The 123,608-nt window shown below is 44.2% G+C and overlaps 1 protein-coding gene, 1 long non-coding RNA gene and 1 pseudogene across 2 annotated transcripts; 1 reads left to right on the top strand and 2 right to left on the bottom strand.

Moving 5' to 3' along the window:
* Positions 1-2,481: 2,481 nt before the first annotated feature.
* Positions 2,482-109,761, top strand: CLIC4 (chloride intracellular channel 4). Its single transcript, XM_027841375.1, has 6 exons — positions 2,482-2,644; positions 56,876-56,985; positions 81,605-81,730; positions 96,218-96,324; positions 104,292-104,473; positions 106,059-109,761. Exons 1-6 carry the CDS (start codon positions 2,573-2,575, stop codon positions 106,221-106,223), a joined length of 762 nt encoding a protein of 253 aa, XP_027697176.1. The 5' UTR covers positions 2,482-2,572; the 3' UTR covers positions 106,224-109,761.
* On the bottom strand, positions 69,808-76,445 carry LOC114027368. Its single transcript, XR_003567247.1, has 2 exons — positions 76,361-76,445; positions 69,808-73,061 (listed from the first exon to the last, which is right to left on the bottom strand). It is a non-coding gene; the product is annotated as an uncharacterized LOC114027368 (long non-coding RNA).
* On the bottom strand, positions 83,066-83,207 carry LOC114027442 (annotated as a pseudogene).
* Positions 109,762-123,608: the final 13,847 nt, after the last annotated feature.

The following is a 123,608-nucleotide window of genomic DNA, read 5'->3' as shown; positions in this document are numbered from 1 at the left end:
AAAGGGGCCTTAGAACCTAGAATATTAGAGCTGGAAGTGGTCTGAGACCATAGACTATAGAAGTGAAAGGGGCCTTAGAACCTAGAATATTAAAGCTGGAAGGGGCCTTAGAACCTAGAATATCAGAGATGGAAGTGGTCTTAGAACATACACTATAGAAGTGAAAGGGGCCTTAGAACCTAGAACATTAGACCTGGAAGGAACCTTAGAACACAAAATGTCAGAGCACAGATTATTGCTCTTTCTTTCCCTTTCTTAGACTTATTTGTGAACAGGTTATATTCTTGTCCCATGACTCCCAACTCCCCCTTCCTCTTCCATGTGAAAAAAAAAGAGCAAAGGATCAGTCTTGTTCGCCTTCAGTAAGCATGATTAAACTACTGCGCACAAGGCTGGGGGTACAAAGATGAAAACCAAACCAGGACATTTTAGGAGGAATGCAGGGAGGGTAGGACCAGAATCTGAGGAGGGAGAGAGCATGAACAGCTAGGGAAATCCAGCAAGGCTTCCAAGAGGAGGTGACAGCTGAGTTGAGCCTTGACAAATCCAAGTATTACAAGAGGCAGAGATGGGGAGCTAGTGAATTTCAGGGCAGTGGGATGGCACCCTGTAACTGCTCTGGCTTTTTTTTTCCTTCCCCGGGATGCCTGTCCATCCTAAGCAGGTCCGAGGGTAGTGCTAGCTGGACGAAAGCAATACTCTCAAAGGTTAAAAAAAAAAAAAAAAAAAAGGAAGGGGGGAGAAGGGCAGGATGACTCCGCAGGCAAAAAGACACATACGGGAAGGGGGTGGGCTGGGGTTACTGGGCTTAAAGAATTCCTAGGGTCTCAGGTCCAGCGGGCGGTGGCGGAAGGAAAGGTGGGGGCGAGGGGGGCGAACAGCTTCTTCCTCGGCCAGGAGGGGCCTCCTCAGACATGAGGTCACTGGGCACAGCCCCAGCAGCAGCTGCCGAAGGAAGGGCGGGCTTTGCAGCTGAGGGCAGAGTTAGGCTCCGAGCCGTTTGGGGAATTTCCCTTCCACTCCCGGGGGAGAGGTGGGAGGGGGACTCCAAGAACTGTCCCTCCCACCCCGAAAGCATTGCCCACCCCTCCACTAGGGAGAAGCCACACCCCTAGGGAAGGGGAAGGGGAGCAGATGCTCCGGGCAGCTCCTGGGAGCCCCCTTGGCTCCCGAGAACAATAGCGCCAGAGTGCTGGCCCCACCCCTTCCTCCCTATAACTGGGATGGGGATGGGGATGGGGATGGGGATGGGGAGGAGAGGGACCAGCGCTGGCTCCCGCCGCAACTCCGAGAGACCACGCCCCTTCTCCTAAGGGAGGAGGGAGCTGGGAGGGACCGGGGAAAGGGAAGGGACGGGAAAGAAAGGAGAGGATGGCTAAGGAACAGAGAAAATCTCCCCCAGTCCCCAGCTAAAAGTGATCTCTCCTCCTTTTCTAGAGCATTTTGTCCTCACCTCTCCCAGCCTACCCTACTTATATTATACTTAGCAGTGTACAAATTGTACCCCTTTCCTGTCAGTCAACAAGCATTTACTAAGTGCCAGGCACTGTGCTAAGGAGCGAAACAAACATTTATTAAGAGTCTACTACGTGCCAGGCACTGAGCAAAGCGATGGGGATACAAAGAAAAGCAAAAAAACAAAAAAACAAAAAAAAAAAAGAGAGAGAGAGAGACAGAAAGAAACAAAACAAACCAATCCCTGCATTCAAAGGAGCTCTCAATCTGATGGGGGAAACAACAATGTATAAACAAGATAAATCGGGGGTAGTCTCAGAGGGAAGGCATTAAAATTGAGAAATGGGAAAAGCTTGTAGAACGCAGGGGTTAGAGAAGGAGGAGGTCTGAGAAGGAAGGGAGAGAGAAAGAGAGAGGGAGAAGAGGCAGGTCTTGGCTTTCTTTTAGCTTGTATTAGTGCCCCCACAGCACTCAGCACACTGCAAGGCACACAGTCAGCTCTTAATGCTTGTTGACTGAGAAAAAGAGAATGAAGGAAGTGGGTAGAGGGGGAAAGGAGAGAGGAAGGGGATAAGGGAAAAGTGGTGGTGGGAGTTGGGGAAAGAGGATGAGGAGAGGGAGGGAGACGAAGGGGACAGCCGGGAGATTGTGGAGGAGGAAGAACGAAGGGAATGGGGATGGGGAGGGTAAGGGAGGAGTGAGGAGGGGGGACGTGGAGGGGGCAAGTGGAGCGGAGAGGAGGAGAGGGAGGGGAGGAGGAAAGCAGGGGCGGTACCGAACAAGGAGAGGGATGTGGGCGGGGCGGAGGACGTGGGCGGGACCAGAAGGAGGATGGGCCGGGGCTCGGAGGAACCTCGGCGTGGGGATAGGCGGAGGGGCGGGCGGCACGAGGCGCACCGGCCCCGCCCCCGCCGGCCGTTAGAGTGGGCACCAGCGCCGGCCACCGCCTCCTCTCAGTCGCGCTGTGCGGGCAGAGCGTCAGGTAGGTGCCGGAGGGAGTCCGAGCGTCCAGGAGGGAGCGCGAGAGCGAGTGCGAGTGCGGGAGCTCGAGCGGGCGGAGGCGCGCGGCCGGACCAGTAGCTAGCAGCCCGCGGAGCCCGAGGACCCGAGCCGGGCCATGGCGCTGTCGATGCCGGTGAACGGGCTGAAGGAGGAGGACAAAGAGCCCGTCATCGAGCTCTTCGTCAAGGTGAGGGGCGCCCGGGACCCGACGGGAGGGACCCTCGGGGAGCACGGAGCGGGGTCCAGCGTGGCCCCTGCCGAGCCCGCCCGCTTGCCCGCCCAACCGGCCCATTCTCTCTGCCGGGCCGCCCGCCCAGAGCAGCTCCGGGAGACCCAGCCCGGCTCCGCTCCTGCCGCGGAGCGTGGGGGGGCCGCTGTGCCTGCCCTCGGGGCCTCGTCCCTCCCGCCCTCCCCCATTAAAGGCTCCTTCCAACGGGAGACCACTGGGGATCCCTGGACTCGTGGGCTGGAGGGAACCTTTGTTAGAACGTGGAGTGTGTGTGTGTGGGGGGGGGGTCTCAGAGAGTGTCAGAGCTGGGAGGGCCCTTAGAACATGGGATGTCCGGGCTGGGAGGGCTCTTAAAACGTGGGTGTCAGACCTGGGAAGGATCTTAGAACATGGGATATCAGAACTGGGAGGGGCCTTAGAACACAGAATGTCAGAGCTGGGAGGGATCTTAGAACATAGAATGTCACAGCTGAGAGGGCACTTAGAACACCGAACCTCAGAGGCAGAAGGAGGGCTCTGGCACATAGAAGCTAGGAGTTGGAGCTGGCAGGAAGCTGGCAGCTTAGACCGGAGCTGGGTGAGTAGACCTTAGCTCTTAGAGTGTTAGAAGTGGAAGGGCCATTAGAGCCCATTATCCCACCTTTCCCACTTCCCCCATTTTGCACATGTTAACCGTGTGGCTTCAGAGGTATCAGTGACTTTTCCCAAAGTCACAATTAATCAATGAAAAAGAGATTCAAACTTTGGCCTTTTAACACTAAGTTCTAAACTTTCCGCTATGACAGGGTTGTGAGGGAGGTTTGTGGGTGGGTAAGATTCTTTCCCCAAATTAGAGTGTTTAAGGTGAGATTCTATTAGGAGCACCTTGTGGAGATGTGAAAAGCTGCTGTGATAAAACTGGCCCCCAACCTCTCCAGGTCCAGCCCTCTCCCGAGTCAGGAAGACCCTGAATTCAAGTCCAGCCTCAGACACACACAAGCTGTGTAATCATGGGCAGCCATTGCACTCACTGCCTCAGTTTGCTCTACTGTAAAATGGGAATAATAACAGCACCTACCTCTCAGGGTTGTTGTCTTCAGTTCAAATGAGATCTCTGTAAAGCGCTTAGTGCAGTGCCTGGCACATTGTAGGTCCTTAATACATGCTTGTTTCCTTCTTTCTCTCCCTTCCCTCTGTTTTTCCAAGAACCCTTCTGTGCAGAGTTCTTTCATGGCTTGTTTTCTTCTGGTTAGGGGATTCCCTGTGGTCCTTAGCCCACTCTGATCTTCTTCCTAGCTTTGTCGAAAGTCACTAAAGCTAAAATGTGCATTTATTGGCAGCTCCTTTCGCCATGGAACCAAGGGGAGCTTAAGATAGATACAGAATCAGTAATATCTAGCCAAGACGCTTTTGAGGAAAGAAATGTTTTTTTGAGAATAAAACATTTTAGGAAATGGCTCTCCAGTGGAAAGATTTCTGGGTTTAAAGTCAGGAGACAGCTGAGTTCTAATCCTGCTTCTGGTACTTCCTAGCTACATTACTGAGCTAAGTCACTTGACTTCTCTGAACCTTCGTTTCCTCATCTGTCAGATAGGGCTATTGTGAACCTCAAATGAGATAAAGTCTATTCAGAGTTTTGTTGACCTTAAAAAAGCGCTATGTAAATATAAGTTATGATTCATAGCATTAGAAAAAAAATAGTAGCTTCTGTAGCTTTCTTATTGAGCTGTTTGGACTGGCTGGGATTAAAATATAACTTTTTGAAAAATTGCTACAAAAATTGATCCATTCCCTAGCCTCTGGAAAAGATAATAGAACTTTGCTAGTTAATTCTTTGACCATCTGGTTTTCTTCTTTCTCAGACATTGAGTATTTGCATGATTCAACATTTTGGCCATGGTAGCATGTGTTGCTATCACAGGACCAATTGTGTGTTGTCTTTTGTTTTAGCAGAGAAATTGTGATGACAAAAACATCCTTAGCCACTGTGGATGGGGGTTTTACACTATTCTTTTTCCCCTTGTTGCTTCACAATATTTTGCAGTTTCTAGACTACCAGAATAATTATTCATAACATCTCTCCTTTTTTTTTTTCCAGTTCTTGATATTTTCACTCTAAAATGGGAGGGGAAAGAATTTTTACAAGTGTCCGGGTCTGGGGTCAGCCTTTTTAAAATCTTTGAGGTTTTTTAGCTTGGTTTGTTAAAGAACAAAGATTCTCTTAGATGTTAACAGCAATTAATTCAACATTCACTCATTCAGCAAACTTTTATTAATGATGGCCAGTTGTATACCAAGTTATGCTTTGGGCCATCTTAGGAGGGAGATGTAACATTTAGATAACTGTTTCTGCCCTCGTAAGGCATAGACACGAGCACAGGTCACTGTAATATATATCACATGACAAATAAGTTCAGACTTAGTGCTGTGAGAAGATGGCTGGGGGACAGGTTATGCAGGCTGGCCATCATCATTCCAATGTCAATGTAATTCGAAATTTTGAATTTATATTTCTCCCTCTTAGGAATTTTCTGAGTGAAGAGCAGGGAGGGAAAAAAAAAGAAAAAAAGGAGTGAAAGGTTTGGGAGAGAGGGTGCTGTCTTGCAAGTGATATAAAAGTCCTCAAATGGAAGATTTTCTTTCAGATATGGTTTTACCTTTTGGGTCAGAGAAGGACCAGCCAGTTAAGTAGCTACAGGTCACTCCATGGTTTTGGAGGTATTTGGGGTGGCAGGTCTTCCCTTCAACAGGATCTGAAGTTAGACAGAAGGGAGTGTTTGGAGGGAGGGCAGGGACAGGTTCTGAACCTTTTCTCTTCTTGAGTGCCAGAAGCCTAGTTTTAAATTTACCAGTTGGAATGGAAGGGGAAGGACCAGTTGAGAGACTAACTGGAGCATACCTGGATTATCTTAATATGGGCCAATTGTTTTGTTAATCAACCTGCATTTACTCTTTGTCCGGTACTTCTCTATTCTCTTGTCTGTCCTCAAGGAGCTCACATTCGAATGCAAACAACTCTATTATGAACCAGATTTCTGCCTGGCTTGGAAAGGATAATCTCAGTGGGTAGGCACTGAAATGAAAGAGGACTGGGGAAGGAAGCCAGGAGGTGGAGATGAAGAGAGAGCTTCTATTCTATATGTGACAGCCTTCCCTAGCAGTTCAAAAACCAGGAGCAATGGGATGTTACTTTTTTTTTTTCTCAGATTCTCTTTTCAGAACCCATGTGGGAAATATTTGAGGTGGTGGTAGTGGACTATTTAATTAATATTTTTTAGGACACTGAGGGTAGAGGGAGATTGCTGTTCATGATGGTAGTGTTACAAACTTGTTCTGCTCTGAATTTATAGCAAAACATTATTATTTATGCTTAGAGCATCTAACCAGGATGAAATAGACTTAAAACAATGTTTTTGGGGAGATAGATTAAAGATCTTTGAATGACCTGTGTAAGACAGTGACGGACACTGGATTTGGAGAGAGAAAATTTGGGTTCCAATGCCAGTTCTCTGCTACTTATGAGCTTGGTCAAGATACTTTTCTGAGCGCTAGCTTCTTTATCTATAAAATAAGGAATAATAATATTTGTCCTGTCTACCTTGGAGCCTATTGAGGAGCCACTGACTTAGTTCTGTGAACTGCTATGTAAATGCCACCTATTTAGGATGGAGAGCTAGAAAAGACTTCAGGGCTGTTATTTTTATGGATAAGGAAACTGAAACACATGGAAAGGAAGTCCTAGGCATCATCCTAGGATTGGGAAGCTCAGAGCTGGAAGGGACCTCAGAGGTCACTCAACCTCATTCCCTCATTTATAGTAAGAGCAGACTTAGAGAAGTAAGGTGAATCGCCCAAGGTCATGAAGGAAATATACATAAAGGAGGGAGAAGGAGAATTTGAATCCAGGTCTCTGGATCCCCTTAATCTCTGTCTTTAAATCCTGTTCTTTTTGTTATTAATGAATGAATGAAAAAGGATTTTAAAATGCTTACTATGTATGTGTCAGGCATTTTGAAAATTTATTTTTTAAAATATTGCCCAATTACATGTAAAATTCTTTTAACATTCATTTTTTAAAATTTTGAGTTCCAAACTCTCTCCCTCCATCCTGATCCTCCCTCTTCCTTGAGAAGGCAGGCAGTTTGTTATCGATTATACATGTGAAGTCATGTGCAAAACATATTTCCATATTAGCCATGTTGCAAAAGAAAACAGACAAAAAAAAACCCTTAGAAAAAAAAGTAAAAAAAGTGTGCTTCAGTCTTCATTTAGAGTTCATCAGTTTGCTTTCTGGAGGTAGATAGCATTTTTCATCATGAGTTCTTTGAAATTGTGTTGGATCATTGCCTTCATCAGAGTAGCTAAGTCTTTCACAGTTGGTCATTGTATAGTATTGCTGTTAATGTATACAATGTTTTCCTGGTTCTGCTCATTTCACTTTGCATCAGTTCATATAAGTTTTCCCAGGCTTTTCTGAAATGATTCTGCTCCTTATTTCTTACAGCATAATAGTATTCTATTACAATTACATACTACAACTTGTTCAGTCAATCTCCAGTTGGTGGGCATCCTCTCAATTTCCAATTCTTTGACACCACAAAAAGAGTGGTTATAAATATTTTTGTACAAATAAGTCCTTTTCCATTTTCTTTGATTTCTTTTGGGATACAGACCTAGTAGCGATGTTGCTAGATCAAAGAATATGCACAGTTTTATGACCCTTTGGACATGATTCTAAATAGTTCTCCAGAACAGTTGGACTAGTTTACAACTCCACCAACAATGCATTAGTGTATCAATTTTTCCACAGCCCCTCCAGATTTGTCCTTATCTTTTTCTTTTAGCCAATCTGATAGTGTGAGGTAGTACCCCAGAATTGTTTTAATTTTTATTTCTCTAATCAGTAGTTATTTGGAGCATATTTTTCATGTGACTATTGAGAGCTTTGCTTTCTTCTTCTGAAACCTGTGTCTGCCATTTTTCTAAGTGTTAAATAGAAGCAAATAAGACAATTCTTACCCTCAAGGAGCTTACATTCTAACAGGGCAAGACTACACAGATTGTGGAGTGATGGTCATTATATTAGGAACTAAGACATAGGATTTAAACATTTCTCATTTTAAAAATGAGAAAACTAAAGCTCAGATATCCATTGAGGGGAAATCTACTCTCTCTTAAGGAAGCCTGTTCCTCTCTGGTTGAGATAGCTCCACTTCTTATATCAAGCCACTGTCTTGATTTCATCAGCTCTTACCTATTTCTCCTAGTTTTGCCTTCAGGTGGCCAAACAGACCAAGTCTAATCCCTGTTGCATGAGACAGCCCTTCAAATGCCTTAAAATGGTTCTTGTGTCCCTGGGACATCTTTTCTTTTCCAAGCTTTCTTCAGCCCCATATGGCTGTTTCCACACAGAACAGTAAGGCACTAGTACAGTCAGTCAGTGCAACCCTCATTTATTATGCGATCGCTGTGTCTAGAATATCATGCATGGCACTGAGGAAGACGGAAGGTCCCTGAGAAGTAGTAGGCCTTCCTCCGCAGGGGGAGTTAAGACTCTTATTACCCAGTTCACATGGACTACTTGTGCCCTACCTGTGGTAGAGCATTCCAAGCCCGTATTGGTCTGATCAGCCACAGCTGGACACGCTGTACCTTGGCTCTAGCTTAGTGAAGTCATTTTGGTCCTCTTGGAGAACGAAGGACAACCAACCAACCCAGTATTGCATGGACAATAAGTCTACTGGAGACATATAAGCCAATAGAGATGACCTTTAGGCCTGCCTGGCTGGTGCTTGTTCAGTGGAATGGAATTCTCTAAGCCTGCATGAACTCCAGGCCCTTCACCTTTCTGTTTGCCCTGCTTTGAACATTCTCCAGCTTATCAACGTCCTTCCCCAAGCATGGTGCCCACCAGTGATCACCACTGGGGTCTTGCCTGGAAGCCACACATCTCCCATTGCACCCCAAGATTGTGCTGGTTTTTTGGGCAGCCATCGCACCTTGTTGACTCCTGAAGCTTTCAGTTCACTGAGATCCCCGGCCCTTTAACTGTAGATTAACTGCTGTCTAACCACATCTCCCCATCTTTTACTTGTGAAATTGAGTTCTTGAACCCGAGTGTTGGATTTCGCATTTATCCCTATTGAATTTCATCTTAATCAGTTAAACCCGACTTTTTAGATACTGACTGTAATTCCATGTGTCCTCAGCTTTGTGTCATTTGCAGATTTGAAATGCATGCCGTCAGGGCCTATCCGGGTTATTGATAAAAAACATAACCAGCACAGGGCCAATCCCTGATCCTTGGGGCCTGCCACCAGCAACCTCCTTTTCAGTTGCAGCCTCAGGATTGCAAGCTTGGGGCTACTTTGAAGTCTTCCTCCCTCATGGTTTGTCACTTCTGCCTCAGTAACATCTCTTGCATCCAGCCCCTTCACATGGCTACTCCCCCAGTTCAGGTCTTCATTCCCTCTTCCCAGGACCGTTGCAATAATCTAATTGGTCTCCTTGCTCCCCAGTTCAACCTTCACACTACTGCCAAAATAACTTTCCTAGGTCATAGCTCTTCTGTATCACTTCCCTGCCTCAGAGTCTAAGGTGGCCCCATGGTGCCTAGGGCAAGACAGACTCCTCAGCCTAGTGTTTAAAGCCTACAGATCTGCTTCCCACCTACCTTTCCAAATGTAGCCTCTTTTCCCCTGCATACACTGCATTCCAGCTCAGCTAGCCTGATTGCTGTCCCCCATACTCCTCATTCCGTTTCAGTTGCCTTTGCTACCCATGCCCAGAATACATTCCCTCCTCGCTGCCTCCCAATCAGAGCCTTTCCCCTCAGTCAGGGGACCCTGCGTTCTCCTTCCCCAAATTATCTCGTATTTGCTTGTCTGAATCCACCTGATTTCCCTCCACCAGTAAAATGTAAATGCCTTAAGTTGAGTTCCTTTTTTGTCTTTATGCAGTTAGTGCGTGACACACCGCATTTCATGTAGAGTATGTGCCTAATAGATGTTTGTCGAATTAAACCGAACTGAGTGCCAAGGAGGAGGCAAGCCATTCAGAAGAAAGAGGAAAAGCCAAGAATGGCCAGGGGGCTGGCTCTTGACATCAGCAGGAAGCTGGTGCAGGATTGATAGCCTTGGAAGGAAGAAGGCTGAAGATGGGAACAATTCAAACTTGTGGTGCCGGCCAGGCGGCTATTTATAAACGGCTGCCGACAGACGTGGAAAAACCTCCCTCAGCTCTGGAGAGCTTGCCCAGCGCCATGTCCCCTTTCTCAGGGTGCAGCCTTCTTTCTGGATCTCTTTTCCTAGACTGTCCTGGTCACTGGCAACTAGGACAGAACAAATGTCCGGAGCAGACAGGATCCTACTTTACTTTACCCAGCTAAAGTTGGACCAGGCCATACCTTATCTCAATGATGAGGGGATAGAAATCTCCTGGGAGAAGTTAGTGAAATAACTGAACCAAAGACACCCAGGTCAATTTAAGAGAATGTTACCTTGAGTCTAGAGTTTGGTAAACTTGCTGAGCTCCTTGAGGGAGATTTAGGCTTCTAAGCTTTGTATTTCTTGCTCCTCAGTGGGAATGGCAAGGATCTTTTTTTTTTCTTTTTTCCTAGACTTTCTTTGAAAGCTTATCAGTGGTTGTTTTAATGGAGCGCAAGTACAGGATTGGTTTTTTAAAGGTGGGAGAACTCAGGAGGAGAAAAGGTCCTAAACGCTCATTCAGTTTAGTGAATTGTGAATTCACCATCTCTACACAAGAGCTGGACTGACCTTTGGAGGTCCTCCAGTCCGTTGCTCTCACTTTACAGATGAGGAAACTGAGGCCCAGAGCTATGACAGACTTGCCTAAAGTGGCAAGTGCATTCTGAGTCTTGGAAGCAAAATAACAAATGACAAAATTTCCCTCCTGCCCCCATTCAATTGAACATTTCCAGTAAAGAGGTAAATAAGAGGAAAACCTGGATATAGTGTCCTAAATGAGACTCATGAAGGGGGGCTTCTAGGAGGCAGGAGGGCAATGACTGACCTGCCCACTTCCTGTACTCTTGGAGCTGTGGAGTCACGCTGGCTTGGGTTTTCTTGAGGAGGGACTAGAAAGGCCATAAAAGGGAATTGCGTTCGGCAGGACAGGAAGTGATTAAGGCATGAACAAAAATTTCTTCCAAGTAGGGGGGAGTCAGGATGGGTTTGGCAGTTCTAGAATTGAACCACTAAGCAGCCTTGCAAAGGATGGAAATAGCTCATGGACAGTAGCAGCCAGCAGCCGGGTCCTGATTGCCTTGGTCTCTAGCTATGAACTACGTATGTGTGATTAAGTCAGTGATGCAGTGGATGGAGCACGGGGCCTGGAGTCAGGAAGACTCAACTTCCTGAGTTCAAATCCCACCTCAGACACTTAGTAGCTGTGTGACCCTGTCATTTCACCCTGTTTGCCTCAGTTTTCTCATTTGTAAATGAGCTGGAGAAAGAAATGACAAACCACTGCAGTATCTCTTCCATGAAAACCCCAAATGGAGTCGTGGAGATGTGTACTTAGCCTGACTCCCAATTCTAACTTTTTACCTTGTCTTCATTTTTTTTTTTAAATCTGAAAATTAGCTTTAACTAGCCTCAGATCCCAGTCTCAGACACTGGTAGTGGGAATAGCAGTTAGCCCTATTTGAGTCCTCTTTCTGCTATTCCTTCATTCCCCTTTTCTCTTCTGGTGTTGTTTTTTTTAAAAGCACAACTCATCTAATTGCAGCCTTGTGAGAGCACTGTTCAGTGGCATCAAAGGAGCCTTCTGGGAAGGGCCACTTGGGTGCTGGGGAGGCCTGGAGGAGCTCAGGCTTGGGCCCAGAATGCTGTCCAGGCAGACCAGCCACCCTCGGAGAAGACGGAGCTCTTACTGTCCCACCTTGACCACGTTCATGTTCTGAGCTGGGGAGCAGCTCCTGGGGCCTCTGCCCTTCTCAGCAGCCTTCTGTGTCTCCACTGGATTGCTGAGGCATCCATGCTGCCTTCAGAGGGGCTTTCAAAGGGCTCCAGTTACAGACACTTAGCTATGGAGGGAGCACATTTATCTAGCATTCGGGAGGCAAGACATTAGCTGCTCCCCTCCCACTTCTTCTTCACAAATTGTTGATTGTGTTGGACTGATTGCTAGTACTCTAGTCAAGTTAGATTTTGATCTATTCACAGGGAGAAATCAAATCCATTAGGGGACATAGAGGGCAGAAGTGGGGGGAATAGGTGGAAGGTGTAGAGGTGGATGATAAAGTCAATGTGAAAGGGCTCTGTCGCTTATGATTATTTGGAAGTACTTTCCACAGGAAACTTCGGGAGAGAATAATGATTCACATTTTAGGTTTACAGTGTGTTTTTCCCACAACACTCCTTCGTGTTATCATCCTGAGTTTGACGCTTGCTTTGCCCTTTAGTAGCTGTGACCGAAGGCAATGTCACTTTACCTCTCCCAGCCTCAGTTTCCTTATCTGAAAAATAATGGTACCTTCCTCCCCGAGTTGTGAAGATCAAAGGAGAGGCTGTTTGTAAAGGGCTTAGCAAACTTACAAGAACTGGTGTTCTCTTTTACTTTACCTCACTGCCTTCTCCCTCCTTGGAGGGCTTTATGCTAAGGCTAGATTCTTGGAGCATTCTTACTCAGGAGTGATTTGTACTTTGAGGTCCCTTCAGATGCCAAGATTTTATGGAGCTCTGACCATGAAGCAAAGTTGTATGGGCCACTTGTCACTGACGTGGTATAGTAAATGTGGGGAGGTGGGGAGAAGCTGAACAGTGAATGGAAAATCAAGTAATTGGATGGATGCTGAAGTAATTAAATATTTTTAAGTGGCATCTACTAGAGGAGCATAGAATTAGGGCTATAAGGCGAATGTAAAAGGTTATTTAGTCAAACCCTGGTGTTTCATAGATGAGAAACCTTAGGCCTAGAGAGCTTCAGTGATTTCCCAAGGTCATGGGGTCAGCAAGGAGGAAAACTGGAATTTGAATCTGAGTAATTTGCTTTGGGAGGATAGGTAAGGACAGGAAGATTAACATGGAATTTTGCTAGAATAGGAGATTACTCCTTGAGAGCAGGGACTATTTTTTTATCCTTGTATTTTCAGAGTCCAGCCCCAGTGCTTTGTCCATAGTAAGTGCTTAGTATATGTTTGGTTTGGATTGTATTGAAAAACAAAGTCATGATATTGGGATTTTTTTTTGACCCCCATGTTAACCAAAGGAGAAAGAGCTGGCCTAGGAGGCCAGAGACCTGGGTGTGAATCCTGACTGCTAGTTTGCTGCAGGAGGAGGGAGCATGGGGATCCTCTAATCTAACCCCCTTATCTAGCAAATTGAAGTGACTCCCCCAAGGTGACAGAGATAGAGAGCAGTAGAGCTGAGATTACACTCCAGGTCACTCACTCTGAAAAGTCAGTGTGCTTTCTTCTACTCCTGTACCTCCTAAGCTTTAGTTTCCTTGTGCATAAATGAGGGCCTTGAATGACATAGTTATCCCTGTGATCCCTTCTCTCTTTGATGACAGATGATTCTAAGCTATCGGTGCCAGAGATGCAGAAGGGATGCCCAGGATTACTACTTGTACTGTTATTACAATCCATGGTGGCAAATAAACCTTCTTGGTTTCTTTCCCCCCTAATTTAATTATGGGAACGCTTAATTAAAAAAAATTTTTGGACCCCACTCTGATTTCATTGGTGTAGGAGACTCTTCTGTGGCCATGACGTTCACACCTGAGAGGGTTAGGGTTGCCCAAGGACTCTCAACAGGTTAAGTGACGTCCCCAGGGTTCTTCAGCCAGGATGTATCAGAAGCCTGTTATCTCTATCCCCCTACCCAGCTGATGCCTCTTGGCAGTTGGACTAACTCACCTTTTAATTACAGAGTTACGTATTGGCTCATCATATCTGACTTTCCCTAGAAAAGTAATGGCATATTTTCCTCTTGCTTTCTAGCATGGGAACAGGTATGTAGTGTTAACTGAGAGTTTACTCAAAATATTTGAAGGCTTCTCCAGGTGAGAGTGAATGGAGAAGAGCAGCCAGCCTATGAAAAGAGGGAAGAACTCAGATGTGGCATGGTGGCCCATTCAGGACTTGAGCTCTTTCTCCACTCCTCCCCCACTATTTTGGGTTTTGTGCAGTAGACTTTGATGTTTTCTGGGTTGGTGTTCTTACAAGCCAGAAAGGCCATTGACTTGATTTGATCTTTTCAAGAAAGAGACAAATTTACTTATTTTGTGAAATCTGGCAGCACCTAACAGGGCTCCAAGCTGTGAGGGATGGACATTGAGACACTGTGGTTGAAATTCAGAGAGAGCTGGAGGTGTCAATACAGCCTCTTTGTTTCACAGTTTTCCAGGTTCTCCTCAAATTATCATTTTGGGTCTTTTCTTTGTGTTAATTGTCTAATTGCGCTGATCATTTTGTGTTTGCATGTTTTAGTTCTCGTTACTGTGCTGTGAGCTTTTTAAGGAACGGCGAGGACCGTCTCAGTGATTTCCATCTTTGTTTCCTCAGTCCATTTGTATACAGTGGATGATTAATAAGTGTTTGAATTTAATTTGAACATCTGTGTGATAGAACCAGCAAACACAAGGATCACCCTAAGACCTGGAACACAGTAAATGCTTAATAAATGCTTCTTGAATTATTTATAGACCTGGGAGTTCACCCACTGAACAGGAAATGTGGGGCTAGATGAGAGGAGAAGCCTCTTTTCTCAAGGAACTTTAACTGTGCGTTTTCCTTTTTTATCCAATCAATTGATTATTCCACCAAAAATTTTACAGTTTCTTGTTTAAAGATGAAGACTATGTATGAAATTGAGGTGTAGTTGCAGTCTGGATGGGTTGGGATTAGCATTCAGGCTACTGTAGGTGGGCTTTGGATGTGTGGCCACAGACCCACGCTGTGGGTTGGAGAGGACTTTCTAGGCCAACTCCGCCAGTCTGGAGGGGAGTTTGGCATTGTCCTGACAAATGCCCTCCAGGTTTTGTCTGAAGACCTCCTGGCTCTCTGTTCTTTCCCAACTGAATTAAAACACCTTGCTTTTCTGACGTTTAACTATCTGTGAAAATGGGAATTACAGCCTGAAAGATGATTGACGTCTTTTCTCATTGTCTTGGGAGAAAGGAGAGATAAAGGAGCTGAGGGTGGCTTTTTAGTTAAGGCACTTATTTACAGACACGCTCTTATTTCTTTGGGCAGCACAATTTTACTGCATGAAAAACAAAGCACATAATGTCCTTAAAAAAAAAAAAAGCCGGCCTAATGGCATAGTACAAGGATACCAACCATAAACGTCCAGCTTCACAAGATCACAGACTTGGAGCTGGAAGGGACTTAGTGCATCCAGTCCAACCCTTCATTTTACAGTTAAAAATGCTTTTACTTCAGTGGTGCCGAGCCAAGTTACAGGCTCTGATTTTTATTTAAACTCAATTTAGTCTAGTAGGCATCTGTTTCATAGGTTGCCATGTCAAAAAACAAAAACAAATTTCCTGGTAGCCAGCCTTTTGGCTCGTCTCACATTCTGCCTTCTGTAGGAGACTGTCCTTTCTGAGATCACCTTCCGTTTACTCTGTCTGTATTTCCAGTGGCCTAATTATTTCCATGGCATTTGCCCTTACAGCTTTAGGGCCTTGAAGGCAGGGACTGTTTTTGCCTCTTTTGTGTGGTCCCAGGGCTTAGCAGAGTTCCTGGCTGTTATTAGATGATTAATAAATGCTAGTTGATAATGAACTTCTCCATTGGAGTTCAGGTGATTGAGAGTGTCTGGGCACATTCTTGGGGCCTTTCCTTTTGGTAGAATTGACTAGAGCTCGGGCTTGAAAGTCGGTCTAGGGCCACCTCTGTACTCTTCTCCAGTCTGGTATTGAGGGTTGTGATCTGCTGAGTCTAAGCAGCTGCCCACCCTGGTGAAGTGAATCTGTGGGATGTGGGCCTATATGCTTCAGTGTGGGTGCTCCCCCCGTGGCAGAGTTGGCAGACCAGCCAAGTAGTCTCATCTTTACTACCATTGTCTGTTGTATTTTGGGGGAGGGGGGATGAGGGAAAGGAGATAGATCCAGCTTGTGACTCCCAATGAGGAGACACAGTCTCTGCAAATGATGATTGGTACTTTGCCATTTCTAGTTTTAGAGAGAGTTGTCTAGGTCCTGAGAAGGGTTAGGACTTGCCTGGAGTAACAGTGCCCTAGTTTGAAAGAGTCTGGACTTGAATCTGTTGGTGATTTCCTCCCAGCAGGTAGCCTTCAGCTAGGAATTGCCCCTGACAGGCCCTCCCCCCCCGATAAAATGAAGTGGACCAGGGTCATGAAGGATGAGAACAGCTGAGTGGCTTACAATCTCGGGGGAGGAGAGCCTGAGCCCCTGGAGTTCTGAAGGACGTGGACCCATATCTGATAGCCTCCCTCTGACTCTAAAAGGTGGTGCCAGGGAAGCCCAGAATCTTCTTTGCCATTTATTGGTCGTTGTTTTTTAGAGATGGCCGGGCACTGACAGGTTAAGCTGCTTACAGCCCTAGTATGTTTGTGAGCCAGGACTTCACCTCATTTCTTCCTGCCTCAGAGGTCTGCTGGAACTGACACCTCTCATACAGTATACATACAAAAAAATCCGCAGTAATTTCTTTTGGTGGAAAGGAATTGCAGTTAGTGATCAGGAAAGACTTCATGTCAAAACTGGCATCTGGGCTGAATCTGCAAAGTGGGGCCCCAAGGTGGGGAAGTGAGGAGGAAGGGAAGCCTAGGTATAGGGACCATTTCTAAGAGCTTGAAAATTTTTGTTTTGAGCCAAAATTCTCTTAACTTCTATCCTTAGGTTCTGGTTCTCCTCTCTGGAGCCAAGGAGAACGGATTATATTCCTCCTCTGGAGCAGGCCCGCTCTTCAAATGCTGGGCTACAGCTATCATCTCCATTCCCTGCACATCCCCCCACCCCCATTATTTTGTTCTTCAGGCTAACCCTGAATAACCCCATTTCCTTGAGTTGATACTTTTAGGGCCTGATCTCCAGACCTCCTTTCTTCTTGGTTGCCCTCATCTAGACATACCCCACCCTGTTGACATCCCATGTCCTGATGACTGGAACAAGACAGTTTTCCTTCATTCTGGATTCTGTTCTTAGTTTTCTCAGAGGGTAGCCGACCCTGACTTCTAGATTGAATCAATCAGACGCAGGAACTTTTAGTGAAATCTCAGTCTTGCCCCCTTTCTTTTGGCTGCCATGTTGTGCTGTTGATGCTTTGAGCTTGCCCAACCTGCCTTATTGACGTTTTCAGGGTTTTCCTTGAGCTCAACGTTGGGAAGGTTCATTCCCTCTGGCCAGACTTCACTTTTTTCTCTGTTTCCTTTCTTATTTGCTCTCAGGTGAACTAAGGAATATTTGGCCCTCATTTTCCATATTTCCAGGGATGCTAGGAAACGATGCCCACACTTACTTTTCCTGATTCTGTGCCCAGCATGGCCTATTCTTCACATCCGCATGCCCTGGGCCAGTGAAGGACGTGGTAATGGAATGAGAGGATGTGGCTAGAAAACATCGGCTGGATTGGAAATGACTTATCCAAGGCTCTAGAGCTCGCAAGTAACAGAATGAGAATTTCAGTGGAGGGCATCAGTTTAAATTGTGGGAAGACCCAAGTAAAAGTTTGGCTTTTGTGCCAAACAATTGATCAAATCTAACCTCTATTTTCCCCCCTCCCCACTCCTCCTCTCCCTAACCCCCACCCTCAAGCTAGTAACATATAGTTGTGAAGTTACAGGCTTAGTGTAGACTGGAAAGGAAGGGCAACTGTGGCCTAGTGACTCTGCTGTATTCTTAGCGTTGATCAGAGGTAACATCCTGGCCCCATGCTGCTGGATTTAAAACCTGCTAAGAGTAAGAGTCCTCACTACTACAGAGACGGAACTCACGTATTAACTTTGTTTCATTGTTTTTGAAAGCGTGGCCCAGTTCCCTCTTGCACTCAGGCTGCTGCTCTGGGCAGGGCTCCTTCCAGACGCTGTATGCCTTCTCCTGAAGCCAGTGCCTGACTCTGTTCTTGAAGATAAGCTTATCGGGGAAGGAGGGCATGACACGGCCTTTTCTTGGGGAGGGCTTTTAGTCTGAGGATGATCTTCTAAGAGTAATGTCTTTTTGCACCTCAGAAATGACATTGGGTCATGGGTAAAATGAATCTGTTTGACATGTCTTCCTAAGACATGTACTGTCTTCTTTGCCGGCACCATGGAAGACTTCTGATGTTTCTGGTGCCTGTTCTTCCAGCCTCCTTTTTCACCAGGAGTTATCTCATCATATTAATAATTATATAGTGCTTTCAGATTCACATAGAGGTCATCAATTTAAATTTCAGGAAGACCCCAAGTCAGAGTTTGGCTTTTGCACCAAAAACAACTGACCAGACCTACCCTCTGTCCCCTAGTCTAACCCTCCCCACCCTCCTCCCCTCAGAGAAATGGAGTGACTAGCCCAAGATAACAGAAGCGGTAGTGCCAAGACTTGCTCTGAAAGCCCTGGAGAAATGGCAGTTATCATCTTGCCCAGGATTTCCTGAGGGATTCTGATAATTGCTGTAAGGCTAGAGTCAGCAGCCTGGGAGAGCTGGAAGAGATCTTGGAGATCACTCGATATGGATTCTTAGGGAAGTCTCCTTACCCCTTCAACCCCTGGCGTGTGCTGCAGAGGGCAGTGAGGGCAGAGAACAGAAGATGAGGACGCTTCATTCAACTCCCCCAGCATTTCTTCAGCGCTTGGCTGCCAGGCACTGCGGTGGGTACCAGGGATGCAGTCACCAAATAGTGCCCACCCTAAGGCACTTCTTTAAACATCTAGTAGAGGCCTCAGAGAGTGCTGAGTTAGGGAGCGAATGTTGGGAAGGAGCTGATGCTGGTGAGGAGAGCTCAGGAGGGCCAGAAGGGATTTTCTAGCGCTCTGCTGGGGGCCAGAGGACCGCAGGAGGAGGAGGAGATAGCTGCCAATGGAATCAGGGCCCAGGTGCTGACCTCTTACTCTGAGTCTGGCTTCTCTGCCGAGGAGAGTGATCTTTGGACCAGAAAGGGCAAACCAAATCGCTGATGGGGAATTTTTATGCCCAAGATAAGGGTGGAGAGATAGTAGTGGGAGACTTAGTAGCCTTTGATGGGTTAAAGTCATGTGGCCCTGATGAGCTGCACTGAAAGAACTGCTGGGTGTGATTTCTGAGTCATTCACTCTTGTCGGTCTTTGAAAAACTGGAGAATGGCAAAGGTCCTTTTGTTGGGTGTCCGGTCCTAATTTTCAAAAAAGTGAAGAAAGTGGAATCTCTAATAGACTTCTGAGTTCTTCTGCATCCACCAAGCTTCAACAAAGTCCAGCTCTGATTTCTCATTTTGGTATGGAGGTTACCTTGGATTATTGAAGGCTATGCTAGCAGAATGGAGGTTCTGGGAGGTTTTGTCATAGGAAAGGGAAGGGAATAAGTATTTGTAGAATGCTCATTGTGTGCCAGGCACTGTGATAAGTACTTCAAAAAACATATCCTCTCATTTGGTCTTCACAGTAGCCTTGTGAAATAGGTGCTATTATTATCCTCCCTTAACAGTTGAGGAAACTGAGGCAAATGGAGGCTAAGTGACTTTCACAGGGTAGCACAGCTCATAAGTATCTCAGGCTGGATTTGAGCTCAGGTCTTCTCATTCCAGACCCAGAATTCTATCCACTGCACCATTTAGCTACTCCTTTGAGTAGGGGAGTGCTACCAGACTGTTTTCTAAGGACCAGCCTAGCTAGTACAGAGAGGCATCTTACCAGGAGGCCAGCCTCTTGGATGAATACTTTGGACGTGTCACTGAGGAAGTAAAGAGAAATCCAAAATAGCCTCCAGCTCTGTGTAGCCATCATTGGCTTCTGTAAAGAGGCAGGCTGGTAGAGAAGTAATCTCTTAATGTGAAATTTAGACTCTCCACAGACTTCAGCTTTGCATTTGCTACTCTAAATGTGAGATTCCTTTTTCATTGACCATTGTGTGGATATGGAACTGGAACATGACAGAGAAAAGATGTCCCTAAAATCTCCACAGGTTTAAATGTTGGCCTGAACCTGATAGAGATAAATGTAGATACCCTGTTGTGTTCACAAAACCAACTCTCCAAGTACAAGGTGGGGAAGACACCACTGGACAGCTGGTCATCTGAAAAAGATGTGTCCATCTGTGTGGCCTGCAGGCTCAGTGTGTAGTTAGTGGTGTGCTAGGGCCTCACCAGAGCGAATTCAGTCTTGAGCCCGAAAAGTGTGAGCCTGCTGGACTCTGTTCTGGACCTGAGGCCAGAGAGCCTAAACTATCTTGGCCAAGGTCAATAGCTTTTTACCCTTAGAAACCTTAGGGCCAGATCTTGAACCCAGGCCCTTTGACTCCAGATCTGGTGTGCTTTCTATTGTTTCTGCTGTATTCTGCTGCCTCAGACTTTTGCCAATTAATTATTAGTACTCTAAACCTCAGATGGAAGTTAAGAAGGGGAAATCTTTTCTCCAGCCTACCTGCTTTATTTAGAATAGATGGATTCCACATAAACTTGTACATTTTCACTGCATTTCTCACTAGTGTGAGATGGGGTTAGGGCAGAGAGTTTCTTTAATGGTGTCATTCCAGTGGGGGTTGGGAGAAAGGGAGAAATCATATGATTGTTTGAGAATTGCTGCTTGAATGTGCCCATTAACTTCATTTTGTGTTGGAAGCCAAAGCAAACAGCTGAGCAGGAATTGCATAGTGATTTGTACAGTTTAAATGATAGATGAATGTTTGTCTTAATGGGTCTTGATTCTAGCCCAAAGGGTGGAGGGGAGGGGAAAACCTCCTTTTCTGGTTATCCAGATTATCCTCCAACCTTTGAGGTGAAGGAATATGGGTGGACCGTAGGCAAGTGACCCAACTGCTCACTTGTGTCCTCCAAGCCAGGAGAACTTAAAGTTGGCACAATCTTCAGCAATAATGCAGGTGAAATGAGGGAGGTGATGGTCCTAGCCAGACCTCACTGGGAGCAAAGTTTACAGACTAGCAGCTTTAGCAGAGGATGGCTGGGATTGGGAGAACACTTAAAACAGCATTCTAGAGAAAATCTGTTGGAATCCCTGGGAATGTTCAGCCTAGAAAAAGGATGCTGTGAGGGGAGGCTGGATTGTTGTCTTCAGGCATTTGAAGAGCCGCTATGCAAGAGAAGGGGTAGCTTAAACTCATTCTGTTTGGCCTCTGAGGTTCAAACTAATAGATGGGGTCTGTGGTGAGGCAGATTTAAACTCAGTGTAGGGGCAGGTCCAGCAGCCCTTGGTAACAATTAGAGCTGACCCTCAGTAGAATGGTACTGCTTTGTCACTGAAGGTTTTCAAGAGGAGGTTGAGTGAAGGATTATCAGGTTTGGGGATATATGCACGTACATATGTGCATGTATGACATGTGTGTATATCAATATCTTTATATAATCTAGGTGAACTCCCAGGTTCCTTCCAGTTCTGAGACTTCTGACTTGTTTCCGATAGTAGGAGTTATAGGCCTTTCCCTTAACAGGGCATGGTGGCAGCTTCCTCCGAATGGTCAATAGAGGACTCTGATTGTAGAACATTGCTTTTTTGGGGGTAACATCCTGATAGATGCCAGTATTTTTTTTTTAAGAAAAGCACAGATAAAGCACTCCATGAGTTCTAAGAAAAGGATTGTTCTCAACTAAGGGAATCAGAGCATTCTTCATGGAGGATGTGGCATTGAGTTGAGTCCTGAAGAATGAGGACAGTTTAACAGAATTGGAAGGTGAACATTCCAGGCATAGCTAAATAATATAAGTAAAGGTTTGGTGGCAGGAAAGCACAGGATTAAGAGGGATTGAATTGTAAGTGGTTGAGTCCAGCCGGAGCATGAAGGATGTGATGTAGTGTGGGGGGCAGCCGTGAGTGAGACAGGCCAGAGAAGGCAGGTGGCACCAGATTGTGAAGGCCCAAGATGGCAGCTGAGGAGAAGCATATGATCTGTGATCCAATATGTACTTAATAAATTGTTATTAAGAAATAAGAATGCGAAACGGAAATCTGTTATGAAGCCTGCATTGGTGTAAGCGAGAGATTGGGGCCAGGCTGACTGGCTTTTGTGGTAGTTGAGTGGTCTAGATAGACAAGGATGGGATAAGTCGAGCTAGAAAGGAGGAGGGATGTGTAAAGGGGAACATTTTCAGACATTGTGATCACCATGGCCTGCTTGGAGGGGGAGGTGAGGAAGGCCACGGAACCAAAGGTACATCAGGTGTGAGCCGATGAATGTTGTTGCTATTGAGAAAATTAGGAAAAACTGAAAGAGGAGTGACTTTTGGAGTAGAGAAGCTCGTGGTGCATTTAGAGTTTGAACCCCTATCTGCTGGCTCTCCAGCTGGGTTGGGTGTAGATTTGGGAGATACAGTTAGGCGTTTTTGATGTGAAGGAATGTTTGTGATCCCCATGTAAGGTCTTTACATTGTCACGATTAGGGATCTGTAGATTGAAAATTATTATACAGACTTACTGATCATTTCTCTGACAGACTGGATCTGGTGCTATGGAATGATTCATGAGGCTATCACAGGGTTGTAGGAGAGTGTCCTGAAGGAGTCAAAGGTTATCTTGGTGTTGGGCCGGTACTTACTTTACCTGCGCTTTGTAAGTGGGGGGATCCAAGAGAAGGTTCCTGGCAGAGCATATTTTTGTTACTGTTTCACAGCTCTGTGGGTTCTTTTGGGCTTTGACTAGAAATGAGTAGGGATTTTTCTCTACTCTGAATTGGAGCAGATTTGAGGGCTCAGCACAGATGAATTCCTGGTTCAGTCTTGTACGTATTGCTGACATGTGGGTTGTAAACCCTGACCCATCCGGTGCTTATTAGGTTGCTTAGGAAAGCAAAGTTAGGTTGAAGTCTGCAGCCTCCCCTCCTAAGGTCAGCTGTGTGGATGGCTTCTTTAGACCTTGTAGCAAGGGATGAAAATATCAACCGTTAGTTTAATCGGCAGGGTAGCAATTGTCTCACGACAAAAGAACAGAAGAAAGAAACCTGGCATGTTCAGGCCTGTCCAGTAGCTTGCTTGTAGCACGTTGGAGGAATGACAACTCACCTCTCTGTCTGACTTGACAGCTCACAGAAGAGCGTGTCTGTCCCCCTTCTGAGGTAATTAGTACATTTTATAGGTGGAGAAACTGAGGTTTTGGAAGAGAAGTAACTCTCGGACTTGACCCAGGGTGTCATCATTCTAAGGCCGGTGTCCTTTGTCAGCTGCGTGCCTGGCCATTCTGGGGGCCCTGGCTTTGCAGCCAGAAGGTGAGGGCTTCAATCCAGGCTCTCTTATTTATTAGCCCCCTCTCTGACCTTCAGTTTCCTCATCAGTAAAACTATGCGAACACCTTGCCCGATTTACCTCTCAGGGTGGTTAGTGGGGCCAAACGAGATAATCTGTTGAAAGCATTTTGTGAACCTTAACATGCCACGTTAAAGACTGTCATGATGATAGGAATGGTGGCGATAGCCCTAATGATAAAAAGCCTTGAGTCTATTGAGCCTACTTATGACCCTGAACAGATCACATTATAATAACTTGGATCTGTCTAATGCCTTTTTCCCTAAGGCACCCCAGGCATTTAAAACACTTCCTTCATTCTTAATATCATAGTATGTTAGGGTGAGGTCAGATTCTCTTAGCCGGAATTTTGAAATTCCTCTCTCTGATCAGAACCTCCTATCTTTCGATTTCTTCCTCTGCCTCCTTTCTCTTAAAACTACTTTTTATCATCACCATGGACTCCAGGCCCTCCACCCCTGTGTGTTCTTTTGGGCCTTCATCCCTCCTCTTCTCTCACTTTCCTTCCTCACTCCCCTGTCTCTGCCCTCCCCAATCCTTAACAGCCACACCTTGCCAGACCCTGAAAGTGGCTTTATCCCCGTCATCCACCTTCTCCTGTTTTATTTACTGTGTAACTGAATCCTGGTCACTCAGTGGTGATGACTGTGTCCGTTACAGATTTTTTGTGTCAGTTTGTTGTTGATCCGGCCTTTCATTCTTCCTGACTGACTTTCCAACTGCTGTTGTTCCAGACTTCTTCTCCACTCCTACCCCCCAACCTCCTGTCTTTAGGAGGAAATGGGTTCTTCTTTAATGACTTTATTGTCTCATTCACACCCAGAAGCCCCCCTTGGTCATTGTCTATTTGCCCCCTCTTTTGCTCCAACCTCTTTGGAAGAGGTGAACCTTTTCCTTGTCAAGACTAACCTTTACTTGTGTTTTGAGCCCATCTCCTCCTGGCTTCTTGCAGCTTTCTAGATTTCTCTAGACACTTGTGTTTGCATTTAGCAGCTCGTTGATGCAGTGGATAGAGGGCTGGGCCTAGAGTCAGGAAGATCTGTGTTCAAATGTGGTCTCTGATGCTTATTAGCTGTGTGACCCTGGAAAAATCACTTAATCTCTGTCTTAGTTTGCCCAACTGTAAAATGGAGATAACATTCAAATAGTAAATGGGGATATTTCCCAGTATTGTTGGGAAGATCAAATGAGATACCATTTGTAAAGTGCTTAAAACAGTTCCTGGTACATGGTAAGCACTTAATAAATGCTTGTTTTCTTCCTTTATCAGAAAGGCTGGAAAGTCTTCTGTTTGACTAAAAGTCCTTTTTTCCCCCTATTAGATTTGTCTCTGGCTTGTGGGGTAAGTTATTCTTGGTTGTAAGACACAAGCCTGTTTCTTTTGTATTTTTTTTTGGAATATTATATTCAAGGATTCCCTCTCATTTATAGCAGAAGCTGACAGGTGTTGTGTGATCCTGACCGTAATTCTTTGGTACCCTCCCTAAAAATACTTAACAGTATTTTTTCTTTCACATGTGAGATTGGATTTTGGTTGTTCCTGCTGGTCTGTTTTTTCTCAGACTTCTTTGCTCATCATCCTCTTCCTATCCATCAGGTATGGGTGTCCTTGAAGGGTCTCTCCCTGGGCCCTTTACTTCTCTCTCTGCATTCTTTTGTATGTATGTATGTGTATATGTATTGTATGTATGTATGGTGATCTTAGTGTCTGTTGGTTCAGTAACCTATGTGTAGGTGCCTCCCAAATCTCTCTACCATCTTTTCTCTTTCCCTGTGACTCTTATTTCCATGCCACCATTGGCCTTGCTGGAAATCTCTGCCTGGATGTTTTGTCAGCATCTGAAGCTCAGGATGTCCAGGGTAGAACTCATCGTATTTCCCTTGGACCTATCCCTCTTCTACATTTCTGCTTCTGTCAAAGTCACTACCATACTTGTAGTCACTTTAGTTTACAGCCTGATTGTTATCCTTGATTATCCCCTCTCCCTTACAGTCAATTGCCAAGTCTTGCTGATTCTTCCTCTCTCAGATCTCTTGTATTTATCCCGTTCTCTCCATCAGTATAGTTACTGCCCTACTGGTTCCCTTCACTTATCACTCACTGCGAAAATAGCCTGCTAAGTGGTGTCCTTGCTTCCAATCTCTCCCATCGCTAATCTACCTTCTTCATATCCATCATCTTTATATTACTAAAAGTCTGATCATGCTTGGTTGCCATTCCCTCTCTTACAAGTCTTCAGTGGCTCCCTGACGTTTAAGACCCTACACAGTCTAGCTCCCGTAGACATTTCCAGTCTGATTTCCTCTGCAGCACACTCAAACTGTCTAAACCAGACGGTTTCTAGCACACAGGGGCGCCGTCTTGTTCTCTGGGTTGTCCTTGGAATGCCCTCCATCCTCCTCTCCACTCTTGGACTCTTTAGTTGAAGACTTGAAGGCCTTTTCTGACCCCTCTAGTGATTGTTAGTACTATTCTTCATCCTCATGTGACTTTCTGTTTTCATGTTTATGGAGCATGTATTGATTCCTGAGAGCATGTCAGCTCTTTATTTTTGTCTTTGTATTCCCAGCATGTTGCACAGTTCTGGCACATAGGCACTTGGTCAGTGCTTGTTGATTAATTGATTGTTTATCCAGTCAAAGGCCAGGCCAGGTTGTTTCCTCCCTATAGTGTGTGTGTGTGTGTGTGTGTGTGTGTGTGTGTGTGTATGTATGTTTTTTCTTTAAATATTTGTTTGCATCTTGAATTTTCACCTCATTCGTGCTCTCTTCATTTTATTTCCCTTACTGGATCATTGCAAATCATATTTTGAGGCCCTGATATTTTGTGGGTACAAGTGCTCCTTTTGCCAATGTAACCCTGCAAGTGTCGGTCAGTTTTCTTCAGAGTTCCTGTGGCTAGTCTGGGGATGAGCCTTTCTGAACTCAGCTGATGAGCCACTAATGCCAACACGTGTGTATTGTTCTGTTAGATCTATGGTCAGAGTTCTTCCAGCTTTGCTAGAACCATCAGAACTTATGTCTGACTGGCAGAGCCACAGTGAAGCATCAGAGAACTTTGGTGAAGGCTGAAAACAGGAACAAAGCACCAAGGCCTTGTGAAAACAAGTCAGGAGAGTGTTAAAGCATTCGGCTGGCTTAGGCGGATGGTTGGGTTCTTCTTTGGTGGCTAAGGAAGCCAACTGGAAAATTCCATTACTTTGCTTGTGTGTTCCCAAGACCTGGTTAATTAGGGTTTTGTAAAGGCCTTTTAAGTTCATATAAAGAGGCTGGCTAGTAGCCTCTGCCTTGAGTGTGGGATTTTCATTTGGTGGTCAGGGTACTGTCTTTCTGCCTTGGAGATGTGGGGCCTTGCCGTCTGAGGGAGCTGCCTGTTTATTATTGGCAATCTTCTCTGCAGGGTGTTCTTCTGAGTAACTCAAGCTTAATCCTTTTATTGTTGACAAAGAGCCAAGCAATTTCTTTTTTTGGACAGAGGAAATGCCTATCAGTTTGGGACTTTAAATATCCATATTAGGTATAAACTAAATATAGGAGTGTAATCCAGGGGTGAAGTCACATCTGTGAAGTTTCTTGAGCTTGGTTAGTGAGATCAGTGAGTACTTTTGGGTCAGCTTCAGATGTTTGTCTCCTCTCCTTTTCGACCATTGCAAATATCCCCAACCTGATGAACTCTAGAGTCTGATTCCTTCTGTCCCTTCTTTGGAGAGAATAAAAGAAAGAGAGGAACCAAAAGAGAAAATCACAAGAGTAGATTTTAGCAGCCTGATCTAGGGGCAAGAGCATTGGCCAGACAGGGAGCCCAGGTACCAATGCAGTCACTCTCTCCTTATGATTGGGCCCTTACTCAAAGCCTCTTCCTTTAAGTGTAGGGGTATTGGGATAGATGGTGCAGCTGATGGTGTGCCCTTTTTAGTTCCAATAGTTTCCAAGTCAGAGCTCCCCTCTGTTGTATCCACATCACCACGTGTTTGAGGTTTGGTTTTAGCTTTGTTGGATTTCTTGGCAGTTCAATTTCCTGTCAGTCTGGGCACTCCTGTTTTGAGTAAGCAAAATTTGTGTTGCTCAGTTGTACTCTTGAAATCTTGTTCAGATTTAGGCCCTCAGTTTTGCTAAGTGAAAGCAGGGTTCTCCTGATGTGGCTGGTTGATCCACTAGTTAGAATTAGAAATTCTGCTGGAGCAGAAAGGCAGTGAGCCTCCCATCTGGAGTCAAAGCATATATGCTACTCGATTGGCACAACTCATTCTGTTACAGAGCTCCTCAAAAGCTCCCCCCCTTTTATAAGATTGCTAGAAGTTGCAGGATATGCTGATGTTATCTGAGGAGTTGCCAAAGTGGTGGGAGGATCCCTGGCCACTGCCATGACTAGTGAGTGGGACCTTGGGCCCGTCATTTTATTTCTGGGTTTGTCTCCTTATCTACAAAGTGAGGGAGTTATCTTAGATGGTTCTCAAAGGGCCTTTCTAACTCTGCATGATTTTGTGACCCAGGATTAACAGTTCCTGCTGTCCCTGCTCTTAGGGTGTTGTGAAGAAAGCACTGGGTAATCCATCAATCTCTAGAGTGCTCCACAAATGTTAGCTGTGGATGGGATTCTGGGAAGCGTTAATAGCTTATTGTGACTGATTTGCAAGATGTATATAAACTTGATGAAGCCTTTAGCCGACCTGGGTGTCTTCCCAAGCCTTTGGAACAGTGCTTAACACAGAGGTGCCTAAAGATGTTTGTTGAGTGACTGACTGAATCTTATTTTAAAGACTTCACAGGGACCATTGAGAAATTCCACCGAAGAGGCAGCTAGGTGGCGCAGTGGATAGAGCACCTGCCCTGAAGTCAGGAGGACCTGAGTTCAAATGCGGCCTCATACCAAACACTTGACACTTACTAGCTATGTGACTCTGGGCAAATCACTTAACCCCGATTGCCTCACCAAAAAAAAAAAAAAAAAGAAAAAAAAAAGAAAAGAGAAATTCCACCGGACCTCTTAGGGCAGCCTTTATGTGATGTGAGGGAATTGTGGTAGTTTCTGATTGTCATATTCTTATTTTTAAAAGGTGGAGGACATAGTTCAGTGTTGGGAATTCTTCATGTTAACCTTGTGGCCTTTGAATGGTTTAGGGCACAAGGAAGGCCATGCAGTTTGGGTTTTTATTAGTTTTGTATCCACTGCTCTGACACCATTGGTATAGTGGGCCCAGAGGCTGAACATAGCCCTTCTTTCAACCATCACTGCTCTCCTTTTAGTTTCTCATCTGTTCTATGGAGTAACATTGAGGGTGTTTTTCTGTCATTGGATGATAAATGATTGTGTAATAATGTTGTCTTTAATTTATGTACAAAAGCAAAATTGCCAGGAGGCAGTTGATGTAGGGAAGAGACTGCTTTGGAGTCAGGAATCCTGTCCAGAGTCTTGGCCACACTACTTGGCAGCTATGTGACCTGGGTTCTTCTGGGCCTCAGTTTGCTCCCGAGAAAATTAGGTAGGTCAGATGATCTTCTGACTCTTAAGTTGTATGTTCTAAAGTTCCCTCCAGTTCTGCCCTCTCCAGAGCCAGAGTGCTAGTCTAGGGCCTCCACGATGGCCTTTTGCTCACTGCAACCCATCTTCCACTTGGCTGCCCAGGTGATTTTCTTACGAGGTATGTGCGTCTGACCATGTCGCCTTCCTGCCCAGTAGACTCCATTACTACCTGTTACCGCCAGAAGAACGTCCACTGTTGAGTGTGGAAAGCCGTCTGTCATCTGGCTCCGTCCGACTTTGTCAGCTTCACATTGTCTGGCTGGGCCCTCTGTCCTCTGGTGCTCCAGCAGCTCCCACCCCTGGCCTTGGCACTGGCCCTCCCCATTCCTGGAATGTTCTGCCTCTTCACCTTCCTCTCTTAGTTTTCTTGGCTTTCTTCAAGACTCAGTTCAAATCCCACCTTTTGCAAAAGGCCTTTCCAAGACCCTTCCCCCTTAGGTGACCCTCCATTTGTAGCCCCTGAATGTCTCCTTCATTAGAATATAAGCTGGTGGAGGGCACGGACTGTTTTTGCCTTTCTTTTATCACTGGGCCTAGCACAGAGTCTGAAGTAGAGACCTGAGCTTCCAGAATTTAGATCCAGAAAATAAAATTGTCATTAATAATAGCTCACATTCACACAGTCCTTTAAGATTTGCCACGTACTTTCCCTGTAAGTTTCTCTGCTAGGTTTCTCGGCGTCCTCATGGAGCTCATGGCCACTGTTTCCTGCAGACCTCAACGTTCACCGCTGGTGTCTTTTCCGAGGACTGGTTAATGCAAACGACCGATTAGAAATGGGCTTTTTGGAAGCTTCCCCCAGCAGAAGAGAATGTTTCCTGCTGTGGAGACTCTCTCAGAACAGCTTATTTGTCTTCAGAAAATCAACTAGCTGAGGCATGGCTAGTTAAAGAGTGCATTATCTCTGGGAGAAGATTTTTAAGGAACGAAGCCTGGACTGGATACAACCATGGCTCATGGAGGGTATGAGCGTAGCCAGAACAATACAGTGGAAAGGGGCCCCAGCCCTATGCACCCCAGGACACCAGGCAGATCAATCAGTGCTGTTAGGGGCTTTTTTGATGGCCTTTGGTCAGCATTGCTATTGCACCATGTGCTGGGCCAGTGTTGGAGGGCCATTCAGCTTTGGGCGTTCTATCAGATTTGTCTCTTTTCTGTCATCAGTATGTCATCCTCCAGCATCAGCCCCCTTTTCCTTCTTCTCCTCCTTTTAATTTATTTTTAATCTGTTGTGGGATAGAAAACCAAATCCCTAGCTTGTTAGAATTGTCTTACTAGATCAAGAATAAATACAATGGGAGGGCCCTAGGAATTTTTAGGGACTTTGGTGCCTGGCCTTGGTGACATCTGGTGTGGCCGCTCATAGGGTCTTGGCTGTTCGAGCTAGGTGAGATTGCTTTATAGATGCTGCCACCTCCCTGAAAAGTCAGGTATTATTATATTATGTTGTATGCTGAAGAATTCTTGTTCCTTTCTTTTTCTGCATACTAATTTAGGGGCAGCTAGAATTTGAGAACTTTCCCGTTGTGCGTCCTCCCCTTCAGAGCAATTTGTAGGGAAGTACCATTTTCCTTTGGCATTTATGATGAGTGGAGATCATTTCTGAGGCCCAGCAGCCCTGTTCAGGAGAGGTGGTAGTTACCTCTTTCATCTCCAGGGCTCATTCCAGGATCACATTAACTGGTTCCCAGACTGTCTGGGAGACATTTTGATTAGGGTGGAGCAGAGTTATCTAGGAAGGGGAAATTATGTGAAGAGGTGGCCGGGGTGGGGGGGGAGGGGAGGGGATGGAGGAAAGCCTGCTTTTTTCTTTGCCCATATAAAATTTGTATCCTCCTCAGAAAACACAGTGGAGATGATTTTGTTCCCTGCTAGTCAGGCTTTTGAGGTGATCTTGTGGGTTGCAGTTTTGCTGGTGTTTAGATTATAAATCCAGTTATTATAAAACTGGAATTTTTTCTTTTAAAATGTTTCTGGTCAAAGCCTTTCAGATTGTTAGGGTTGGGTTTTTTTTTTTAATTGTGGACTGGGCTCTTCTGTTGTTTTGACCTTTAACATGTTCCCTAAATGGTGCAACAGAGTTCTTTTAAGTTTTCAATGGTATTGGCCTCTTGTGTCATTAATTTTCCATCCCAGGCAGTGAGTGACATTCAATGCCATTCTCCAGTTGCCTTTTTTAAAAGCACCTACTGTGTGGAGTGTTGTGAATTTGGAGGTGGGCCCTGGAACAACAGGCCGAGGGAAGTAGAATGGTCCCTGCCTGTAAGGGGGGCCTCCCCTGGAGAGAAGGCTGGCAGGCTGGTGGGCTAAGGATGATGGTCAGAGGGGAGGACGGGGATTCTTGGATAAAATAGCACTTGGCAGCTAATGAGATAGGAAGACAGGGGAGAAGCCAGCATCATCAGCTGCAGGATGGGGCCAGTGACAGCTGTAGAAAGCCAGGAAGAACATTTCTAGGGGGAGAGATCAGCAGGGCCCCAGTCTTCCCCCAGCAATAACATCACAATAAAGAAAATGGAGACCGTATGTAATAAAGCACATAGCACAGGGGGCTCAGGCCTTTTGTTTTGTCTGGACTTGTCTGTGGGCAGCTCCTGTTTTGGAAACTTTCTATACTCATGTAAATCTTCAACTGAATTGTAACTTAGGTTGAGTCATCAAGCATTAATTATGTGCCGGGCCCTGTGCTAAGCACTGGGGATATAAAGAAAAGCACAAACAGTCCCTGCCCTCCAGGGCCTCACTTCTGATGAGGGAGACAGCACGGAAACCCCTATGTCCCAGTGAGTTATAGACAGGATAAATCAGAGGTAATCAGCAGAGGGAAGGCACTAGTGTTGAAGGGGATCATGATTAGCTTCTGGTGGAAGGGGAGACTATAGCCTTGGAGGGAGCCAGGGAAGCCAAACGGCAGAGATGAAGAGAGAGGATGTTCCAGCACAAGAGAAACCAGGGGCAGTGAGAGCTTAATTGGAGTCATAGGCAGGACCTGAAAACCTAGGTCTTCTTGACTCCACGGCTGGTCCTGTCTTTACTCTGACAGGCTGCCTGTCCTTCGTTATATGAGCAGAAGAGTAGGAGGTAATTACATGAAAGATTGATTGTTAGCCAGTTCGAGGTTAAAATGCTAGTGTAGGGGCAGCTAGGTGGCGCAGTGGATAGAGCACTGGCCCTGAAGTCAGGAGGACCTGAGTTCAAGTGCGGCCTCAAACCAAGCACTTGATACTTACTAGCTGTGTGACCCTGGGCAAGTCACTTAACCCCAATTGCCTAAAAAAAAAAATAAACAAATAAAATGCTAGCGTATTAACCATCAGAACCTAAGTCATCGGTCTGGAGTGTCATGTAGCAGGGCCCCATTACAGAGTTGACGGCAGAGTGATATTTGAACAAGGAAGGGGAGGAGTGTGCACATATCTTGGAATCTGGTTCTTTTGAACATGCTGATGTTACAAACATCCAAGAGCAAAGTCTCACAGTAATATGAGGAAAAGAATGGTGGCCAAAATCAACTGAGTAGAAAAGTGACCTTTTGGGAGTGGGGGTGGGAAATTGGAAATTGGTTGGGGTTTTCTTTTACTTTTTTAGTATTTTCCTTCTTCTGTTTCACGGTGGTAGGCATTCATCAGGCAGGACTCTGAACAATATTAATGCGACTCTTCTGGTTTGCTAACTTGGCTTTCTCCAAGGTAAGGGGGTGAAGCTTTAAATTAAGATTTGGATTTAAATACCAATCAGAAAGAATGGATTGAATTAGGTTTTATGTTAACAGCATATTGCTTGATATTTCTTTAAGGAAGTCAGCATGGTACTTTGGAAAACATGTTAGATTTAGAATTAGAAGACAGGTTAAAATCTTGGCTCTGCTGCTACTCTGATTTCTGGCAAATTAATAAAACCTCCTGGGGCGTCAGTTTCCCCACTTGTCCAATGAATTCTTTGGTTCCTTTTATTTGTATCAATAATAATCTTATATAATCCTGTTTGTTGAACGCCATGTTTATCTGAGATTCATCTTCTATCTTATATCATCTTATATCAACAATATGAAACCCTGCAAGGTTGGTTACCTAAGACAGTCCACTGCTTCATGTGACCTATTAAACTTTTTAGAAAAGGTTATAATAACATGTTTCCTCAGATATAGTGTTTGATTAGAAAACATCTCTATTTTCTGATATCTTTGAATATTGGTTTAAGATATAGTAATACTCTCTGTTTAAAGGCATTTTTATGAGAAAGTTAAAGAAGCCCATGAGTTTTTTATTTTTTACTTGTAGCTGCCCGAGGGCACACAGAATGGCATTGCAAAATAAGTCTGTTGAACATACAGGGTTGCTGGGAGCCCTGCCCCCTGTTACGAGATTTTTCTGGGGCTGTGTTCTTTTTTTATTTTGTCATGGCTGGGCTTCTTGCACTATATTATCAGCAGCCTGTGTCATGGGAGCTGCAGACTAGAATGATCATGCCAGGGCACTTGACATGTCTGTAAATGGATCTCTGGCATTCTCCTGGGTTTACTGAGATGGCTTGTGTTGTGCTCAACTCTTAGCAGGATCAGCATTGAGCACTGTTAATTTTGCTTCCAAAGGTTCTTGCCTGTGTTGTGAGTTTGAGGGGAGTGCCTCAGGATGGCAGTAAAATAGGGCAATTGTCTTCCTCTGTGCCACCATGTTGGGCTGGTCGGGGGAGGCTTTGAGCCTTCCCCCAGCACCTGCTCTGCATTGATGTCATCTGTGCTACTTTCAGCAATATGTGCATCATCTGGGCCGTAGAAGATAGTGTTCATGAGATCCTAGAGCTGAAAAATGTGTTCTCCACCGGCAACCTAGTGATGAGCCTCTCTGAGCTTAGCTCAGCTGGTCTGCAGGTGACAGAGGTACCTGAGTCTGCAGCCAAGGCCAGACTGGAGGGGTTTGCAAATCTATAGACCCTGCTGGAGCTGGGCTCCATTGGCACAGCCTTTTTGAAAACCCATTTGCCTCCACATATTAAGGAAGTTTTGGAGGAAAATTTTGTCATGGAATACAATTTGACCTCTCACAAAATAAATGCTTACATACATATCTTGAAGAAAATAATTTTTTAGTATTAAATAATTGTGCGTTTATTTTTTAGAAAGATGACACTTAAAAGTGTTCCTCATTACCATCCTGGTGTGTGTCGCTGTGGATGTGTCTCCTTTTCCTACCTAGTCCTGACTCAACCTCTGATGCCTTCACATTTGGGCCTAGGGTTGGCCTGTCTGTTTCTGGTTTGCCTTTGTCTGAGAACAGCTAATACGAGGAGAGGGAGATACTCAGGTCACTGGATGACCGAGCAGAGTCCAAATGGTATCACAAGGAATTCAGAGTTAATGAGTAAACTCTCTGCCATTTTAAATGCTTTTGTTGCATTTTCTTCCTTAAATCTGCCTCTGTCAGCCTCCTGCCCTTTTGTAATGTCGTCCTCCATGTTCCTGTGTGGCCTCTTTCTGCTTTCACTGTGCCTCCTGGCTCTCTCCGCTCCCATCCTTTTTCAACATACGAATGTTTCCAAAGCACAGCTCTGACCACAGCTCCGCATCCTGGATAAAATGCACACTCCTTGTGGAGTTTTTAAAGACCTTCACAGCCAGGTTTCAGGTCTCTTGGATGGCCAGAACTTCCTCGATGCTCCCTAACTTACTGCAAAAATATCCTGCTTGCTGCTCCTTTACCTGGCCTTCTCTCTCCTATCTGTATGCCTCAGCACACGCGGGCTCTCCTCCTTCCTTTAGGGGCTCAAGAGCCTATGAGGCTGCTCCTGATCCCCCCCACCCCCTGACATTTATTTTTATTTAGTTTGTATTTATTCAACAGTGGGCTTCGTGCCCACCCCGATGATCTGTGACCTCTGGGGCAGGATGAATGGTCTCTCATTAGCCTCTGGTGCCCCTTGTACCCGGCACAGAACCTGCCACAGAATGGGGGTATGAGGGGTGCTTGTTGGACTAGTGAAGGAGAGGTCACCAGTGGACCTTGGGCATTGTGAACATTTGATTGCAGGGATATTGATGTTGACATAAAGATTCATTTTCACATAATTCTTTAAGGTTTTCAAAGCACTTTCTTCACAACAGCCTTGTAAGAGTTGTGGCTTTTATTCTCATTTTACAGATGAAAAAACAGAGTCTCAGTGTGGTTAAAATAACCTGCCCAAGGTTATGTGGCTAGTGACTGGTGGAGATGGGACTCGAAACCAGGCTTTCTGTTCCGCAGTTAGTGTTGTTCTTCCCACTCTACATTTCTAATCTAGATTTTGGGCGAAGTAGAATTTACCTTTGTGTTTCCTCTCAGAGTTGTGTTGTGGAAAGTGGTTTTGGAATGCCAAAGCATAAACCTGAGTTATTCTGCTTTCTTCCATTTAGACTCCTAGCCACAGGAGCCTGCAGGGTAGAGCATATCCCTGGCATGGATGAAGGGGAAGCCCCCAGCCTTCCCTGGGAAGGATGCGAGAGGCTGTTCAGCCCAGTCACCACGACATTTCACAAGTGTCACCCACTGTGGGGAGCCCCGGGCCTCCTATTGTTGTTTCTAAGTGTTAGGAAATATTTCCTTTCCCCTTCTTGTACCTTATTCTGAGGTCTGGGCAGAGCAAAGCCATCCCCAGTTTCTGGTAGCAGCCCCTTAACTACTACTGTAAGACCAGGAAGTCAGACTAACTTTATATTCCTGCTCTTCCTGTTCCCACCCCCCCCAACCTCCCCAATACACACTTTGTTTGGATTAGAGGCAGCTGACCTCTTCATCAGACCCCTTCACGCTACTTGTGGCTCCAGTCAGTGGAACCTAAAGTCTCATTTATCCATACAGATCTGTTTCTCCCACACTGTTCCAAACCAATCAGAAGGATCACCCAAATTTAATCCCTGATGTTCTTTGACTTGCCCCTCTCATTTGGCTGGCTGGCCTCGCTTGGACATGGTTGTCCGAGGGCTTTGCAGCGTCCTACCTTTGGCTATATGTAGTTTACACAGGCAAGGCTGGGATATAGGGATTCTTCCATTCTATGCATGCCCTTTGACTTCAGTATTTATTCATTACTTTTCATGATTTGCTTATGGTAAGAAGACAATTCCTCCTTTGAGATAATGGCCACCCTTTCCTTCCTTTATGAGACTTGTTAATCTCAAATGTGAGAGTTATTATTTTTTTTCTTAAGGCACAGTGCCCCAGTTCAGTTTTTTAAAATGTACCAACAGGGCAGTGACTGAAAACCCTTTTTTAATCCAACAGGCATTTATGGAGTGCCTAGTGTGTTCAAGGCCAAATAAAGGAAAGGAAGGACCTGGAGCTTCCTTATCTCTGACCCAGCAGGTATAATTACAGGAACTGAAGCCCATGTTCCAGGAATGAATTCTCTGTGGCAAGTGAATAGTTTGGAGAACCTGCAAGGTTGAAATTCTGATTTCTGCACAGATAGAATCACAGGATTTCAGAAATAAGGGGGCCTCAGACCTGGACCTGAAAATGGATTTCTTCTACTATGTACTTGACCAGTAGTCAGTCATTGTTCAAAGACTTCAAATAAGAAGGAAGCTCTTTTCTCCTGAGGTAGCTCTCTCCACTTTTGGAGAGCTCTAATTGATAGGAAGGGGCAACTAGGTGGTGCAGTGGATAGAGTACCAGGCTTCCTGAGTTAAAATCCAGTTTCAGACCCTTACTAGTCCTGGGCCTGACCCTGGGTGGGTAATTTAACCCTGTTTGCCTCAGTTTCTCATCTGTAAAGTGAACTGGAGGAGGAAATGGCAAACCACTCTAGAAAATCGAAAATGGGGGGTCACGAAGACTGAAGTGATTGAACGACACAGCAAAAATTGTTAGGAAGCTTTTCCTTATGTCCATTCTGAATTTGCCTCTTTGGAACTTCTACCCATTGACAGCTGAACAGAACTCAGTTGGTTTTTTGCCCTGGTCAGTAGAATGGACTGGTCTTTCTAGGTTCTCTGCATACATTCATGTAAATAGCTACCTTGGCCTGGACAGTTAATGGTGCTTCTATCAGTTTGTGCCACTTGCTACCTTCCCATTGGTCAGTGGCAGAGCTGGAATTTGGCCCCAGATATTGTGGTTCTAAACTCACTGCTTTTATTTTGTTTTAATTTTTAACTGTACCACAATGTTAGTACAGAATGGGAAAGAAAGAGAGATTCTACCTATGTGATCTTGGTCAATTCACATAGCCACTTTAGGACTCAAATCTTTTCATCTGCAATTCTATTGTCTTTAAAGTCCTGTCAGTTCTCAATCACACAGTCCCAGGATCTTTTGGCTTCTTTTGAGGAAACTCATTCTCCATTCTTCATTCTCAAATGAAGTATTTGAGAAATACTTCATTCTCCTGTTCAGTCCTGAGTCTCTTTCTCCCTCCTTTCATCCCCTTCCCTTCCTCTCTCTCCCCCCACAATATTTTAACCTTCCTTGATAGTTTAAGCTCAGTTTTCCAAGTGAGCAATCCTTTAACCTTGAATGAGTAAAACATTAAAATATTTATGGCATCCACTACTGACCCCCTCTCTACTCTGGGCAGTGCCGGAGTTAATCCATTGGCCTTTGGTTTCATCCTAGTATTGTGCAAATTTGAGTAGGTATTACAACATCCTTTGGAGAGTGTGGGTGGGTTAGAGTTAGGACTGTGACCCTGACATTTAGTGGGTGTCAAAGAGAAAGACCACGTGGAAAGATTTTTGAATAATTCTTTAAGTCCTGGGAATCCAAAAGAATAATAGAATCTCAGAGTGGAAAGAGACTTTAGAAATTATCTAGTCCCTTACATGAAAAAGACTCCCTTGGACAACTTCCTTGACAGTGAGTCTTTGCTGTGAAGGCTTCTGGTTGTGGGGAGTCAGTTACCTCTAGTGGCATTCCCCAGTCCACGTTTGAACAGTGATGATTGTTAGGAAATCGTTCTTTATGTAGATCTAAAATCTGCCTGCACTGCGGCCCCTGGGCCACGCTGACCAAGTCTTGTTGCACTTCTGTTTGGCGGTCCTAATCCAGCTTCCAAGCCCCACTGAGTAGTCTTCATTCCCACTTCCTGCAGAGAATTCTTATGGCACCGTTTCTAGCTCTCTCACTGTCCTGGTCAGCTCTTCTGTTTAGCTGTAAAAGATTATTGATATTTTTTGTTTTTACATTGTCCGCATTTCCCACTGTTTCTCCCAAAGAGCCGTCCCTTCTGATGAAGAATTTAAAAAAGGAAGAAATCAGAGCTCAGCCCAACTCATCTCTAACATTGTAGAGGTGTTTCACAGTTGTGGCCTCCTGCCTCTGTAAAGAAGCAGGGAGAGGTGACTTTGGGACCAAGCTTGGTAGCACTGGGTTTCCGTTGTTTTGTGATTGTTGTTCTTTGCATCTACATTGTTGTGGATATGGGTATATTGTTTTCCTGTTTCTGTCTACTTCACTTTGTATCTGTTTGTGGTAAGTCTTCCTCTGCTTCTCTGTATTCATCATAGTCATGGCTTCTTAGAAAACAGCAGTACTCTGTTACATTCATGGACAACAGTTTGTTTAAGTATTCCCAAGTTAATGGGCATCTTTTTTGTTTTTAGTTTTTTGCTACCGTGTTAAGCGTTGCTGCAAATATTTTGGCATTTATGGGACCTTTTTTTTTTAATTGACTTCCTTGTATTGTATGCTGAGCAATGAAATACCTAGTCGCTCTCTTTGCATAATTCTAAATTGTTTTCCAGAATATTTGGATCAATTCACAGTTCTATCAGCAATTCATTAGCGTTCCCATCGTCCCTCAACTACTCCAATGATTTAGCTTTTTAAAGTTTTTTACATCATGGCATAAACTTGGCTTTTATTACTGTTCTCCCTCCACTTTGTGATGCAGCCTCATTTGCCTTCTTGCTCTTCCTTACACATGACACTCCCATCTCCTGGATACCTGCCTTTGCACTGGCTGCCCCCTGTGTCTCTCCCCTCACTTCTATCTTTATTTCCTTAAAAACAGTGCTCAAATGATGCCTTCCAAATGAAGCCTTTCCTGATGCCCCTCTCCAGCTTCCAGTGCCCACCTCGCACAAATTTTCCTTGTATTTATCTCATGTATATAGCTATGTGCATGCTGTCTTCCCTAGTAGAATGTAAGCGTCTTGAGGGCAAAGGCCGTTTTTGCTTTTCATTTTTGTCTTTGTATTCCTAACACTAAGCAGAGTGCTTCCCAGCATACAGTAGACCTTTAATAAATGCTGGTTGATTAACCGATGAAGCCCAGGGTTGTTTGAACCTAAGTATAGGACTGAATGCCTATTTCTCAATTCTCACTTATTAGAGAGTCAACCTAATTTTTTAAAAAAAATTCTGGCTATGTTGAAGATGCTAATTTTCCCTTCCAAAACCTTTTAAAAATTTGAATAAATAGTAACACAGTTGCCTTAAATCAGAAAGTGTTTTTAGGCTCCCCCCAAATAACTTTACATCCCCAAAATACTATTTCAAAAAGAAAAAAAAATACCTCCATCAGTAAATTTTGATTTCAAAGTGTGTTGATAGTAAGACTAGCAATAGGTCGCTGTTTTAGTGCTTCATACTATAACAGTCATTTTCTTCAGAGCTGCCTGCTGAGAAAAGGAGGTGGGTGGGCCATGTTGGGGTCACAGGTCCAGGCACACCGAGTGTCTCTTCTGTGGAGGACTCAAGGGTAGCCAAGGACAGGAATCACAAATAGCAGAAAGCAGGGCTGGGTCACGCTCTGCTTGGGAGAAAAACGCCCTGAGCAAGGGATACGTGTGTTCTCTACCACCCTGCAGCTCTAGGTGCTGCCCATGGGATTCAGGTTTGTTTTACGGATCAGAAAGTGTCCTTGTCCTCAGTCACATGCTTGGGCCCAAATCCAGGTCTTTTGCCTGGAGGACGAGGCTCTTTCCTGCCGGCGTCTAGGAATAGGGAGCTGGAGTTTGTTCCCAGGCTTACTCTCGGCCCAGACCAGATCTCTCTTCCTTGCACTATCCTGACCCTGGGGACCCAGCAAAACAGTGGTTGAAGGATTTTGTTTTTTCCTTTACCTTTGATTTTAATCTTCACCTGATCACATCCTTAAACTCACCCCTTCCCAATGCTGGTCAGGCATGTGACAAATCCAGATCGTAAAATGAGGGCCCTTCTTAGGGCTCTGAAACTTGACTTCAGAAGAGGCAACTTTCCGTTGTCCAGAAATAGAACTTTGGATCCTGGGCAGCATTTCAGAAAATGGATGTTTATTTGGGCTAGAAGCAGAATGTTGCAACCAAAGAATTGTTCTACAAGTTCTTAAGCATTATTGTTCCCTTAACTGGCTTCTTTCTCATATGGTTAAATGGGTATAATTTCATTTTAACAAATGCCATTTATGTTATAGGCTTTTGTTTAAGAGAATTATTTCCAGGGCTTAGCAGCCAACTTCTGATAAGAACTGCTTTGCTGATGTGATGTCAGTGATCTTTATAAATAAAAAGTCCTGTAGGACAAACAAATATAGTAGCCCCTGCTCTATTGCGGAAGATCCTCTCGTGGCTGGTTTGTTACTTTTTTTTTTTCTGTTTTTAAAATAAATTTTTTCCAATCACATGTAAAAACAATTTTTGACATTTTTTAAAAAAAATTTGAGTTTCCAAATTCTCTGCCTTCCCTCCCCCTCCCTGAGATGGCAAGCAGTTTTGATATAGCCTATTATACACATGCAGTCACGTAAAACATTTCCATGTTAGTCATATTGTAGAAGAAAACAGATCAAAAAGAAAGAAAGAAAAGAAAAATTAGAATGCTTTGATCTGCATTCAAACTTCATCAGTTCTTTCTCTGGATGTGGATAGCATTTTTCATCATAAGTTATTTGGAACTCTCTTAGATCATTGTATTGCTGAGAAGAGCTAAATCATTCACAGTTGATCATCATGCAGTATTGCTGTTACTATGTACAGTGTTCTGGTTCTGTTCATTTTGTTATGCATTGGTTCATGTAAGTCTTTCCAGGTTTTTCTGAAAGCATCCTGCTCATCGTTTCTTATAGCACAGTAGTATTTGTTTTTTTTTTTAATATATTTATTATTTATTTTTAACATTCTTTTCTTTTTAAATTTTGAGTTCTAAATTCTGTTCCTCCCTCACAGCCTCCCCCTACCCATTGAGAAGGCAAGCAAAATGATATCAATTATGCATGTGAAATAATGAAAAACATGTTTCCATATTAGTCATATAACAAAAAAATAAACAAAGCAAGAAACATACTTTAATTTGAATTCAGAGTTTATCAGTTCACTCTTTGGTGGTAGATAACATTTTTTCATTGAGAGTCCTTTGGATGTTTTGGAGCATTGTATTGCTCAGAGTAACCACGTCTTTCACAGTTGATCATCCTTTACTACATTGCCTTTACTATGCACAATCATCAGCTGCTTCTTCTCACTTCACTTTGCATTAATTCGTGTAGGTGTTTCCATGTTTTTTCTAAGACTACCCCTCATCATTTTTTTACAGCGCAACTGTATTCCATCACAGTCTTATGCCCCAGCTTGCTTAGCCAGTCCCCAATTGATGGGTATCCCCTCAATTTCCAGTTCTTTGGCACTGCAAAAAGAGCTGCTATAGATATTTTTGTACATATGGGTCCTTTTTCTTCTTCTTTGATCTTTTTTTTGGGGGGGGGTAAAGACCTTTTTTTGGGTCAAAGAGCATACATAGTTTTATAGATCTTTGGGCATAGTTCAAATTGTTTTCCAGAATGATTGGATCAGTTCATAACCCCACCAACAGTTTATTAGTGTACCTATTTTTCCCTCATCCCCTCCAGCGTTTGTCATTTCTGATAGGTGTGAAGTGATACATCAGAGTTGTTTTCATTTGCATTTCTCTAATCATTAGAGATTTAGAGTATTTTTTCATGTGACTATAGATAAATTTGTTGTTTTCATCTGAAAACTTCACGTTCACGTCCTTTGACCATTTATCAATTGGGGAATAAGAGCCATTTTTCTCAGTTTCCTATACATTTGAAAAATGAGGCCTTTATCAGAAAAACTTGTAAAATTTTTTGATATTACTTCAACGTCTATGGTACCTTTTATCAAAATGTAGTTTCCCTGATGATCTCTTTTCATGAATTCTATTTTTCCTTTTTCTTTGTCTGAGATTATTGTTACCCTTGCCTTTTTTTAGACTTCAAGTGAAGAATAATAGATTCTTCTCCAGCCCTTTATTTTAACTTTGTGTCTTTTTGTTTCAAGAGTGTGTCTTGTAAACAACATATTTTTGAATTCTGGTTTCTAATCCATTCTGCTGTCTGCTTGTGTTTTATGGGTGAGTTCATCCTATTTGCATTTACAGTTATGATTACTGTGTATTTCCCTCCATCCTATTTTCTTCTATTTATCCTTCTTTTCCTTTTTATCTTGTTGCTCCTCAAAAGCCCATTTGGCTTCAGACTACTTCCTCCCTTAATCTGCCCTTCCTTTTATCACCCCTCTTCTACCCCCCCCCCATATCTCTTATCTCCTTCCCCTTCTATTTCCCTGTTGGGTAAGATAGATTTCTATATCCAACTAAGCGTACACATATAACATTCCTCTTTGAACCAGTTTAGATGAGCATGAGGTTCAGTTGCCACCCCTCATTTCCCCCCTCTTCTTAGCGTGACTCTTTTATGTGAGTAAAATTTCCCTATTCTACCTCTCCCTTCCACTTTCTCCCAGTGCATCCCTCCTTCTCACCTCATATTTTTGAGACCATTCTAACATAATCAATTCACGCCCATGCTGTCTATGTAGATTCCTTCCAACTGCCCCAGTAATGATGAAGTTCTTTGAACTTACATGTATCATCTTCTCATATAGGAATATAAACAGCTTAACTTTATTGAGTCCCTTATGATTACTCTTTCATGTTTACCTTTTTATGCTTTTCTTGAGTCTTCTGTTTGAATATCAAATTTTCTCTTCAGCTCTGGTCTTTTCATCAGGCATGCTTGAAAGTCCTCTTTCATTAAATATCCATTTTTTTCTCCTGAAGGATTATACTCAGTGGGTAGGTGATTCTTGGTTGTAATCCTAGCTCCTTTGCCTTCCAGAATATTGTATTCTAAGCTCTCTGCTCCTTTAACAGGGAAGCTGCTAAATCTTGTGTGATCCTGATTGTGGCTGTACGATATTGTAATTGTTTCCTTCTGGATACTTGCAGTATTTTTCCTTGACCTGAGAATTTGGCTTTAATATTCTTAGGAGTTCTCATTTTTCATCTCTTTCGGGAGGTGATTGGTGTATTTTTTTCAATCTCTGTTTTACCTTCTGGATATAAGCTATTGTGGCAGTTTTCCTTTTAATTCCTTGAAATATGATGTCTAGGCTCTTTTTTTTTTTAATCATGGCTTTCAGGTAGCCCAATATTCTTAAATTATCTCTCCTTGATCTGTTTTCTAGGTCAGATGTTTTTCCAGTGAGATATTTCACATTTTCTTCTATTTCTTCATTCTTCTGACTTTTTAAAAAATTGTATCTTGAAGTCTCATGGAATCATTAACTTATACTTGCCAAATTCTAATTTTTAAGGAATTATTTTCTTTGGCGAATTTTTGTACTTACTTTTCCATCTGGCCTATTCTGCTTTTTAAGGAGTTCTTTACTTTAGTGAATTTTTGTGCTTCTTTTACCATTAGACCAATTCTGTCTTTTAAGATGTTATTTTGTTCAGTATTTTTTTTTGTGGTGCTCTTATCAAGCTGTTGACTCACTTTTCATAATTTTCTTGCATCACTCTCATTTATTTTCCCAATTATTCCTCTACCACTCTTCATCCCTTTCTTGAACTGTTCCAGGCATTCTTGTTGGGCTCGGGTCCAATTAGCATTTTTCTCTGAGGCTTTGCTTATAGCTGTTTTCACATTGATGTCTTCTGAATTTATGTCTTGGTCTTCTCTGCCACCATGGTAACTTTTTATGGTCAGATTATTTTATTTTGTTGTATGTTCATTTTTTCAAGCCTATTTATTTTTTTACTTTCAACTTTATGTTAAAGTTGGGCTTCTCTCACTTGTGGGTGGGGAGGCACTGTCCCAGTCTTCAGGCTTTTTTAGTGCTTCTGTTTTCAGAACTAGTTCTGGGTGTCTGAAAGTTTTCAGTGCTTCCAAGGTAGTATGATCTAAGGAGAGATATGGTCACTGCTCTTCTGGTCTTTGCTCTGGTCTCTACCTAGGAAGGGCTCCTGCTCTCCTGCACTAGCATTTCTCTTGGCCCTGGGACTGTGGTCAGGTTCCCTCTTCTCCTTTAAGAAAAGAGAACTTGGTAAAAGAGGTACAGAACCTCACAGAACAAAATAACTGCTTGAAAATTAGAATTGGCCAGATGGAAGCTAACGACTCTGTGAGACATTAAGAAATAATAAAACAAAATAAAAGAAAATGTGAAATATCTGATAGGAAAGACAATTGAATTAGAAAACAGATTGAGGAGATCTAATTTAAAGATCACTGGTGAGCCTACATATCATATTTCAGGAAATCATTAAAGAAAACTGTATCCTGATATCTTAGAACCAGAGGGCAGATAGAAATGAAAAGAATTCACTGGTCATCTTCTGAAAGAAACCCTAAAATGAGAGCTCTCAGGACTGTCATAGCCAATATCCAGAGCTCCCAGGTGAAGGAAAAAATACGCAAGTAGCCAGAAAGAAAGAACCCAGGTACTGCAGAATCATTGTCAGGACCACACAAGATTTATCAGCTACCATTATGTGGGAGCTGAGGGCTTGGAACTTGGTATTTCAGAAGACAAGGGATCTAGGCTTAGATTCAAGAAATATTAATTGCTTATGGGTAGGCCAAGCCAATATCATAGAAACAATAATATTGCCTATATTAATTTACTTATTCAGTGCCTTACCAATCAGCTACTGAAGAATTACTTTATAGAGCTAGAAAAAAATAACAAAATTCATCTGGAGGAATAAAAGTTCAAGAATATTAATGAAAAAAAATGGGAAGGAAGGGTGCCAGATCTCAAGTTTTACTATAATACTACAATGCTGTAATCATCAAAACTTTTTAGTACTGGGTAAGAAATAGAAAGGTTGATTAGTAGAACAGATTAGATACATAATATATAGAAGCAAATGAGCATAGCACCTTTGTGTTTGATAAACCCAAAGATCCCAGCTATCAGGGCAAGAACTCACTATTCAACAAAAACTAGTAGTCTGGCAGAAATTAGTCATGGGCTAACGCCTGACACTACACATCAAAATAAACTCAGAATGGGTACATGATTTAGGCAAAAAGGATGACATCATAAACAAATTAGTGGAACATGAAAGAAATTATCTGTCATATCCGTGGATAAGGAAAGAGTTCATGACCAACCAAGAGGAAAACATTCACAGGAGACAAAGTTATTTTGATTACATAAAACTGAAAAGATTTTGTACTAACAGAACCACTGCACCTAAAATTAGAAGAAAATCAGGAATGACAGATACAGACATCTAAGATAACGTTTGTTACCACTACATTGCATCTCCAAAACTGGACTGGATTTATATTAAAAATAGTTGTAAATTAATGGATTGAGTTAACTGCATGGCTGCTTTAACATGGGTAAGTTCTTTTACGTTGTTGGGGGAACTGAAGCTTTCTGAAGGGCTCCTCCAGGTCACCTAAGGGCTCCTGTCCTGTGTCTGATGAGAACATTGCTGCCCATTCTCTTCTGTCCAGTCTACCTCCACCTTATTCCCAGACAAGTTTCCTGGTTTAGAAGAGAAGAGGGAGTTTATGTCTCTGGCCATTGACAGTTGGCACAGTGGTTTCATCCCAGTCCTGTGGGGAAGGGAGCCAGGGGGAGGAGGGAGCGGTGTTTATTGACTGGTTCATCGTGGACTTGCTAGTCTACTATGTGTCCATTCCTCTTTCCTTCTTTCTCTGGTAGCAGTTAAGTGCAGTGGAGAGCATGCTGGACTTGGCAACAGGAGACCTGGGTTAGAATCCCTTCTCAGACCCTTCCTAACTCTGTGACTTCATTAATTTGAACCTCAGTTTCTTCATTCTCCAAAATGAGGGTGACAAACTACTCCTAAATGCCTGACCTCACTGAGTCACGGTAAGGAAAGCATTTGAGAATCTTTAGAGCACTGTTCTCATTGAGTATTATCATTGCACACATTCAGTGGAAGGGGAGAGCCTGGAGCTCCTTGTTGTAGACTGAGATACAAGAAGTTGATAGAACCAGGGTAACTTTTTGCTGGGTCGAGAACTTTTTTAGATGAAAAGTTGTTGGAGAGCTTGTTTCTCTTGGTGAGAACATATAGTAAAAACATTGATGCTATGTGGTCATATGGTGAGAGGTGTGTGTGTGTGTGTGTGTGTGTGTGTACACAAACAGGAGGCCCATGCAGGATTTGTGGGCTAGGAAGTGCTTTTTGTTTTATTTTGTTTCTATTAGATGTATGTGTACGTGTGAAAAGAAGGCTGACCTGCCCAGCTACTTTTCAGTTAGAGTATGTTGTCAGAGTTTCTTTTCTAGTGTTCGTTTTGTCTCCTAGCAACTGTACTTTTAGAAAAGAGTTTATTTAGAAGAGTCTAGGGAAATTTGATCACTCTCAACATAAAGGATGATAGAAGAGAGAATGGATTGTTAAAAGTGTACTTAACAATTTAGAGGGTACTTGATACCTTTTGGAGATGTGTCATATTTCTTACCCAAGGATTTTGAACGAAATCTGAGAAATTTTGGATAGGGAAATGGAGACACAGGGTCTCCTCTTTTCACAGTATGACCCACATGTCCATTTCTCATCTGTTACATCGTGCTTGTCATTTTCATAGCTTTTAGCACAATTCTTGTTATATGAGAAGCCCTGAGTAAATTTTTCTTCATTCATTTCTTCATCTTACCACCAGGATATTTGAGCTGTTTTGACAAATTGGTTTCCTCATCTGTCCAGTGAGAAGGTTGAACTATGAATTCTGTTTTGTAATCATTTTGTAAAATTGAATGTGGTTTGATCATTTGTTTCCAAGGTTATTTATTTTTATTTTTATTCTTTTGTGAACTGAAGAAACATCAATAAGCATGAAATTTCCATGTACAAAGAATAATAGAAAAAAGATTGTATATGAAACTATGAATCTCTGTTATGTATGTCTTTTTTGTTTTAAATTATTTGTTAAATTTTACATGGTAGGGCTGACACTGCTCTGCTTTTCTTTATCCTTCTGATCTGTTCTGTTTCTGACACTTTTCTTTCTTATTTTTCTTATTTTCTTCTATTTTTAATAATGTAATCATTATTATTATGTCAGTGAAACCATAGGTTCAGTTTCCATCCCATTCCTTTCACTCTATTGGTTACCAGTTTATTCTTGTAACACAAAGAGCTGCACTCATTTTTTCCCCCTACATATGAGTCCTTTTCCTCTTTTTGACTTTTTCAGGGTAGAGATCTAGTCAAAACATGCCCAGTTTAATGACTTTAGGGGCATGATTCCAAACTCACAGCCCTGCCAGAAGTGCATCGCTGTGCTGGTCTCCCAAACCTCTGCCAAGCACTGTCAAGGTTCCTTTTTGTCATCCTCGCCAACCTGATGGGGGGAACCACTGAGCTGTTTGAGTTTGCATTTCTTTTATGGGGCATTTTTTCATGTTGTTGCCAATAGCTTTCATTTTTCATTTTGAAAATTACTAATATTCCCAAGGTTATTTCAAAGTTACTGGTGCAGCTACAGTTTGGACTCTAGATTCTCACCAAGCTGATATGCCTGTAGGGGATTTGGAAGTACGAGACTCGATATTGTTGAGAGGTGACATTCTGCATTCATGGTATGGAAATACTTTGGTCATTGTTAAGACGTTAAAGATATTAATGGTTGTATCATTATTAGCCAGAAAGTTTTGGGATATGCATCCGGATCAAAAGCAGACCAGTCTGATGCTGTGTACTATCCCTGTCAGTGCTTAGATTTTCTCAATATGTGAACATTTCGTCAGTGAAAAGTTTCAAGTGTCCTAGGGCGAGTGTCACCAAATCTCACACATACGCCATAACATTCACTGTTTCTTCTGTGTGGGATCTGTCCTATGCTGATGGTACATTTGGTCCAAAACATCATTTTAATCATGATCCTGGTTAAGTCTTTTTTAGGAACTGGAGTATGTTTCTATTTCACATGAATGAAGACAAGTTTTATAGGTGGAGTGAAATGTATTGTTTTGGGTAGGAATAGTGCCATGTGGTCCTTTCACGTTTATCCTCACAACTCTGTGAGGTATGTGTCCAAGTGCACAGTATGAAAAGAATCAGATAGTAGAGACCTCACAGCTACTTACCCAGCTGCATGGTGTTGGGCAAGTTACTCACCAATCTGGGTCTCAGTTTTCTCATCTGTAAAATGAGGGGGATTGAATTTTTATCATCCTCATTTCAGTCATGCCTTCAAATTCTCTCTCTCCCAGTATGAATGCTTCCACACTATTATGACATGGAAAAGGCAGATGTTATTTGTATGTATAAGTTGTAATAACATCGAGTTATCTGGAAAATTATGGAACAAGAATTAACATTATCCAGTTCCTTTTTTGCCTGTGACTGAGTAATCCTCCTTGAGGAAAATATCATGCATCATATAGAATAATTTTTGTAAGGCTATTGGGAGAGTAACTTTAATAGTTAAGCTTTAGGATACTTTTTTAATGTTGTATTTCCACAATTAAGCGATATACCAGAAGGAAGCATTTGTATCTTGGAGAACCACAAAGTGGTGTGAGATGAATATTTGGCTTCCTAGTTCAGTGATTGGCCAGCTCATGTGGAAAGGCTGCTAAACTGGGGCAACCATCTTTCTCTTTCCTAGCTTGTTAAACTTCTTAACTCATTAGGTCTGCCTGTGGTGGATGGGGAGCAGCAACTTTGAGGGCCTTGTCTTGAGTATAGGATGGTTGTTACATGAGATGATCACTCAATCAACCCAAGAGAATTGAGCTCCTGTGCAGGAATGTGGTCCTAATTAACCACTGAATGGTTTTAGGCTGTCATCTCCCAGTAAACAATTTCAGGGTAAGGTGCAGTTATCAATCTGCATTATTTGGGAAACAATTCTGGACAGACAGACAGCCAAGTAGACACAGATAGAGAGACAGACAGATTAAGTGGTAGCAAGACAGTGGAAAAACCACTGGACTTGAAGATGAGATGCCTGAGTTTTACGTTACTAATTGTTTAAACAGCTATAGGCAAAGGGGAAAATTAACTATATGGAGTAGATTGGAAAAATGGATGGGAAGAGAAATGACCTAGGACTTGGTCTTGGGCTAAGGTTGTGACACAGGAATGATAAGGAGGGAAAATTAGAGAGAGAGAGAGAGAGAGAGAGAGAGAGAGAGAGAGAGAGAGATTGTTTATATAGAGTTGATAGGACTTGGCTACTGATGAGGAAAGAGAAGGAGCCAAGGGATGACTGAAACTGGGCATGTGTAAGAGGTATATTGATACTGTCACTGATAAAGAACAATTTTAGGGGGAAATCTGATGGTCCTTGCCCTCATGAAACAGTAGATCTGTAGAACTGCAAATTGTAAACATTACAATTAGGAAAAAACATAAAATGTCCAACAAAGTGCCTAGCACATTCCTTATCACAGAGTAGGTCCTTAATATTAGTTAACTGTAATCAAGTCAGTCTGCAAGCATTTATGAAGCACCTACTGTGTGCCAGGTGATGTGCAAAGCACTGAGAATACATAGAAAGGCAAAAGCAGGGGCTTACATTCTAATGGGGAGACAACATGAAAAAATGGTAACGCACAACATATAGATGCAAGAGATATGGGATATATATATGTGTGTATATACATGTGTATATATATGTGCATGTGTACATATACACACACAAACACACATATATTCACACACACACACATAAATGGGAGGAAATCTCAGAGAGAAGGCACTAACACTAGCAGAAGGTGAGATTTGAGCTGGGTCTTAAAGAAAACCAGGAGCTAGAGATGAAGAAGACAAGGAGTCTAGAGATAGTGTGTCATGTTTGAGAAGCTTTCAGTAGGCCAGCATTGTAAGTATGTGGCAGGGAGTTAGGTGTAACAAGCTTAGAAAGCTAGAAGGGGCTGGGTTGTGAAGGACATTAAATGCCCACCAGAGGTGTTAGGGTTGATGCTGGAGATAATAGGGAGCTGCTGGAGTTTATTGACTGGAGCGGGTGTTCCATGGTTAGCCCTGAGCAGTAGGAAGATGACTTTGGCAGCTGGGTAGAGAATATATTAGAGTGGAGAGAGATGAGAAGTCTAGAAGTCTACAAACCTTTGTTAAGCACTTACAATATGCCTAGCACTGTACTAAGTGCTGGGGAGTACAAATTAAGCAAAAAGAAAGATAGCTTCAGCTCTCAAGAATCATACATTCTAATAGGAGAAGACAACACATAAAAAGGAAGGGGAGGAATGAGAAGGTACCCACGTCATGGTGGAGAAGTCTGGATTGTCAGGAGCAGACCTGGGAGAGGAGTGAGGAGAGAATGTGGCTGTTCTGGGCACTTCCTCAAAATGGTGGTTCCATTAGGAACTTACCAGTAAGAGGATGGGGCCTCCAGGGTGGAGGGATCTTCCAAGATGAGAAGACAGCTGAGCATGATGGGATGCCATTGTAGTAGTCTAAGCAAGAGATGAAGACCTGTAAAAGGGTGATTGCTTTGTGAGTGGAGGAAAGGGGATGTGCAGGAGAGATATTGTGAAGGTAAACAATGACGAAACTTGGCAACAGATTGGACATATAGGGTGAGTAAGAATGAGGCATCAAGAGTGACTCTTACCCTGTGAGCCTGGGTGACTAGGAGGAAGGTGGTGCCCTCAGCAGTCAGAGGAAAATTTTGAAGAAGGTAGCATTTGGGAGTATGGTTGGGGAGAAGGAAATGAGTTCTGTTTTGGACATGATGAGTTTGAGATGACTGTTGACTGACTAAATGTAATTAATTATGGAACTGTGTGCTACTGGTATTGCTTATGGCTAATATGATTCATAGGCTGTTCCAACTGACAAATTTATTGGGTCCTTGCAGTTCATTTGTAAGATAGGTATTTGGAATGCTGAACACATTTCCATAAACAACATTCTAAATGGTGGCTAGGTTCCCAGCCTAGCCTACAAAGGCTAGTTTGTAAGCCATAGAGGAGCTCAGAGAACACTGTATATTTGCTATTTGGAGGGGAAAAACCTGGTAGAAAACAATACAGTGGAAGCCACCCTTTCCTTTTAAACACATAAAGCATGTTCCCTCTCCTAAAAACACTTTCCAATGGCTTTTCATGGTGTGGTGGTGACTGCTTTCTCCAAGGCTATGACAGCAGAGTGCAGTGTTTGGCATTTCCTACCAGGCTGCAGAGGCATTGAGTGTCGACTTGTGACAGACTGTATGTCTCCCCTTCTGAAGACCAGCCTAGCTCAGTTGGGGAAGTGTGTCCAGCTGTGTGACCTTGGGCAAGTCACTTACCTTGTCTGGGTTGTGGTTTATTGTGAGGTGAGGGTTGGATGAGTAGGGGGATGGAGCTGGTTTGGGAGAGCTCTCCATGGTCTCTTCTAATTCTTACTCCTTTGGTCCAAATCATGGGCTGCTCTTGAGGTGAACAGCAATGGTTGCTGGGTAAGCTGTGTTCCCTGTAGCCCAGGCTATGGAGGAAATTCCCATTGTAGAGGAGACTTGTGTTCCCTTTGTAAGAGGGAGAAGTAGAAGCTGGGCTTTCGAGGGGAGCCCCCCCAATTGTTGGCCATAGAAGCAGCCCCTTATTGGTATTTTGTTGCCACAGAAATGGGTATAGAAACAGGTGGTATTTTTTCCTGACCCATCTCATTTGCAGCTGGCCTATGTTTCATGGATATAGTTTAGAAGGGGCTAAGACCTGCATAGATAACTAAACTTAAGCTTATACAGTTATCATGGGAAGATAGTTGTGAATTACTACTAATAATAAGAGCAGCAGTAACTCACCACCGCTATTATTTGTACAACATAGCTCTTTACTATGTTGTCTTATTGTCTCCCTCATCCTGTCTTTTTAGTTTAAAGCCCTTTTGATTAGATCTGCAAGACTCCAGGCAATAAGAGTATTTAAAATAAATTTGTTTTGCTTTCACATCATCTGTATTTCCCAACTTATCCCTCTCTCTTGTCTCTCCCAGAGATCCCTCCCTTTTAACGAAAAAGAAAAACATTTTAGCAAAACTGACCAACACATCAAGGAAGTTGGATATTTATCTGCAGTGTGCCACACACCTAATCCCCCCATCTTTGTAAAAAAGGGAGGGAGGTGGCTTCTCACACCTCTTTTTTGGGTCCAGGCTTGGTTATTATAGTATTCAGTTTCAGTTATTTAAATAATGTCACTGACAGACTTTGTTAGGTACCCTCCATCTCTGACAAGGAGTGTTATTTTTATATGTTAAGCCTTGTTCCAGATATCCAAATCTAATTCTCAGCCACCATCTTCTCAGATAGTTTGCGTCCTTCCAGTTCTTTCCTCCAGAACTTTTATTTCTTTTTAATTCCCTTAGTTGAATCCCATAGTTTCCAAGGTCCTGGTCCTTGTCCCGGGACATGTTGGGAGACAGTGATCTGGTTTGTGCTGGTTAGGCGCTAGCATTGGTGGCTCCTTTTCTTAGTGCTTGTGAGTTTCTGGTTGACTTGTGCAGTTCTGAGGTAGGAGAAGTCACTTATTATAGTGTATCATTGGATTTCTTTCTTTTTTATTTAAATTTTATTTACTTTTGTTACATTTTAAGTTCCAAACTATCTCCCTCCCTCCCCCCTCACCCCACACTTTGACAAAGATTTATAAATATATGTAAAACCATACTATACATACTTCTATTTATCAGTTCTTTCTCTGGATGTGGATAGCATCTTCCTTCATAGGTCCTTCAAAGTTGGTTTGACTGTTTATAATACTTAGAATAACTTAGTTGTTCACAGTTATTTTTTGAATAGTATTGTTTCAAATAGTATTGCTCTTACTGTGTGTAACATTCTCTTGGTGCTGCTCATTTCACTTTTCATTATTTCATGCAAGTCTTTCCATGTTTTTCTAAAATCAACCTGCTCATCATTTCTTACAGCATAGTAGTATTCCATCACAATTGTATGCCACAGCGTGTTTAGCCATTCTGCAGTTGATGGACTTCTCATCAATTTCCAGTTCTTTGCTACCACAAAGAGAGCTGCTGTAAATATTTTAGAACATATAGGTTCTTTTCCTTTTTTTCCTGATCACCTTGGAAAACAGACCAGAAAACAGCAATAGTGATATTGCTAGGTCAGAGGGTATACACAGTTTTGTAACTCTTTGGTCATAATTCCAGATTGCTCTTTAAAATGGTTGTTATCAGTTCACAGTTCCACCAACAGTGTGTTAGTGTCCCAATTTTTCTTTTTTTAAAAAATTTTTTATTAATTTATTTTGATTTATCAACAATCACTTCCATAAGCTTTTGAGTTTAAAATTTTTCTCCCCCTCTCTCCCCAAAACGGCATGCAATCTGACATAGGCTTTACATGTACATTCCTATTAAACATATTTTCACTTTAGTTAGGTTGTAAGGAAGAATTAGAACCAATAGGAGGAACCACAAGGAAGAGGAAACAAAACAGAACAGAAGGAAAAAAATAGCAAATAGTATGCTTCGATCTGCATTCAAATTCCATAGTTCTTTCTTTGGATGTGGATAGCATTTTCCATCATAAGACTTTTGGAGATGTCTTAGATCCTTGCATTGCTGAGAAGGGCTAAGTGTGTCAAAGTTAGCCATCACACAATGTGTCTGGTACTGTGTACAACATTCTCCTGGTTCTGCTCACTTCACTCAGCATCAGTCCATACAAGTCTTTCCAGGTTTTTCTGAAGTCCACCTGCTCATCATTTCTTATAGCACAATAGTATTCCATTACATTCATATACTACAACTTGTTCAGCCATTCCCCAATTGATGGGCATCCCCTCAATTTCCAATTCTTGGCCACCACAAAAAGAGCTGCTATAAATATTTTTGTACATGTGGGTCCTTTTTCCATTTGTATGATCTCTTTGGGATACAGCCCTGGAAGTGCTATTGCTGGGTCAAAGGGTATGCACATTTTTATAGCCCTTTGGGCATAGTTCCAAATTGCTCTCCAAAATGGTTGGGTCATTTCACAACTCCACCAACAATGCATTAGTGTTCCAACTTTTCCACATCCCCTCTAACTTTGTCATTTTCCCCTTCTATCATTTTAGCCAATCTGTTAGTTATGATATGATATCTCAAAGTTGTTTTAATTTGCATTTCTCTTAACAATAATGATTTAGGGTATTTTTTCATATGATCATATATAGTTTTGATTTCTTCATCACAAAACTGCCTGATCATATCCTTGGGGAGTGACTGCCATTGGATTTCTTGATCATTTTAATTAGGTACCAACTTCAGGGTTTTGCTGGATTGGGCTTCTGGGAGCTGGGTGGCTTCCATCTAGGCAGCCATCTTGGCTAGGAGACCTTAACCAGCCATTCACTTCCTAGTCAACTTTTCTCCTCTGTGGCCCTTGCTTTGGTCAGAACCAGTGTTGAAAACACCACCTGTGCCCCTAAGAGGTTCAGCTTCTCTCCAGAGACTTTGATTCATCCTTAGCAATGAGTTGGAGTATTCTTAAAGCATGTGGCTGCACTGAAGGCAAACTTGAAAAAAGCGATTAACTCCAAAGAGGTTAAGTGAGATGGAGTTACTGATTTATAAATACCCCACAGCTTGCATTTGCACATTCTTTAGAAGGAGCGAGAAATCTGCTAAGGAACAGTTCTTTCCCATCAACTCAACTTGAGAGAAATTTCCTAAAAATCACAGTGGAGCAGGCTTCATGAATTCTCCTAAGTTTGTGACTCAGTTGTGACATGAAGTGACTGTTCTCGTGGGGCTGCTGCCCCCTGCTGAGCCGCCGCCATCACCGCTACAGCAATGAGGTAGACGTGGAATACCTAGAGTAGATTTGTGGCAGGAGAAAGCAAGTCCTGCCCAGTTATCACAGTAGCTTTTTGTTGGTAGGTGTTTTCTCACACAAGGATTACTAACAGCACAAGTGTTATTGTGACAGTCCCCTCAAATATTTTATATTGAAAAGGTGTCCTCTTCATTGGCGTAGTACAAAGAATTCCAGAATTCCAAACTGGAGACTGTGTTTAAACACAGATTTAAATCCTGCCCCGACACTTAATAGCTGTGTGACCAAAGTCACTTAACCTCTTTGCATCTGTTTCCTTGCCTGAAAATGGAAATAAAATGAGGATAATAATACACTGCTAAAGTCCTATCCCAAGTGGATTGTAAGCTCTGGCCATTCCTCCCAAACTGGAAAGTCTTCAAGTAGGGGCCTACTAGGGGACAGGACATTTGGCCCTGGATCAACCTAGCTAAGTTGAGGCTGCAGGATGGTGGAGCTTCCAGCTCCAGCAGCTCTCGCCAAGGTCACCTACAGAGCCTAGGGATGATGGAGGGAGGACCCTTGCAGCCAGGCCTTCAGGTAGGGGCATAACAATACTCCTACCCATAATGAGGAAGGTGCTTTATAAAATCTTAAAGCATAAATGAGTTCTTGTTTGTTGTTATCAATTAGCACAAGAAAAAGACAATGGATAACTTGGTCTTTATTTGGTAAATGCAATTACATTGCTGCTTCATAAAACCTAAAAATATAGTTCTTGCCCTTAGAGAGATAAAAAGCATGCCCAAAGAGGCCAGACTTGGTTTTTAGGCTGTCCCCCTCTTTATTTACATCTCTCATAACTGGGGAACGGGAAGAATGGCCTGGATCTCCCCACCCTTCCTTCCTCTCTGTCTTCTCTCTGTTTGCTACTGTTCCCTTAAACTTGATTAAACTGACCAAGAGGCAGCATGGTGTGGCCTCATGGAGATAAAGCTGGCCGTGGAGTCAGGAAGACAAAGGTTCAAGTGGGCCGTGGCACACGTTGGCTGTGTGGCTCTGCAGAAGGCCCCAGGCAGCCCTCCCCAACAAAGCTATGAAGCAAACTGATCAGCATCAGTGGAGACAGTTCCCTACCTGGACACCCTGTAGAGAGGAAATTGTGAATCACGAGACAAAGCACCTCGACCTCTATAACACAGGCCATTCCTTCTGGTTTCTTTTCCTCTTCCTTTCCTATATACCTTGCAAAAATACTGTGCAAGTGATCTTCCACCATCTTCAAGGATGAGAATGTGATTCTCTTAGTAAAAAAAAAAAAAACTCTTCTGTGGTTCCCTGTTGTCACCAGATAGAGTTCTTATTTCATAGCCTGGTATTCAAGGCTTTCATAATCTGGGTCCACTTTGCCTTAACCCACACTGTTCCCTTTCATAAGCTGGAATGGTGTGATACTACTTTAACTAAGCCCCAAGACCTAAGTTGTAATCCTATCTCTGACTCTTAGTCACTTAACCCCTTTGAAACCTCAGTTTCCTTATCCATAAAAGGAGAGGGTTGGGCTAGATGTTTCCCGAGTGCCCCTTCTGCCTCTGATTCAGGGGTTCTTTGCCTTTTTTTTTTTTTTTAACATTTTGGCAGTCCAGTGAAACCTGTGGACCCCATATCAGAATAATGTTTTTTAATGCATAAAATAAAACACATAGGATTCACAAAGAAAACCAATTCTATTGAAATAAAGTCATCAGACTATTTTCAAAAAACAAGACAAGTTCACAGACCCCAGGCTAAGAACTTATGCTCAACTCTGATTTTGTGATTCCTGAATCACAATGTCATTCTTTTTCATCTCCATGTCTTTGTTCATACTACTCCTTATACCAGCCATGGATGTCCTCTTCTCCCCAGACTCCTCCCCTGACCATCTTTGCCTGTTGACATTACATGTATTTTCCGACTCAGCTATCACCATCTTCCATGCCTGCCCCACCCACCTAAAACCTGGCAATAGATTTTCTCTCCTCTGACTCATGATCTCATGGCACATTGCATTACGTTTAAATGGTAATTACATTTTAATTTGTGTTCTCTTTATCTGTGCATACATTTCACCTCCCTCTATTAAAGTAGAAGCTCCTTGAGGACAAGGATATATTGTGGAGATAATCCTTGTTCGGGTGTAGGTTGGACCAGCTGCTAGCCCCTAAGATTCCTCTGAATTCGGAGACTGTGGGTTTTATCTTTCTCAACACCTAGTACAGTGTCTTGAGTGCCAGGGTAGAGTTGGAATGAATGGTCGAATTGAGTCATTGTTGCTTTGAATGTCCTATCTCCTTTCCCCTTAATCCTGTGTTAATTTTTGACCTAACCTTGGTCTCTTGTGTTTCTCAGGCTGGCAGTGATGGTGAGAGCATAGGAAACTGTCCCTTCTCCCAGAGGCTCTTCATGATCCTTTGGCTCAAAGGAGTGGTATTCAGTGTCACCACTGTTGATCTGAAAAGGTAAGGAAGCTCGGCACTTTTCTCTAATAAACTTCAGCTCTCCTGAGTTACTTCACAAACGTTGCTTGGTTTTTTCCTCCTCTGTAAACATCACAGCAGGAGTGCTCTGCATGTATTGGAGCCCCTTGGATGTAATCCTGATTCAGTCTGCAGAATCAGCCGCTTATACATCTCCTCCTGCTAGAAATTTCCTCTAGTTCTGCCATAGTTTCATTGAGCAGCTTTTCGGAGCTGAGTTTGAGCTTGAAGACCATGCAGTCTTTTCAAGGATACTTTCCAAGGATAGCAGGGAACCCATAAGAAAGCGGCTTTCTTGCCAGGCTGTCTGGATACTTCAGCAGAGGCTGTGAGCTTCTTGTGCACCACTCTTGTGTCCCCTGAGCTCCTTACTAAGGGACAGAGGCCATGTGGTGTAGTGGGAAAAGTACTGGACACCTGGGGTCTCCCTCGTCCTGGTCCTGCCACTCATTGGCCCTCTGGGAGTTTGGCTGAGTCACACCTCCTCCCTGGGCCCCACCTTTTTCATCTGAAAAATGTGGTGGGGGGGGCTTGAGGAATTTCTTGGATCGACTCCATTTCTAAAATGTGCAGATGGAGAAAATGAGGACTGGGTGGAGTACAGCCAGAATTATCTAACCTGTGACTTGAAAGGAGTTTGGCTTATATGTCATGTTCAAATAAGAGTCCTTATCCATAGGCTCACCGCTCATGTGGAGGGAGCTATTTTTAGCCTCCTGGAAGGGTCCTGGTAGTTAGTCAGGAGGTACGTGCAGTCCCGTTGAACAGTGGGTCTGTTGTGCTTAGGGGCTTGTCCTGGTATGATCTGGTAGTAGACAAGCTTGAGGTGGGAGTGCAGGCAGAAACCCAGGGCAGCTTCCAACTGGCCAAGACCACTGTAGCCATCAGGGACTGTGTCCAGAGGGCCAGTTGTGCGTGGCATTGCATTCGTGTCAGCCAGCTTTTTGAAGAATGGCGAATGATGAATGCAGAAATGCACACTGGGACATCGTCAGTGTGTCTGTGACAGTTGGGGTACGTTCTTGTGGGGTCTCTCTGTGGCTTCAGTCTCATTTAGTCGTCTTCTTGCTGTAAGGACATGCTCTGTGAACCCTCACATCTTCTCAAAATGGGCATTGTGGTTCGAGCTGTCCCAAGGTGGGGTATATCATGCCCAGCTGTTCTGTGTCACCCAGAACCTTTGTTTGTAAAGCTTGCTATAATCAGACTGTGGCACATAATCATCTTCCTTCCCTCATGTTTCGCAGATGGGGAATTTTATTTACAGCAAGTGGGTGAGGATGGCTTGCTGGTAGTTAATTTTCATGGCAGTGATTCTAGTGGCTTAGTTGCCCTGACTTGCCTAATGCTCTTCCTTGATGCTGCTGTTGGGAATCCTGGGAAGAAATCTCTTCTTGCTGTAACTCCTGCTTTCACAAGAAGGCAACCTTGGGTTGTAGAAATGGAGAAGGACTCCAAAGGGCCTTTAATAAAAGACAGCCACAGAATGACAAAGTGTAGAGTCTGTGAGGTGCATCAGAGAAAACCCTCTGTAGAGCATCAGGGGCAGACAGTGGTGAATGGCTCTGACTCGGAGAGCTTTCCTCCTCCCAGCCTTGTGAGGTTCTTGATGCTGCTGTTAGCTCACTTTTACAGATGAGGAGAGTGGCCGAGGTCACACAGGTCTGAGCCTAGGCTCTTTCTGCTGGGGTCTATGCCGAGCCACGGGTGGGAGAGCAAGGCATTAACTATCCGCTGCCAGTGGGGGATGACCTAACCATGGAGCTCTTGGAGGAAGGCAGCCATCGATGTGGCCACCCTGCGTTTGGAGTGAGTTTCCTACACATTCAGATCTTTCAGGGAGACCCTGAGTAGAACTGGACAGATCCCAGCCCCAAAAGGAAACATCCCAGGACAGCTCCTAAGAATAGACCCTGCTGCCAGGCACACGCCCTGACTGCGTCTGAAAATACTTGGATTTTTCCTGTCCCATTTTGGGCCTGGAGCAAGTGAGTGGGCTGTGCTCTGAATGAGCTGCTTTACTCCGGACAGTGCTCGATTGTGATACTTTCCTCGGGAACTCTAAAATGAGCTAGGAAACCCACAGCTCCAGAAGGACGTGGCCCCCGCCCTGGCCCGGGTGTTTGAATGATGCTGCCCTGGGCTCTGTGTGCTCCAAACCTCAGGTAGATGAGGCAGCACTGAAACAGAGGCTTATTGGTGTGCTCAGGAACTTGCACAAATGTTCCAAATTCAGTGACATTATTTAAGAGAAACAAAATATCTCCTTGCCTTCAACTGCTCCAGTATATCAGTGAGATCATGAGCGTGTCCCTGTGGTTCCTTGCTCCATGTGCCCTCAGCACATCTGACCCGTGTCCTTCTCTCAAGTCTACCCATTGGGCCTTCTTCTTGTTCTTTAATGGGGGGAAGAGAGGAGCTGCCCATCCATTATCCCCTCATTTTCAACACACGATTGGCCTTTTATGAATAAACGTGTCTCTAGCAGGCCCTTTACATCACAGCTTAGGTACAAGGTATCATTGGTGACGTATTGCCAGTGTGGCCCTTGGCCCTTTGGCTTTCTGAGATCATGGTGGGCCATGATTTGCAGCTATGGTAGTGTTACCAGGAGAGAATACTGATTTTTAAGGAGATGAACTTTTGCATCACTGGGGATGTTGGGATTATTGAAAGTGTTGCACAAAGAGCCTAAAATGTCTTTTGTAAAATGTTTTGGGTTAAAAAAAATTATGACTATTTTTTTGCATGTGTGTGGGTGAAAAAAGTCCTATGGTGTACTCAGTTTTCTGCCTTCAAGGATAAGTGCTCACTTCTAGAGGGTTTGAGACAGAAACAGTCCCCTAAGGAGACCGATGGGGAGTATCGGGCTCTTAGAAATCCATTTTACATGTGGATAAAATGAGTGTCACATGGCATCTTATCCATAAGAACAAATCATTTCCCAGCTGTGGTTGGCCCTGTGGGACATCTTTTTCGAATTGCTGTCTATGCTAATAACTCTGCTGGTATTCGTAGAACCCTATGGAGTCTTTGAATTAATTTCCTTAGCTTGATTGCCAGTATAAACAGGGCTGGTACCTTGAGTGCCTTTGTGGGAGTTATTTCTATGAAAAAGAAAAAAGCAAATCTAAACCTCATTTTCTGTTCGTGTTGCATATTGTATTTAGAGAACTGAGAGGGAAAACAGATCTCAAAGAGTCAAAAGCTCCAAAAGAATTGAGAGTTTCCCCGACATGACCAGAATCTTAGGCTGCCCTTGGCTGCTGGAAAAAGGGTAAAGGGACACGAGCTACCTGCCGCTGCCTGTCTAGTGTTCTCCCAGATAGGCTTTGGCAATTCTAGAACCCTGGGCTCTCAGAAGGATCAAATTTGTTGGCGACTCCAGCGGTTGATGTGGTCTAGGCTGCAGCATGTTACCAGGGAGGACTCCTGTATAAGCAGGATATCTATGTTGAGGATCCATAGGACGAGAAAAGCAGGGGAGCTGGGCCCCACAGCCCAGGAGGGAGGCTTCTGGTACCTCCTCTGGGGAAGGTTTGGGAGAAGGAGCAGGGATACTAGAAGTGCCAGGTGGGAGAACACTCACACCTCTGTTCCTGCATCCATCAGAGTGTCAAAGCATTACGGTTACTACTACTTACTTTCCTCAGATGTAGTGGCAGTGCCAGGGCTGTACAAGACTTGAGCTTTGATTATCAAATGAGATAATATCTGTAAGGTGTTTAGTCCAGTGCCCGCACAGAATAGGTGCTTGAAGTGCTTGTTTCCCTCTGTCCTTTCCTTCGTCTCTCCCTCCCTCTCTCCCTTCCTTCCTCCCTCCTTCCCTCTCTCCATTCTTCCCTTCCTTCCTCCCTCTTTTCCTGTGGTTCCCTTCCATCTGAAAAGTGTCCATGGCAGTAATCCGATTTGGGCTCGAGCTCTTTACATAGCACCTTGCATCTTCCTGAAATTCTCCATATCAGTTATCAGCAGCCTCTTATTATCTTTAGTGTCACCAGAAGGCACATATGGGTACCAATGACAGACTTAAGAGAAAGAGCTAGGACCATGGGGTAGAAACTACAGGGGGACAAATAAAAGGGGGAGAATCCTTAAAACTTAGGAGACGTTCCGTAATGAAATGAGCTGCCCAAGGATGTAGAGCGTTCCCTCTCCCTGGATGTTTTCAAGCAGACTCTAGATCCTGAGCTCTAGGGGAAGCAGAAGAGAGTCTTTAGTTAGGATCTGGGCTAGACCCCTTTTAACTGAGAGTCTGATTCTAGGAAAATCCTAACACTGCCTTGCATCTCTGGTTAACAAAGGACTTCCCTTGCAATAGGTAGGGAGTGCAAGGATGGTTCTTCTTTGAGAGAATAAGGAGGCTGAGACCTCCTGGGGTAGAGTGTAACTGGCCTAAGGTCACTGAGCTAGCAGGAGGGAGAACTAGATTTGTATCCAGGTTTTCTTACTCCCAAAGCCAGGGAATGGGGGAAAGGGCAGGGGCCAACGAAGAGCTGCTAGGACATGGTGGAGGGATGGTCTTATGGGATCGATTACACTGGTTTTGAGAAATGAGGGTTAGAATGGCAATTGTGTATGCAAGAGATTCATCCTCTTTCAGACTTGTTGACATGTATGCCATCACTAATGAGAAACTTTCTTCTGTTATCCCAGATTAATCAGGATGAATGAGGGAAGAAGTAATAGGGTTGTTGGTTTGGCTTTTTAAAGGTGCAGAATGAGAAACAAAGCTGGCAGAGGCCTCCTCTTTCAACGTTAACTCTGCATGGGCAGGGCAGCGGAGGTAGGAGAAGCTGGAGGGAGAAGTGATCTTGTCCTCTTTGCCGTCCCTTGGACTTCCTTCCTCTCCAAAACTAAACATCCCGTTAGTGACTCCTCAGTGCACAGGCAGACCAGTTGTTTCTTCAGTAGTGGGGTCAAGTTCCAGTTGGCTTATTTGAAAGGTTACTCATCTGCTCTAAATGATGATCACTTTAAGGTGCTTCTCTTAGGGTTCTGCCTGTGTCATCATCCCAGCTGGTTCTCTGGTGGGTGGGGGCAGGACCCTCTGAGTTAAGGAACTGAGGTACAAAGGAGGATGTTTTCAATGTGAACCTTTGTGAAGCACCTACTGGGGATACGAAGGTAGACACACTAGATCCCATTCTTGAGGAGCTTGTGGTCTAATGGGGTGGTGGGGCATGATAACATGGGAGACGGGGCTAACGTAGAGGGGAGGCCTGGGGAGAGAGCTGGGAAAGTGTAACAGAGGAGTGGGGAAATGTCCTTTCCTGATGTGGGAATGAGTAAAAGGACAGAGATAGGAGAGGGCAGGATGAAAACAAGGCGCAGGAAATTCTGGTGTGTTAGGTAAGGGGAGAAGTATGAGATATGAGTATGAGCATCAGGCTGAGGGATAAAATTGGAGCCAGATTGGACAGGGCCTTGAATGCCAGGATCAACCAAAAGTTCATGCTTTATCGAGGAGGATGTGAAGAGCCACTTAAGGCATTTGCCTGCCGATCGTCTAATAATTCCAGCCCCCCCAGAACTGCTGGGACAAACAGGAAAGCGCATGGCATTCCTTTCTCTTGTGTGAACCCTGCAGGGAGAGTCAGTGAGATGGAACACAGCCGCCTTGCAGAGAGACTTCAGCTTGGCAGCACACAGGCTCCATTCTTCTCTCAGGCGCGACCGCTTGTTAGGGCAGTCATAAAATCCCCAGCAAACATACTTCATAACTATGCTGGGAGTCGCCACCCAGTTTTGGGTATGCGGCTTTCACAAAGTCTGCATTGTGCTTTCACCTGCTCCCAGTCCCAGAGGTGGTATTTATTCCAAATTGACACGTCCTGCAGAGGTGGCTGGGATGCTGGAGGGGGAGGGGGCACTCCACAAATTCCTTTTCTCAGTGCTTCTCCTGGTGGCCTGAACGAGCAGTGTCTCCGGAAGGCAACCAGAGTCCAGCAGGGAGGCAGAGGGATGTAGAGGGAAGAGAAGGCCAGGCTCCTTGACCCAGTTCTGCTGCTTTTTGGCAACGTGACCCTGGATACATCACTTACTTTCTGAGACTTGTTTTCCTCATCTGTAGAATGGGGATAATCCCTGAACCAGACAGGATTGTGGGTGAAATGAAATAGCGCGTATAAGGTGCTCTGCAACTCTGACACTTAGTGACTCATCAGAGGGGGATTCCTTGCAGAGATAACAGTGGCAGAGAAGACGTGCAGCTCACCCCACAATTACGGAGCAGAACTGGAAGAGGCGCGGGAGGGCATCCTCTCCGATTAGGTCCTGCTGAGCAGTGCCGTCCAGAGAGCTCAGCCCCCATCTTTGGTGTCAGGGACTCCTTTGGACAGCAGTGCCTGCAGTATGTCAACTTGTGACAACTCAAACAAAAGTCAGTAGGCGATGGCTTCTCGTGCCAGATGGGGTGCTCTGGATTCCATCTGCCTGTGCCTGACGGAACAGTGAATTCCTGTAAAAGATCAGGCCCCATCTCCCAGTAACTTAGGGTCTGGCATTGGGAAGCACACAGCCAGTTTCCTCTAGCCATACGGAAGGCTCCTTTGACAGTGTTTTGCAACAGACAGCGTTCATGGCAGTGTCAGGGTTCCTACTTAAAGGCTCCATGAGGGCATTGATGTGGTGCCTGCAGTGACGCTGATGCAGACTGCCTTCAGCTCCTGGTGGCCGGAGGAGGGTCTCTGACCCATCACCAGGCCCCAAGACAAGTCCTTTACAGCTTGGCGCAGGGCCTGCCAGAGCTTTGGTTAACCTCCTCCTGTTGGAGACATTACTGATGTTAGTCAAAAAACCGTAAAGTCAGATCTGAGTGGCTCAGCAAGAAATATCACCATCTTTTACTATTCTGAATGCAGTTGCTTCTGGTTGGCGAACTCACTCATGGATAATTGGTTTTAATGTACAGGGATCAGTTCTTGTTCATAAGTAGCTGCCCAGCAGCAACACAGTTAGAATTCTGGAACAAAGGGACTTAATGGAAACAGCTCTGAAAGCTAGGCCATTTGTCTCCTTTTGCCACTTGCATGGTGTGTTGCTTTATGAGATTTCAGATTTTTTGTTAGCGTTTCTGAATTAGCCATATTTTCATGGAATGTTAGAGCCAGAAGGTACCTTAGAGATCTTCCAGGCCTACCCTCTCATCTTATATATTTGCTGAAATTCTAAACTAGAACACCAGATAAAATCAATATTTCCATATACCCTTTAGAATAAGAGATTATACATGAAATTGTGTTTTGTTTGCTTTACTTTTAAAGTATTTTGTAGATCATCCCCTCAGCACCCCCCACCCCCCAAAAAGGGACAAACAGAAGGAGGACCAGAAGGAATCACAGTCAGGACAGTTTTGCCCAAAGGTGGAATTGGCCCCTTGAGAAAGATAAGAGCTGCCCTACTTCTCTCTGATTCCCCTGGTATTCCTTCTGTTTTCTTTTCTCTTTGGGGAGGGGCCCAGCTGGAGAAAAAAAAAAGAATAACAGAGCTCTTGTACCAATATTCATAGTCAGGCAAAGCATATTCCTGCATTGGCGTATCCACCACAGGGCTGGTTCTGCATCATGAGTTTGTCATCCGTCAGGAGGTGGTCACCGTCCTTCCTGGTCCAGCCTCTGGAGTGGTGCTTGGTCAGTGCCCTCACTGGTCAGAGCTGTTTTTCTTTACAATGTATTTGGTCATAAATTGTTATGGTTCTGCTCAGGTCACTGCACCCGTTTACGTGAGTGCTCATTTTCTCTGAAATACATTTCTTTCATCATTGCTTAAAGCACAGTATTTGTCCATTCCATTACTGCGCCATGCTTTCTGCAGCCTCTCCCTGGTGAATGGACAAAGAGCTGCTGGAAGTAGTTGTGTACTCCTTCACCTGGTGAGGAGAAAGCAGGCCCAGGAGGGCCTGCGGCTTCCGTAAAATGACTTGACAGAATCGATGCCGTGAGGAGGTAGCCGAACTGGGCCGTAATGGAAGGGCCAGTGTCCTCTTTACTGCCTAGCGTTGCTTCTTCAGTCAGCCAAAGTGGTCCCCCGCCTCTCGCTGGAGGCCTTCGGGCAGGGGAGTCTCGAGGCAGCCCTCCCAGCCTTGGACGACTCTCAGCGACAGGAAATCTCTGTCCACGTCAAGCCTGTGGTGGCTTCTCTACAGCTTCCCCCTTTGGTTGCTGGTCCTGCCTCCTGGGGCCAAAGAGAACAAGTGTCGTCTCTCCCGGAGGGGCCTCTGCTGTCCCAGCCCTGATCCCCCGGTGGGTGAGAGCCTTCTTGTTTAGTGTAGATGCTGACATGTTCATTTGAACAAACGTTACCATGTATCTCTGAATGAGAAGGCCGAGTGTGAGACAATGCTTCCATGGTGGCCACTGCGGCTGTCACTGACTGTACATATAACAGAAGACCGCTAAGCATTTGAGCAGCGTGCTCATTTGGCCGTTTGTTGGAGGCTCTTTAAAGATGCTAGACTGATGCTGAGATTGATGTATCTCAATGAAGTGTTGCATGTAGCCTGCTAAGAGCTCTCCTGACGTTGTTCCCTCCAGGCCCTGTTCCTGCTACGTGTCCCTCCCCTGCTTTAGAACATCCCTGGCTTTCTCTTTGTAGGTTAAATGGAAACTGAGCCCAGCTTTTAAGGCTCTCCATACCTTTTCAGGCTTTTTCTTTCATGCTTTCTTGATTCCGTTTCCTTTCTAACGTCTTTGTCCCTTCTCACTGATACTCTGCCTTCAGACAGAACTGTCCTTTGTTACAAATAAATCGAGTCAAGAAAGCACACAAACACATGGACTGTGCCTGGGATGTTTGCCTCCCCCGAGGCATGTTGCTCACCTGCGGTGGCAGGCCCTTTCCTCTGTAGTCACGACTCTTTAGCTTTATTTCCAGCCACACAGGACTACTCACTCTTTCTCCAGCTTGGCACCCTAACTCTCATTTCCATGTCTTTGCATAGACTTTCTCAGTTTCTCAGAAGGTTCTGCCTCCTTTCTTCTGCCTATAGAAATCCTTTTCTGTAGGTGTTACCTCTGACATGAAGCCCACCTATTCTTGTCTTCCCACAGAAAGCATCATCTTCTTTTTCCTACATCACTTTTGTCCAGATCCATCTTTCTTCATCACGTTCCAGAGCCTATCATGCTTAACTGTAGTCATGCTCCAATAGTTTCTCGGCTTCTGGGCATTCTTTTCATCTTTATGGTGGCATTTGTTGTACCCTCAGTAGTGTGCTAAATTTGATTAAAATCTGTTAACACCTTTAAAAGTTATCTCGGAACAGACGAGTGCGCAATGCATTTTGATCCCTTTGAGACAGACATCTTTTCAGTACAATCACTTACCAGAGCCCTCACTGGAATCAGGATGTTGGATGGATGACTTAAGCAGTAGAAATAGAGTGCTTTTGCACACTAGTCCTTCAATCTAGGGTCCTGTTAACTCTTGTTTTGTATATCCATTGTTTTAATGGGTTTGCTTTTAAGATGTAAAAGAATTAGGATTGAAAACATCCCTATTACATCATATTAAGTGTTTGTCTTTCTTCATTTGGAGGACTAATCAACTGCAACTAGGTTTTCATTAGAAGGCTTGGAACTGGACTGGCTGAAACAGAACACCTGGAAGAGTGCCACCCTCACAGTGACTTCTTGTGATTGTTAGAAACGCCTTGAGCTGAGTTTTCATTGAGCTGACATTTTCTCCCCGTTGGTCTCCGCCCTCCCCTCCCCCTATTCTTTTTTTTCCCTTTCCAACTTTGGGCTCCCCCTCCTCCATCCTTCACTCTCTTCTTCCACTCCTATTGACTTTTCTTGATCTTCTTTTCTGCCTCATTCTCTGGCTATTCTTCCCCACCCTCAATCTCTCCTTTCTTTTATTCCAGAACCAAAGCAAAGGGAAAAGAATAATTTATTCTTCTAGCATTTTAAAAACAGGAACAACCAGACCATGGAAAGGAGCTACGGTCTTACTTCAAGGCTTGAGTTCTGCTCCCTGTGTCTTTAATAGTTGAGGCACTAATAACAGTAACTCACATTTCTGTATCACTCTAAGGATTGTAAAGTGCTTTCTCCTGACCCTGACAATAATCCTGTTGAGGTGAGAATCTCAGAACTGGGAGAGTGCTAACTTGAAACAGATGATTTCTGGTGTAACCAGGATTTGCCTTCACAGTATCAGAAGCAGAAATGGCCATCCAGCCTGTTTGAAGCCTCTACCCCATGGCCCCCGGGAAGGGAGAACCTTATTACCTAAGTCTCTTCCTTAGGTCAAGCCTAGATCTGCTTGTTGTCAGTTTCTCCTCTTCCTCCTAGTCCTGTGCCCGAGAGCCAAGCAGAGCACATCTCGGTCCCTGTTCCTCATGACAGTCCTTCAGACACTTGAAGACCTCCCCCCACCCCCAAGTCTTGTTTTCTCCAGGATAAACATCCCTGGTTGCTTCAGCCAATCCCCATAGAGCTTGGGGTGAATTCGTTGCCTCCTCAGGCCCATGTCACCTCCTACCAAGAGACTTTTCTGATAACCTGCTTATTGGCTTTCCTTCTTCCAGCCTTTCCCATTACGAGGATATCCTTCACGTGGGCGCCAGTACCATCTTCCTAAGTCACAGGCCTGACCATATCTCCCTCTGCTGCTTAAAAACCTTCAGGGTCTCTCTTGTATCTTGTATGTAGCTAAGGACCACCCAAGCTGGAGTTTAAGGTCCCAGCCCCCCCCCCCCCCCCCCCCGGTCTGGCTCCATCCTCATTTCACCTTATTCATCTTTACACACTAGTCATTCCAGCTCACCTGCACTACAAGCTGGTTCCCAGACTTGGAGCTCATGAGTAGCCTTTAGTCTGTGCTCATAGAAGGAGCATGGGAGCATTTAACCTGGAGAAGATAAACTTCAGGCTGGTCGGGGTATGAGGATGGCAGAGTGTCTGAGGGGCTGTCATATAGCAGAGGGGTTAAAGGAATAGGTGGAAGTAACAGAGGCCGAGGCAGACGCGATGCCAGGAGGAATCTCCTACCGACAAGCTCTGTCTGAATGTGAAATGGGCCACTTTGAGAAGTAATGGAGATGCTGTTGGGGAGCTCAGGTGGAGGCTGGCTGGGCAGCTCGTGAGGCGGACACGAGGGCCACGTGGGCTCCTTTCAACTTTATAAAAGACTGCTGTGTCTAACAATGTGCCTTGCGTAGAAGAGGACTTTAGAACTGGGCCAGAGGTCCCTTAGCGTGGGTATGTACGTAATGTAGATATCATTACCCTCCCCTGCAGATGACAAAGTGGATGAGCTGGGAGAGAATGCGTCTCACTCTGAAAATCTCAAAACTAGTACATTTTAAAACCCAGGCTTCTTAAGTGAATTTTCCACTATATCACAATCACTCAGTGATTCACAAAGCATTTATTAGGCACGTTTGGTGTGCCAGGCACTGTGCTAAGTGTTGGAGATACAAAGAAAGACAAAAAGTCCCTGTTCTCAAAGAGGTCACAGTGTTATGGAGGAGATAGCATGAAAACTGCTAAGTACAAAAGGTCTAGACAGAATAAATTGGAGATAATCAGTAGAAGGCAGGCACCATCATCAAGGAGAATTAGGAATAGGTCCTTGAATTAGGCGAGATTTTAGCTGGGACTTGAAGGAAGGTTGGGGAAATGAGGAGGGAGAGTGTTTCAGGAATGGAAGACAGTGGAGATGCCAGGGCCAAGAGAAGGAGTATCTTGTCTGAGGAATAGCCAGGAAGCCAGTGGCATTGCATCACACAGTACCTGGAGGGGAGGAGCAGAGAAGACTGGAAAGGGAGGAGGAGGTGAGGTGGCGAAGGGCTTTAAAAGCCAGAGGGCTTTATATTTGATCCTGGAGGTAATAAGGAGTCACTGGAGTTTATTGAATAGCAGGGTGATGCAGTCAGATCTGTGCTTTAGCAAGATTATTTTGACAGCTGATTGGAGGCTGGGCTGGAATGGGGAGAGGCAGGAAGACCAACCAGAAGAATATAGCAGTAGTCCCTTCATGAGGTGGTGAGGGCCTGCACCAGGGTGATGGCAACATCATAGAGAGAAGGAGGCACATACAGGTGGTGTGGTGAACATCAGATTGACAGGTTTTGGCAACAGATTGGCTGTGGGGAGTGAGAGACAATGAGAAGTTGAGGATGATGCCTGGGCTTTGACCCAGTGGTGCCCTGGAAAGGGCTAGGGAAGTGTGGAGAAAGGGAGTGTTTGGGGGAAAGGAGAATGAGTTGAGTTTTGTAGAACGGGGATAAAACGTGCATTTACCTGCTGTGAAGCTTACTCTGAGGAAAGAATTTGGTAAATGGAAAGTGCTGCTAGGTAGATGCAAGGTGTTACTCTTTGTAGGGATTGTTTGGCTTCATGTTTTGCCTTATTATGGCTTTCTAAGTTTTATTGACCTTTCAGTTTGTCATAAAATGATGGTTACATATAACGTGTTATGATTTGGACTCAACAAGTTTGATAAGTTAGTCTTCCAGCTGCAGATTGAAAAACGACTTCCTGGACCATTCTAGAATCAGCCTCCTCCCTGAATGGGATTTCTGCTCCCTGTGTCTTTTTATTTTACATGAATGATGCATAGTGAACAGCCCCTTGGCTTTATTCAAGCACTGCTGCCCTTTCTCATTGTCACCTCTTTCCTGTTCCCTTTAAAAAACAAACAGACAAAACCTCTCACTTTTGGATATGTGTGTTTGGGGTGGGGGGAGCCAGTGGAGATGAAACTAACATGTACATGATGTCTAGGCTGTAATTTCACACGCTGCCATGCTTTAGTGTGTTAGAAATAACTTCTGTAGGAAAGACAAGACTTCCGAGGTAGATGAGGAAAGTTTATTTATTATATGTTCTTGAAAGAAGCAGGTGTGCTGCTAGAGGCAGACACACACACAGAAGCAAAAGTGAGCAGTTATATTGTTGTCCAGAAATGCAATGTTCTCATTTCTTCATTGGTTGGATACTTTGAGGCATACGACTTCCCAGAATGCCTACTTCATATTGACCCTTAATATGTCTACCCCCACTACATACATTGCATGTACAAAATGGCAGATGGCTCCTCCTTAAGGGAGGAGAAGTTAATATTAATATCCCAATTAAGCATGCACAGTTTCGAGCAGATTGTGACTTTGTCCTACTTTCTACATCTTCAACCACACTACTAGTTTCGGCTGGTTCCTTCTGATTCTAGGTATTATTGCTAAAAAATATTCTGAATAAAACCGTTCTTTTTACACCGGTAGACACTTCTGAATTCTGTCGTTAAGATCACTTCCTCTACCTCTGTGGAAACATAATTTCCTGTACTTCACAATTCCCCCTCTTTCTTATTTCTAGGGATTACGTTTCCACGAAATTCCTACCTCCCTCAAAGTCTATCTTCAAAGTCCCTTAGTAGCTCCAGACATTCTTTCTCCTCTACATCCTCCTGGGTGGTTGGCTTCCTTCTTAAGACCAACATTTGGGCTCCTCTCCCTCCTGAGTTAACTATTTGCATCTTTTCCACCATCCTGGTAATTAAATTGATGAAACAGGGAATCAAACAGGGTAGGAGGGTGAGACCAGCAACTGCACATATTAGAAAGAATCTGAGTTGCTTCCATGTAGACGTGATCCACTTAGCCAACTAAACCAATTTGAGCTTAATATACTATCCCATTGTTATACTGGTAAAAGTAGCTCATGAGCTACTTTCCTAATATTTTGGGCTATACTCTTTGACAACTTGACCATTGTCATCAATTTGATACATTTAGTTTCCCACAGACACCTCCCTCTTCTGCTACCAAGTAATCCAATACCATTCTGTGTTGGAGCACTGCTTCCTGTGTTTGTGTGGCTTGGTCAGCTAGAAGCTCCAAGGCTTGTGCTGTTTGCTTAGTTAGGATCTCTACTACCACTTGTAGTTTTATCAGCCTATTTAAGATATAGATAGGGGTCCTATATTCTCAACTCCCATCTTGAGCCCAGGTAATCAGGCTAAATGATCCTCTGGGGGTGGGGCAGCATAAATTTCCCCATCCATTAGCATCACCTGTGTTTGTTTAGTGTCTATGGCCCTTTTCATTCTTCTCAGATTATCATAAAGAGGGATCTCCAATGTTGTTCTTGCCTCTTGTCCTAAAAAGAAGAATTTAGGTGTTGTTATTCCTACACAGCAAATTCCTGACCAACCTACAGGTAAGTGAATATAAGCCATCAGACCACATATCCAGTGATGACCCTTCAATGCTGCTTGCTTCTTGGGGAAGATAATCTGAGTGTCCCACACATGGGGGAAGTAATGACTTACATCCCAGCCAGTAGGTCCTGGAGATGTCAACCCTCCTTTTTTCCAGGAGCATTTTCATGCCCCCTCCTCTTTTCTCCATTTACGTTCACATTGCCAAGAGCCAGAAGGGGGACAGGGCTGTTCCTTATCGCTTCAGAAATCCCTAAATCCTTCTAGTCTAGTTCCTTTGGCATGATTCCAACCCTATCTCTGAACCCGGGATAGAAACTTCTCTTGGCTGATGTTGAGTCGTGCACACCAATTGACAAGCTCATATATATATTTGTCTACTCTTTCATAGGCTGATAAAATTACAAAATTTCCAACAGTCCTCAATCTTACTTTCAGGGGCTAGATTACAGTTTTGCCAGCTATGTTTTTCCCAGCAATCTTCTAGTCTGCCCTCAGTGGATAGATCACAATACACCCAGCTTCCATTTGGCAATCGAATGTGAGTTGAGTTCCATTTTCTCCTATACCGAGCACAATTAATCTCCTTACATCCAGTATGTACATTCCCACTCCAAGCTATAAGTCCAATTACAAATGCTCCTCGGCCTACTTTGGGGCTGAGGCCAGTTTAATTAAGACAATATTTGCCCACAGTGCTGAAGGTGAGGGGCCATGTATGTTCTTCTTCAGGCCATTTGGGAGTAGCGTTAACCCTGAATTCAGTCTTATCACTCAGAAGCCATTTCGGGGCCAGAGGGAAAGCCACCCATGGCCACTTATCCTCTATTTGCCACCCCCCCCCCCCCCCAACAATTAGTCAGGTTAAATGCACCAGCCATAGCTTCCCCAACATGTAAGAAGAGATTTTGGTTCCCTATTGAAGGTGGAGTTAGGGGTGGGACTGAGATACAGATCCCATTCATGGTACAACTCAATAGGAGAATCCAGGTAACTCAAACCAATTTCATCTTGGGACAGTAGGTAAGCCTGATATCCACACTATTCACTGGCAAGATGAGGAAGGTGGTTTCTTCAAACCCTAGTCTTTACCTTATCATCCAGTAACACTCTCTACCTATTCTTATGTCTACTACTTAGACAGCTTGGATACTCACTAATTCCCCACTAGGTCTTTCAAGGGGGTCCAAATTAAAGAATACTTTGTTATTTATAGCTAAGTTCTTCCCAAACCTCCTGGCTACAGAGTTCTGGGCCAATTGTCCAGTTGTCTGGAAGCAGAGAGAAAAGTTCTAGGAATCTCTTCCACGAGGTCCACCTGGGATTGCCTTCCAATCTAGGGTCAAATCCCATTAATAATTCCCTATGAATTTACAATGAAAATGGTTCCAACTGTTGTTGGGGGAAAAGGCAATTATATTCCAGAGCCCATAAGATAGTTAAGACAATGCTGACTACTAATACTAAAGCCAGTTCCAAGCCCTCACTCCCTACCATGCTCTTACTAACACTTTTTGATTAGAGGAGTCTCTTCTGTCTGTGGTTCTGTTCTATGGAAGTTAGATACTAGAAACAAACAATAAAAAATTAGCACAGCAAAGTAAAAGTGATAGGACAAAAATAATCAAGACTCCATCCTTGGTGGATCAGGATGGCTGTCCACCGTCCATTCCTAGGGTTCCTCTGTAGGTCCTTTAACTCTTGTATGAGTCCAGCCTTTCTCCACCATCCGATTGCAGTCTCAGTGGTCAATAACACCTGGCATGGTCCTTCCCAATCATGTAACATGGCTTCCTTCCAGGACTTGATCAATCCCCGATTTCCAGGTCGGTATTGGTGCACCGTCAAATCCAAAGGTGGAGTCTGTGCCAATGACTCCCTCTGTCTTAGTCCTGCAAGAATATCAGATATAGCCAGTATACAGTTCTTTAGGAGCACATCTTTACTCTCAAAGGGAGGGAACTCTCCCCTCCTACCCATATAAGGTAGTCCAAATAACATTTCATATGGGTATACTCCAATGTCAGATCGAGGGGCTGTGCAGATTCTTTTTTTTTTTTTTAATAAGGCTAAAGACCAAACATTTGGTCCATGGCAATTTAGTCTCTAAAACTAATTTAGACAAATGCTTTTTCAAAGTTTGATTCATCCTTTCTACCTTTGCTAATGAAGGGGGTGCCATGGGGTATGGAAATTCTGGTTAATATCCAATCCCTTTGTGACTTTCTGCAAAACTTTAGAAGTGAAGTGACTCCCATTATCAGAATCAATGCTTTCAACTAGGCCATATTGGGGAATAATTTGTTCTAGCAGTATTTTTGAGACCCCAGTAGCTGTAGCATTGGGCAGGGGGTATGCTTCCACCCATCGAGTCAAGTGATCTATTATAACTAGAAGATATTTGAATTGCCCCACCTTCAGGAATTCGGTGAAGTCCACCTGTATGCTCTGAAATGGTCAGAGGACGGGACTCTGCCCTCCTACAGCCGATTTCCTCATTACTTTATTATTTACTTTTCCATAGATTATATACCCCTCACAAATTTGTCTTGCCACTGTGTAGATACCTATATACCCATGCTCTCTCTTTTTTTTAATTTTAATTTTTTGTTTTTTTTTTTACACCCATACTCTCTTAAGATGGCATCACCAAGGGCCCGAGAACCCCAGTGGTTATCTTGGTGGAGATTCTTCAACAATTCTCTTGCCACAGCTTTATTAATCGTACCCCTTCTGTCTGGAAGGATCCATTTCCCTTTTTCAGTCTCAACAGCCCCAGTTTCCCTTAAATGGTCTTTCTCTGATTCTTTGAAAGAAGGGGTCATCCTAATTTCTGATATGTGTGGAATTAGGACTTGAATTTTTGTAATCTCAGCATCACTGGCAGCTTCCTTAGCTTTTTCATCCGCCAGTCTATTTCCTCTTGCCTCAAAGCTACCTCCCTTTTGGTGTCCAGGCATATGCAGCTTGGCAGCTTCAAATTTTTCAACACTTCTTTGATCATTTCTCCATGTACCAGTTCTTTCCCTTTGAAAGTTATGAATCTTCTTTGTACCCCAAAATTTCCAAAGATGTGCACTATCCCATATGTATATATGGAGTCTGTGTATATGGTTCCTCAAAGCCTGATTTAGAGCAAAGATTTCACAAGTTTGAGCTGACCATGAAGCTGGCAGTTTCTCCATTTCTTTTACTGATCCACCCATTCCATCTATAACGTATCTATTCTGTCTTTTCCCTTCTACCTCTCGAGATGACCCATCCACAAGACATGTTCCCCAACAGGGAGGGGGCTGTCTGCTAGATCAGGTCTGACCTTGGTTTGATAACAGATAATATCCAAACAATCATGCTCTATGTTTGGTGGAGTATCCCCTCTCCTAGACAGAAAGGAGGCCTGATACACATGAGATTCCGTACTTAACACTAAATCATCCTTTTCAATCAAAATGGCTTCATATTTTAGGATCCTGGAATCCATTAACCACCTGCCTGCCTTTTGTTTCAAAATATTACTGACTTGATGGGGAGTGGAGACTATTAATGCTTCCCCAAATGTTAGCTTTCTGCTTTCTTCTACTAGGGCGGCAGTTGCTGCTACTGTTTAGACACATTCTGGCCACTCGGGAGAGATTGGATCTAGCATTTTTCTACCAGTCTCCTCATTCCTCCCCAAGTTTGGGCCAACACCCCCAATGTTATTCCTTTTTCCACCATCACAAATAGGTGAAAAGGTTTATTAAGGGAAGGGAGAGTTAGAATGGGACTTAGGTTAGGGACTGCTTCAGGTTTTTAATTAGTTCTAACTTTACCTGATTAGATCTGGTTCTTCATCTAATAATTTAGAGTATAATGGCTCGGTTCTCTGGGCATACAAATCTATCCAGAGTCTATAATACCTGACTATTCCCAAAAACTTCCTGAGTTCCCTCTTGAATTTTGGGATCAGGGTTTCAATAATTCCTTTAATTCTTTTGGGACCTATTTTTCTTTTCCCTTCATTAATCAAGTGTCCCAGGCAGGTACTTCACTAATCAAGTGTCCCTCTTTTTCCACAAATTGTAACTTATTCCTAGATACCCTTAATCCCTATGATTCTAAGAAGTTCAACAACTATACAGTAGCTTCAGTCACTTGTTTTCTCTTCTGCCCTGACACCAGTAGATCATCTACATACTGCAACAAGATAATTCCATAGGGAATTAGAAAATTCTCCAGCACTCATTCCAAAACCTGCCCACATGAACTGGGGGACTCTGTAAAACCCTGAGGTAAAACTTTTTTACTGGACTGGTAAAACAGTCCACTGGAATTGCTGCTTTCTCCCTGTATAAAGATTTTCCCACTCAAAAGCAAAGAGCTCCCTACTCTCCTTGGAGAAAGGACAAGCCCAGAAGGCATCCTTAAGATCGACTACACTGAACTACTTATCCTTGTAAAGGATTTTTCCCATCAGGGTATATGGATTTGGAACTACAGGGTGTCTTGTGGCCTTGTTTCTGCTCACAGCCCTAAGATCCTGTACCAATTGATAAGAACGATCAGGCCTGCCCAGGTAAAGGGGAGACATAGGAAGGTGGGAGGATCCCACAAGGACTCCTCTTTGCTGGGTCTCCCTCCTTCCTTTAATTTTTAGAGGAAAGATCTTGGAGGTTGCCTTCCCTTTCCAACAAGAGGCATAATCACTCTCCTCTTGACTAAATGGTTTCTTTTCATTCATAAAGATATTTAATGCGTGGCATATCCAATCCTCATTGGCCCCATACTTGGGCCAAAATACTGCCAGAGGCATAATGCTCTCCTTAGGCCAAATAACACAATGAAACTTAGTCATCTGTTTCTTATTCTTGTCTTTTGTATGTGTACATCCATCCCAATTTTCCAGTATCCTCCCTAAGGGACTATTTGGAGGAATGCCACCAGGGGCCCTCATCCCTGCCCCTTCTCCTGATGCCTTAGTTTCCTTATTCCCCATTCCACCTATCTTTGAGTACCAGTCCTACTCTGTAGTTCCTTTCAGCAGAATGTTCCCACTAACAAGGTAGTACTTGAAAGTCCAACCTTTTTTACCTTGCTCTGTGCACAGACTTGAGTAGTAGCCATGGTTTTTTTCCTATTCCTCACTTGTGTCACTCCACCTTGCTCTAAATTGAAGTCTCGAGTCTGGGCAGTCAGAAGGGAGGACACTCACCAACGATCCACGAAGCCATTGAACTTAGCGGGGCACACCTCTCTGTCCTTTGGTGGCAGTTGCCCTCTTACATTGATGCTTCAGATCCCAGACAAGCCCCCAAATTATTAGAAATAGCTTCTATAGGAAAGACAAAGACTCCTGGGGTAGATGAGGCAAGCTTATTTATTATACATTCTTGCAAGAAGCTGGTGTGCTGCTAGAGGCAGACACATACACTGAAGTGAAAGCAGTTATATCCCTGTCTGGAAATGCAAGGTCCCTCCCTCGTTTCTCCATTGGCTGGATACTTTGAGGTGTTTAACTTCCTGGAACGCCTACTTCACATTGCTTCTTAATGTGCCTTTGCCCCCACTATATACATTGCACATACGAAAATGGCAGATGGCTCCTCCTTAAGGGAGAAGTTAATATTCATATCCCAATTAACATGCATAGTTTTTTTCAGATTGAGACTTTGGCCTATTTTCTACATTTTCAACCACACTACTAGTTTCGGCTGGTTCCTTCTGATTCTACATATTGCTAAAAACAATTCTGAGTAAAATTACTCCGTTTACGCCTGTAGATACTTCTGAATTCTATGAGTTAGGACCACTTCCTCTACTTCTGTGGAAACATAATTTCCTATACCTTACAAGTGGAGAAAAAAAAAAAGGAAAGCAAGTGGTCTTAACGATAAGTGAAAGGGAGTAGCAAACTGCAGATGCCCCTGATTAGAAACAAAATGATTCCTCTTTAGAGTACCTGTGGTTTTCCAGCCTCCTCCCCCCAGTTAAGTATAAGTTTACACTTATATGGTGCTTTGTTATTACAAAGTATTTCCCATATCTTATGTCTTTTGATCCAATAGCTCCTAAAGGTAGATGGCATAAGTATCATCTCCGTTTTTCCTAGAATAAGAGGGTCTAGAACCAGAAAGAACTTTTTAAAGAGATAATTTAGATGAAAAATAAATGGCTCTTGGTACTTTGCTCACAAAAATCCTTTTGTGTATTATCATCTGCGTTTTACTTCATGCCTTCTGGATTCCAAATCCAGTGCTCCTCCCACTATATCACAGAAAACCCAGGATCAGAAAGATGAAGTATCTGCTCATATTAGGTGGCAGAATTTGGGGAGGGTACTACTCATATCTCCGAGCTTCCCAGTCTAGTATTCTTTCTTTTTTTTTTTTATTAATAAATTTATTTGTTTTTAGTTTTCAACATTTACTTCCACAAGATTTTGAGTTCCAAATTTTCACCCTATCTTGCCCCTCCCCCACCCCAAGATGGCATGCATTCTGAATACCCCTTCTTGTAGTCTGCCCCCCATTCTGTCTCTCCCCCCCTTCTCTTAATCCCTTCCCCTTTTATTTTCCTGTAGGGCAAGATAGATTTTTGTACCCCATTTCCTGTATTTATTATTTCCCAGTTGCATGTGAAAACATTTTTTTTTAAACATGTGTTTTTAAAACTTTGGGTTCCAAAATTTCTCCCTCCCCACCCACCCTCATTGAAAAGGCAAGCAACTCAATATAGGTTATACATGTGCAGTTATGCAAAACACTTCCATAGTAGACATGCTGTGCAAAACTAACTCTATTTCCCTTAATCCTGTCCTGCCCCCCCATTTATTCTGTTCTTTCTTTTGACCCTGCCCTTCCTCAGAAGTATTTGCTTCTGATTATTCCCTTTCCCAATCTGCCCTCCTCTCTATCATTCCCCTGCTCTCTTGTCCCCTTCTCCCCCTATTTTCCTGTAGGATAAGACAGATTTCCATACCCAATTGAGTGTGTATGTTATTCCCTCCTTAAGTCAAATCCTATGAAAATAAGATTCACTCTTTCCCTCTCACCTTCCCCCATTTCTCCTCCACTGTAAGAGCCTTTTCTTTACTGGTTTTTTTTTTTTTTTTGTGAGATAGTTTACCCTGTTCTACCTCTCTCTTTCTTCTCCTAGTATAAGCCTCTCTCACCCCTTAATTTTATTCTCCAAATATGACCCCTTCATCTTCAACTCACCCTGTGCCCTCTATCTGTCTCTCTCTCTCTCTCTCTATTATATATATATATATATTTATATACACACACACATACATATAATTTTTTCCCTCCAACTACCCTAATACTGACAAAGGTCTCATGAGTTACAAATATCATCTTTCCGTGCAGGAATGTAAACAGATCAAACTTAATAAGTCTCTTATGATTTCTCTTTCCTGTTTACCTCTTCATGTTCCACTTGAGTCCTGTATTTGAAAGTAGAATTTTCTATTCAGCTCTGGTCTTTTCATCAAGAATGCTTGAAAGTCCTCTCTTTCACTGAATGACCATTTTTTCCCCTGAAGGATATACTCAGTTTTGCTGGGTAGGTGATTCTTGGTTGTAATTCTGTCTCCTTTGCCCTCTGGAATATTATATTCCATGCCCTGCAGTCCCTTAATGTAGAAGCTGCTAAATCTTGTGTTATCCTGATTATGATTCCACAATACTTGAATTGTTTCTTTTTGGCTGCTTGCAATATTTTCTTCTTGAACTGGGAACTCTGGAATTTGGCTACAATATTCCTAGGAGTTTTCCTTTGGGGATCTCTTTCAGGAGGAGATCGGTGGATTCTTTCAATTTCTATTTTGCCCTCTGGTTCTAAAATATCAGGGCAGTTTTCCTGGATAATTTCTTGAAAGATGATGTCTAGGCTCCCTTTTTGATCATGGCTTTCAGATAGTCCAATAATTTTTAAATTCTCTCTCCTGGATCTATTTTCCAGGTGAGTTGTTTTTCCAATGAGATATTTCACATTGTTTTCTAATTTTTCATTCTTTTGGATTTGTTTTACAATGTCTTGATTTCTCATAAAGTCACTAGCTTCCAATTGCTCTATTCTAATTTTTAAGGAAGTATTTTCTTCAGTAATCTTTTGGACTTCCTTTTCCATTTGGCCAATTTTGCTTTTTAGGGCATTCTTCTCCTCATTGGCTTTTTGGACCTCTTTTGCCATTTGGGTTAGGCTATTTTTTAAGGTGTTATTTTCTTCAGTATTTTTTTGTGTCTCCTTTAGCAAGCTGTTGACTTGTTTTTCAGGATTTTCTTGCATCACTCTCAGTTTTTCCTCCACTTCTCTTACTTGCTTCTCAAAATCTCTTTTGAGCTCTTCCAAGGCCTGGGACCAATTCACATTTTTCTTGGAGGCTTTGGATGTAGGAGCTTTGACTTTGTTGTCTTCTTCTGGTTGTATGTTTTGATCTTCTTTGTCACCAAAGTAAGATATTATAGTCTGACTCTTTTTGTGCTGCTTACTCATGATCCCGGCCAATTACTTGAGTTTTAAACTCTTTGTTAAGGTAAGAATCTACTTCTAATGTGGAGAATGTACTGTCCCAAGCTTTGGGGGTTTGTACAACTGTTTTCAGAGCTACTTCTAGGGTCCCATAAATTTTCAGTTCTTCCAAGGTGGTATGATAAGGGGCAAGGTATTTCCTTTTCACTGCCACAACAAGCTTCACCATGCCAGCACTCCTCCTTGCCCCGAGACCGCCACCCAGAACTGTGGCCCAGATCCAAGCACTGGCAAAGCAAGAGATTTCTGCCTCAGCACTGGCAAAGAGATCCCTGCAATCCCCCTCTGATCAGCAACTTGATTCTCCCTCAGTCTGTGGGCCGGAAGCTCAGGAAACAGCCACAGCCCCGGGTCGGGCTCAGGACTCGCGGCTGAGACCTAGCTTCTCTCTCACCAAAGAAACAGACTTTTCCCACTGACCTTCCAAGTTGTCTTTGGCCTTCATGGGTTGAGAAGTCTGGAAACTGCCACAGCTGATTCAGTCCTCTGAGGCCTGCTCCTGGGTTGCTGCGGCCTGCGTGCCCATGCCGAACTGCGCTCCTCTCCCCGCCCGGTGCGATATAGCTTTCTGATCAACCATCCAGGTTGTCTTGGGCTGTGAATTTGTTTCACTCTGTCTTTTTGTGGGTTCTTCTGCTTTAGAATTTGCTTAGAGCCATTTTTTACAGGTATTTGGAGGGGTTTCGGGGAGAGCTCAAGCAAATCACTGCTTTCACTCTGCCATCTTGACTCCGCCCCTCTCTAGTATTCTTTCTACTATCTCATGTTGCTTCCCAAACAGTGTACCTGGAAGGTTCCTCTCTATTTTCGAAATCCAAGATTCCTATTTTCCCAAAATTTTGCATTAGATTTAACTTGTTATACCACCTCTGCTGGTTACTTACCTGTGTGACCTTAGGCAAGTCATTTAACACCCATGAGTCTCAGCTTCCTAATCTGTAAAATGAGGAATTTTAGAGTGGATGCTTTCTGAGCTCCCCTCCAGTTAAAACATTTTGTGTTCTAAGATCCTTTTTCACTTTTTTTTTTTAAGGTAATTGGGGTTAAGTGACTTGCCCAGGGTCACACAGCTAGTAAGTGTGAAGTGTTTGGTCTGAGGCTGGATTTGAACTCAGGTCCTCCTGACTTTAGGGCTGGTGCTCTATCCACTGCACCACCTAGTGCCTCCTTTCTCACTTTAAATCAATATCTCTCTCTCTCTCTCTCTCTCTCTCTCTCTCTCTCTCTCTCTCTCTCTCTCTCTCCCCCCCCTTCCTCCCTCCCTCTTTTCTTTTTCTCCCTACCTCCTCTACACACACACAGATATGTATACTCCCTATATGTGTGTGTATGCACACACATATAATATTTCAAACAGCACATAATGAAAGTCATGGTTGAAGGAGGTGAATAGAAAATCAAAGAAAATGGTAAAATTTTAAAAAAGTAGCTGAAGACTAGATTCCATAAAATTTGCTGTAAAAGATTTGTTTTCTTGATTTGAGAAAAGGGGTATGGACAGCATAGCCTAAGTAGGGGGCTGAATTCACAATGTTTTCTCATTTCCTGTTAAGTTATGACTGTCAAAGATGAATTACTAGCTAGACCAAATGGTGGAATGATGAAGGATAAATAGGATCCAAATGTTTATATAGGGACTATGCAATGAAGTGCTTTTGGGGGAATTCATTCACTATAATGAAAAACATCACACCTTCATAATGTACTCTCTTCAATGTAATGTAAATTTGTTTTTAATCCGAGTGAAGTTGGAGGCAGTTCACTTAATTAAAGAAGTAAATTTCATGTTATCATTGTCTATAACTTAATCAGTTTTCTTTGCAAGGACTGTTTTCTGGGGAGCTGGAGAATATTCCAACTCTCTGACTAAGAGAAGGAATGATTAGGTTTTGACACTTTTTTTTCCCCTTTTTTGGTCCACTAGGAAACCTGCAGACCTGCAGAACTTGGCTCCAGGGACTCACCCACCATTTATAACTTTCAACAGTGAAGTCAAAACGGATGTGAACAAGATTGAGGAGTTTCTTGAGGAAGTCTTATGCCCACCTAAGTGAGTATCAAAGATAAAATGATGCATGGAAATAGTGCCACTGTTGAATTTTCTTTTCTTTCTTTCTTTCTTTTTTTTTGCTGGATAGATGGAACAACTGGTCTTTGAAAAAGAGAATCCTGTCTCCTGATACATTACATAGACTTAACATCTGGTTAATGTGCAAATACCGAATTATTTTAACGGTAGTCATATTAGGAATAAATAAGAGCCTTTCTTCCCAAAGTATTGACTTGCTATTGATAAGTGAGTGGCTGTCTGAGCTGGGGCTTAGACAGTGATGGGATGAGCCACGTCAGGAGGGTTGGCTGGACCCAGGAGAGGGGAGGGCCTTAAGTGTCAGGGCAGGTGAGTCTGAGAGAAGAACCTGCTGAAGCCTGAATTAAAGGCAGGTTCAGAGTGGAGTCCGTGGGAAAGGGAGCAGCAGTTCATAGGTGTCATTAGCTAAAGGCCCAAGCAGTGTCCAGGCAGGGCCAGGTGGGGCAGCTAGTTGGAGAATGTCCATCACACAGCAGTAATCACTTGGGCTTCTATAGTGCTTTAAACATCACAAAGTGCCTTATCCACCACTACCCTTTAGTAAGGTCATGCACATGTTATTATCCCAATTTTATCTGCAGTTAGTTCTCATTGGGTAATTCACTCTAGCTGGAAGTGGTCTTTTCCTCATCTCATCTTTTACCCCTTTATTATGTGCACCCATTTATATTTGTGTTCATGTCTTGTCTTCTTTTTCTTTTCCCCCGTACTAGATAATAAGCTCTGTGAGGTAGGGACCAAGATGTATTTATCTCTGACTCTTCCTTGCCCAGTACATAGTACTTAATGTTCAGCTGAATAATTTAAATCTGTAGATATTTCAGACTTTAATTTAAGTAATAGCTTTGGTATTCTCTAACAAGGGTTTTATTGGTGCTACTAATAAATAGGATCATAGAAAGTCAGAGCTGGGAGGGGCCTGAAAATGTACATAGACAGTCAGAATTGTAAGGGACCTTAAAATGTAAAATATCAGAACTGTTAAGGACTTTAGGCCAGAGGCTGTTAAAGGGGACCTTAAAACATGCAGTGTCAGAGCTGGAAGAACCTTTAGCCCATACAAAGTCAGAATTGGAAATGTCCCGATTCCAAACCTTTACTCCTCAAGCCCTCCGTACGTCCTCCTGCTATCCTCCTCAACACCTCTTCCTTCCCTCAGTCGAGGACTTTGTTTCTTACTTTACTGAAAAAATTGAGTCCATTCCACTTGGCCTCCCTCTTATTCCCTTGACATCATCTCCCACTTCCCTCATTTGTGACAGAGGTGGCCCCTCTTGACAGGGTGAACCCCACTACATAGAACTGTATTGTATCTTCTCCCATCTCGTCCAGTGGATTAGCATGGTTAGATGCCATAGAGTATGTGTTGTAAAGGCCATTAGGACCTCCTCCATCCTTATCACAGGGAGTGCTGACCTTCTCTCTGTGATTACATCTTCAGTCACTTTTCCTTTTTCCAGTCTTCAGTCAGTCAAATCAGTAAACATTTATTAAGTGCCTACTATGTGCTAGGCGCTGTGGGGATACTGCAAGAGGCAAAAGACACTTACTAGCTGTGTGACCCTGGGCAAGTCACTTAACCCCAGCTGCCTCGCCAAAAAAAGAAGAAGAAAAAAAGAGGCAAAAGACAGTGCTTTTCCTTGAGGAGCTCAGTCTAATGGAGAAGACAACATGCAAACAAATATAGACAGAGCACGCTCTGTTCAAAATAAATAGAAAATATTTAGCAGAGGGAAAGCACTAGAATTAAGAGGGGTTGCTTGGGAAAGGCTTCCTGTAAAAGATGGGATTTTAGTTGTGATATGAAGGAAGCCCGGGAGGTCAGTAGATGAAGCTGAGGTGGGAGTGTTCCTGGCATGGGACAGCTAGAGAAAAGGCCTGGAGTTGAGAGATAGAGGATCTTCTTTACGGAGCAGCCAGGAGACCAGTGTCACTGGATTGAAAAGTATGTGTCAGGGAGCAAGGTGTAATAAGACTGGAAAGGTAGGAGGGGACTAGGTTAGGAAGGGCTTTGAATGGCAAACAGAGCATTTAGTATTTGATCCTGGAGATAGTAGGGAGCCACTGGAGTTTATTGGGGGGGGGCAGCAGTTGATATGATCAGATCTGTGCTTTGGGAAACTCACTTTAGTGGCTGAATGGAGGGATGGGATGGTATTGGAGAAAGACTTGAGGCAGGCAGACTCACCTGCAGGTTACTGCAGTAGTTCACGTGTGAAGTGATGGGGGCCTGCACTAGGGTGGTGGCAGTGTCAGAGGAGAGAAGGGGACATATTGGAGAGGTTTTGCAAAGATGGAATCAGCAGACTTTGGTGACAGCTTGGATATAGGCAGTGAGAGAGAGTGAGGATCCAGGATGACTCCTAGCTTGGGACTGGGAGGATGGTGTTGTCCTCCATGGTAACAGGGAAGGTTGGGGGGGGCAGGGGAGGGTTTAAAGGAAAGGTCATGAGCTCCACTCCTTACCCTCTCCCTGGCAGCTGAGTCCTGCCCTGAGGCCTTCCAACAGGCCAGTTTCCCAGACTTAAAAAATGCTCTCTAGACATTCCCTTCTCCTCATGCCTCCTCTTCCTTAATTAATTGTCTCCACTTGTTGCTTCTCCTTCTTTTCTTACTTGATCCTCAGTCTTTTGCAGGGGACTTCTGATCTCATCACTCAACTGAAACAGCCCTTTCCATTGTTATGGGTGATTTCTTAGTGTAGGCTTTTCCCCAATTACATATAAAAATAATTTTTAACATCAGTTTTTTTTTTAACTTTTGAGTTCCAATTATTTCCCTCCCTCCCCATCCTCCTCCCTAAGATGGCAAGCAGTTTTATATAGGTTATACATGTTAGAGTTGAAAGTAGCAAATCATGTTACTGGGGAGTGGGGGGTGGGGGCTTCATCTAGGAAAATAAGCAACTCAAGAAAACAAGTTCAGGTGGCCCCTCCTCAATGTGTAGTCATTAGCATAAGCTCTTTGAAAATCTTATATTTTTACTGTTTTCTAATTAACAAACAAGAATTATTCTCCCCTCCCCCTTTTACACCCCAATGGTAAAAGAGAAACAAAGCCCTTTTAACAGCTATAGGTACTTAAAAAAAGAAACAAACAAATTCCTTCACTGGCCATGTCCAGAGATATGTCTTGTTCTATATCTTGAGTCCATCCCCTATCTGTCCAGAGGTGGCTAACATGTGTTGGCCATGATTGGCCCTCCAGAATCATGGTTGGTGATTGCAATGATCAGAGTTCCTGAGCCTTCCTTTCAAAATTTTTTGTATTTACAGTGTTGCTGTTGTGTAAATCATTCTCTTTGTTTCTGCTCACTTCACTTTGCCTCAGCTCATACAAATCTTCCCAAGTTTCTCTGCAACTTTCCCTCTCATCATTTCATACAGTGAAGTAATATTCCATGATATGCATACACCGTCATTTGTTCAGTCATTCTTTCAATAGAAGGAAACCTCCTTAGCTGCTAGGTCTTTGCCACCACCAAAAGCTGCCTTATTTTTGTTCATATGGGTCCTTGTGCTCTTTGATCTCTTGGGACTCTGGGAAGGCGAAGGCCTCCTATTGGCATTGCTGGGTGAAGGCTGTGAGCAAAGGCTTTTAGTGCATTGATCAGTTTCTAGACTGAACTTGGTGCTACCTGGAGTCTGGTCCCCACATTTATCATTAGCTTCAGGTCAAAGCTATTCACTTCATGTCTACCTCCAATTCAGAGGTGCTCCCTGGTCCAGAACACATAATGTGCTTGGGCTTGTAGAGTAGGTAGATCTTGTCCTGTCTCTGAAACCAGCTCCAGAGAAGACTCCTAAAGTAAAAAGATCTTGCCTTTTGGGCAGGGGCATGTTTGCCCTGCAGCAGTGAGGTTTTCCAGGCTGCAGGGGGACCTGAAATTCCTGTTCTCCCTCTCCTACACAGCTAAATGTATCATCCATTAAACAGAGCCACTTAAATAAAGAGGAATGGATTTTTAATGGCCACTTTCTGCAGAATTAAGAATAGAGATTATTCACTTTGGCTTGTTTTTACATCATTAATGGTAAATACCTACACAAGGTGAAACCATCCTCCTGATAAAAAGCCGTTCTGGGCTCAGATTGTTAGGGCCTATTGTTTAATTGTTACATCGTATATCTTTCAATAACATATCTGAAAGATTCACTTGCTTGGCTAGTTACAGTAGTCAAATCAATTGATTTAATAGCTAGCAAATAATTATTATCTATGACCCACTTTATCCCCTAGGGACATAATCAGAGATTTTTGGAAACAAATGAAATATATTCAGTCATGTTCTCACTATTAAAAAATATGTTAGAACAAAAAAGCCTTTTATATTATTAATAGAATAAAAAATTAAGAATATTTAAAATATTTTATCATCCTTTAAAATGTCCATTTTTGTATGTTTTATAATAGATTATAATATAATTTAACTATTAATAAACTGGTACATGTATGTAATTTATAAATACATACACATTGGGAGTGGGTGCTAAAACCTTTTTGTGCAGTCACAATGTGGGGCCGCTTAGAGGCTGTCCCTTCTGCAGCCTCCCTGCCCCCCACCAAGGATCCTCACTCCTGTTTTGCCTCAGTCACACTCCTTTACTTAGAAAACCCCAATAGCCTGCTGGTTTCCAAATCTGATGATCCTGGCACTTAAGGGCTCCTGTGGCTCCTGGTTCCTGTGTGCTTTTCTGACCTTATGCTGTGTTCCCCTTCACACATTCTCTATTGCCACCAAACTAGATCGTTCTCTGTTCTCTGTCCCACCTCCTAGTCAGAGCTCACTCTTTCCTTCTTGCCTGGAATAAATCTCCTCCTTCCCTGCTCCTGCCAGTCTCCATCCCTTCAGCCAAGGGCCAGCTGAGGAGCTGCTTCCTTCATGAAGGCTTCCCTAGACCTAGAAGCCACCTTCTTTCTTCAAGGGGAGGCATTGTGTCACTGCACTTAGAGTCAGCATTTTGATGACTGTGCTTGTCTCTGAAAATTACTAGCTACGTGACCCCGGGCAAGACAGTTTAAAATGGAGATAATAATACTTGCATTAGCCTACCTCCCAACGTTCTTGTGAGAAAAAAGTACTTTGTGAATCTTAGACCACCATGTAAATGTACATTCACTCACATTGATGATTCTTATTCAAGATCCAGTTTATGTACTGTCTCTCCTATGAAACCTCTTCTCCCTTGCCTGCCCTCTTTCTCCCAGCACCCCCCCCCAAAGGACCTTCTCTCTTTTCTCATTTCTCATACAACTTACTTGGACTGTTCCTGCATATCCTCCTCTACCATCCTCTCCCCTGACTCCCAGTAAGTTGTATATATTTCTTATTCCCCAGGATAGTGTCAGCTCTTCATCTATGTTGGGATCCCAGGGTCTGCCCCACAAGGCTTCAGGACCCTGATGAACCTGTGATCTCATTGATTTGGGGGCCTCCTGCAGCAGTGTAGACTTCATTCTCTCCACACCTTCTCAATCTGGGTGACCCTTGTCTGTGACCTCTTCTCCTAGCATTCTGGGAGCCTTCTCTGGCCTATTCAACATTATGTTATGTGGTTTATCCTTCGTTTGTTTTTTTTTTTTTTTTTTAGTGAGGCAGTTGGGGTTAAGTGACTTGCCCAAGGCCACACAGCTAGTATGTGTCAAGTGTTTGGTCTGAGGCTGGATTTGAACTCAGGTCCTCCTGACTTTAGGGCCGGTGCTCTATCCACTGCGCCACCTTGCTGCCGCATTTGTCCTTTGTTCTTGAAGAGGACCATGACATCAGGAGGCTGATTCCATGACTTGCAAGTGAATTGGATTTAAGTGAGGGAGTGCTGTGCAAGGTCACCAGCCTCACTTTCTCCTTCTGAGCCTTCTGAGTCCAGTGGCCAGATATAGATCAGACAACTAGAGATGGCCCAGGTTGCAGTGGGAGACCTTGGCCTTTTTAAGCTACGGTCTTTCTTAGTTCTCACTTTGACTGAGGCAATACCCATTCAGTGATTATTGCTGTTTAAGGACTGAGCCAAGGGATGGCCTCTTTAATTAAAAAAAAATTAAACTGGGAGAAGAAGACCATCAGGATTGCTCACCAGAAGAGAAACAATTACTATTTACCTTCACTGTGATCCATCAGGGCCCAAACGATAACCATCAAGTGGTGTTTGGGTAGGGACCTGTTTTGGACACCAAGGGAACACATGTACCATCTGCCTGTCTCCCAGGGTGACCAGCACACCTTCTTTTCTGATCATGCATTTCTGTGATATCAAAACATCATAGATTCAGAGCTGGAAGGGGCCTCATCTTTATGGATGAGGAGCTGAGGCTCAAGATGGAGCAATTCCTCTGAGCAGCAGGGCCGGGGCCTCTCCCTGCAAGCCCAGTGTTCCTTTCCCTTCCCCTGCTCCCTCTGGGCAATCTTCCTTGGTCATTGTTGCAGCCTGACCGTGGGCAGAAACCCAGTCCCACATATTAGGCACTTAAGAACTGACAGCTGAATTCCAGAAATAGAGGATGTTGCAGAGGAAACAGGGACCAAACTTTGCAGATGAGATTTGTGTACTGAATGGAACAAAAGAGATGTTTTTTAAAAAGCATGTTAGGGTTGAGAATGCATTGCCTTTGGCTAGAATGCAGGTGCTTGTGTGGAAAGCCCACCAAACAGTGTATAATCTTTGTGCTGCTCAACTCTGTGTCCCTGGAGAATGTGCAGGAAGAGGAAATATTTCTGGGACCAGCAGAGTGCGCCTTCTCTGGACCATCCTGTGCTGGCGTTAACCATTGCTCTTCCTCCTTACCCCCTTTCCCTGTAGCTTTCTCATTCCTAGAGATAAGGGGGGGGGGGAGGAAAGGCACCCATTGTAGCTACCAGCAGCTGAGCTGGGTGTGTCTGGTCACACTTGTCAGGACTCCTGTCTGTTTTATCCTGGCCACTGACAACAGTAGGCAGAAGGGTCAGTGGAGGAGACTGACTGACCGATATGGAGTGATTTAAGAGACAGAGGAAAGACTCCAATCAAAGCCTTCTCTCAATCTAGAAGGATCCAAATTCAGGCCCTTGGTAAAAGAGCTGACCTCTCTGTGTAATTACAGGTTTGACCACAGACTCTTTCTTTGTCAGCACAGTGAGTTCTCTGCTCTGGGGAAACGACTTCTCCCCTCTCCACCCAGCTGATTCAGAGAACATTTGTAACAGAAGCAGGCCTGCTTCCACCATGGACTGGTGATCGTGCAAGCTGCCGAGGTCAGAAGAAGGATGGGGCTGGCTTTTCTGCAGGGTCTGTGGGTAGAGAGAAAATGGAAGCAGGATGTCTGACACTGGTGTTTAAGGCAGCATCCCCTGGCCTTCACTCTGGTGAGAAGCTGAGAAAGGAGCAGATCTCCAGCAGCGTCACAGAGGGCAATGGCTAGAAAGGGACCCTACAGGTCACTTGGTTCAGTCTCCTCATTTTACGGATGAGGAAACTGAGGGAGGGGAAGCAGGTTGTTCAGGTTTGTCTGGCTAGTGAGGGGCAGAACTGGGCCTCAGGTGGCCATCTTTTGGCTCCAAGTGCAGTCAGTGTTTGCTCTTTCCAAAGAGAATATGAATGAGTAGAGTGGCTAACCCCTTGAAAATTGCTGTCAGCCCCAGGACACTCGTATTAGCCGTTGTAGTTGACTTGTTCAGTGTTCTTCACGGTAATGCTAATTCACAGTCATAGGCCTTCAGCAGACAGAAAGGGTGAAGGAAGCCTTGCTCACCTAATGTGGATGGTCTGTAATGATATAGGGGTTCCATTGGTTGGGGGGGTGCCAAAATTCTTGGGTTCTAGTGACTGTTTTGGTATAGAAACTCAGACCACGGATTATGGACTTAAAGCTGGAAGGCCCTTCCAGCTATCTGGTCCAACCCTCCCATTTTACAGATGAGGAAATTGAGACCTGTGTTAGCTAAGTAACTTGCCCAAGGTCACACAGATCAGTGGCAGAGCCAGTGTTCTTTTGTTGTGTTTGTCCCTTATCCTGCCTTGACCCCTGAATCCAAGCAGACTGTTCCAGCCTGTAAATTTCCCATTTCAACCAAGCCTTTACACCGTCTCCCACTGTTGGGGGGAGGAAGAAGCGTCTCTGGAGGTTAAATCTATTTCTGTCCTGTTCTTTATCCTGAGTATCCCCCACTCCCAAGGACGCCCCATGCTCCTAAAAGTGGTGTTCACACCGAACATCCACATGACCTCCCATGGTCCACCAGTCCTTGGTTCAACAACATCTTGTTACTTGGCATCCACATATTTAGACTTTGTGATCATCCATCATCATCAGCTGAGCTGATTTACTTTCAAGAAGCAGCAGGTCAGAGTGGTAAAAAAAAAAAAAAAAAATTGTATTAGGGCAGAGGTTCTTAGCCTTTATTGTGTAATACTCCCTCCCTCCCCCATGAGGAAACTGAGGCAGACAGAGGTGTCCAGGGCCATCCAGTTAGTGTCTGAGAACATATTTGAACTTGGTTCTTCCTGACTCCTGACTCCAGGCCTGGTGCTCTATCTACTGCAACACCAGCTGCCTCTTTGCCCATTGGCAGTCCATTGGAGTCTTTGTATCACTTCTTAGAAGAATGTTTTTAAATGCATAAAAATGAAATATATAGGATCACAAAGGAAACCAATTGTGTTAAAATACAGTTAACAATTTGTTTTTTTAACATTCACAGACCCCAGGTCTGTACTAGGAATTAGAAGGTCTCAGTTCTGGTCTTGGCTCTGTTACTAACTAGGCGTGTTTCCTTGGATTAGCCACCTCTGTTCTCAGGGCCTCAATCTCCTCATTTCTAAGATGAGGGGTGTGATGGAAGATGATTGTGCTGTAAAAATGATGAGCGGGATGGTTTTAGAGAAACTGTGGAAGATTTGTATGAGCTGGTGCAGAGTAAAGAGAACAGAACCAGATCAGTTTATACAATGTCAACAACAATATAAAGATGAGAAACTTTGATTAAATTGAAAAGTTTTTGCACAAACAAAGCCGATGCAACTAAGATTAGAAGGAAGGTAGAAAATTGGGAAAGAATTTTTGCAACCAGTCTCTCTGATAAGGGCCTCATTTCTAAAATATATAGAGAATTAAGTCAAATTTATAAGAATACAAGTCATTCCCCAATTGATAAATGGCCAAAGGATATGAACAGGCAGTTCTCAGATGAAGAAATTAAAGCCATCTATAGTCATATGAAAAAAATGCTTTAAATCACTATTGATTAGAGAAATGCAAATCAAAACAGCTCTGAGGTTCCACATCAACCTATCAGATTGGCCAAGATGACAAAACAGGAAAATGATAAATGTTGGAGAAGATGTGGGAAAATTGGAACACTAATGCATTGTTGGTGGAGTTGTGAAATGATCCAATCATTTTGGAAAGCAATTTGGAACTATGTCCAAAGGGCTATAAAAATGTGCATACCCTTTGACCCAGCAATAGCACTTCTAGGGCTATATCCCAAAGAGATCGTACAAATGGGAAAAGGACCCACATGTACAAAAATATTCATAGCAGCTCTTTTTGTGGTGGCAAAGAATTGAAAATTGAGAGGATGCCCATCAATTGGGGAATGGCTGAGCAAGTTGTGGTATGTGAATGTAATGGAATACTATTGTGCTATAAGAAATGATGAACAGGTTGACTTCAGAAAAACCTGAAAAGACTTATATGGTCTGATGCTGAGTGAAGTGAGCAGAACCAAGAGAACGTTGTACACAATAACAGCCGTGTTGTGTGATGACTAATATCGATAAACTTAACCCTTCCCAGCAATACAAGGATCTAAGATGTCTCCAAAGGCCTCATGATGGAAAATGCTATCCACATCCAAAGAAAGAATTATGGAATTTGAATGCAGATTGAAGTATACTGTTTGCTATTTTTTTTTTTCTCTTCTGTTGAGTTTTGTTTCCTCTTTCTGGTGGTTCCTCCTAGTGGTTCTAATTTTTACTTACAACATCACTAATGTGAAAATATGTTTAATAGGAATGTATATGTGTAGCCTATAACCTATATCAGATTGTGCGCCGTCTTGGGGAGGGTGGTGGGGAGGAAGGGGGACAAAAATTTTAAACTCAAAAGCTTATGGAAGTGATTGTTGATAAATCAAAATAAATTAATAAAAAAAAATGAGAAACTTTGAAATGCTAAAAAAACTCTGATCAACCACAATGACCCTCAAGGATTCATGACATTGAGGTGACATAGCCAATATGAGAATTTGTTTTGCTTAATTATGCCAGTTTATTATAAGAAATTTGTTTTTTCTCTTTAGAGGGGGAGGTGGGAGGAAGAAAAAAGTAGATTTGTGTTAGTTGAAAAAAATTAATTAAAAAAAGACAAAAAAAACGAGGGGTCTGGCTTAGATCATCTCTAATGTTCCTTCTAGTTCTAAAGTTCTGTGAATGAATATTTATTTCAATACTACAGGCAATCATAATTTCCTTGGTGTGGATATTCCTTGTAGTAATGCAGATAGCAGCCTCCCATGCCTTATGAACACATGGTCCTCATGAGTTCATAATAAGCTTGTCTGATCTTCTCTGGGCTGGTCCTCGTTTTATAGGCAGAGAGTTCCCCACCAGTAGCATACCTGTACTGACCAGCTTGATGTCTGCTGGACTTTGTGTTTGGCTTTGTGGGCATTGTTTGTAAGAAACCAGGGTCGCTCTAGCCCTTAGCTTAGTCTTTTCCACCCCCTCCCCAGTTTATTTGGAGAACGACTTTGAGTAGGTTCTTAGGGAATGATTGATAGAGGATAGGAGAGTTGTACAGTAAAAACAGCCCAACTCTAGAGTTGGAGAACTTGGGTTCAAATTCTGCATTTTTTGATTATTACCCAGGTGGCAACGTGTAAGCCACATAGCCATGCTGGGCCTCAGTTCCCTGGTCTGTAAAATGAGCAGGTTGGATTCGTTGCTTGGGCCCTGAGGTCTCTTTCAGCTATAAATCTGTGTTCCTGAAACATTTATTTGGTCATGTAGAGAATGCCCAAAGACACCCTGCTTAGAATCACAGGTGTATTCTTGAAAGGAACAGCTTCCTTTAGGCACCTAGGCACACTGCTGCTGAAATCCCTGCCCATCTCTTGGTCCTTAGCTCAAATGCCACCTCCACACGTCAATTGAAGAAACATTTATTAAGATCTGTTAATTACCTCTCTCTACTCACTGCTCCATAACTCTGTTCAGTGCACTTATCAAGTTCCATTTTGTATTAAAACTATTTGGTTATGAGCCAGTGAAGGGCAATGATGATGTATAATTTATCCGAGTATCTCTCCCAGAACTGAGCAGCAACCTGCATTGCACGTAGGAAGTGCTTGATAAATGTTTGAATTAAATATCATGTAATATTATCAAACTGACTTTCCCTCTCGGTCATTCTGAATTAATGAGGTCTTGTCAATTTGAGAAAATTAAATATAACAAAATTTTGGTGGGATAGGGGAGGAGGGTTGTGGAATCTTGGCTGGAGGCATCCAAAGATGTGTTGAGACACCTATGTGCTTTGCACCATCTGTGCCATTCCCTATTTGGAACGAGTCAGTAATTACATTGTCCAGTCATTGATCCAAACATTTCAACTGAAAGCCAGCTATTTACTTGGAATGGGGGAAACAACCTCATGGTCTCAGGGAATGAGATGAGCTTCCTCTTTCATTCCTCTCTCCCCCCTTCCCTGAGCAGTAAGTCAGAAGAATAAGGGCTTCATGTTTAGACTGGCATAAAAGGAAGTGAAATTTCCCTGTTGAATTTAGTCATTGATCAGTTCCTTATTGGCTGCATGATCTGAGGACAAAGGTGTTCTCTAGAGAACATTGAAACTCTCTGGAGGAAATTAAAATAAAGAAAAAGGAGAGGGTTTATTGACTTGTCATTTTTGTTTTGTTTTGTTTTGTTTTGTGAGGCAATTGGGGTTTAAGAGATTTGCCCCAAGTCACAGAGCTAGTAAGTGTCAAGTGTCTGAGGCCGAATTTGAACTCAGGGCCTCCTGACTCCAAGGCTCTATCCACTGCGCCACCTAGCTGTCCCTTGACTTGTCATTTTATAGAATTATGGACTCTCCAAGTTGGAAGGCACTTGAGGGGTTTTTAGCATTATCTAGTCCAACTCAAACCTGAGCAGGAATTGTTGTCCCAGCCCCCCAAGTCTGACCTTACTCCATCTCTCGGGAGCAGGGAGAGGTAGGCACTGGGAGGCAGGAGACCTATGTCAGAATCCGGAATCTTCCAGGGCCAAGTCTTACTAGCAACAATTCATTTTTTTGTCCCGCCCAATTTGTGTTTTACAAAGTTCTTCCCTCACAGCAGTACTGTGAGTCTTTGAGTACTGTGTTCTTATCCCCATTTTACATATGGGGGGAGTGGAGAAGACTCAATTAAAGTCAGTAGGCACTTATTAAGCACCTGCTGTGTGCCTGCAGGTAATCTGCTAGGGGCAGGGTCCATAAAGACCACAAGCCTTCCCTGCTCTCAAGGAGCTTACCTTCAACTGGTGAGGGAGCTGGGAGATTGGCATGGCAATACAAAGTCATGGAAGCTGGGGACCAGTTCATGGAGAGGGAATCTCCAGGCCCAGGGTCACGCTGCCACTGTGTCCAGACTGAGCTTAAGCCTGGGGCTGCTCAAGTCTGGGTCTCCTGTGGATCTCCTGGCATTATAGTGTACCTGATAACCAAGCAGAAGCCTACCTAAGGTCTGAGCTACACTCTCACTCACAAACTCCTGGCTTTCATTCTGAATTTAAAGAGGCTCAGAGGAAAAACACTTTGGTAATGTCATTGGAAAGAAATGGGCAGTTGTCTTCCAGGCCTGTGTTTGTGCTGGTCCTGGAGCTAGCCCATCTTAGATAACTTAGATGTCTTCTGGTTCCCTAACCCTGAATCCTGAAGACCCCATCCCCAGCCGTGCCGTGGGGCCAGAAAATGGAGAGGGAAGCCAGGCTGGTCCTGCCTGCCAGGTCATCCCTTAGCCCGGCTGGGATTGGTACCTCCATTTCAGTGCCCTGGGAAGGGTCCTCCTTGTAGTCTGACCATGAAGAATGGGTGGGTCACGTTCAGTCTGGCAGGGCAGAAGTGCAGGAAAGTGCCTGCTTGTGGTGGCACTGAGTGTGAGTGTCCTGAGAGTGAGCACAGCTTGGGTGGCCAGGGTGATGCCTCGCTCCTTAGATAGGGGTGCAGAGCCCTTTCACACAAATGGGCTCCTAGCATTGCTGCTAGTCCCGCCTGCTAGTCACCCTTGTTTCCCATTCACTTCCTCTCAGTAGGTGATGCCCAAATGTTGATTTCTATCCCTAACCTGTCCTCTGAGCTTGAGACCCAGTCACCCATTAAGAGGGCAGTATGGCATAGTAGAAGGAGCCCTGGACAAGGAGTTGAGAGAGCCCTGGGTTCAAATCCCCCCCTGTAACTCTTTATCAGATGTGTGTGACCAGGGGACTTTGCCTTCGGTTCAGTGGCCACAGCTCACTTAACATTTATCAGAGGTGGTAATGAGTGTTCTAGAGAGAGGAGAGGAGAAACCTTTGTGTGGCCTTACTCCGAGTACAGGTACTTCTCCCACCCCAACCCCCACTCCCCAGGACCTTCATTGCATAATTTTTTTAAATTATGGGTTTGGACTTGATCTTTAAGTCTCTTACAAGTCTTAGTATCATTTATCCTCCTCTATTTTACCCAGAGCAATAGAGACCCTTTTTACCCTGGTGATCATGATTCACATTTAAGTGGGGCCTTAAGGTTTAGAAGGCACTTTTCCCACCTGTGGACAATCCACTCTAATTGATAGGAAGTTTTCCCCTTATTTTTAGTGTAGTGAGTATGGTCTGAGGTCACTATACCCCTGAGCAAGTCTTGGGAATCTCTTCCTTAGAGTTCTAGGGGTACCCCTGAAGGGTTGGGTTGTCTTTATTACTAATGATGCAAGTTCCTCTACTCATTGCCAGCAGCAACTAGCACTCTAGTTCCATTTAACTACTTAAAGTCTAAATCCAGATTTGAATTCAGGGCTTCTTATTCTAGGCTTAGTGCTCTATCTACCAGCTACAACAAGGAGGGCAGTTTTGAAAGTAACATATGGAATTAATTATATGTGGGGTTTTTTTTTTCAAAAGTAAGCAATATGAAATGGAAACTAACACTTTAATACATAATCTCAGTTGTGTATTTCTGTGTATGTGGAAATATTCTTTTTTTGGTTTTTAAGTTCAGAATTTTAAAAAATCAGATGAGGTCATTTTCAAATGGGGGGAGGGAATTAGGGAAAGCTTCTTGGTGAAGGTGATATTTAAACAGTACTTTAAAGAATGGCTTGAGTGACAAAGTGACCAGCAATGTGAAAACATGGGACGTATTTGTGAACGAAATTCTTTGTTACCTGAAATAATGCACCCGAAGATTCTTTGGAAATTGTGTAAACCAAAAGACTTTTTTTTTTTCCTCGTGCAGATACTTAAAGCTTTCACCAAAGCACCCAGAGTCAAACACTGCTGGAATGGACATCTTTGCCAAATTTTCTGCATTTATTAAGAATTCAAGGCCAGAAGCTAATGAAGGTAAAAAAAAAAAAGTGCTAATTATTATAATAATAATGCTCATGATTATAAGTGAGTACTTTGAATCCAAAGTGTCTTATGACTTCTTAAAAGCTGACTTTCTAAGATGATTGCCAGTGTAGATGAGCCTCTTTTTATTTCCATGAAACAGCCATGACCTTTCAGTAGGAAGCTGCTCTGAAGGTAAAGCTAGTACAAAGAATTTGGAATTGGACGAAAACAGCACTGGCCTGGGAGCCAGCTGCCCTAAGTTCTAGCTCCCATATAGCTTTCACGGCTCATAAACTCTTCTTGGCCTGTGGGCTGCACAGAACCTGACAGCATCCCCCGGATTGGAATCCTCAGCATCGTGAGTGGCCTGCCCACTGGCAGCAGGTGCTGGGGTCCAGCTCCAAGCCCAAGCTGACTGTTGACTGAATCCAGCAGACCCGACGTCAGCCTGCCCGGGGATCAGTCAGACCCGCAGTTGACCTAGTCAGCTTGTTGGGCTGTGTGAAATTAAGCTTTGCCCCAGCTTGCACACAAAGTAGAGAATTTCTCACCCATATTAAAGGTAAAAATTCTGAGGATGCTCTTTTTTTCTATGATGACAGTTTCTTGGAGTTAAATGCCAATATAGTATCTTTTAAGAGGGTTTGTAAATGACGTTTCTAGGATTATAGAATATGAGAGTTAGAACTTAGAACAAGAAGCTCAGGCAGCTTCATATGGAACCCCTTCATTTACAGAGGAGGAAACTGAGGCCTGGAGAGGGGAGGCTCCTTGCCCAAGGCCCCATAGCAGCTCTGAGGACAGCACTGGGCCCTTCTGCCTCCCAGGCCGGTGCTTTGTCTAGTCTAGCCCAGCTGTGGTGGTCTTCCCCCTCCCCCCCCCCCCCCAATTTTAACACACAGACTTATCCTGCGTGATGTTAAATGGTTCTTCCAAAGCACTAGTTCCATAGGACCAGTGTTACGGCAAAGATTAAAAATGTCAGTGGAATTTGGTTAAAAGAGGTTGATGAGGTGTGCAGAGAAGTCTGTGGTGGAGTGGGCAGGGCGGTGTCTTGGGAGTTGGGAGACCTCGGAGACGGTCCCAGCTCATCTGTGGTACTTTGGGTGAGTCACTCCCACTGCTTGAGCCTCAGTTTCTTCCTCTGTAAAAAGAGAAAGTTGGACCAGCTGATCTTCAAAGTTCCTTCCAGCTCAGAATCCTGGAACCTGAAAACATTTTCTTAAATCTCAGTTTTGTGATTTTTACCTCCCATTCTTCTTCTAAGGTCCCTGGCATGGGCAGCATTATTGTCGGTCAGGACAGACTAAAATCAGCTCTTTTCATCTTAAACTATAAACACTCAGCTCCATCCAGAGGATGAGTTAAGTAGGGACCCTCTCGGGTGCAAGCTTTTGGCATCATCCCTGGTCTTGAATGGATCAAGGATGCTGAAGAGGGTCAACAGAAAACAGCAGGGCCGCTCCCAAGGAGCGAGGGGCTGGTTTTCAAAGTAAACTTGGCCCTGTCACTCGCCAATATTGGCTCTTAGGCCACTCCGTGAGCAGGCAGACATCCAGAGGAGATGGGCAGCTCTTGTCTTGATTATTAAGTAGTGTTCATTTTGTTTGGGACTTCTCAATTTGGGGATTGAAGCTCAGCCTTTATTTAAGAAATCCATTTCATGAGATGTTTTCCTATAATTAGAAGAAAAGGAAAGAGCTTCTGGTGGCCAGCCTCACTCCCACTTATTAACCTTGTTCTAATAGCAGTTTGGGTTTGAGTCATTTGCTGACTAACATTGGCCTTTCTGATGAAGGTTTGTGTGCTGACAACACTGCAGACATGTCTGCGAGCCCCCCTTCACACCCTGGGCTCTCTGGGCCTCACCCACCCCACCCACCTGCTGCTAGCATGTCAGGCCCCTTCACAGACTTAGCGCTGGACCCAATGGAGCTGTTTTCCCCTGCAGCTTCTGCCCTCTTCAGTCATTCCCCTCGTGTCCTTCTCTTCTCTGTTAGACTCCAACGCAAGGCACCTGGCTTTCATTCCCAACGCTGACACTGACTAGAACTTTGGGACCATGTACATGGGACCTCAGTTTCCTTATCTGGAGGAGGAGGCTTCATTAAGATCCCTTTCAGTTAAAGAATTCTATGATTCTTTTCATTATTATTCAAAATTTCAACTGTTCAGCCTTCTCTTTTTCACATTTTAATTACTTTCTCTCACTACTGGAATTTTAAAATGGTGTTTATGGTTTGGAGTGTAGTTGGATTTCATCTGATACTAAAAAAGAAAGCCTTTTCCCCTTTGCGGGGAGGAGGAAGTGAGTCATGTGACTGTACTTTCTACTAGCTTCTATTCGGGGGGCCCCCCCCCCGCCCTGATTAATGTGCTGCTGCCTGAAGTCAGTGCCCCCCTTGGCTGGCCTCAGACTGCCACCACTCCCCGTGCAGGACTGAGAGGCCTTGATATTCAATTACCTATTAGTAAATAAGAGGGCACAGTTGCTAAGTAACCTCTCACCCCAGGGACCTGTTAAGTGCAGCAAGACTTCAGAAAACAATCTTCTGGCCCTCTCTGGGGTGGAACGGGGCTCCCTCATGGACTTTTGTTTGGAGGTCTCTCTTCTCTGAAATGCATCTAGAATCCTTTCATGAGCTGGGCAGCCCCGGAATTCCCAGAGCCCTCCCCCTCCCCAAGCACAGTCCAAAGGGTGCCCTGAGTTCCTGCAGAGCTCCGAGGTGTGTTGGGTGGACAGCTGTCCTGAAACAAGACCTAAAACCTTAACGAAGGAGCAAAGCCTTGTCTGTGCCTCAGATAAAGAAGTCTTCTTTTTGTGTGATGGTCTGTAAACTGGTAAAGGTTCAGATCCTGCTTCTGATACCTGGGAGGTCCTGGGTAAGTCCTTTCCCCTCTCTTGGATTCAGTTTTCCTCATCTGTAAAATGAAGGAGTTGGACTGGAGGGCCTTGGAGAGACATCCAAGTGTCCCCCCCCTTTTGGCCTTACACCATGTGATTCCTCTTAGCCCAAGTAAACAAGGAGCTCTTGCCTGCGCTTGACATCTCCCTCCTGGCCTTCGTCCAGATTTCCTTCCTCCACCCAGGTTTTCTGAACACTTCTCTTCCCTCCCAGCTCCGCTCTGGTTGTTGCCTTGTCCAGCTTTCCTTGACACCTCTCCCTCAGCACGTGGCATTGCTAGAGTCGTCCATGGATCTCTCCTTGACCCTCATCTCTCTCTCAGCCTTCGATTGTCCATGTTGTAATGCATGGGTAGAATGTAAGGTCCCTGAGAGTAAGGACTGCCTTATTATATCTCCACCACCCACACCAGGTGGTGTGTTTTGACACAAGAGTTTGACGAGTTTTGACACAAGACATCACATGGTCTTACTGAAGGGTTAAAAAGAGATGTGACCCCTCTCTGGACTGGCGCTGGCGTGTCCTTGCCTGGAAGCAAAGGGATGTACCACATGTTACAATTTAGGAACAGACATTGGGGTTCATTTAGTACTCCCTTATTTTACAGATGAGGAACTGTCCTAGAGAAGGTGAAGTGACCAAGTCACATTTACATTTACAGAAATGGTAGAGTCAAGATTCGAATCCACGTCCTCTGACTTCAGGTCTGGCGTCTTTCCATCTGAGCCATCCTTGGTGCTGAGCCCTGGAGTTGCCACAGAGGGCAGAGGGCGCCTGTCCTCAGGGAGCTGACTGGTTGCTTCAGGCTCTGCCTCCTTCTCAGGAGGCCTCGGACTGCTTATGGGGACGTTGGCCATCTTGGAGAGGCTCTTTGGCCATTTCCTGCCTGAAGCAGGTGGTGGCACTGCCCCTCTCCCACTCCCAACTCTCGAGGTGACTCCTGGGGGCCATGGCGCCGCCTGGGTAGCTGTGGAAGCAGCCATGACCACGTCCCCACCATCGTGTCACCTGGCCTTTAAGAAGGCAGTCCATCCTTGCCCTTCACTCTTCAAAACAAAACAGAGCCTTGATGGAGTGGGGGCCGGGGGGGGGGGGGAAGGGCTTATGTTTATTTTTAACCAGGAGGCATGAGGATTCTCATGGACTGTGGGCTGCTGGAATGTGGTCTTGTAGAAAGGAGCCACTCAGAGCTCTCCAGGCCTTTCATCCCCATCAGAGTCTTTGACATGCCTTTCTTGAAGTCTGCCCCAGCGTGCGGAGACCTCTGTCCTGTACACTGAAGAGATTGGTTTGGGTTTTGTCTGGGTCTGGAGATAGTGTGTGGACACCAAGGCCTCATTCCAGCCTCCCTCTGTGCATTACGTGCCCGCCTCCTTTTCTAGAACTCCATGTTGTGAGTGGTTTTTATACCCCTGGTGCTTGCACAGGTCTTTATCTTTGGGGACTTGGAGCAGAGATGCTAGGCAGTAATAGCTGTGCTTTGGGCTCATTATTACAAAGGCCATCCACCAGCCAGAGGCTGTGCCCAGTAGTGACTATGCCATAATGCAGGTGCTAAGTCTTCTCACCCTGGTTGACTTTTAAATGATAGAATTGCCTACTTGTGAAGCAGTCTGCTGCCGTGGATAGAACGCTATCCTGGGAGGCGGGAAGCCCTTGGACACATCCTGCCCTTGTGGCTGTAGGGGAGGTGCTGAATGTCTCAGGGGCCCAGGAAGCTCCCCGAGACTTCAAGTTCTGGAGAGCTGTTGATTTGGATTGGTGGAGGGAATTTCCTTAACCCCATGAAATCGTAAGTCCACACTGTCCTCCACCCCTCACCCCAACTGCCTACGACAGAAAATGTCCCTTTGTAAGTGATTCCTGCGTCCTGCCCCTGCCGAGCCCTGGTGCTGTCTCCATTGACCAGTCCCTTTAATCTCTCAGTGCCCCAGGAGGACACTTGCAGGCTTGAGGTGGACAGTGGGTTAGTGCCAAGTGTGAAACTCAGCTAGAAATGGGGCTGCAGACTGGATGTAAAGACCACACCACGGCTGCACACGGACTTAGAAAATCACGTATGAACACTATTAATGTTTTAGTGTATTTTTATTTATTTTGTTAACTATTTCCCAATGACATTTTGATCCGGCTCAGGAAGCCTGGGAAGTGTCAGTGGGTGGGCGGGGTGTTAGATGCCTCGGAGTTAGAGAGAGGTTTTTCACTAGGACCTCCCTGTAAAGAGGAAGTCCTAGGTCTGGATCCCTGTCTCCTCCTCCCCCCGAGCTCATTGTCTTCTAATATCTGTGTTCTTGCCACTTCCTCTGATAATCAACTAAAACGCACTTTGTCACTGTGAGCGTCCCTCTGGGCAGAAGATATTGATGCTGCACAAATGTTGTTTCAGTTTAAAGAATAGTGGGTGGAGGCCTTTAGGACAGCTGAGGGCCAGGAGTATGGAAGGCCTTTTTTAGGGGCACACGAGAGAGGGCAGGCTGAGCTGCAGGGTCAGTGCCTCCAAGTGCCCCATGCAGGCCTCTCTCCAGAGGCCACACTGCCTCCCACAAGCTCCAGTGTGCCCCGTCCAAGCGGGGTCTCCGTGTGCTCTGTCCTCAGCTCCTCTGGTGGTGATTAGTGACAAAAACCTTCTTCCAAAAGGTCAAGCATCTGCGAAGTAAACACCTCCCATTTCACTTGGGGAGACCAAGGGAAGGAGTCAGATGGACAGCGCATTCTTAACAAACGATTATAAAGCTAGAATTAAATGGGGATGGAGATGGGGCTGAACCGATCGTTTCATTGCTGTAGGGTGGGGTATTCCCAGGGGAGGAAACTCCTTCTGCCGGAGCAGAGGCATCTCCTCTGCTCCATCCTGAGCGTCATGAGGCCCGATGTGTCAGAGCAAGGACTCTAACCCAGGCCTTCTTGGTTCTGAGGCCAGCTCTCCCTCTAGTAGGTCATGCTGCCTCTCCCTAGAGGGTTATTTTTTTGAATTGGAGAATTATAAGGGAAAGTTTTCATCTTAAGAGAAGGGAGGGCCCAAAGTTGGTCAAAACTGTAGGCTTAGTATCAGAGCATATAAAAATTGGAATGATCTTCAGAAATCATTTAGTCCATTTTGTAGAGGAGAAAACTGAGGCTGAGGGAGGTTTGGCATCTCATTGTAAGGTCATGTCTGTCGTCAGTGGCAGAGCCCAGGCTCAAGAGCTGGGTTTTCCAGGCTCTTTGCGACATGCAATGGGGCCTTTCTCACTCAGGTAGCTTAGCGGCGTCACTGCCATAGCCGACAGCTGCTGGCCTGAGATGCGCTAGTTATGTTCCAGGGTAGTAAACATTAGCCCCTTCCCAGGCCAGGCAGACTGGCCTTCCTTAGCTCTGCATTCCTCCTGGCGGCCACTTGCTGCTGCTGCTGCTACCTCTGATGCATGTTCAGGGAGCCACTGACCTCTCTGCCTCACAGCCCTTGGGTCCTAGCAGACTTCTCTCCTCAGACGCTTGTCTGGGTGGCCTTCCAGGGCACAGCATGCTCTCTGGAGAAACCTCGTTTTCTTCCCTATTGTTTGTTCTGATGAAGGCTTTTAGCTTTACGTGTGGGAGAAGGGCACAGTCAGCTGTCTAGTTTGAATAGCTAACTGTGTGTGGTGTCGGGGTGCCCTCCGCCGGGCGCTGATTAAGTGTTTGCGTCATCATTGGTCACTGCTCAGGACTCCACTCCTGCCTGAGTCCTGTGCAGTCCTGCACCAAAATGCTCTCTGGCAGCTGGGCCTTTCTGCGAGGTAGGATGTGATTGGGGAAAGAAGAGATCCCCGCCACGTGCTCTAGGAAGATAGAGGAGAGGGAGGCCACTGTCAGATGGGGAAGCAGGAAAGCCTTCCTGGAGGAGGTGTCACCTGGGTGGGGCCTTAGAAGAGGCACATTTCATCAGGTGTTTGTGTGGGGGGTGGGGGATGTGCTGCAGGCCCTGGAAATGGTCTGTGTGACCATAGGCATTTGGGGAGGAAGGAGGAGGCCGGAGGAGAGCCAGGGACAGCTGGGAGGCCAGCGTGGTCAGAATAGGAGGTAAGACAGGAATTAACGGGAAGGACGGCACAGCCAGAGCGGGGAGGGCCCAGCAGGCCTCTGTGCTTGCAAGAACAGTAATAGTCTCCATTGCCCTGTAGGTCTCTGAGAGCGGGGCTTCCTCCTTTCCCTGTTCTGAGTTCTCTTCTTATCCTAGTGTTGGTCTGTTACATTTAGTGATCTCTGGTGCCCTCTGCTGCCTTCAGGAGACGTGAAGGTGCCACTAATTTAGCTTCCTGTGCTGGTGCCTGCGTCTGTTGTCTGTCTGTACTCGTCAGGAATGGCGGGCGGGGAAGGGGAGGCGAGAAGGGAGAGCTGACATTTGTTTGGGGGCACTGTTGTCGGCTGGACCAAACCTTTCAAGGATAGCCCCGGGCCAGGAGTCGAGAGTTCACTATTTGGGAGCTGTGACTGTGGGCAGACCCAGGGGACGCAGAACGAGATTCTGACGTCACGTCCAGCTCTTGCTGTTCAGTCATTTCTGTCGTGTCCCATTCTTTGTGGCCCCATTTGGGGTTTTCTTGGTGAAGATACTGGAGTGTTTGCCATTTCCTTCTTTAGCTCATTTGACAAGTGAGGACACTGAGGCAAACAGGGTGTCACACAGCTAGTAAGTGCCTGAGGTCGGATTTGAACTTAGGTCTTCCTGACTCCAGGCCCAGCGCTCTACCCACTGCACCACCTAGCTGTCCACTCCTAGCTCTGTCCTATGATTCTACTCTTTAACGTTGCTTATTTGGTTTGTTTGTGTTTAGCATCATGCATTTTAAAATGTTTTATAAAGTCATGTATTTCAGAAGAGCGTGAAGTGGGAATGAGGAAAAAGAATGCCTACCCACTGTAAATGAGCGCAGAATGCTTTTAGGTGCCCATGTTCCTGCTCATTCCTACTTTATCATCTTCATGCATTGGCACTCCCCTTTCCCAGGTTGAGCGCTAATGGCATTAGGCCATAGTGGATTTATCTATATAGAAATTGCTAGCGTCTGCTGCGTTCCTCCTAAAAGCACGATGTTCCCTTCCTTCTTACAGCATTGGAACGAGGTCTCTTGAAAACACTGCAGAAATTGGATGACTATCTGAATTCTCCTCTTCCTGATGAAATCGATGAGAACAGCATGGAGGACATTAAGTTTTCCACCCGAAAATTCCTGGATGGCAACGAGATGACATTAGCTGACTGCAACTTGCTGCCCAAACTGCACATCGTCAAGGTGAGCCTGTCACATCTGACACTGATGCTGGACTGGACCCTCATCTCCCTCCATTAGAGGTTGTCTTCGGGGAGCCCCAAGTGGAGGTCTCAAACAAGCAGGTTCTGACTCAGTAGTAAGAAAATTTCCTAATGATTCACTGCATCTACAAGTGTAAATGGAAGTCCAGGTGGTGTTCTGGCCATTTCGTAGGTGAGAAAGTCCAGTGGCAGAGGGGGTGGATGACTGGCCCAGAGCTGCGGCTCTTCCCCCCCAGTACTCTGCTCTGCCTTTTCCTCCCTGATCCCCCTCACCGAGGAAGAGCCATGCAATCCCTCAGTCAGGAGGTCACAAGGAGAGGTCCTGGCTTTGCACGGATATTGGGTGGAGAGCCAAGAGATGACCGCATGTACTTATCCCTGTCCTAGGGGATGCCAAGGCCTGGCTGCTTGTTGATGGAGCTGAGCATGCCCAGAGGAAAGGGCACTATAGCCCTATTTTCTTTGTGTTTACTGCCACGATGCAGTTTAAGTTGTGGCATGAGGTGGGAAAAAGGCTCTGAATTTTGAGTCAGAGGACCTGGATTCATATTCTGGCTGTGCATGATCAGATCCCTGCCTTTCTGGGCTGAGTCCTCCTCCATAAAAGGAGGGGATTAGATTAAATAGTCTTACCTGAGGAGCTTTCCAGCCCTGAATCTATGTACGTGAGGGCCAGGGGTGAACTCGTGGACAGAGGGAACGTGGCCCCACTCCCAGCTGGCTGTGTGGTTTAAGACAGAGCTGGGCTCACTGCCCTGGGTCCTGGATTCCTCAGCTGCCAAATAAGGGTTAGAGGTGAGGGTGGTGCTCAAAGTCCCTTCTGGGTCTGGTGCCCTGGGGTCCCCAAGAAACGCATATCAGCGGATTGGCTTTGGGATCTATTTTTAGTATACTATTTCTGCAAATGTGTTTTTCTCACATGGGATTCCCCCATGAGCTACAGGAATAAATCTTGATTCTGAATGGGAAACGCTATGGAATAGTAACCGTTACAACCCACCCTTCCAAATCCATCTTTTCCTTTCCTATTTCTCTGCCTCGCCCCACACTTCAATGTCCAGGGGCAAGGGTTTGTGCTTGTGCATGGCTCTTTGGGGCTCCTGCTGGCACAGAAGGAACCACATTTCTCCAAGCAGAATCAAGTCTGGAGTAATCATACAATTAGTACTTGGATGTGGAGGAACAACAGAAAAGTGGTTTGTCTTTTGATACTTGAGTACTTCAAGAATGTGTGGGGGTACTCCATGCTTCCCAGCCCTGGAGTAAACAGTCTTCATGAGTGCTGTGGTTGAAAAAACAATTTACCTTCTGCTAGCCAGCTCCCTGACTTGGAGCCTTTCCTCATCAGCTCCCTTGGGGTTCACCCACCTCTATAAGCCTTTTTCACTTGGCCTGACCAGCCAGAGTGTGTGCTGGCCTGGCATGGCCTTGGAGAATCCAGGGTCCGTCCTCTCCATGCCATGGAGGTGGGGTGACACAGGAGGAGGACTTTAATGATCTGTCGTACAGGACATGGGAAAAGCGAACCTGCTAACTTGGGGTGTCTGTGTGTTTTTGTGTTTTAGGTGGTGGCCAAGAAGTATCGCAATTTTCTCATCCCGAAGGACATGACTGGCATCTGGCGCTACTTGACTAACGCATACAGCCGGGATGAGTTCACCAACACCTGTCCTAGTGATAAGGAGGTGGAGATAGCATATAGCGACGTAGCCAAAAGACTCACTAAGTAAAACAGCCTCAGGAGAGGGACGGCTTCCTGTCCTCCCCCTTTAACAGAACACGCTTCTTAACAGAATACTGCTCCTCTTCCTATCACATAGAGGTCATATTTTGCATGAATATGCAGTTACTCAAAATTAGGATAAAGGATAGACCAGGTACAGTAGCTATCAAAAATATACACTCCTACGAAGTGTTGAAGTGGTCTTTTTTGGTGTGTTTTTTTAATCCCATTTTTTCCTGCCCCCTCTGAATTCTCTTGAGTTTGGAGACGCTCCATAACAACAGTGTATTTATCTATAGGTATTTATCATCTTTTCAGGGCACTCTTGTGTCTGTTCCATGTGGGTGGCACAGAGTTACATAGAATTGGATTTACCTTTATTAAAGTGGTGATGGGAACTTCACAAGGCAGCCCAAACTCTCAGACCCTTGACACAAGCTCCACGGAATATGTCTGGATTTGGGCTTTCTGAATTGTTAGCCAGATTGTGCAGAAAGGCTGCCCCTCTATCAGCAGTGTCCAGCTATACCCGTCTAGGCTCGCTGCATCTGTATGAAAGCAGACCCTTTTACAGATTAGCCCTCCCCAGCCTTGTTTTGTGCAGGAATCCTTTTTCTTCCTTGTTCTCCCTAAAAGCGTTTATTGGTTTCTTTATTCTGGTCGTAACCTCTCTGACAAAATAGTATAAACAGAATGTTTGTAGGAAGAGCTGGTGGTGCTGAGACCTTCCCAGACCATTGTATCATCATGATAGGAGGAGCACATGGACATTGCGGGCATTGGGTCTTCTTCAGCTCAATCTAACTTTGCATTTTTGGTCCCAACAATAGAGCCTGACACCCTTGGTTTGGAAACAGTATTGAATTCTCCGGTTTGGTTTGAATTGAAATTGGCTTCTTTGGAGGTAGCCAAGAACCTCTGCTCTTTATAGGTCTTTTGTGAAAATTTCTGTGAGTAAATTCACTTGTAAACTAGAATCTCAGTAATGTAGATAGAGACACTCTGTGTAGACAGAAGTGCAGTGAGCTGCAAGGCGAGCCTGAGCATTTAAGGAAGGCTCAGAGGGGCCCTTTGGGAAGTCTCTGGTTTGGTTTGGTTTGGGGAGCGTATTGGCTCAGTGACCTTGCCTGAAGCAACCTCCCGTCCTGGCCCAGGAGAGAGGCCTGGTCACCCCTTTGGGGACGTCATCGAAGCCACCGCCAGTGTGTGCCTGAGCACAGGTAGACAGCAGTCTGGCATAATTATGATCTTGGCCCTTCTGTGAATCGTCTTACTGCAGCCACACTGAGAAATAGCATCAAAACCACTGAGACCACCCCTGAAAGAATTGACATTCTTCTAAGTCAAGGGTCAGTTTTGTTTTCCTGAGGGATGAAAAGCAAGTGGGTTGGGGACATTTGCAGTGTTTATTAATCTAATTATTTTTAAAGCTGGCATGAGTGCTGCTCCAGAGAATATGGCTGGTTAGAAAATGATCTGGTAACAGCTTTTTATATTTTATAAAACTTGGCAGTGCTATTTCTCCTAGGCTCTATTGTGGGGATTTTCAGACACACTGCTTAAAATGGCGACGCTCTCCCCCTTTTATATGCTAACGTTTCATAGACATTGGCTTTATGGGAGCAACCTGACTCTTCAAAGTATCCTGCATTTTAATTTTTTTGTGCTACTTTACATACCATGAAGTTAACTCAGTGTAGGAAAATAACAAAAACAACAACAAGGTCTGTTTTGTGTCCGGTTGGCTCAGGAAGATGCCTTGGTCTCACCTTTGCTATTAGCCCCACTGCAGATCAAATGTTGGCAAATGGGTTGGTTTTTTTTTCCTGTCTCAAAAACCATGCATGGAGACTCTTGCAGTTCCAGAAGAAAAAAACTGCAGATCAGTTCTTGAGGACTGATGGGCCCTTCTCATGCACCCAGAATCAGAGGGCTGCGTCTGCCCGCAGGCATCCCCACAAGCTATTACCCTCCCTTGTGGGTTGTGGCATTGCCCTTCCCATGAGACATAGGGAGTGGAGGAAAGAGGGAGAGAACAGAGAGTGAGGGAGAGAAGGGGCATCCAGATTATTTCTAGGCAAACTGAGGACTGATAAAGGAGAGGTGGTTTTGTGGTTGCCATGGCCAGAAGCTGTGAGTTCTTTGATCACACTTAGGTAAACTGATCCTTGAATCGCAGCAGATGCAGTCATCCTGTCGCCTGTGGTCATAGAGAAGCCTTCCCAGCTTAGTAGAGGACTGGCCAGGGCCTGTGTCCCCCCGGCACAGCTTTGGGGAGCCCAGGGTCGCTTCTAGTCTGCAGAAGGAGGATGAGGAGACACAGACAGTGAAAGAGGGCATTGCTGGTGAGAGAGCCTCCTCATTCTCTTTGTTAAATGGCTCTGTCCAGCCTTTTCCATCACCTCTGGCCCACCCTTCTTCATGGGAACTTAACTAACCCGATGTGACTTAATTTGGATCCAGATATCTTTATGTAAGAACATATGTTTCATCACTTTTAGCTCTCTGTCTAAACAAGGATATTATATAGTCCAGGAGAGTTGTGACTTTGGTAAATAAATTCGAACTGAGAAAAAATTATAGGACTGTTGTCCAGAATCCTGGTCGTGAGCCTTCTGCCATGCATCTGGCCCCTCTCTGTCACCAGAGTTGCATGGCATTGACCTTGTTGTGAAGGTTACTGTCGAAAGGATCAGTCCTGGGTGAGAGGGCAGCTTGGGCCTTGGTGTGTCTGCCGCCACCAGATCATATGCCCTGGATTCCCCTATGTATGCAGAGCCTCAGCAGGGAGCGCAGACGTCAGATGCACGGTGGTGGGGCGGGGAGGGGGCTCTCCTCACTCTCAGTGATGCCGGTGGCCCAGAGGAGAACACCTGCGCGGGGGGCCTTCTCGTGAAGGGTAGTCTGCCTGCGGCCCCGGCGTCGTCAGCTTCTGTAACTTTATATTTCCTGACCAGACCTTTTCTTCGAGGCCTGCGCCCTGCAGAGATGGAGGGCTCTCTGTCCATGGCAGGACCTCCTCATCTTGTTCTTGCCCTGCTATTGTTGCGTTTCCCCACAGCTGAATGCAGTTGTCGGATCATCTCTATTCCGTGTAGCTAACATCCATTTAGAAACTAGCCAAAAAAGCGAAGTTTAGAACAAATAGATGTTTATTTTGTTTTATACCTTTTTTGATGGCTTTGATCATCTTGTGGTTAAGTGTGCTGATGAACCCATTTCTTGTGCTATTTATAATCAGCGTTTGATTTCAAAGAGAGACAAGTTTGTTGTGTTGTAGGTCCCATGCGTCAGCCCCTCCACGGCCATGTGAGGCTCCTGCCACCAGGCTTATGTTTTTGCCAGGGAAATAGTCTCAGCTCCTGAAGCCATAGCATTGGACAGAATCGGAATATTTTCTGCAGAATTACTTGAACAGTGCAATGAAAAGATGCATTGTAGCAGGCCTCTGTCTTCCTTTCTCTCTGGAACTTCCTTGACAGACACACAGTATACTGCTGGCAGCTGTTTAAAAAAAATAAAGTTATATTTTCACTACCAAAAAAGGTGCTGTTTTTTTCTTTTTCGCTGTGGCCAGAGAGCAAAAAACCCACAAAACATCTGCATCTTTCAAGACATCGTTGTTTTGTGATCAGAGTAGCTGTGGGTAAGCTCAGGCACCCATTTGTAATTAGCAGTGTGGCGTCACGTCTCTGTGCCTCTGTTAAATGACGAGGACCAGCCAAGTACCAGTGAGGCTCCCTCCTAGCACTGACATTTCATGCAGGAAGACGTGAGATTTTACAGTTGGGTTGTTAAATCAACATGTTGGCATAACCTGTAAATGAGCATTGTTGGTATAAGATGACGACACCGGAGTATCCTTGAGGGGAAGTTGTATTGGGAGCTGGTCCAGCCCTCAGTAATTGTCTCTGGATCCATCCCTTAGGTGCAGGGTGCCCCGTATAGGAAGGGCTGAACAAAGGACCTGGTGGAGCACTTACCGAGCACTTGCTCCACCCCAGGCGGTAAGTGTGTGAAGGGCTGGGGACACACGGATGAGGAACCAAGCCAGCCCCTGCCCTCTGTGCACTTACGTTCTCATGAGGAAAGGAAGCCAAAGGGGTGTGGCGTACCCAGGCCAGAATGGTTTGGAGCTGGTGTCTGGGAAGGAAGGCCAAGGCTTGGTTATGGTCAAGAGAAGGCAACAGGGTCACTTCTCAGCACCAGGGCACGTCCTAGGAGGGGATGGGAGAGTCCACATTTCTGGTGCAGAAGATGGTCAGAGCAAAGGCAGCGTGTGGTTGGAACTGGTGGCCAAGAAGCCATCCGCGAGTGAATGTTGGCCCATTTACCCCACCTCTCACGTGCTTTACAGTCTGGGGGCTGGCGAATCAGGAGAATTAAGTCAGAAAGTCAGACCATGAGTAAACTCAGTGGCATTTTCTTTCCTTCTAATGTTGAATTCCCTGAAAGCCCTTATCTACTGAACTGTAACTCTCTCTGTGGACTCTGGAAAACTTACAGATGATCATTTTCAGAGACCAGCTGAAACCACAGGAACGGACCCAGTACATTTGTAGTCACCCATGGGGAGAGCCAGGCTCCCCCTGCTTCCTCTTCCACAGCCTTCGCAGTAATTACAATCCTCGCAGCTGCCAAAACATAGGTTCTGGTGCAGAGGTTGCAGACGATCCCTAGCTTCCTCACCAGTCACTGTGACGGGAAACGAGGAAGACTGGGGAAACGTCCCTGACAGAGGCTTGCTCTGTGGCTGCGTCCTCCCGAGTGGATTCAGCATCACATCTGGCTGCCCAGAAGGTGGAGGTGCTTCAGGAAGGACACCTCAAGATTTGAAACATGCCTCTTCTCTAACCTTCTTGAGGCCTTGGTTGGTGGTAAAGAATGCCCTTTGGGGGCAGCTAGGTGGCACAGTGGATGGAACACTGGCCCTGGAGTCAGAAGGACCTGAGTTCAAATTTGGCCTCAGACGCTTACTAGCTGGGTGACCTTGGGCAAGTCATTTAACACCATTGCCAAAAAAAAAGAAAAAATGTACTTCAGTACATTTTAGGACATGATAAGTTCTATGCTTAGAGGGCTGGTTTTCTTTCTTGCTGTGACCACTGGCTTACCACACACACCTACACACACACACATACACTCGTTTAGAGAAGCATTTACTGTAATAGGAAGAACTTGGATTGGTTCTTTTCATTTTAAGAACAATTCTCACAAATTCAGTAATAAATTTGCACTGGATCCATAATAATCTCATGTCGTGTAATGCTTGAGATTTTCAAAGCACTTTTTTTCACTCCAGTCAATCAACGTGAATTTTTTAAGTGCTTCATATGCATGCCCTAGGCACTGGAAATAGGAAGACAAATGAAACCGTTCCCACTGTTATGTCCCACGTTCTGGGGTGGGAGAGAAGTGGAGCAGCATGTAACAACAACAAAAAAAGCAGAAACCCAACAGAAAGAGAGAAATTCCACTTAAAATAGCTACCGAGTGTACGAGATGCTTGGGAGTCTGCCTGCCAAGATAAAATGGGCCCTGTGTGAATGCAACCACAACTTTACACACATATGAAGATGGGCCAGAATAATTGGAGGAATAGGTGCCCAGGGGCAGCGAGTCAACGTAAGAAAAATGACGCCAGCCCCTAAACTTACTCAGTGCCAGGCCAGTCAAGCTGCCAAGGGATTTATTTATAGAATGGGAAAAAATAAAATTTTTATTTTACTTTTTGTAAAGGTAAAAAATCTCAGGGAAAATAATGGAAAAAAAAAAGTGGGAAGGAAGGGGGGGGCGGTCCAGTAAGGTGGCGGCAGCAGATAGTATTTATATCGAGCCTTGTATTTGCCAAGCACTTTACAAATCTCTCAGTTGATCCTTACAGCAACCCTGGGAGGTAGGTGCTGTTAGTATCCCAACTTTACAGATGAAGAAACTGAGGCAGACAAGTGACTTGTCTAGGATCATACAGCTGGTAAGTGTTTGAGGTGAGATTTCAATTCAGTTTTTCCCAGCTCCAGGCCCAGCACTCTATCCATTGCACCACCTAGCACAGATCTAGGACCAGATTTCAAATGACTACCAAACAGTAATCATGAAAAAGGATTTGAATCTGGTTAAGAAATAGATCCATGAGTGGAACTGATTAGATACACAATATACAGAAGCAAATGAACACAGTAGACTACTGTTTGATAAATTCAGCTTTTGGAGTAAGAATTCAGTAATTGATAAAAATTGCTGGGAAAACTGGAAAACAGTCTGGCAGAAATGAGGTATAAGATCTAACATTGCATACCAAGATGTATATACCAAAATGTGTACATGACTTAAATATAAAGTCTGATGTCATAGAGAAACACGGAAGAAAATACCTTTCAGATCTATGGATAGGGGATGATTTATAACCAAAGGGTAGAGGATTGCAGAAGGAAAATGGGCAATTTTGATGATACACAATACAAAACCAAAGCAGCTAAAATTAGAAGGGAAGCGGGTAACTGGGGGAAAGAGCTTTGCAGCAAGTTTCTCCGATAAGTCTCGTTTCAAGATGCATAGGTACCTGATTTAAGTATAAGAATTCCCCAACTGATAGAGGTTACAAATAGGCACCTTTCAGAGGAAGAAATCCAAGCTATCAATATCAATGAAAAAAATATTCCATATGACTAATAATTAGATTAATGCAAATAAAAATGACTGAGGTTTCTCATAGCCATTAGTTAGGCAAAGTCAACAAAAAAGAAAAATGATGTGCTGGAGGGGTATCGGGAATACAGGTTCATTAATGCACTGTTGGTGGAGCTGTGAACTGTTCCAGCCATTCTAGAGAGCAATTTGTAACCATGCCCAGAAAGTTACCAAAATTGAATACTTTTTCTGTCTTTTTTAAAATTAATTTATCTTGATTTATCAACAATCACTTCCATATGCTTTTAAGTTGAAAATTTTTCTCCCCCTTTCTCCCCACCACCCTGCCCAAGATGGCGCACAATCTGATATAGGCTATATATATACCCATTCTTAATAAACATTTTCAGATTAGTGATTTTGTAAGTAAAAATTAGAACCAATAGGAGGAACCACCAGAAAGAGGAAACAAAACCCAACAGAAGAGAAAAAAAATAGCAAACAGTATGTTTCAATCTGCATTCAAATTCCATAGTTCTTTCTTTGGATGTGGATAGCATTTTCCATCACAAGGCCTCTGGAGATGTCTTAGATCTTGTATTGCTGGGAAGGATTAAGTTTATCAATATTAGTCATCGCACAATGTGGCTGTTATTGTATACAACGTTCTCTTGGTTCTGCTCACTTCATTCAGCGTCAGACTATACAAGTCTTTCCGGGTTTTTCTGAAGTCCACCTGCTCATCATTTCTTATAGCACAATGCTATTCCATTACATTCATATACCACAATTTGCTCAGCCATTCCCCAATTGATGAGCATCCTCTCAATTTCCAATTCTTTGCCACCACAAAAAGAGCTGCTATGAATATTTTTGTACATGTGGGTCCTTTTCCCATTTGTATGATCTCTTTGGGATATAGCCCTAGAAGTGCTATTGCTGGGTCAAAGGGTTATGCACATTTTGATAGCCCTTTGGGCATAGTTCCAAACTGCTCTCCAAAATGGTTGGATCATTTCACAACTCCATCAACAATGCATTAGTGTTCCAATTTTCCCATATCTTCTCCAACGTTTATTGTTTTCCTATTTTGTCATGTTGGCCAATCTGATAGGTGTGATGTGGAACCTCAGAGTTGTTTTGATTTGCATTTCTTTAATCAATAGTGATTTAGAGCATTTTTTTATATGACTATAGATGGCTTTAATTTCTTCATTTGAGAACTGCCTGTTCATATCCTTTGACCACTTATCAATTGGGGAATGACTTGTATTCTTATAAATTTGACTTAATTCTCTATATATTTTAGAAATGAGGCCCTTGTCAAAGAGACTGGTTGTAAAAACTCTTTCCCAATTTTCTACCTTCCTTCTAATCTTAGTTGCATTGGCTTTGTGCAAAAACTTTTCAATTTAATGTAATCAGAGTTATCCGTTTTGCTTTTCGTAGTGTTCTCTATCTCCTGTTTGGTCATGAATTCTTCTGTTCTCCATAGATCTGATAGGTAAACTATTCCTTGCTCTCCCAGTTTGCTTATAGTATCAGCCTTTATATCTAAATCATGAACCCATTTTGACTTTATTTTGGTATATGGTGTGAGATTTTGATCAATGCCTAATTTCTGCCATACTCTTTTCCAGTTTTCCCAGCAAAAACCAAATGCTTTTTGACCAGAGATATCACTACTAGATCTATACCCCAAAGAGATCGAAGGAAGAAGAAAAGGACGCATATGTACAAAAATATATGTAGCTGCTCCTGCAGCGGCAAAGAATTTGAAACTTTGGGGATGCCCATGATTCAGGGAATGTTTGAACAAATTATGATATATGCATGTAATAGGATGCTATTTTGCAGAAATTAAGGAGATGGTTTTAGAGAAACCTGGGAAAACTTGCATGATGAACTAATGCAGAGTAAGATGAGCAGGACCATGAGAACAAGTTAAACAATAATAACAGCATTGTAAAACCAAACAGCTTTGAAAGGCTTAACTTCGATCGATGCGATGCCCGCGTTGCAGGAGATCTCACAGTGAAACTCGTGCTACCAGACAGAGGCGATGTATTTAGGGTAGAGATTAAGACATATTTTTTGGAAATTAGCAACGTAGGAATTTATTTGACTGGACAATATTTTGTTACAAGGATTTTTTTTTTCTTTTACAGTGGTGGAGGGGGAGGCTGGGGGGAAGGAGAGAAAGTGGATTTTTAAGTGAAAAAAAAAAGCAGAGTGATACCACACACACACGCACGCGCGTGTGCGCGCACACACACACACACACACACGCACAAGTTTTCCGGGAGGTTTGAAGGCACCAACACCTCCAGGGATCAGTGTTATGCTGGAGGTAGTATTTGAACTGAATTTTGAAGGGAAATAGGGATTCTAAAAATGGAAGCTGAAGAAGGAGTGCCTACCCTGGAGACGGGAGATTAGCTGGAATGTACAGAGCATTAAGGGAAGTAATAAGCATTTATTAATGTGTCAAGCACTGTGCTAAGTGTTTCACAAATATTTGGTCCTCACAACAACCCAGGGAGATAGGTGCTCTTATCATCCCCATTTTACAGTGGAGGAAATTGAGGCAAATAGAGATTAAGTGACTTCCCTAGGGTCACACAGCTAGTGTCTGAGACCAGATTTGGATTTGAACTCATGAAGATGAATCTCCCTGACTCCACTGTGCCATCTAACTGCCCCTCCTACAGTTGCAGAAATGGTATTCCTAAAGCACAGGTCTGTTGATTCTCTTACTCAGAACACTTTAGTAACTTCTTCTTGTCTCTAGGATGAAATATCAATTCCCCTGTTTGGCATTTAAACCAATTTACCATCTGTTACAGTCTATCTTTCCAGATTTGTATCATAGGCAGCTAGGTGGCACAAGGGATGGAGCGCTGGACCTAGAAATGAGAGAACAGAGAGGAAATGGTCTCCAGCAGAGGCTTATCGACATTGTCAAACACCGCAGAGGCTGAGAATGAGGACTGACAAAAGGCTGTTAGATTTGCCAAGGAGCTCATATTCTAACAGAAATTAAAATAATAATAACAATGATATCTAACATTATATAGCACTTACTATGTGCCAGGCATTGTGCAGCTGCTCTGCCTGGGTCCACCACAAACCTATGGTACACGACCTCACCTGGGCCTCCCTGCTGCTAGGCAGCCCGACCATACCTCCCTGATCAGCTCTCTATCTCACTCTCCACAGCAGCTCTTCCAAACCTTTTCATCCCTCCTTAGACCTCTCATGGGTCCTTCTCCCCCCACCACTGAGAACCTTGCCTCATATTTTTTAGAAAACATTCAAGCCGTTTGCTGTGAACTCCCTCTTCTGCCACCCTCCTCCTTCACCTCGTCTCAGTGGAGCAACAAGATTGGAAGCGAGATTATAAGGGATGGAGACGAGAAAAAGTGGAGGGATCTGTTGTAGCCTTTTCGAGGGGTTTGACTACAAAGGGCAGAAGAGATACAGGATGATGGTTAGCAGAGGAGGGGAGACACAGGCATGTTTATGGGCAGCAGGAAATGAGCCAGTAGAAAGGGAGATTGAAAATAAGTAAAAGAGTGGGGAAGACAGAGGGGGGATAGAATGGGACTGTTTAGACAAGTAGCAGGGTTAGCCCCTGCCTAGCACATTCTCCCTCTTCTTCTTCAACCTCTGACCTCCTGGGCTTCCTTTAACTAAAATCTCACCTTCTAGAGGAAGCCTTCCCTAAATCCTCTAGTGCTTTTGCTTTTTAAATTATTTCCTATTTATCCTGTATGTAGCTTATTTTGTATATATTTGCCCATTGTCTGCCCCATTAGATTGTAAGCTTTTTGAGGGCAGGGACTGTCTTTTGCCTCTTTGTGTATCCCTAGCACTTAGCATAGTGCTTGGCACATAGAAGGCACTTAATAACAGTTTACTGAATCAACGAATTGAAACAGCGATTAGAAGTTAGATTGAACCTGAAAATCATATCACCTTATAATAATAGGTAACGTATAGTGCTGACTTTGCCAGCACTGTGCTAAACACTTGACAATTATCTCATTTGATCCTCACAACAACCCTGGGAGGAAAGTGCTCTTATTATCCCCATTTTATAGTTGAGAAGACAGGGAAACGAAGTTTAGGTGACCTGCCCAGGGTCACACAGCTAGGAAGTGTCTGAGACTGGATTTGAACTCAGGTCTTCCTGACTACAGGCCTGGCACTCTGTGCGCTTTGGCGCCACCTAGCTGCGTAGACAATATTCAAGGGAGCAGATAGATATAATCTTAGCTAGTACCTCCTCTTTCGAAGGAGAACAGAGTTGTTCTCGGCCCCAACCTCTTGCTTACCCTTCTGGTGAGAGTTGAAGTCTCCCTTGGAAAAAGGCAAGAGGAGAAGAGGCTAGAGATGTCCATTCTGCCTCCCTTTGAGTCATGTGGGAATGCCTCCATACAGGTGGGGAACAGCTGTCACCATCATTACAAGGGAATGGCCTGGATCTTATAGTTAAGACGTCCAAAATTTCCTTGGATTTGGGAAGAGGTGGGAACATGCCTTCTGGGTGTACAGTATTAACTAGGTCCTAAATGTATAAGAGGTAGCCTGGTAATGGATAGTGGGCCGGCCTCGGGGTCAGGGTGACCAAGGTTCAATATATATTCTGGCTGTGTGACAATGAGCAAGTCACTTAATCTCTTAGTGCCCAAGGCACTCTAAGACTAACTTGTAAGTCAATCAATGATCTGCATTGGGTGAAGGGAATTTCCACACTGGGAGCCCCCTTCCAATCTCTCTATATGAAGCATGATTTAGAATCCTAGAGCTAGGTTGGGATCTTGGGTTATTTGACCCATTTTTTAAAACTTGAGGCAGAAGGACTTGGTGCACCTAAGTGAGCCTGCTACAGCTAGGAATTTGCAAACCAATTGCATTCCAAAAGTTCTTCCCAGAGCTGTGATCAGTTGGGGCTACTCTGCCCCAGAGCAGCTAGAGCAGGGGTGGGGAACCTGTAGCCTCAAAGGCCACATGTGGCGCCGTAGGTCCTCGAGTGCAGCCCCTTGACTAAATTAAACTTCACAGAACAAATCCCCTTAAAATAAAAGGATTTGTTCTGTAAAACTTGGACTCAGTCAAAAGGCCTTACCCAAGGTCCTAGAAGGCCATATGTGACCTCGGGGCCACAGGTTCCCCACCCCTGTGGCTTAAAATATAGAAAGTCAGAACTGGAGGAGACCTTAGAACATAGACAGAGCTAGAGGAGACCTTAGAACGTAGAAAGTCAGAGCTGGGAGACCTTAGAACATAGAAAGTCAGAGCTGGGAGACCTTAGAACGTAGAAAGTCAGAGCTGGGAGAGACCTTAGTACATAGATTGTCAGGGCTAGAAATGATCTTAGCACCTGAGAACATCTGATTTTAGAGGTGGAAAAGACCTTCCATAGACCCATGGAATGTCACCTTGGAAAGGACCTCATAGAGCATTCCTCCTTTAAGCTTGAATCTCGTTACAAAATCCCTAAGGAGTAATCTGCCTCCAACAGTAGGGACCCAGTCCCTTACTCTTCCCCAGTCTCCCAGGTAGCCCATCCTATCACTGGGTAACCGTAAGTGCTAGAACACTGCTCCATATTGACCTGAAATCCCGGCACACCTTGGTGAGGTTTGACTTGCCAGCACCTTTCCAGGGGATGACAGTGGTTTTAGTCATCAATTTTAATAAATCATTTCAACAAATGGGCACCTCCTTTGGGTAAGGCCTTGTGCTAGGCCCTGGAAGAGCCTGTCCTCAGTCCCTTGAGTTTAATTTATTAGTTAATCAAGATTAACTGTGCTCATACGAATCTGGCATTGTTCTAATGAAACCTAATGAACTGCCTGTTGTTAGCCTGTGGTGCTGGAATGAGAAAAGAAGCCGGGCTCAGCCTGGTGAAGGTGTTGGGTCCGGGGGCGGTGATCACTTCTAATTTGTTAATAGAATTTGGCGTCTAGTATGGAAAGTCAGTTTTCCAAGGGTTTGGTGCTGAATAATTATATTTTACTTTGGTGTTAAGAATTAATCTCCCTTAATAATTGAGATGGATATTTCACTTGCAACCTCAGCATCTTTTTTTCCCCTTGGCTTTAAAACCTGTTTATGATGTGACATTATTGATGAAAGACCTTGATTTCCTGCTGCAGCTCGGTTCCCATGGTCATTAGCAGCAGTTTTAGTAGGCCTGAAGGTCCTTCTGTGCACAGAAATTAAAATCCATTGGTAGCCAAAAGCTATCGTCATATTAATTAGGCAATGGAAACCCTAGAACCAATTTCTTAATGACTTCTCGCTTGGTTCAGTTTTCTTTTTTCTCTTTCTTAAAATAAGGCTTGAGGTTACAGCTTCCGGGGGATATGACCTAGGAAAATTTTAATTAATTATTCTTTGGAGCCTTGTTCTAACATACTCTTCTTTGGAAACACGGGGATCTCCGTGTGTTGTGGGGCCATCTCCAGTCGTCCTGATCTCTGGCCACTGGACCCGGATGGCTCCGGAGGAGAGAGTGAGGCTGGTGACTCTGCACAGCCCTGCCTCACTGTAATCCAATTCATTGCAAGTGGTGGCTTCACCTTCCTGATGTCATGGCCCTCTTCGAGAACGAAGGACGAACAACCTCTCTGTGTGTTAGAGGAGGGAGAGGTGCTGTTTGTTGTCTGCCAAGCATGTGATTTGACCCATAAAATAATCTGATCTGAAAGGTAGCAAGGGGTTCTATAATGGCGTCCTCTTGTACCTAGAGGGTGAAACCTAAAGCCCCCAACTCCCACCCCCAGTTCATAAGCCCATGAACACAGCATTCATTCATTGAACAAACATTCGTGTATCTACAGGGAAAATCTACACCAAGCTCCTACCTGACCCTACAGGAAAATTTGCTTTTAGGTTTAAGGTGATTTTACGGCTGTCAGGGCCACAGATCCCAGCTTGACCTGTTCAAGGAAGGACATTTCCTACACTGGTCATTTTTGTGCCGCTCTGAAGCTGCTGCATAGTCTGCTATTCCCCAGACCCTAAACCCTGGCTGCTGTTACGCATCTATCAAACAATAACAGTTCACATTTAAATAGCACTTTATCCTTTAGACAGCACCTTCTTTCCAACCACGTATTTTGGGGTGGGATGGGAGCATATTTTTTTCAGCAGGGGAAAGGAGGTAGATCTGAGATTTCTTTTTTTTTAATCATTAGTTTATTTTTAACATTATTAAAATTTTGAGTTCTCTTTCTCTAGCCTCTCCCCCACCCACTGAGAAGACAAGCAGTATGATAACAATGATACTTGCAAAATCATACAAAATGTATTTCCAATATTAGCCATGTCACAAAAGGGAAGAAAAATAGAGGAAATGAGAAAGTAATACTTCAGTTTGCACTCAGAGTTCATCAGTGCTCTGACTGGAGTTGTATTATTTTCATTGACAATCCTTTGGAATTGTCTTGGATTATTGTATTGATCAGAGCAGCTAAGTCTTTCACAGTTTATCATCATTACAATATTGCTGTTATTGTTCTCCTGCTACAGTGTTCTCCTGGTTCTTTCACTTCACTTTGCATCAATTCATATAAGTCTTTCCAGGTTTTTTTCTGAAACTATCCTGCTCATCATTTCTTATAGCACAATAATATTGTCATAACCATGTACCACAACTTACTTGGCTATTGCCCAATGGATGGGCATCCCCTTGATTTTCAATTCTTTGCCACCAGAAAAGAGTTGCTACATATATTTTTTGTATATGTGGGTCCTTTCTCCTTTCCCTCTTTTGAATACAGACCTAGTAATGATATTGCTAGGTCAAAGAGTATGTCCAGTTTTACAGCCTTTTGGGCATAGTTCAAAATTGCTCTCCAGAATGGTTGGACCAGTTCACAACTCTACCAACAGTGTATTAGTATAGCTTTTTTCCCCCTCATCCCCTCAAGCATTTGTCATTTTGTGTGATACTGACTATGACTCCATGATATTTGAATTGTTTCTTTCTAGCTGCTTGCAATATTTTCTACTTGACCTGGAACCTTAGGAATTTGGCTTTAATGTTCTTAGGGAGTCTCTGGGATCTCTTTCAGAAGGTGATCAGTGGATTCCTTCAATTTCTATTTTATCTTCTGGATCTATGAAATTAGGGTAGTTTTCCTTTATAATTTCTTGAAATGTTATGTCTAGGATCTTTTTCTTTTTTAGGTAGTTTAATAATTCTATTTTCCAGGACAGTTGTTTTTCCAATAAGGTATTTCACATTTTGTTCTGCTTTTTCATTCTTTAAGGAATTGTTTCCTTTAGTAAGTTTTTGTACCTCCTTTTCCATTTGGCCTATTCTGCTTTTTAAAGAATTCTTTTCTTTGGTGAATTTTATGCCTCTTTTACCATTAGGCCAATTCTGTTTTTTAAGGTATTTTCTTCAGTATTTTTTTGTTCCTCTTTTACCAAGCTGTTAATTCTTTTTTCATAATTTTCTTATATCACTCTCATTTCTCTTTCCAGTTTTTCCTTTACCACTCTTATCTCTTTCTTGATGTCTTCCTGGAATTCTTGTTGGGCTTGTGTCCACTTTGCATTTTTCTCTGAGACTGTGTTTGTGGCTGTTGTTGCCTTCTTCTGAGTTTCTGTCTTGGTCTTCCCTGCCACTGTAGTAGCTCTTTATGGTCAAGTTCTTTTTTGGTGTTTGCTCATTTTTCAGTCTATTTCTTGCCTTTGAACTTTTTGTTAAAGTTGGGCTCTGCTCACCTGGGACAGGGAGGCACTGTGCCAAGCTTTAGGCTTTTTTGTACTGCTGATGGTGCTGGGGGTCTGCAAGTTTTTGGTGCTTCCAAGGTGGTATGATCCATGGAGAGATGTGATCACTGCTCTCCTGGTCTGTGTTCTGGGTCCTCATTTCTCTGCAGCCTCAAGCCCTCGCGCTTCTCTTGGCTCTGAAACTGGGGTCAGGGCCCTTGCTGCCTTGTGTGTGACCACAAGTGCTCTTCTCCATCCTGGAACTGTGACTGGGGCCCCCAATCCCTTGTGACCGACCAGAAGCGCTCCTCTCCACCCTGAAATTGTGAACCAGCCAGAACTGTGTGTGGGCAATGCAACAGGGTCCTGCACCCAATGCCAGCAAAGTCACCCATAACCTCTTTCTGATCAGTTGTCCAACCCCCTTACCTTCTCTGGGGAGAGCTCCCAAAGGTGCTGCTGCCCCCAAAGCCCACCACTGGTGCTGCTGCTATGCTTGGGGCTACCTCCCACTCTATAACACAGACCTCTCCTGCCAATTTTGTAAGTTGTTTTGAGCTGGAAAAATGTCTCACCCTAACCTTTTGTTGGCTTTGCCACTCCAGAATTTGATTGGAGGCATTATTTTAAACTTTTTTGGAGAGGAATGCTGGAAGACTCCAGATGGGTGGCTGCCTCTACTCCACCATCTTGCAGAACTGTGATTTCATCAGTATAGGAACTCCCAGAGAGGAGATCAGCATCTGCTCAGCAATTTATAGTCTCAGAAAGTTGCTTGAGTGCACTTAAAGCTTGTGACTTGCCCAGGGCTGCATAGCTAGTAGGTGCCAAAGGTGGGTCTCGAACTCTGGTCTTCCTCAACATCATCTATGTTGAGGTTCCTCAACACCCTAACTTCCCAGTTCCTCAGTCTTCTCAGCTCCCGCGACCTAAGCCTCAGCTCCTCATACACAGGGCTGATCATACTCTCGACTTGTCCATCACCTGTGAGGGTTCTAATCTCTGAATTCCTTTATCTGCTCACAATCTCCAGTCACTTCTGATCTCCCTGGCCCTTACTCCTAAACTCATTCTGGTCCTCCATATGCCAATCCTTTCCTCCTCAGTATACTCATGCTCCCCCATGCTCTCCTCCCATTTTTAAGTCACTCTTTTGCTAGCCAATCGAACTATACGCTATGATCTGCTCCTAGTCCCACTGTCATTCATGCCTGGGACTGTTCTCACCCTCTGCTTCTTCTGCTCCTATTCATTTGTTGTTTAATAGGGTGGGAGGAAGCCACAAAACCATGCTGGCAGGGTTCATTACAAACCTAGGTTATCTAATCTCAGTTGAGTCCTCACTGCTGAAAATTCACTCTGCTCTAATTCATTCTCTGTCCTGCTGCCGGCAGGGGCTGCTCTAAGCCTCCTCAGCCTCACGTCTCCCACACGGTCCTCTCCCTGGCCCGCTCAGACGAGGACTTCATCTTTTATTTTACTGAGAAGGGCCATTCGCTTTGAGCTCTCTCTTCTCCCTGTGTGCATATCTCACAGTCTCTTGACATCATCCCCCTCTATCTTCTTCTTCTTCTTCTTCTTTTTTTTTTTGGCTAGGCAATGGGGTTAAGTGACTTGCCCAGGATCACACAGCTAGTGTTATGTGTCTGAGGGCGGATTTGAACTCAGGTCCTCCTGAATCCAGGGCTGGTGCTCTATATGCTGCGCCACCTAGTTAACCCTTCCCCCCGCCCCCACTATCTTCTTTACTCCAATCTCTGATGAAGAGGTGGTACTTCTGCTCAAGGTCATTTTTTCCATTCCCTCCTGTCTTCTCCAGAAGATTTTCCCCCACAACCAACACACCTCTCAGCTTCAACCTCTTCTTGTCTATTAGCTACTTTCTTTCTGCCTGCATACATACTTAGACACACAAAACTCCCCCATCCTTAAAAAAAAAACCTCTCATTAAATCTCACTGTCTCTGCTAGCAATTGCCCTGTATCTCCCCTTCCTTTCTCAGGTCAACTCCTTGAACAAGTTGTCGGCA

This window comes from Vombatus ursinus, unplaced genomic scaffold, assembly GCF_900497805.2.
Source record: "Vombatus ursinus unplaced genomic scaffold, bare-nosed wombat genome assembly UNPS02014859.1, whole genome shotgun sequence".
NCBI classification, from domain to species: domain Eukaryota; kingdom Metazoa; phylum Chordata; class Mammalia; order Diprotodontia; family Vombatidae; genus Vombatus; species Vombatus ursinus.
This window is presented reverse-complemented; position numbering and strand designations above follow the sequence as displayed.

What these genes read in the sequence shown, in the direction of transcription:
- CLIC4 (XM_027841375.1), top strand. Translation starts at nt 2,573, where the DNA reads ATGGCGCTGTCGATGCCGGTGAACGGGCTGAAGGAGGAGGACAAAGAG. An exon ending in TCATCGAGCTCTTCGTCAAG is followed by an intron (nt 2,645 to 56,875) that starts GTGAGGGGCGCC and finishes TGTGTTTCTCAG; the next exon opens with GCTGGCAGTGATGGTGAGAG. An exon ending in CCAAACTGCACATCGTCAAG is followed by an intron (nt 104,474 to 106,058) that starts GTGAGCCTGTCA and finishes TTTGTGTTTTAG; the next exon opens with GTGGTGGCCAAGAAGTATCG.